At 41.2% G+C, this 120,206-nt stretch overlaps 1 protein-coding gene and 1 long non-coding RNA gene across 4 annotated transcripts; one reads left to right on the top strand and one right to left on the bottom strand.

The window, feature by feature from the left end:
- The first annotated feature begins 6,327 nt into the window (after positions 1-6,327).
- Positions 6,328-104,429, top strand: grik5 (glutamate receptor, ionotropic, kainate 5). Of its 3 annotated transcripts, none has more exons than XM_077209894.1 (22): positions 6,328-6,673; positions 6,894-6,984; positions 11,022-12,255; positions 61,599-61,763; positions 69,095-69,259; positions 69,903-70,000; positions 70,097-70,262; positions 73,599-73,777; positions 74,032-74,085; positions 82,158-82,319; positions 82,444-82,596; positions 82,767-82,871; positions 83,436-83,543; positions 84,423-84,626; positions 84,797-84,910; positions 85,862-85,971; positions 86,240-86,413; positions 86,561-86,726; positions 88,173-88,398; positions 100,450-100,578; positions 101,323-101,489; positions 103,108-104,429. In XM_077209894.1, the coding sequence occupies exons 4-22, from the start codon at positions 61,646-61,648 to the stop codon at positions 103,711-103,713; spliced, it is 3,204 nt and encodes a 1,067-aa protein (XP_077066009.1). In that variant the 5' UTR covers positions 6,328-6,673; positions 6,894-6,984; positions 11,022-12,255; positions 61,599-61,645; the 3' UTR covers positions 103,714-104,429. The 3 variants fall into 3 exon arrangements, with proteins under 3 accessions (XP_077066009.1, XP_077066015.1, XP_077066020.1); XM_077209900.1 differs by having other exon boundaries at positions 6,338-6,673; positions 101,323-101,444; XM_077209905.1 differs by lacking the exons at positions 6,328-6,673; positions 6,894-6,984; positions 11,022-12,255 and adding an exon at positions 57,002-57,162 and having other exon boundaries at positions 101,323-101,444.
- Positions 104,430-113,246: 8,817 nt separating this feature from the next.
- On the bottom strand, positions 113,247-119,729 carry LOC143713887 (uncharacterized). Its single transcript, XR_013195323.1, has 2 exons — positions 119,590-119,729; positions 113,247-114,212 (listed from the first exon to the last, which is right to left on the bottom strand). It is a non-coding gene; the product is annotated as an uncharacterized LOC143713887 (long non-coding RNA).
- Between the last annotated feature and the right edge of the window lie 477 nt (positions 119,730-120,206).

Below are 120,206 nucleotides of genomic sequence, written 5' to 3'. Positions count from 1 at the left end.
AGTGTAGCTGCTCAAGGGAATCTTTTCACCACAATTAAACACAGGTAAAAATACCATGGATGGTGGAAGTTCTAGAAAGGCTGGTATCACCTTTAAACACCTATCTTAACTGTAGGCTATTTACGGTTGCTAAGCAACGATATGACGCACTGATATAGTGTGGGGTCCCAGGTGCGGCGACTCGGAAAAATGGCCAGATACCTGCGGGAAAGAGGCACCATTTGTCCAGCCAATCTGCCTCAGAATTGTGTGCTGAGAACCAGGCCTGTTTTTGTGCAGGCACAAATGAAACAACGTGGGGAAAAGCGTTTTAAAGGGATAGTTCATCCAAAAACTTAAATGTTTGTCTTTAATTACTCCTCAAAATCTTCATTGCGTTCCAAACACTTAAGACTTTAGTTAATCTTGAAAATATTGAATTTCGTTAATATCGTGCTTCAAAAAGTTAATACAGAGACTGTAAAACTAATCCATAAGAATTGACCGTAGTCCAAACATTTCTTAAGAGACACAATCGCTTTATATGATGAACAGATTGAATTTAGGGTTTTACTCACTTAAATGTTCATCAACTCACACATAATTTATGATAAACAGAAGCTCAAGCATGTTCGCTTGACGTTCGTGAACCAATGAGGTTCATTCTCGTTTTTTACGTAACATGTTTGAGCTTTTGCAAGAACAACCAATGAGGTTCATTCTTGTGTTACGCAGCACGTTTGAGCTTCTCCAAGAACCAATGAAGTTCATTCTCGTGTGTTACGGAGGACATATGAGCTTCCGTGAGAACCAATGAGGTTTGATCTCACGCCTCAATCAGGTTCGGTTGAGCTCATGTTTATGATTGCCAATCAATGTTTACATGTAAACAAAAGCCTGAATTAAATCATATAAAGCGATCGTGTCTCTTCTCTTCAGAAAATTTGGACTAAACCGCTCCATTATTATGGATTAGTTTTACGATATCTATGAACTTTTGGAGGCGTCAAAGTGGTAGTTGCGTAGACGGTCAATGGAGGGACAGAAAGCTCTCAGGTTTCATCAAAAAGATCTTCATTTGTGTTCCGAAAATGAACAAAAGACTTACAGTTTGGAACATGAGGTTGAGTAATTTATGACAGAATTTTCATATTTGGGGGAACTATCCCTCTGAATTTCACCTTTTCTTATGACATTCACTAAACCAGCTCCCCTGAGAACAAACATAATAAATGATCCTGCAGTTTGCAATGTAAGTGATGACTGCAGTGAAACCAGCACTTTGGGCTCTTTAACTGCAAATCTCGTCATGAATTTTCACTAGTTGAATGAGGTTTGAGTTGAGCTCCATTACCCCAGCTTATTGAGAGAGTGAGGCTAAGTAGAGCCATTACTGGAGCTCACAGTGTTTGCCTGCACTCGGTTCTTTGCTCCCTCAATTTACTCCTGGCCGCTGAACTCCTCCCCCATAAAGCTGCTGCATCATTACGATTAGTCCCATAAGTGATAGACAGTGATATCAAAACAGCATTCCCCTTCCCTGCACTGAATTCCCAAACAACTATTTGATAGATATCTTCCCCAGCTCATTAATTTACAGACTTTGTCTAGCAATTACTGCGTGACCTTCATGTAAATGTGCAATTTGCCAATTTAAGATGCACTAGGAGTTTTTCTTTTTTTGGCATTGAACCGCTTTGGGGGACAAATAAATGAGATCATCGATTTAGGCAAAATGCTTTTGATCGAATCTACCTTCTGTTAACAACATAGTTGATAATAACACAGTTGTTTTTGAACCATGCAGAAAGGGCTATAATGGATGTTATTATATTTTGGGTTCAGTGCAAGTTAAGCTCAGTCAACAGGATTTGTGGCATGATGTTGATTACCACAACAATTCATTTTGACACGTTCTCCCTTTTTTCTAAAAAAATAAAATCAAAATCAAAATCTGGCCACTTAAAGTGTAAGTGAATAGGGCCAATCCGTAAACATTAACATTCTCACTGTTTCGGTAATATAGCTTCAAGACCATGGGTTTGAAATTAACACCCAGCAACCCACCAAATGTGGGTGAAAATCAACAGGTGGGTTACACATATCCCTCACTAGCCAGTTTGGCAGATTATGATTAATTGATTGTCCTCCTATGATTCATAAATTGACAAAAAAAAAAGTCCTTCGACCAGGAGCCTCCAACATTAGAAAAAAAAGAGTAAAGAGGATCGCACACTGAACGAGAAGCACCACGTCTTTAAAATTCTAATAAATTGTTTTTAAAATTACAAGAAAAAAATAAAATGAAATAAATGCTGTTATAAGAGTAATTGAGAATTTAGTTTTTATATTTTATTTTTATTTCTATGGTATTCATAATCAGATTTAATAATAAACATTTAAATCTAAGTGATTTCTGGATTTCAATCTGGTTTATTCCTAATGTTTTTGTTTTGGACAGTTTTGAATGGCCAGTAAATAAATCATTTTGTTGCTAAGTTGTCTAGAAAGTCCAAAAGTACATTTCAAATCTTGCTCAAAACCTTAATATGTTAACATGATATAGTGTGATTTTTTTTATTTGTGGGAAGAATAATTTGTATAATGTCCGATTTGACAACTTTTTGCCATATATAAGTCAAATCCCTGTAAAAATGCCAAAAACAACTTTACAACTCAAATAGTATAACAGCCGTATTAATCCTTCAAAAAATGGCTAGGCCTATATACTCCCTTTGTAAGTGCCTCACCATAACCTTGAGTTTAGCTTTTTCTTTTAAAGAAAATGAGTTGTTATTAAAACAGTTGTTATTATTTTTTGTGGTAATCCGCATTATGGACAAAATGCTGATGAGCTTAACCTGTACTGAACCTAGACTATTCCTTTAATGTTTACTTGCTACTACCTAAATCAGATTTCTTAGAAACTCTATGTGTTTTATATAAAAGAAAATTTTAGCAATCATGCAGTGAAGTTGAATTGATTAAATATTATCAACAACAATACTGGACAAAACAGTAAAAACAAGCTGTGTAAAACAAGCTGTGTAATTTGCTCTGTCAAAATCAAGCCATCAAAAATAAAACCGTTTTGGTTGCCTTTATCCTTGTTTTTGTAAATTCTATAAATATCAGCCAATGAGTATAAGCCATGAAGCTGCATATTCAGTGTTGAGCTGAACCTGCTGATCTTACAGTACACCAGTGAGTAAAGACTAAACGCCTGACCCTGATTCCGCTACGCCAGTTTTACTCATTCAGTGAGCGACTTAGCTGCGATGAGGCTTGTTTTGGGTTTAAATGATAGAGATATTTGGAGGATGATGCATATTTTTTTCTGGTGTGTCCTCTGTCTCTGCATCTGTCTCTTTGCTGAGGTAGCTGTACCTCCTGTGACTTTGACAGAGTGTTCCCCCTTGTGTATGTGTGTGTGCTATATCCATACTGCAGTTTGTGTATGTGCTGCCTGAGCTGCAGTGTATATATATATATATAAATATATATTTATTAACAATAGAGGCACATGAGCTTGTTTGTATGTGGAAATTATGCTTTGGCCCTCGTGGATTATTCTGACCTTTGTCTTTGTGTGTTTGAGAGCGAGAGAGGGGCTAAATGTGATGAATAAGGTGGGGGGTATGCTAAGAGAGCTATCATATGCCAGTGTCTGGAAATGCCATATTATGCTCATGTGTGTTTCTGAAATGGCTACATGTGTGCACAGCCTCCTGTTGAAAGGTTTGTCATGCTTATCTGGTCTAGTCGGGTCTATTTCTCTCTCACACCCGAGAGATCTCTCTCTGTCTGCCGGTCCTTCTCGTTACACCGTCATACCATCTCTCTCTCTCTCTCTCTCTCTCTCTCACACACACACACACACACACACACACACACACACACACACACACACACCCCTTTCCCCCATTTATTGTAGAGGCTGTGTGACTGGAATACTGAGTAGCTAATCATTATTCCACCAGTGAGGCACAGTGCACAGGATGAATGTCGATTCTCTCTCTCTTTTCTTTTCCCGTTCCCTCCTTTTCCCTATTCCTCCTCCATTCCCTCACCCCTCTTCCAATTCACTCCATCATTCCTCTTCCTTTTCCCTTTCCACCTCTGTCTCTCCTTCCCCTCCCCTTCAGTCCATCCTCTCTCTCTCTCTATCTCTCTCTCTCTCTCTCTCAGCCTTGTACCCTTGGGTTTCTGCATGTCTCTGTAAGACTAACAAGGAAATCTTATGGAAATGAGGGCTGTATTCAAGGATTTACCACCGGTTACAGGTATAGAACACAGAGCTTTCAAACGCGTCATTCCCTGCGCAGATTTGTGTCTTATTGGAGAGTGTGTTGGGTTGCATCAAAAGGGGATTCTGTGCTGATGAGGCTGCGGAGCAGAGCAGAGGTGGAGAGACAGCTGTTGAATGCATATTTAGCCGTTTCAGGGAAAAGGGGTGAGAGAGAGGGAAAGGGCGGGATGAATCTCCTGTGTAGACAAACAGGGCTGCAGTGAGGGGGACTCCTGCTTAACAACAGGTGCATATGACGACCCTTAAAGAGACACAACACGCAAAAGATGTTTATCAGATCATTAAAAGTGAATAGTTTCGGTCAGTATTGTCAATAATGTGCTTGTAAACGAATTAAAAAATTTTTTCGTATGTGTCAAATGAAACTTTTTGGTTTGTATAAGAATAAAGGTAAAACAAAATTAGAATTATAAAATATATTATAGGTTATTATAAAAATATATTATAAATATAACATACATAAAATAAATACATAATGCATCATTTTCATTAATATAATTTATAGAAATAATTTATACTACAATATACAAATGTATGTGTATATAGGCTACAGCATATACATATGTACTGAATGAAATTAAATAAAACTAAATTTAAAACATCTAAAATGAAAAATATTACAAACAAATGATCTTTTAATAATAATAATTCAATTGTGTTTTATTAGAGAAATCACTAGTTTTCAATTAATTGTAGAAAATGTATAACCTGTTGGCAAGGCCGGTCCGAGGCATAAGCGAACTAAGCGGCTGCCCAATCGAGTTTACATTTTTTTTTTTAGATGACTTAAACAAATGACATGAATGAATATGAATGAATAATACAAAACAAGAAAATTCTGATTTCATGATCAATATACCTGCCAACAACTGCTGCTGTGTCTGCCAGCGTTTAAATCATGCGCATAATCTAGACACCTCGCGAGTGCATAGACAGAATTCTTGCTCAACTGCGCATAGTCACGGTATCGTTTTAAGTTGGAGAAAATAGCCGCAGGGGAACTTAACCTTCTAGGTGTAAGGTTAGCAGTTTGAATAAATAATAAACATAGCAGTTTGAACTCTTCTCCACTTTATTATATCACACATCAGATCACTAACTCCAAAAACCCGCGACACTCCAGTACCAAGTGCGCACGACCCATTCCTATCTACGGCAAGCCTCGAGGGGAAAAATACATTGCATACACACATACAACGAGCGCCAGTTACATTACCGGTATTATAGTAACAGACTTTGTTGGATTCTGTCATGTACAATCCAACAAAGTCTGTTACAATAATAATAATAAAAAAGATTTTGAGGACAGTTACACTGTATTGAGACAGTTGAGAAATAATAATAATATTTTTTACAGTTTTCAACAATAATTGTACTTGTTGAACCCTGGTTCTTATTATGTTTCTGATTTCTCAGTTTTGTCATTATTTTTTGCAAAAATTTATTTTATATACGTTTTGAGACAGTTTGTTTTAAGAAGTTTCAAAAAGTTAGTAAAAGAGTAAAGTAAAAGTTTCAACTTTTTTATTTAAGTAGGCATCTATTTTTTATTTAGTATTTATTTAGTATTAATACATAACCTCACTGTATTCATTTATAATGTATCATTATTGCGTGACATTTGTTTCAATAATTGTCAAGCACCGGTGACTTCGCGTAGTGGGAGGGGGGCCCCCAAATCAAATTCTGCTTAGAGCCCCCAAAAGGCTCGGGCCGGCTCTGCCTGTTGGGTATCTGTTAGGCAGCCTGTTCTGTATTTTCTGTATAGTCTGAGTTGGCATTGTGACGTCTGCTACCTGTGCTGCAAGGCACGTCAAGTGTCTTACGCGTGTGACGCTTTTCTTCGCTTATTTAAATACTTGTCTGAAGTAGATTGTGATCTCACTGATGCTGGCTGAGATTTGTGTTTGAAAAAGGAAGAGGAGGAGAGAGAAAAGGAGAAAAGGGCTGTAGGAAGGAGTAAGAGCTGATTGGATTGGAGGGAGAGCAGAGGAGGTACGGGGATACAATGAGCTGAGAGAGAGAGAGAGAGAGAGAGAGAGAGAGAGAGAGAGAGAGAGAGAGAGAGAGAGAGAGCATCTGAGGAAGGGAGGGGGTTTAGAGTGAATGCAGCTTGCACTGCTGTGCTTTGGAATTACAGCTATGAACATTGTCAGGGACTTGTAAAAGAAATGAAAGCAAAGGAGAAAAGGACAGAGGGTGGAAGAGAAACATTGCAGAGTCTCTTGATGCTCGACGCTGAAGAGAGTGTGTGAGAATACAGAAGGAAAAGAGGAGGCGCACCGAAGGAGCTACACACGATCCTCTCTCATCTTCAGTTCCTGAGAAGATCGGCCTGTTGTCCCTCATCACTGTGGTCGTCATTGGAACTGTGTCTCACCGAGGGTATGTGTGTGTGTGTGTGTGTGTGTGTGTGTTTGTGTCAGATCACTGCTTATTCCATTATGACTGTATTATTCACAGCTCATAAAGCACAACTACAGTGTTGTGGTGCCTTGCTTTTAAAACACTGAGTGAAAGAGTATATCATGCCGATTACTGACTGACTGTGTGCGTGTGTGTGTGTGTGTGTGTGTGTTGCCGGCGTGTGATTGGTATTCTGTAGACAGTGTGCAGTGCTCCAAACAGGCTCTGCTCAGAATGGCTCCACAGAGCAGGGATTGTGTTAACCTGAGGAGGACCACTCTCACACAGGGGTGAGTTTTCAACAGCCTCTCATGCTCTCTCTTTAGCTCTCTGGTTTTTCTCTAGATCTCTCTCTGAAGTCCTCTCCTTTTGCATCATCTCCCAGTCAAAGATGTCCTCTGGCATCACTCTTGATGAATTTCTCATTTGCTGTTTCGTTAAATCTCAGTGCACCGTTCAGATCTTCCCCTCTTCCCTGATCTCCCTGTTTTTTATTCTCCTTCCATCCTCTCGTCTGAGTCAGAGAGAGCTGGCTGTCTTCTTCTGTTGGTACATTGCGAGGAAATTTGGCAGTATTTGGTTGCCTCTCTCCTCTTCTCTCTACCATACGGATTCTTTCCTCAGTCGTACACTGGAAATAATCAATTTCTTAATCAGTATTTTGCATAGGATTCGAGGAAAATCATTCAAACAACCTTAAAAAAAGATGAAAAATATATATGTTGAAGTAGGCTTCTTTACCACATTGACATTTTAATCTTCTTGTTTTAAACAAAAACTTCAATTTATTTGGAAGATTTATGCTTAAAGCAACAACAAATAAATGTCAAAAAGAAAATATTTTAAACATAAACCATAAGTGTAATATGGTCTTAATTTGTATTGTTGTTTTGTATTTCAGTAAATATCTAAACATACTTAAATCAATCAATTTTATTTCAAATAATTCTTTTTTGAGGTAATAGAGAAATGTTGTTTTCGGAGAATATGTCTTGAATTAAGTACATTTCGTTTCTTACCTCATTTTTTTCTTTCTTGTTTTAAGCATAAACCTCATAAAATTGTTACATTTATTCTTAAAATATCTAGAAAAAGTATTTTTGTTTTGAATTTTTTTCTCTAGTTTAATTTATGCTTACAACATGGGACCAATGGGGCAAGAAATATAAATTTAATTCAAGAAAGTTTTTTTTTTCTCAAGTCAACTGATCTTGTTAAGGATCCTTAAAAACAGATTTTTCTTTTTGCTGAGATCTCCATACTTAGTTTATATTCAGGGTGAAGGCAGAAATCTTTCCTGTTGCACACATTGGCACTGCTGCTTGTGTGTCTCTCTGTTATATCTGTGTGGTGGACACTGTTGCGCACTGTTAACCGTCAGATCCAGCTCACTCGCATGCGCTCTGTTTCACATTTTGTGCACTTCTGTGTGTGTCTGTGTGTGTGTGTGTGTGTGTGTGTGTGTGTGTGTGTGTGTGTGTGTGTGTGTGTGTGTGTGTGTGTGTGTGTGTGTGTGTGTGAAGAGAACATGGCAGCTCTTGTCTGGTGCCTCAGATGTGGATTTCTCACATTACATTGATCCAGATTTCTACCCTTTTGTCTCTGTGTCTTCCAACTTGATACACTCACACACACACACACCAGATCTCACCTCCTCACTCTCAATTGACAGTGTGCTAACATGCTAAATGCTCCTATGGGATTGTGTGTGTGTGGATGGTTGTGTATTGATCAGTAGCATTTTAGAGAGCTTTAAAAGGTCACAGTTCAGGCCTGGTCATATTTTAGTGTCCATCTTCCCCTGCATTTCACCCCTTCTAGCCTTATTAACTGTTTTACAGGCTTTGTGAGTCAGCAGGCCTTCAGCCCTTTGCGTATAAGTGTGTGAGTATAAAGAAGAACTTGTCTGTGTTGGTAGAAGGACTGAGAGAGCAGGGGGACTGAGGGGATGGATGGCCCAAGCAATAAGAGGAAGGGATGAAATCGAGAAGAAAAGAAGTATATTTGAGTAAGTCGCTCCTGAGAGTGACGTGTGATAGGCAAGAGTGACACCAATGTCAGGACTGAAACCCTTCACAGAGATGCCCTCTCACGTCCCTTCACTCTTTCTGCCTCTCCACTTCTATTATTCTTTCATGAGTTTTTTGGTTTCAATCTAAATTGTGTAATTCAATTCAGCGGAATTGTATAATTTAAGATAGAGCATCAATAAAATAAGAAGCCGAAAAAATAAGGTGCTAATAAATGGTGATTAAAAACTAGATTTTAAAATAATGTTGTTGCTTTCCCTTTCACCAGTGAGGCACAGTACACAGTCTGAATATCAATTCTCTTTCTCTTTCCTTTTCACTCCTCCATTCCCTCACATCCCTGGCCAAATCAAAAGATCCCAACAATAAAGTTGCGGTCACATTTACTGTTGTTCAGTTGGTTTTCAATAGCAAAATCCAGTTTTCAATAGGAACCCACAAGAACCGGAATTTCATGTGAGGTTAAAAGATTTTTGTAGATTTCGTCAAGTTGGTCACGTGGATTCGTCGCATTGACCAACAGAAGTCTGCTTAGTGTAGTTGATTTCTGTGTGACATGCTTCATACTACATCACTACACTCTTAACAATAGACAATGGGCCTTTTTGACGCCAAAAGTTTTGCTAATGTGACGGCACCTTAAAACTCCATGACCTGATTTCACATACAAGGCTTAGATTAAGCTAGGCCTTCATTAAATTAGGACATTTAAATAGCTTTTATAAACGTGCCTTAGAAAAAAACATTATTTGTCTGCATCTTGAGACAAAACGATGGCACTGACATATTTTAAGCTTTATATATATATATATATAGTTATGTATAGTGAAGAAAAATTTGAAATCACATTATTGGAGTCATAATGTTTAGAAATATATTTTTCTTTGTTCCTGCGCTTTAAGGGTTAAAACTGTAATTGGTTTCTGAGGGTGTACTGCTCAAATATGAATTTTGCTGCAAGAGCTGTATAACTGACCTCACCATTAGTTATTCTCTTATTCTGTCTCTACCCTTGTCTCACTGTCCCTCTGTCTCTGTCTGTCTCTTCCACTTTGTATCTACACCTCTCTCTGACCTCTTCTTTTTTTCTCTCTAACTGAGCACATCTTTTTAATGCAGTCCTTTTTTAACGTCTCATTCTCACTCTGCCACCGTCCATGTCGCTTCCTCTCCCATCTCTCATCGCCCCCCCCCCCCCCCCCCCTTCACCCCTTTCCTCTCCCCCTCCTCCCATTCATATCAGTCCAGCTGATGAGATAGGCACCCTCATAATCAAAGCATGACATGGAGAATTGTATGGAAATAAGAATCTGGATAGCAGCTTCACGCCTGGGATCCACCTTTAATTACCTGCTCTTTTCATATTTATAGAACAGTCCGTCTCACAAGAGAGTTTGCCGCTCTGATGAGGCTGTTATGTGACATGACCACCTGCAATTAGTCAGTCGGAGAACCCATGCCCAAGTCCGCTCAAATCTGATACAAATCCTTAGGTTGTTACATGTTTGTTTATTATTCACACATCTTATTATTAGTCTATAAGTGAAAAACCCATTCTCGACCTTTTTTTAGTTTTTAATATAAATTTTTGAGTAAAACATGATACAAAAAAGATTTTGGAATTCATTTTATCCAACTGCAAATGATTGGATCATGAACGGCGAGCCGGATGCTAGAATGGAGCCAAAACCGTAATTCTAGTTTGTTAAAACAATGCCCAAGTAGTTATTTGGCTATTGACTAAGATATCTGATAGCCAACAGCAAAGAAAATATGTTTGTTTTTATTTAAAGACTTACAAGTCAACTTATTACTTATTAAAGACTATTTCTTTGATTTGGAATAATGCGCACCAATGATTCATTCACAACAAGAGCAGAACATGCATTAAGGATGTAAATGGTGTTTACCCTGACTTTATTAGTAGTAGCTAATGTCAGTTACATGTCATGATACACTACTTCACTGGTTTTATTGTGTGATAATGAGACTGTGTTTTGATTGGATATTGATTGCAATGTAATGGTCTTGTCACATAGGCCTATGAGCACATCCATTCAATAACATTACATGAATTGTATTGACACTGGTGTACTATAAATGTGTGGTGTAACTGAATTACTGTAAGTGTGATGATATAATGTGAGCCAGTAAGTGAAATTGTAGTTTTAATTCAGAAAAATCGGTATGGTATTTCAAACCTCCCTCGTAGTAGTCATATCAGCATTGAAGGTCGCCGTCTGTACTACAGCATAATGAATAATTGATCTTGAACATTTCTCACTGTTTTTCCTCAGGTCTTAAGCAACGCAGGGCCACAATAGCCTACTCTGATGAGCTGAGGAGGAAACTGTCAGCGTGGCGACAGATGTGACGCTCCTCCTCTCCCCGGCGTCAGCTGCGGCTCGTCTGTTTGCTTCCACGGACCTCGGAGCAACCATAACTCGACCCGCCTCCGTCCTAGAGGTGTCATTCGCAGGAGAGAGAGGTAGCGTCTGGTGTGCCAAAACTCATTCCTGAACTCCTGAAGGGAGGAGCCGTGGGAATTGGAGGGATAGCTGGATTGATGAGGGTGTGGGAGAACAGAGCTTGAGCCGCTCTCCAAATCTCCACCCGAGTGCTGGGCTCCTTAATCATTTCATCCTCTCAGAGACTTCAGCTTAACTTATTCTGGAGGATTTTTGCTCTCAGACTTGATATCTTTCACTATATGTTATTAATCTATTCTAGTTTCTTTGCTCAAGTCAATGCTCCCTTCATCAAATGTGGCTGGTGGGCCAGAAGAACGATTCTCTTTAAAACTAAAAGCAATAACGTGTAAGTTAGAGTGAGGCTGCACAGGAAAGCAGGGTAAAAGTGCTGACTGTTCTTGGAGTGTTTGAGTTCAAGTGTTTATGTGCGCGTATGTGAGAGTCAGAAGGCCTGTGCGGCAATGGATGAGGGTTTCTGCGGAGAGCTGACAGGAAGAGGCAGCTAGACGTCGGAGGAGAACTGAAGCCGTTATGTGTGCGCAGGAGAGTGCGTTTGTGTGCGAATATGTGTACGAGAGCGTGTGATTGTCTCTTGGAGTGCAGAATTCTGAGAATTGGCCATTATTGCCGCTTCCTCCAATTTTTGTGTCGGAGTATGCAGGGTCAACATTAACAGCGGGAGAGAGAGGGACGGATACAGCAAAAAATAAATAAATAAGTAACAGTGACACTTCAGTTTTTTTGTCACCATATTTTTGATGCCCATTGGGGATGTTACTTTTCCTCTGAGTGCTTGAGCTTTGAAAAAACAAAACAAAAAAAACCCCTACTTTTGTCCCATCGAAATGGATTATTATAAGAATCACAGCGTGTGAAGGGCTCTCAGATGGATCATTTCTAGCTGGAATACCTTCTCCGTTGAGACTCTCCACACTACTCCATTTCTGTGACTTTCAACCTGTCATCCTAGAAGACGTGTTGCGATTCCCCGGAGGACTGCGTTCACTTGTTACCACGGCAATCCATGGCACCCTGTTCCTGACAAGGTCTGCTTCATTCTGTGAGTATTTTTATTCTTGCTGTGTGAGTGTGTGCATGAGTGAGCATTTGGAATGAATCTGTAACAGTTGTTTAGGCTTAAAAGGCTTTAAGCTTGTTTGTTTTGCCGGTCATGTAATGGTACGCTTGAAGTGATCGTAGGCTACATGTGTTTTTGCTTTGCAGACAATATGAGCCTTTTATTGCTGTGACGCCCACCTTACTCTGTCACTGCCCATTAGATAAACTTCCACTCATTTGTTTTTATTTTCTCTTGTGTAACCTTCATTGTGTGTGGATTCGGACGACCCGACTCCCTCCATCACCTGAAACCGAATAGGGATGTGCCCTTAAACAGTCCAGTGAACTATGAATAACATCACCATACTCCCACCATATACACTTCCTACAGTGCTCTGCGGGCCTGAATACCCTCTTCTGAGTAAATGGAGTGCATTTATGGGTTTTTGTGGGCAGGCATGTAATAGGCCTATTTGAGCTTCTCGTTCACATTTAGGATACAGATTGGAAAGGGTTGCAGAATCTGAATTAAAGTTGAAAATTCCCCAAAATGAAAATTATTCCATCATTTCTCACCCTCAAGTCATCCTAGGTGTACATGCTTTTTTTTTTCTTTCAGACAAACACAATCGGAATTATATTAAAATTATGTTATATCTCTTCTAAGCTATGAATACTAACTTAGGTTTCCACCCATCCATCATAAAAGTAATCCATAGGGCTCCAGGGGGTTGATAAAGGCCTTCTTACGCAAAGTGTTTTTGTAAGAAAAATATCCATATTTATGAATTTATAAACTAGAATCACTGGCTTCCTGCTACAGCCGTATGTGAGTCTAGTTCTGGCATGAGAGTGACCTCTGATCCAACACATAACGAACACAGAAGCGCAGAGGATAGAGCAAAACAAAACACCGGTCACAAATTAGAAGTCTAAAATGAGAATTTTTAAAGAGAAATGTCAGAGGAGCTTGAGTTTGTTGCCCATCCCTGTTTGTTTGAACCTCGAGAGGCGTCTAATGTTAGGCTACCTAAGCTTGCGTTTCTCCTAATCCCCTATACATCATACGCCAGAACTCGACTCTCTCATGAATGCGCAGACGGACGTTACCGGAAGCTAGTGATTGCAGTTTGAGTTATAATTATGGATATTTTTCTTTCAAAAGCGTATCGCTTTAGAAAGCCTTTATTAACCCCCTGGAGCCGTATGGATTACTTTTATGATGGATGGATCTGCTTTTAAGGGGTTCAAAATCTTACTATTCACTATAGTGAACTATTATAAAGTATATATTATAAAGTTACTATTATAAAGCTGAGCCAGCATATTTTTTAATATATAACTCTGATTGTGTCTGGCTGAAAAAAGAAAGTCAAGTACACCTAGGATGGCTTGAGGGTGAGAAAATTGAGGCGGAACTCAACCACTGCACTATATGGCAGAGTGTTGTTCGCACATCTATGGCTCTCGTTTTTGATGCTTTTATTGTGCTTATGCATTATTTTTGATGCCTGAAACTTCACTGTAATTGTGTGGAAAAGAGTGACCAGTACTACACTATTCAAAATATCTTGAGAAGCGTTAACAGGATATTCTTCCACAAAAAAACCCATCATATATGTTTGTGGGTGAGTACATAATGATAGAACTTTTGTTTTTGGTTGAACTATCCCTTCAGGGTTATATTTGAAACTGAAAACTAGAGGTGTTATGTAATCTCCTCAGTGTGTGACTGTTCTCCACAGGTTTAGCAAATTCTTTTTGACATAATGGATGTGTCTCTGCTCTAATAGAATAGCATGTCTTTTGTCCTGCTGCCTTACTCCTGCTTATTGAGAGCCAAAAAAACGCTTTCGGCCAAACTCTCTTCAACTTCCATCTTTGGTTGCTGGTGCACATATATGCATGCTTTATGGCTTTTTGAATATTTTGATGCTTATTTGACATTACTGTCACCTATCTAGAGTCTGAATGCACAAGGCAGCTGCTGCTTTGACATCAACCAGTACTGTTGCCATATCAGTGGACTAATGTTATTTCTGTGTGGGCTACAAGACGGTACAGGTGTCCAAAAGCATTACGAGAGTTTATACTGCACTAAAATGGAACGTTCAGCAATAAACCTTCGCAGATTTGTTAACAGTAAGAAGCAGCTCTGTATCATTCACCTCCAGTAATAACCTGCCAATTCTTATTAGTTAGGTCGCATTACTTCATACGTTCACACCATTATATGATACCACAGAAAGATCATGCAGATCTAATCAGCTTCTGTATAGATTGAAAAGATGAATGAAAATTATACTGTAGCCTACATGGAATAAACAACAAAGCCGGATTTCACAAATATGATGAAGCCCTGTCTGGACAGATACATATGTAATTTTGCCAAAACGAAAGTATCAGATTCTGTGAGAATATCCCTCAATATAATCCCCAGATTTATTTCTACTTGTTTGGAGAACCACCTGCAAAGTAATATTCAGTGAAACGGGAAATGCCAAGCAAGGAAATAAAACTATGATTGTTGCACAGTAAGACATGAGGAGGGTTCGACAGCGAGGATGAAAAAGCAGCTTTATTGTAATGTTAGAGATTTCTAGCAGAGCTGTATTTGGCAGCAGTGAAGAGAGGATCATATGATCTCCACGGAATGGAGTTTAGTGTAGTTTGTTCTTCAAGGTCCTAAAGATTCATTTGAGTTATATATTGTTTAGAATTGCACACACTGGCACAATCCCCCCACTCCCCCACCCCTCCGAATAGGCAATATTGTGCAGCGAATGGCAAGAATGAAATGACCTCCCCTAAAAGTCGGCATCACAAATATGACATCAGTTCCATTTCAGTGGTCCACTGGCAGCAGGATCGATTGTATTGATCTGAATAAGAGCTTGTCAGGTGTATTTGTGCGTGCGTGTTTGAGTCCATGTGTGAAAGAGATTAAAAAAAACTCCTTGCTCAGTGGTTTTTAAGGACACTGGGGAATGCATTTTAATGCCCTTCTTATATCCCAGTGTGTTCCTGAGTTGATAATCTGCCGTGCTGCACGTGAGTATGCAAAATGTGATAAATGGTGTTGCTTACAAATAGCATATTTACTAGTTCCTAGTGTATTGTTGTGCTGTGCTGGGGTGCAATGTGCTGAGTAAAGCATAAAACAAATTCCTGGTTTGATTGATGAGAATACCAAGAATAACACTTGAAATATATAAAGGGAAAAAATGCAGACGGACGGTGCACAAAATAAAAATAGTTGATAAATGACATGGTTTCAAACCAACTATAGACTCAAAATCAAAAACAATGCTTCTATTATATTCCAGAATGTCTGTAAGACTTTTCAAATGACATTTTCGATTTTCTCCGAAAAGGGTAGATCTCTGTTTGTAAGTGAAATGTCCAAGAATCTCTGCGTGTTCGTGTGATTAGCTACCGGCACCCAATGTATTTTTCAATGTACTTTGCTCAATCATTGTTAGACATTGTTAGTCTCAACAACTGATCGGTTTTTGAGAGCAGTGTGATCTGATTCAGAAATTGCAATAAAACCTCAAGCTCTGTTGAGCCATGTGCACGAAAATTTTCATTACAACCCATTTTCTCCAATTCTCGGGATAATTTAGCCAAATAGCTTCTAATATTTAAGTCTGTTGTGTGCCTCAGTCAGAAGTCAAGGGTGCACTTTAAATAAAAGAAAAAGAAACATGTTTGGTTCCATGTGTCGCCAGAGAGAGATTTAAAATAAATTGCTGATTTGAGAGCAAATAAATTGACTAAAACCTTTTCTGAAAAAAAAAATTTGGAAGGGAAAAAGAAAATGACTGCAGATGTTATTTCAGACCTTTTTGAAGCTTTCTTCATGACAGTAATTATATCCTTTTACCCCTTAAGAAAACGTAATGTTGAAGAGAAAAAAAGTCCCTTTCTGAGTCATTGTGATGCTTTTGAAGTGCTTTTGCTTTAGAGAAAATACATTGGTCACCCTCTGCTTTTCATTTCCATTTCTTTTTTTTCTGTTTCATTCGTTTTGAACTGAGCCAATCAGGTGGTGTCACAATTAAAATCAATCTTCCATTAAGGACAAGTGGCTGTGCCTGTCTGCAGCTTTTACCTGTAGGCCCTCATTTCAGCCCTTCTCTGAAAAAGATCCATCTTTATTAGTCCTTCACATTGCCAAATCAATGGCAGCGCTCCTTCATAAGAGTAAAGAGCGCGGGTGAACTTGGGTTCTCTCATCTCTGCAGTTTTAGGCTCACCCATCTCACCCTACTACAAAAGACAAGCCACTCAGAGGGAGACCAGAAGGTGCTGGAAATGGCTTGAGCAAATGAAATGTAGTAATGGATCATACAGTAAAGCTTCTAGGATTTAGAAAGACTGAAGCTATTTTCCCAAATTTTCTGGCATCATAGATTCTCTTAAGCAGAAACTGTTTCAAGAGATTTAATTATACTGCCGTTTAAGATACCTCTGTTTGGTCAAAGGATCAATGGCATTCATTATGTTGACCAGATAGAATTTTTTTTCTTCAAAAATACATTAAAAATGCAATTTATAAACAGTCATTTGATAACAGCTTTCTTATGATGAGCATTTTTTGATTTTCTGAATTAAAATTAATTTTGATATATTTTATGTGGGGAATACATTTAGGGAAACTGCGCTAATATTATAATATTAAAATAATTGATATCTGCCAAATTGAGCTTTGAGTTGATTTCATGTTTCTTTCTTGTGAATAGTGGTGTGTGTCTGTGGATGAATGAGTGAGTGATTATATATGACCACAGGTCTGTCTACGAGGCTGAAGGTGGAGACCAAGGGGAAAGGCCTTAAAGACAGGAAGCCACAGTATCTGGGTGTGGCTGAGAGGACAAACAGACTACTATAGTTATATAAGTTATATAGTTATATAAGAGACTACTATAGTTTAATTGTTTGTTAATTTGTTTTTATTTACATCAAGTTTTGTGTAACATTCTATCTACACCAATAACAATAAATGGTCATTGGACAATCTGGATCAACTTCTACTCCTCATCTATACAACTGCACGTGTCAAGCTACTGTATACCCAGCTTAGCCAACAGTAGTAGCTTTCAGGGAACAAAGGTCAAAAAGGAAAAGGCTATTACAATAATATAGGGGTGGTTTCCCAAACAGAGATTAATATGGCCCTAGTCCTATATGGCCCTTTAAACCAGATAAACAGCAAGCTGCTTTCTCAATCGTGGTTTTAAATAGTCCTAGAGTTGGTCTAGTCCAGACAGAGTTTAAATTAAGACTATAGAGCTACTGCAGGACTAAATTGAGGCTTAAATTAAACCTACCAGGAGGCAGGTTTAACTTCAGATTAATGTTGTGTTTCGAAGAAGACGCATGTACTACTTGGATACATAAAGTGGTCAGAATAATCGGCACCCTTGGCAAATATGAACAAAAAAAAAAACACACAAATAAATCATAAAAACCTAACCTTTCATTGAAGTAAAACAACTGAAAATGGGGGGGGGGGGGGGGGGGGGCACATTATGCAATGTTTTTCTTTAATACACATTGGCCACAATTAATGGCGCACTTTTATTCAATACTTTTGCAACCTCCTTTTGCCAAGATAACAGCTCTTTCAAGAACAGAGTTTTCTCCTTTAGTGCCTGATGAGTTTGGAGAACACCTAACAAGAGATCAGAGAGCTCTTCTCTGTACAGAATCTCTTCAGATCCTTCAGATTCCCAGATCCATGTTCATACACTCTCCTCTCCTCTCAAGTTTTCAATAGGGTTCAAGTCAGGGAACTGGGAAGGCCATGGCAGAACTTTAATTTTGTGCTCATTTACCATTTTTTTGTTGTTTTTGATGTTTGTTTTGGATCATGGTCCTGATAGGAGATCCAAACAAGTCCCTTTATGAAATTTGTAGCAGATGCAGTCAGGTTTGAGATTTTTTTTTATCTGTTGCTATTTGATTTCATGTTTTTTAACAAGATGTCCAGGACCTAAAAATAAAATAGGCCCACAACATTAAAGATCCAGCAGTATATTTAAATGTACACATGGGATACTTTTTTTTATTTTTTAGATTTATATGACCATTGAACTCAAGATGTAATAGTGTCTGGCAACTGAATATGCTGGAGTTTCACTATTTTTTGCAGTTCTCCAGCTGTGATCCTTAGAGAGTCTTTGGCCACTCAAACTCTCCTCCGCGCTTTGCATTAAGACAGTTTAGACACATGTCTCCTTCCAGGCAGATTCAGAACATTTCCTGTTGATTGGAACTTCTTAATTATTGCCCTGATGGTTGAAATGGAAATTTCATGCTATTTTCTTACTTTTTTTTTGGACTTTCTATTTTGTGAAGCTCATCAATCTTTTGCTGCACATCAGAACTATATATTCTTCTGTTTTGCTCATTGTGATGGATGATTAAGGGAATTTTACCTTTTTGTTCCTTAATATTAATAGTCAGGTGAAACAGGAAGTCATGGCTGGACTATTTCACACTGCTGTGCTAAAAATTGTGAATATGAATGGGAATATACTTCAGAGATCTTCAGAGATTTTACTCATAATGATTTGTTGGGGAACCAATAATTGTGGCCAAATGTGTATTAGAGAAAAACATATATTTTACACACATTTTTTTTTTTTTTTTTTGAAAGGTGAGATATTTGATATTGTCCATATTTGTCACATTTGGTTTGAAATGAATCTAGTTTATTTTAGTTCAGGCATCCATAGTTCAAGTGTTAGTAATCTGTACTTAATCTAAGTTTCAGAAAGCCATTTTCTAAAGCCTACTCCTGGCTTAATTTAACCCCTGTCCGGGAACCCGGCCCATAAAGTCTCATTAAAGATAAACGGAGCAATTCCAATAGGGTCCTCTCACCATCGGTGCTCGGGCCCTAAATACAATTCTTGGATAAGAAAACCCTATTAAGTAGTTTGGCATAATTTTTGGCAATAAAATTGGCAAAAAAAACTTTTTAAAATATTTTAATACAACTTTAATACAACAATATAAATATAAATGTGTCAATAAACCTAGAGTCAATAAGAATTAAAATATATCTGATATTTAAATCCTTGTAATGAAGAGGCGAGGTTGTAAAATGTAATGTGGTGTGGCCAAAAAAAATGTAATGACATTTATGAATTTAATATAGAACTTTTAATTATATATAGAACTTTTTTGGAAACGATTAAGAAATGTACACTCACATGTAAGGTTAAATGTTATTTTTTACATGATGGTTACATAACACACCATTTATAGAGACATAAAATTTAAACTTTCTAAAAAACAAAAACATTTGGTATGTGCTTTAAACTTGATATATACAGTATATATAGCTTGCTTTTCTTTGTCATGAACATTCTCATCTCACCCTACATTCTAAGTCCACATCACATGTATTCTTTGTGGAGAAGGCAATCCCATTAAAGGTTTAGATAGAAAGGACCTGCCTATGTGGGGAAACGCACTAGATTTTGGAACAGAGCTTATAAGTTCAACAGTGGAATCTAATGGCTAAATCACAAGCTGACTTTCTTAGTTGGATAGAGAGTCCAATAGTTCCTCACCTAGCTTCCATTTTTGACCCAATGCAATCTGTCTCATTGATTAACCATCAAGAGAAAAGCCTGAGACCTCACAGATGGAACAAACTCAACATCCCAGCACAGCCTCCACTGTACTTTTTCTTGCTGGAAATTAAATACTTTCCCAATTTTGGGTGTTAGACTGAGGGAGCCTATTATTTTAGCCATCCACTTGAGTTGAAGCTTATCTTGATAAGGCCTGTGGATGTGACGGTTTTCACCTTGCACTTGTTTTAAGGCACTACAGTAAACAACGAAAAGCTAATGTAACTGTCTTGGCAGGTGGTTTTGGACCTGGCAGGGGCACGAGTAATTTAAAGGTTCTGGGAACATAGTCTCAGGGAGCTTCTGACTGGACAGTCCTTTGAAGTGCCTTGCATTGGCGTCTAATAAATACACATGAGCCGTGTTCGCTTTCAAGTAAAGCAGCAGGAGAAATGGGCACATGCTCGGATTTGTTTGCTGCTGTCCCCGTGTTTGCTGGAATATGTTACAATAGATATCATGTCCACAGGTCGCAGTTTGCCTTCATTAAAGGAGTAGTTCACCTCAAAATGAAAAATCCTTTTAGTCATTCTAAACCCTAATGACATTGTCATGAGAAAATAGTGATGGATGATTTATGAATGAATCATTCTTTAGAGTCAGCTCTTTTGAATGGATCATTTTGATCCAGTTCAGAAGACCGGACTGAATGATTCGTTTACAAATCAGACTTATCTGGATCTTTAATTCATTGACTTAAAGGGATACTCCAAAATAATCCATCTCTGTGAGTCCATATATTGCCAGGCACCTAAACCCCAATCGCTCCCCGGGCGCCACCTTAAAAATGGCTGCGCACTGCTCCGAGTGTCTGTCCACGGTTTGCAGTGTGTGTGTGTTCACTACTCCTTATGTGTGTGCATTAACTTGGTTAAATGCAGAGGACAAATTCCGAGTATGGGTTACCATACTTGGCCTTCACATGTCACCTTTACTTTTTATTTCCATGAGAGTTGTGAAGTGCTACTTTAGCATTGAATGTAATGTGACGTTGGGTGTGAAGCGATGGTTTAAAGTAACATTTTTACAAATATTATTTTTTCTTATAAACACCGTTCATCGTTTTATATATCGTTTTGATTATTATCTGGTGGCAGGTTAATATAACTAAAATCTATATAAAAGTTGTGTGGACAACTTTTATGATGGTGTTTTTAAAGCATGTTTTTTTTTTATTAATGATTCTTTTTACATTTTTGACAGCACCAGTTCCCATTTATTGTAATTGCATGGAAAAAGTTGATCAGCACATGATTCAGATTTTCTCATACAGTAACTATTGAACAGTGACCAGGATATCTTTCAAATTCACTTTTTTGTTCCATTAAAGAAAGTCAGAGGGTAAGTAAATTATGACAGAATGATCATTTTGAGTGAACTATCCTGGTAATGTCATTCTTCCCCAGAGCGTGTGAAATAATTTTCATATGTGGCACTCAAGTAAATGTCACTGTATTCTGACAGCTTTTATAGAGCCTACAGCCTCATTGCAAGGTCAGGGTATGCCATCTTCTGATGAAGTCTCCTTGAAATCATATGAGCTCAAGTGTTGTTTTTACCGATGTCTGATGCCAGGGAAATTATAATTATAAACCTAGAAATTATACAAATTAAATAAAATAGAAATTTATTAATAGAAATTATAATTTCTGATGCCATATTAATCCATTTCACAGTGTTGTTTCATCATCTTTATCTCACTTTAAAGTACAGTCAACGCTCCACTGACAATCCTTTAACAGTACCCTGATCTTCAAGCACTGTTTATAAGCTTTCAAAAAAAATGTAAAAAAATGAGTGTGCGTGTGTCTAGCTGTCCATCAAATTACTCAAGCAGTTAAATGGTCTGGGCGTCTGTCACAAACCCTCGAGTCGACTCATCCTAAACACCATGTTCTGATGGTTTTCCCCTCAGGTTAATAAAGCAGGTTGTGGTTTTCACGGTATGCTGTTGTTTGATTGCCAACAGCTGGGCACGTCGTGATCGCACCGGGACCTCCGTCATCGATTGACATTTGCCAACCTGTGAGGCCCAGACAGCTGTCACGCCACGTTACGGACACGACCACAGGGTTCGACAATCCGAGTTAAGTGGTGCAAATGTGTGAGTTTTTTTTTTTTATTTATTTTTTTTTATATTTTTTTATTGAAGAAACATGTAAATATACAAATATATTCAGGAGAACATAAAAGAGGTAAAACAAAAGACAAATTATACAGAATAATTCCAAATTAAGTAAAAAAAAATAATAATAATAATGATACAAATAAAATAAACAATATATAATATAAAGCTGTTTAATCCTGAATATCAGAGCCATTACAAAATAATTGTTCATATATGTTCAGGAATCTATCACATTTTTTATTGCTAGTTAAATTAAAAGATTTAAGCAGTGAGTCTACTTCAGCCAAAAAATGTGAGAAAATAGGAAGTAATCCCATAAATTTCTGTTTATGGATGAAGAATTTGCCAAATAAAATAAAAAAATTAAAAATGTATTCTTTGGATGTGTGGGAATCAGTATAATAACAAATAATATCTTTTAAATTAAAGGAGTGTGCATGAATGGGGGTTTTATTTAAATGAGAAAATATGCTAGACCAAAATTTCTGAACCAATTTGCAAGAAAAAAATAAGTGTATTAATGTTTCATCTTCGTCACCGCAAAACGAACAGGTACTAGAAATATCAATATATTTCGACACCGTTGCATTAACAGGATATATCTTATGTAATATTTTAAAGTGGACTTCTTTGGTCTTGTTAGGAATAAAATATTTATGTGGTAATAACCACGCTTTTCTCCATTCAATATTGCCAATAGAGGCAGCCCAATGGGATCTGCCTCTAGGGCAAATTAAATCTCTTTTTTGAAAAATCCGGCGAATATGTTTATTATTGCATTTCTTATCATAAATACTAATGCCATCCAATAACAAAGCTGAATCCATCATATTATTTTGGTTGTATAATAAGTGGCTCTTAACCAGTTGCACTAGACCTGTAGGAATAGCTTTAAGCACAGTACTGTATTCTTTAAAAGGAATAGGAAAGTCATGGATAGTCATGAAGCGTTCATAAGACAAAATATTACCAGAATTGTCAAATAAAGAAATTATATGAATTAGACCTCTATTAAACCAATTAGAAAAAAAGAGAGATTTGTTTCTAACAGTTATATTCATATTATTCCACAAAAGAGTTTTATGTGGGGAGAAATTGTGGATGTAACACAGTTTCCATGCAAGAAGAGCTTGCTGATGAAATTTAGATAGTTTAACCGGGAGTTTATTGTACATATAATTACATTTTAAGATAAAAAGGAGGCCTCCAATTTTATTAAAGATGAAATTGGGAATGAAAAACCAAAAAGAATTTGAATTTAGTAGACATCTTCTAATCCAATTGATTTTAAACGCATTAATAACGTTGTGAAAATGTAGCACTTCTAGTCCCCCATCACTTCTACAATTGGAAATCACTTCTTTTTTAAGTTTATGAGACCTGTTTTTCCATATAAAATCAAGAAAAATTTTATTAACACTTTTAGCAGTGCAGTCATTCACAAATAAAGAAAGTGATGGATACACAAATCGAGAGAGACCTTCCGCTTTAGATAAGAGGACCCTCCCATAGAGAGTTAGGTCTCTTTGTAGCCAAAGATTAAAAATATTTTGGGTTTTCTTAATTCGACTAGAAAAATTAAGTTGTTGTCTGTCTACTAAATTTTTTGTTAAGTGAATACCTAAATACTTAATTGTGTCTTTAACTGGAATACCCTCAAATGACGTGTCATCGCATTTATGCACCGACATTATCTCACATTTTGACATATTTAACTTTAACCCGGAAGCACATGAAAAATTTCTAACTATCTGAATGGCACTGGAGAGTTGAGTTTTATCATGTAAAAAAAGAGTGGTGTCATCAGCCAGCTGCGAGATTTTAATTTCCCTGTCAAAAATGGAGATACCTTTCAAGTTTTGATTGTGCATAATACTCAGTGATAATAGCTCAGTAACCAAAATAAATAAAAAGGGGGAAATTGGGCAACCCTGTCTGACACCACGCTTTATAACAAATCTTTGGGAGGTGTTCAGATTAACTATGACTGAACTACTAATTTCTTTATAAAACATTTTAATTACATTAACAAAGGATTCCCCAAAACCAAACAGTTTGAGAGATTGCAGAAGAAATTCATGCTCAATGGTATCAAAGGCCTTATAAAAGTCTAAGAAAAGAATAATGGCTTTAGAGTGTACAAATTCAGAGTAATCCAACAAATCTAAAACAAATCTTATATTATTGCTGATATGTCTACCTTTGACAAATCCTGACTGTGTCTCTGCAATAATTTGGTCAAGCTTAAATTTCAATCTATTAGCATACACCAGGGCCAATATCTTGTAATCAATAGTTAAGAGTGTTATTGGTCGCCAATTATCAATTAAGAGAGGGTCTTTTTCAGGTTTTTGAATAAGGGAGATTATACCCTGCTTCATTGAAGTAGTCATTTCCTTCTGAGCAATGCATTCTTTATACATGCAAAGTAATGGGGATTTTATTAAGTCCCAGAAATGGATGTAGAATTCAACGGAAAAACCATCAACCCCAGGGGATTTCCCTCTCTTCATAGAGAAAAGAGCTGATTTAACTTCCCCAATTGTCAAAGTTGACTCACAAAGATCTTTAAAATCATTATCAATAGTTGGAATATAGTTTTTAATAGTTTCGACAAAAGTCTCACAATTATCTGAATTAAATTCGGAAGTATAAAGTTTGTCATAAAAGTTTGTGATAAACCTAGAAATTAAGTTTGGATCATTACACCTGACGCCATTAATATTTAGAGCTGTTAATGAATTTCTCCTGCAATTCCTCTTCTCTAATGCAAAAAAGTAACTGGAGTTAGTCTCTCCTTCTTCTAACCATTTGGCTTTTGACCTAATAAAGACCCCTCTAGCTAAATCCAAATAAGCTTGATTGATTTGTAAATTTAAATCTCTTAAAATTAACTCTTCCTCCTGAGTTAATGTTTTTTGCAATAAAGTGTTTATTTTATTTAGGAGTTCAAATATTTTTTTATTTTTAGAGGATTTTAGCTCTTTACTTCTTCTGATGGCAATCTGCCTAGCTTTATATTTAAAAAATTCCCATTTTGTTTTATAACCGTCACTGGAATTTTCAGAGAATATACCAGAAAACAAGTTTTTAATGCCATCATTAAAGGCTGTATCCTTAAGGAGAGAATTATTAAATTTCCAATAACCACGCAAACTTGAAGTTTTTCCAGTGTTACTACACAATTTTAGACTTATTAGCTTATGGTCTGAGAGGGGAGCGAAAGAATGACAAATATCTTTTACAAATTGAAGAGCTGATGAAGAGATCAGGAAGAGGTCGATTCTCGATTGGGAAGACTTATTTCTATTTGACCAAGTAAATTCCTGCAAATCAGGGTGAAAGAAACGCCATGTATCTGTAAGAGCAAATTTCGAGCATAATGATGAAATGTTAATATTTAACTGCTGGCTATCGTTATTTCTAGGAGGAAGTCGGTCCAAGGAGTCATCCACACATTCATTTAAATCCCCGCCTAAAATCACAAAAGAGTCTGGGTACTTGATAATTACTTCATTCATTTCTGAGGTTATCTTGGAGAAGAGAAACCTGTTGGCAGATCGGGAATTGAAACCATAAATATTACAAATAATAAAGATTGAGTTATCCTGTTTAATCGCTAAAATAATCCATCTGCCTTCATCAGAAGATTTAACTTCTAGTATGTGCCCTTTAAATTTGTGCAACAAAATTGAAACTCCAGCCGAATGATTAGAGCCATGACTACAGTAAATTGCATTTCCCCATTGATTTTTCCAAAATTTTACATCCATATCACTTGAATGCGTTTCCTGAAGAAAAATTATATCTGACTCACTGCTTTTACAAAATAAAAAAACAGCTTTCCTCTTTACAGCGTCACGTAAACCCCTCACATTTAAGGATACAACAGAAAAATAATTAAACTTAAAATCCATCGTACAAAGAAAAAGTTTAGTAGGCTACCTCTTGTCTGAAAAAAATCGGCACAAATCTATTTTGAAATAGGAACAATAACCAAAATTAAATCACGAACATTAAATTAGAGTATAATCACTCAACCTCCTTGCTTGTCGGCGCGCATTAGATAACATTAGTAAAAAACAAAACAAAACAAACCTGTCAATATATAATAACTTGAACGATCGAACTGAACATGGTCAATCTTTATCAACTTACACAGCAGAGTTTGCAGTTCAACCGGAGAAATAACAAAACCTGGTTTACCAAAATGCGTTGCCTATGGGTATGAAAGGAATAGTCTTATTTCCTCTTCAACGAGGAAAAAGATCATATCCGCACCGCAGAACCGAACCGGTCTATTTTACATCAGAGAAGTTGAATCTTTTCCCGTCGATTAAAGCAAAAGCACCGCGAAAGGAGGCTTTCTTAACAAGAGGCCAAAGTTTTTCTCTGGCGGCCCTATCCTCTGGTGAAAGGGCTTCCGTGAGTCGCAACTTATTGTCGAAAAGAAATTTGCAGCCTCTAGCAGAATGCCAAACGGTGTCACGAATACGACGCAGAGCAAACAGTATAATGATTGATCTGTGGGAACCATCATTTCTTCTCTGGCCAAGACGATGTGCAATGTCGACGGCCTCCTCAAGGTTGTCGCTGATCCCGGGAACTACATTGCTAAGGACATCGATTGCAACTTTCCGGACATCCTCGCCATCCTTTTCTCTCACGCCATGTAACTTTAAAGTCCATCTCCAGCTGTAACGCTTACATTCACCCACCTCTTCCTTCATGGTTTTATTCATCTTTTGAAGCTCATGAATCTCGGTTGCCACAACTTTCAGAGATTCCTTGTGCGTTGCTACCTCAGCAACAAGTTGAGTCACAACTGACGACATTGCCTCAATCCTCTTAGCCGTCGATTCAGTCCTTGTGTCAATTGCAGAAATTTTCTGTAACATCTCTTCATATTTGCCAGAAAGCTCACGAATGGCCGCCAGAATTTCTGCTGAAGAGCCGTTACTGTCCATGCTTACCCGTTTTGTTTTTTTTGTTGGGGGTTTTAAGGGAGTATCAGGCAAAGGAGTAGCAAGAAGATCACTCAAATCTGGGCGCGAATCGAACCAGTTGTGTTCGTCAGCATTATTCGATGAAATCACATCCACAGAGGAAACGGCGCTATCGCATTCGCTCCCTTCAGCAAATTGAATAGGCTCCGTAGTTGACATGGGCCCATGTGCTGTCACGTTCGAAGTTTGTCTATTTTTCTTTCTTCCCATAGATGAAGTGGCGCAAGGAGGTTAAAATGAAGAAGGCAATCACTTACTCGTTCATAAATAGTAACTGTCAAATTATAATGGTTATAATCGTCCCATTTCAAAATTTCCTGACGAGACGTTCAACAACGTGTTCACCTAACACCGCGCCATCTTGGCCCCTCTCGCAAATGTGTGAGGTGTCGACGTCTTTAATTAGCCTGTGCCATCAGCATGTGCCCATGCTGAATTATTTATCCTTGTGAGGCATTAGCACGCAAGGTGGATTCATTTTAATGAGACAGAGAGGCCTGCGACCACGGCTATCCTACTATAACTTCTGTAATCTCTTATTCCCCTGCTTTTTACACATCAGAGTTTTATTTCAGATGTATAAATGGAATCCATGTGAGGCTGGATGTATCCGTGCAAAATACTACAAAGAGAATGTGAGGTTTTGACAGATTTAGCAGGGCTCGTTTTGATGGTTTAACGTTCGAGTCAAGCTGGTGTAGACGGTAAAGACTTACAGAGACATCTTAGTTTTAGAAATGGAGAAGATACATTGAAGCTGTAGCTTGCTAAGCTACTCAAATTTTAAAGTAGTGAAACTACAGTCGTGCTACTCTTTTGACAGTAGCTATACTATAAGCTACAAAACAGACCAAGCTTTAATGCGAATTCAATCAGCTGGCAATTTTGTCTTATTTCCAAAGTTTTTTTAAGCAAAAAGTGTTAACCTGCTGGGGGAAAAGCAATATTAGCTTATCAATATACGGAATTTGCATAGTTTAACTTCGCCCTACCTTGTGGGTAGAGCTGCACGATTATGACAAAAATCATAATTGCCGATTATTCCCTTAAAATTATAATTGCGATTATTAATTACGATTATCACAATTTACATTGAATATATATAGGCATATTATAATGCATGTTTACACAAAAATTGTCAACACACACACACAAGTACTGTCCCCCTTTACTTAACATTCACATAAATTGTAAGAATGACTCATGGTAAAGACAAACATTAGGACAATGCTAAAGCAATTAAATAGCAGTCCCAAACTAGTTTTTGTTAATACAATGTTGATATGAGCCGACATCATTTAAAAATATAAAAAATAACACAAAGTGAAAATAAAGTGGCATTTTTGGGTTATGGAAACGACGCTTACCATGGTAAATAGACAATACTAGCAAGAACTGTTAATGAAACAGCTCCTGGTGAATAGAATGAAAATCATACCTGCATGCAAATCCTTCTCAGCTAACACGTGATTTATTGGTATTTTACTTTTATTCCGTGACTTAATAATTTACATTTTAACGACGTTGCATGCTCGTAGTTTCTTTTGCACTTTATACAGTGAAGCGATACACAGCGCGCAAGAGTGCGCGCTACGAGCACAGTATAACGGCTGACAGGACAGTAAAATCCGTTTTTCTGAGGTGAAAGTCTTTTTATTTCAGCGTATACTTGCATCAGTGCCTGGTATGTCATATTGTGCTGGGTTTTCTGAAGTAGCCGTGATTCGCCTCTCATAACATAATTATGCTCTAAACACACACACGCAGAGTGGATTTTCTTTTGTGACAGCGGCTTTGAACGATTAGGTAATCGTGGCATCCGTAATCGTAATCTAAATTAGAAATTCAATTAATTGTGCAGCCCTGGGTATATAAGGAAGTAAGCTGGCAACATGCAGATATGTTTTCCTGCTGAGGAGCCGAGACTGAACTCCAGGCCATTCCAGCGGAACAGCGAAAGTGGTAGGGAGACGCAATGTCTTGGTTCCCTCCTCAGGAAACCGAGACGTTCTCATTCGTTCAGTCACTTCGAGTTGCGTCAGTGACTGATGAATGCGGTTCCCAGTCTAATCACCTCGGCTGTCTTCCAGTGCCCTGCGTAAGTCTGAGCTCCCTGTCGTGAGACTGGCACGGACGAAGGACTCCTACTTAACATAGGAATTCCAAGGTACACTGGGAAGCATATCTCAGTGAAAATATGCAAACAATGCCTGGCCGAAGGGAGGACTTACAGAATATACATTTGGCCAGCGAGCGGGATACATATGGAGAACACTGGGGTACTTTCAACCCCAGGAGTGGCAAGGTGGCTTGCCAAGGGAAAGACACACGCTCGGAGAGGCTTACAGTGGAAATACGCACGTGGGGGTAGCCCAAGGGGGGAACCATGCACATAGAGGCACCTAACCAACACAAAAGCTGCTGCAGGCATAACTCTGGTCTTGACGTCAACAGCAGTGGAGGAACTCAGGGCTTCTCGGGGAAACTCACCTGAGGAGAATATTGCTCGTATCCAGTCCGAGGAGTGGAATGGCGAGCAAGCGGTGACACCGAGCGGGTCTCTTTGACCGGCCACTGGGGATGAGTTCATGAGAGGACACTGGCTCCACTCGGAGATTGTAGAATCTCGCGAATGTGTTGGGTGTCGCCCAGCCTGCAGCGCTGCAGATGTCTGTCAGCGAGGCGCCATGCGCTAGAGCCCAAGAGGAGGCCACACTCCGGGTGGAGTGTTCCCTCACAGCAAGGGGACATGGTCGACATTGCTGTTGGTATGCCAAAACAATGGCGTCCACTATCCAGTGAGACAACCTTTGCTTGGAGAGAGCCTTGACCTTCAGCTTCCCACCATAACAGACAAAGAGCTGGTCTGAGGTCCTGAAACACTGCATTCTGTCTACGTAAGTGCGGTGGGTGCGTACTGGACAGAGCAGTGCCAAGGCTGGGTCTGCCTCCTCCGAGGGCAGTGCTTGCAGTTTCACCACCTGATCCCTGAAAGGAGTGCAGGGAACCTTGGGCACGTATCCAGGCCGGGGTTTCAGGATCACGTGAGAGTTAGCTGGCCTGAAATCCAGGCACACTTCGACAACTGAAAATGCCTGCAGGTCCCATACCCTCTTGATGGAGGCCAAAGCGACTAGGAGCACAGTCTTCATAGACAGGATTTTAAGCTCCACTGACCGCAATGGCTCAAAGGGAGCTCTCTGAAGGGCAGATAACACCACTGCGAGGTCCGAAGAGGGTACAAGAGGAGAGCAAGGAGGATTTAGTCTCTTCGCTCCCACAAGGAACCTGATGACCAGCAACTTCCCCAAAGACTTTCCTTCAACTGCATTGTGATGTGTGGCGACAGCAGCAACATACACTTTGGGGGTGGAGGGAGACAGCCTTCGCTCCAACCCTTCTTGCAGGAAGCAAAGCACGACACTGATCGGGGAATTCTGGGGTCTTCTCGGCGAGAAGAGCACCAGGTGACGAAGAGTTTCCACTAGACGGGGCCCTAGTGGAAGTGAGAAAGGAAGAGGAAGACGCTTCTGAGTATTCGTGAGAAGTCAAAGGAGACTTCCACGATCTCATGACCTCCTCATGCACGTCCGGGACGAAAGGTATTGGGGGCGGGTGCTGATGGTTGTCAGCACTCTTCGCCCCAAAAAAACAATCATCCAGCCACGAGCGCTCGGGACAGGGTGGAAGATCAACAGAGTGATGAAGTGCCTAGGGAGAAGCACACACACTGATGGCAGATCACTGCACAGACCAGCAGCAGGCAATGTGATCTCGCTGGAACGCGCCGTTACACCAACACACTGGAGAGCCGCTCGTCTCGTAGTATCGAAGATCTCAGATACAGGCTTGCAGAGGAGTGAAGTGATGCTCTTGGCTCTGAAGCAAAAACATGTCTGCATTTTGACAGCATACTTCCTTATATACCCACGAGGTAGGGCGAAGTTACGTAATGCATATTCTGCAGACCCATGGCATTTCTTTGCCAGTGGCTCGTTTTGTAATACTCGAAGTTAATAGGCTTTCTAAGCGAAACCCCATTCATCAGTTACTGACGTAACTCGAAGTGACTGAACGAAATGGAACTCATCAATGCTACTTTTATAAATTGTGCATATCAACAAAAAAAAATCACCACTGCAAAATTTGTGCTCAAAAGTCAAGCAAAAACATTGAGACTAAATAAAGGTAACTAACTGCATTAAAGCTACTTAAAATGTAGTTAATAAAACTTGTAAATATTGATAGAAAAAATCACATGAAATCATTGAATATATCTTATTTGGCACAATTAGGGTTTATTCAAAAATTTTTTTTATAAAAACAAAATGCTGTGGAGAGACTCAGACCTGTGATAAGTTTTTTAATACGTTTTTTTAACAGACTGTAAGAACAAATAAATTTGACTTGAATTAAAAAGCTGTATGCATTATATAAATTGGTATACACTTTGGTATAACTTTTTAGCATTTATCATTTTGTCATGCTGCATCACTAATTATTGGTAGCTTTGCAATGAAAAAGCTACAGTATTTTAATAACTGTTACACTACTGAAAATTTTAGTTAGTATCTTTCAGGGTTTTCTGTCTCTTTATGAAGATGCAGTTCTGCACTAATACTGCACATCTATCTGTAATATAAGCACTGATTATAAACCTTTCCCTCACTACCTCTCCATGCTCTGATTTAAATCTTTAGCTCTACTGTTTCTTCCCCTCCAGCACTTTCTGTCTTCCCTCTGCTCGCACTCATCTCCCCTCATCACATGCCTCAGCTACCATTGTTATCTTTATCTGTCTCCATTTCCTTCACCTTCCAAACACACACTCACACATTATATGTTTTATTCTGCTGAGAAACCATTTTTGTCTTTCAGCAAATTCAGGAGGGAAAACGTATGTACTTTGTAAAGTAAATAATTCAGTTCAAGCATGAACTCCGATATTTGAAAGAAAATCTAAATGTTTTCTTTTGTATTGTCTGACTGTCATGTCATTTTTATATTCGCACATTTTGTTAACACATTTAACAACTTGTTGTTTTGTGATGTCTGGAGTTTATTCATGTGGGGTTCATCTCAAAATAATTGTCACCACTGACATGTTGACGGGCAAATGATGAGTTCTGTAGTGTGTGTGTGTGTGGCAGAAAAGCTATCGAACATCTCGCATTTAAAAATATTGCTTGTCTACCATTGAAAGTAACAAATATTCAGGTTTCTAATGTTTTTTTTTTAAATAATGTGTGTAAATTATCACACACACACACACACACACACACACACACACACACACACACACACGTAAAACACACACACACACACACACACACACACACACACACACACACACACACACACACACACACACACACACACACACACACACACACACACACACACACACACACACACACACACACACACACACACACGGTTTATGGGGACTCTCCATATATAGCTAAATGTGTGTTTTTTTTTACTGTACGAACATTCTATACACTAAACCTACCCATCACAAAAAAGCTTTCTTTTTAAAAAAAAAAAAGTTTACAATGTTTTTTTTAAAAGCTATTTGGTTACAAGGACACAGGAAGTTTCCTCATAAACCATGTTTACGTTGTAAAACCCATGTCATGATACACATTTTGTCCTCATAAACCATACAAGAACACACACACACACACACACACACACACACACACACACACACACACACACACACACACACACACACACACACACACACACACACACACACATACCGTATGCATTATACTTTTGTTATTTGTAATAATTTTATAGTATTGTTAAAATTGCAAATTTTTTCAATCACACCTCAGCTCATCATAATCTACTGATTTGCTTTCTTCCTCTTAAAGTTTAGTGGATTTTTCTTAGTTTTTCAGTGTGCAGTACAACTTGTTTGCTCAGCTTAACTGTAACTGGCCATAAACAAACTCACACTCATTCATTACTCGTAAAATGTTTTACTTATTTTGTAAAAATAAAGCCACAATTTCTTCATTGTCATTCTATTCTGTTCCCCACCCGCTCTTTCATCCCTTTGCTCTTTTCAACATCCCATTTGCATGTTTGGTGAGAGGGTTTATTGAAGTGTAACCCTGTAAATTACCTCATCACACCTCACCAGCACATATGTAACAGGCAGCCATGGGGCGACACTGTTCTCGCCGTGTGTTTTTACTCATCAAGGCTTCATTCCCGGCTCCACTCCTTTCTCTTTATATCATGCTGTTTTGTCCCCTGACATTTTCTCAGGTTTAATAAATACATTTTTTTTTTTTTTTTGCTGCACAACATTCTCACAAATTTCTGTCTCTCTCACCGGGCCTATCTTTCTCTCTTTCCTGACCCTATTTATTGAGATTGAGGAGGCTGTGGTTGCCCCATGGCTCCAAAGTGTGGTGTAACAGAGAGAGAGGCAGTAAATCAAGATGAAGGGAAAACAGGACCCCTTTATTTAGTTTGCCCTCCTCTCCTGATTTGTCTGTCCTTCACCTCTGTCTAGCAGAGGACGGCGAGAGATGATGGGGGTGAAAGAGCGTTGAGCTGTTGGGGTAAAATATTGAACCCAAGGATTAGAAGGAAATGTGTTAAAGAGACTGTAAAGAGCATTGTGAGAACAGCATGATGATGTTTAAAGGGAAAAAGAAAGGTGGATGGCATTGCGTTATATGTGGTTTAGGTTTACCCTACGTTACGTGGACAAAATGTCCCCACAAAGATGGAAATATCCAAAAACCGTGTCCTTGTGGGGACATTTTGTTGGTCCCCATTAGGAAAACAGCTAATAAATCATACTAAGTGATGTTTTTTGAAAATGTTAAATTGCAGAGAGTTTTCTGTGATGGGTAGGTTTATGGTTAAGAGGTAGAATATACAGTTTGTACAGTATAAAAATCAATATGTCTATGGAATGTCCCCATAAAATGTGAAGTCCACATAAGGATTGTAAAACTTGAAATCATCTGCATTGTGGGAAGCAGTCAACAGTGTCCAGGAGGAAAATAGCTTTATAAACTTAATGAAAAATTTAAAAATATTGAATGAGGGTTTTGTACATGGTTAAAGGACAGAAATAGCATTAGCTCTATACAGAAACAGCAGAAGTCACTAGAAAGTCAATCAGAGGCTCAGATGTTTGAGGGAAGTGGATTTTGAAGGCTGTTATAGGTAAATAAATAAGAAATGTTATATATATATATATGTGGTCCATCCAATAGAATATAATAAAATAATTAGTATATCATATTAGAACTTTTTTTTTTTTTTTTTTTACAATTTTGGGGTCAGTAATAAAAAAAATGCTTTTGCTTGCCAAGGCTATTAATTTTTTTCTAAGATATAGTAAAACATTTAAATAATGTAACAACTGTTTTATTTTTTATTATGTAATAAAATGTTATTCATTCATGTTGGCAAAACTGAATTACATTACTGAATTACATTACTCCAGTCTTCAGTATCACATGATCCTTCAGAAATCATTCTAATATGAGGATTTGATGCTCAAGAAATATTTCTTATTATCATCAATATTAAAAACAGCTGGGTTGCTTAATATTTTTGTGGAAGCCATGATACATATTTTAATCTTTATTTTTTAAGAAAGAAAAACATTATTTATTTGAAACAGAAATATTTTGTTACATTATAAATGTCTTTACTGTCACTTTTTTCTGTTTAATGCCTCTTTGCAGAGTAAAAGTATTAGTTTCTTTAAAATCTTTAAAAAATACTGACCCAAAACTTTTGAACCTCAAATTATAATATCTGTACGTTACTCTAGTGTTTTTTCTAAAATGTCTTCTTTTTTTTTGCTGTGATGTTTTAGCTTGCCTATAAGCCAAGTAAGTCAGGCCCTCTCTAAAATATGACATGGAAACAAACTATGTTAGTGTGTTGCAGCAGCCTTGTTCCTTGTGTCCTTCTCTGACTCTGCCGTTGTGTGTGTGTGTGTATGTGTGTGTATGTGTGTGTGTGTGTGTGTGTGTGTGTGTGTGTGTGTGTGTGTGTGTGTGTGTGTGTGTGTGTGTGTGTGTGTGTGTGTGTGTGTGTGTGTGTGTTTGTGTGTGTGTGTGTGTGTGTGTGCGCACGCGAGAGAGAGAGAGAGAGAGAGAGAGAGAGAGAGAGAGAGAGAGAGAGAGAGAGAGAGAGAGAGAGAGAGAGAGAGAGAGGTGAGTCCGTGGGGAGAATCTGTGTGTGTGTGTGTGTGAGTGAGTGAGTGAGGCTTGTTCTCCGTCCTCTAACGGTGAGCAGAACTAAAGGCCTGCAGCAGCAGCAGTGACATGGGAATTTACATATGTTAACAATGAGGAAAAAGTGATTCAATTCACAAGGGCCAACAAAAAGAACAACCTTACATATCCTGTAAAGACAATCACTTTCTCTCTCAGGCCCTCCGTCTCTCTCCTGCTACACTGTGACTGATCTCTTCTTTTTAATGAGCCTCTACAATCCCCTAACATGAACAAATCATAAACAATGTATCTGTCTACATTGTAGTCGAGGGTCTTTGCACTATGGTCTCTCATTGCTTTGTTTCTCTCTGTCCTGTGGTTGATGGGCTCTCTGGGTGGCACGTTGCATGGCAGGTGCCAGCCTGAATCTCAATTATCACTGTTATTTTGTGCTGATTAAACGTGTTATTGTAGCTAATTAAAGACTGATGGGCATTAAATATTAAGGTTGGTGTATAATTAGCACACTGAAGATAGCTATACCAAAGGCTATGCCCACTCACATTCACAGATAGATCTAACAGAGACATAAAGACACACGCTCTCGCTCATATTTTCGTCTTCACACTAACAATATTTTACAAGACTTTCCCTCTTAAATAAAATGACCAGATCCCGGCGACACTTCTAGGTTCCTGTGTCACCCCAGAAAAGAGCTGATTTGGATTAGCGTTTCATTTAAATTGAACTGGAAATAACGTAAAAGTGCTGCATATGTGGTTGAAATGCCATCTTTGGACACCATTGTTGGAGATTTGGACTCCAAACGAACTCAGATTTTTTATTTTTGCATTATCAGCCCCGCAGCATCACACAAACCCTAAAGTCACAATTTGATTTACCTTTTTTGATTTGTCTTTTTACTTAAATAGAAGTATAAATATATGCATTTGTGGTTAAAATTTGTTTTTATTGTTTCTTAACATATGTTTGATATTTAATTAAGATACATAGTTTGTCTGGCAGGTATTTTTTAGTTTTAAATGCCATTTTCCTCTGACTTAGAACTGTTGCTTTATACACTGCAAAGGTTTGCAGCTAGTAGGACTTTTTATTTAAAGAAATGAATACTTTTATTCAGCAAGAACGCATGAAATGAATTAGAATTGACAATTGAGAGAAAATACTTTTCCTGTTCTTTTGAACATCCTATTCATCATAGAATCCTGAAAAAAAAATGTTTCTTGAGCACAAAATCAATGGTTTCTGAAAGATCATGTGACACTGAAGACTGGAATAATGGCTGCTGAAAATTAAGCTTTGCTTATTACATTTTAAAATATATTATAATAGAAAATAGTTATTTTATATTGTAATAATATTTCACATTATTGGTGTTTTTACTGTATTTTTAAAATAAAAATGCAGCCTTTCAATTACATTTAAAAATGTACAGATCCAAAACTTTCGGCTAGTATATGTGTGAGAATGTGCATTCAACAAACTGTTACACATTTGACAAATACTGTATCGAATTTTGGCAGTTTTTCTTGGGACAAAAATCTCCATATTTTTCTTCATTATGTCCAGTGACAATGGGGTTCATAACACTGGCATTCATTGGATGGACAAAAAAAACAAAAACAGAATAACATGGAAATGTTAATGATAATTATTAGTTAACTGTTCATTTCATCTATAGGCCCTATACGCAAATGTCCTATATCTCACAATCGTTCTTACACACATAGGCTATTCTCACAGTACCTGTCTCTCGCCCACCCATACAACTCTCGGTTGGTTCATTTAATCATGTATTTAAAAACATGACCCTGATTCCTGTATTTCAAAAAGCATCTGTGCTCTCCACTGATCTCAAAGCCCATTTCAAAGTGAAGTATTAGATACATTAAACCCTCGTGTTCATATCGAAGCAGCCGCAGTGAAATGTTTCTGTAGGAGGAGTAACTGTTATGTGATTACATCTTTCATAGCTCGAGAACACGCTAACCTCAGACTCGCACAATGTTAACTTAAATCCTTCCCAGGGTATTTTTCACACTTCTTCTGCTTGCTTCAGCCAAAGCAGAGGACTGAAGTGTAAATATTTGAGCAGTTTATGAATGAGCGTTTTAAAAATCATACACAACTCAAAGCTATCTCTGAGGACCTGAAGATTATGCATATTCAAAAACCTATACTACTGGAACATTTAGTTACACAGTACTTAAGCAAATCCTCTGACACACACACACACACACACACACACACACACACACACACACACACACACACACACACACACACACACACACACACACACACACACACGGTGTACAAGTGTTAATTTTGTAGCTGCCAGATACATGTGTGGTTTTTCATTTAGTTTTCCATCTTCTGAACCATAACCTTGGAGACTGTTTGAGAATTATTGTTCTCATTAAGAAAACGGGAAGTGCTGTATAATTACTTGTGAAAAATAGTCAGGTTGGTAGTAAGATGGAACGCAACAGACAGAAACTAGGTCGTAACTACATACTTAAACACGCGTGCATAAAGGCACATCCACACATGGATTCCTCTGCAATCCGCTGTCACTTCTGTCTGAGAGTTTGATGGAGTGTCAGCATACCTTATTCAAACAGAGCGGTGACTCCAGCCTTTCATGTGGCTCTCTTCTTCTGTCAGCACGCATTTCTCAAACAGACAAGTGTGCCTATACTTTCATGTGCTTCTCTCCACCTCTCCTGCTCTCGTTCCCCCACCTCAGGCTGAATCGCACCCACTAGAGTTTTATTTCTGCTCTTGTGGTTTTGACCCCCCTAAACTCTGATATATCTCTCTATTTCTGTGTTCATCGCTCTCCATCCCTTTCTTTCTTTCCACATGAAGAAGCTGAAGTGTACCCTGTTGCACGTAATTACTTCTAGGGCCATCTAAAATCCAATTTTCTGCTTTCTTTACATTCATTTTTTCTTTCTTTGTCATATTTCACCTTGTTTTTGCTGGAAATTACACATTTCATAGCAAGTGTTAAAAATGGATTGCACATTTTTGCTTTAGACAACTACTGAGGGCATCATAGTACAGATTTTTTATTTTATTTCTCATGATTAATGAAGCATTCTGGAAACAAGAGAAACTCACGCTGGGAGGCAGTAGCGTTTTTGTGTCAGGGATGCGACAATTAATCATAAAGATATGCCAGGATATATACAGATGCAGGAAAAAGTACCCGTTGGATGTACTTGGATGTCTGCATAAATTGGGCTTAAAATTTTATCTGATGTATGACAAATAGTCTGCTGAAAGGTCCAGCAAAAATGCTTCAACAAAAAAGAAACAATTTGGGCATCATTCACACTCAAATCTTTCCAACTTGTATATGCCATACTGATTTTTACGCACATTTTTTTGTCTTCGTTAGTCTTCTGTCTCTTGTCTTCGGACCTATGTATGTGCGTGACGTCACCGTCAGCTGGAGTGTCTGTGGTCACGCCCAATGAGTGGCAAAAAGAATGAGCGACACCATTGGTTTTCAGCGTGAAAACTAATCTAATCTAATCTAAAACGGGAAATAGCTTTGTGATTGTACAACTACATTTGACAAGAAATCTGAGGTATATTTTTACAGACTGCTGAAAGCTATACAGAACAGAGAAGCAAATGGATAGCTGCAATTCATAGAATTAACTGGACTCCTGGCAGCGAAAGGTGGAATTGCAGTTATCTTTGAGCACGTTTACATGCCCGCCAGTAAGCTGATAACTCACAAATATCAACTTATTGAAATAACCAGTTTTCCCTGTTTACATGCAAACCAGTAACCATGACAACAAAAGTAAACCGCGGCGCTTTTACATTACTCAAAGGTGCTGTAATCGATGTCACGCGATTTTTAGGCCAAAACATTTTTTGTCACATACAGCAAACATCTCCTCACTATCCGCGAGCTGCCTTTCCCCTGAACACACTGTAAAAAAACGCTGTCTCTGCAGACACCCCAGGCTCCACACACGGCAACAAAAACAAACTGGGCTAACCCGCATCAGGAAACATAACAAACTGTTCCAGCCAATAACCGACAAGAAGGATTTGGGGGTGGGGTTTGGGGGGTTAGTGCGCGAATGAGGAGGGGGGAAGGGTCTAGCTAGCCTCCGCTTTGTTTGACAATACTTTAAGCGTCAACAAGAAGTGACGTCACCCGACATCGCTTAGAGCACCTTTAATTAATAAATCAGGCAATTCCTCTGTGTGATGACAAAACATTTCATTTGTTGTATCGGTTGTGATGTTAAATAAAGCTTGCAACATGTCAGGGGAAAACTTACAGCTCATATATTAGCCTATCCTCTCATGCAGTTACAGATGCAGCGTAACTGAACCACTTCTACTTCTGCTGCACAAGATGACAGGACATTTTTTATCATTTTAAGGCTTATGAAAGATTCTGCGTTTGTGATATATTTCCTTCTTCCTTTCATGCAAAACGCTCGAGAAAAAAATGCACAAGCCTGGTTTCTCGAGAGAGAAATCGCAGATCATAAGCAAACTTAAGACGCTGTGGAGACATTAGTGTCTTCATGGGATCTTTACTGGATGTGTGTGAACGTGCGCACAGATTCCGGAAAATCACTTTCAGTGTGAATGAACCAAAATCAAACGATCCCGGGACAAATTATCGCTGTATTTCCCGGAATCTCTGGTTAAAGGGGCTTTAGTGACACGGTGGGTCATGCATTGTCAACATTGCAAAACACATCGAAGAGTCTTCACCTGTTCACCATCCAGATGACTTTTCTCATAAACATAATTTATTTCTTAATGTGTAAACCTTTTTAAATTAGCACTATTGAATACATCTTTAATCAAATGACACACAAGTAGTGATATTTTTTATGTCTTTATTGAACTGTCTGTGTAAACATGAAGGTTACAAAAGTTTGTGAATCTATAACGGAAGTGAGGAGTCATCAAACCCGGAGTCCAATCAATGGGAAGAGATTGATCAGAACTGCCCTTTCCTGTACAAACGCACAATTTTTTGCCACTTCACAGTAAGACAAGTTGTCTATAAATAGAGAGTAGTTCAGCACTGTTACTCCTCTCTCTAGGAGTGGGCGCCCTGGGATGATGACTGCAAGAGTACAGTGCAAGATGCTTGATGAGAAGAAGAATCCTGGACTTCTCTGTTGCTGTGTCTACAATGTGTACAGCACTGTTTTTTGGAAGGCTTCATAGGGGTTTACAAAGGAGAATGTGTATGTTCCTCAGCCTTACTGATGTTTCTGTGGACCGATAAAACCAAATTTGCTTAGAGAAAACAGAAATGCTACAGTACGTGTAGTGCAAGAACAGCAACACACAAATCAGGACCTCTCAATTGCAACGTTTAGAATTCTCAAGTTGGAATTCCACCAATGGAAGCTCTGCAGAAGGGGATGTACATTTACATTTAGTTATTTAGCAGACGCTTTTATCCAAAGCGACTTACAATTGAGGACTAAAGTCAAGTAAAGTCATATGTCAAAGATGTAACAGGACAGTCAAGGATGGAACAGGACAACTAAAAGGGGTAAATCAACACCAGCATGGCTTTAAAAGAAGAGAATAGGTAGTCTGAACTGCCTCATCCCATTTGAGATCCATTGGCATGACCTCAACGGAGCAATTCAGACCAGAAATTGCAGAAATATTACTGAAAAGAAAGGTTTAGAATTCCTTGTGATGTTTGTTAGAGGTTATTTCCAAAGAATGATCAACAAGTTACTACATCAAAGAGTTCACATTTCTTTCCACTCTGTACTGTCAATGTTTACACGGTATGTTCAGTGAAGACATGAAAACATTGGTTAGTTTCAGAATTTATGTCAAGTTTATGCACACTCAAAAAAATAAGCTGTTGAACGAACTTAAATTAAGGAAAGCTTTTCCATGAAAATAAATTAGATTTGTTTGAAATTATTTGTTGTATTCTTGTTGTATGAACTTAAATTAATTGAGTCATTCCTGCTAGATAAAGTTTTGTCAGGTTGACTATATTTAATTTTTGCCCTGCCTAGAATCGCCAACATTATAATTTTAGCTAATTTGACTCTACAGTTATTTTAAATGATAGGAGCTACTAGTGTTCAATTTAATTAAAACCACTTTTTTACAGAGTAACATTGAATATTACTTATACAGGTCTGCAAATGAGGTTTAATGCATGTGTAGAGTATATTGCGCACCCACAGCCCTAAACTAAACACAGTCACCACTCTTCTGCATAATGGTAATCACAAATTTCAAAAACATTACAAAAAGTCTTCTAAGTTTCTAACATTACTGAATATTAAACATTAACATTAACTAACAAAATCTTTCCATTTACAGAAAAACACAAAATAACACTTTAATCCCTAAATTTACCCTCCTAATGCAGTTGCAATGCTGGGAACTACAGATCCACTGCCCAGTTAGTTGTCAACAAAAATGATTCATGTAGTTTTCTCACAAATTAATTAAGTAAACTTCAGTTTTAAATATATTAGGTTGATTGAACACAATTAAATTAAGTTGTGACAAAATATTAAACAATTGTGTTACTTTTGCTTATTTTAATTACTTAATTTAACAAGAGGCAAAAGTTATTTTTTTTAGTGCTTATGAAACCAAGTAAATCCTACAAGTTCACCTTTTTCATGTTTGCCTGCAACTGTGAATATACAAACTTAAACACAGACACGATCCAGTAATAACACCTCAGTATCTGTAAGTAGGGTTGATTTGGAGAGCTTTTAGCAGTGTTGTTTTGAGAGAGGCTTTTTTGTAAGAGAAATGTTCTGCTGGACATCAGTACAGCGAGTCCTTTACCATATACTGCATGAGTCAGGGCATCTCCCTCTTTCTTTCTCTTTCATCCATTAGTGAAAAATACGACACTTATTTTTTTATCTGCCATATTTGGATTTGATCAACCATTAGTATCCTTGCAGCCTAAACGACAAAAGTAAGGACTTCACTCTAGATGTCTCTTTGGATCTCATTATCTCAATTTACTCATTGCTGCCTCCATCCATCCCTATTATGATTAAGTGTACTCTGGGTCCATGTCAAATTGAAATGACTCTAATAGGATGGATTGCTAACTTGATCCACATGGCAAGAAAACAGTCTTGTTGACAGCACATCTGAGAGGAAAACAACCCATCCGTATCCAGTCCAGTCACTGGATATGTATGGCCACTGAATTAGCCACCAGCTCTGAAAAAGTCCAGTAAGCTCATAAACAATAGCACTGATTTGAAAGCATGCAGTGTATTAATCATGGTTAGCACAGCAGACATTTGTTTAGAATAACATTTTCATGTTGAACTGAATGTACAATTTCTTTTTTTTTTAGTGCATATCCAGATCTTCTAGCAAATAGTTACATCACTGATCATTTTTATCTATTCATTTTTATAAATAGTTGAAAAATGTAGCAGGCGTTTCAAAAATATATTCAAATGCAGTTCACACAGGAGATAAAACTTGAATACGTCTCTCTTTTTACCTTGAAAATTAAATGCAAAAATGTTTTTGAAAATAGTGGTTAATATACGCTCTCGAAGCATAATTTTTTTTTTGTTATTATTATTGGTTACACCACATGACATCGTAGAGTCATTAAATTAAACATTTCTTTAAAATTTAACAAATGTTTTTCAAAACCATATGATACCAACAAAAAAGTTAATTTCCAAGAGCTTGGCACATTGTGTAACATGTAAAGACTGAATGCATCTGCCAAAGTCATACATAAAGTCTTTAACAGATTGTCTAAAACACCTGGGTCAGTTTGACTCTCTCCTCTTTTTCTGTGGTTTTTGCCCCATCCCTTCATCCTCCATTTCGGAAGCCCATCAACACATCTCCCCTTCATAATGAGTCTAATCTGGCACATCATTGCTTCCCCTCTCTCTCTTCCAAAAGATTAAAATGGCCGCTTCACCTGCAGGCTTCATTACTCTTGTGACGATGTAATATCATGAGTGAACTCATTTGGTCAGAGATAAATGGTGTAATTTAGAGGTGTGGTTTTTCTTTAAATGAAAGTGATGTAGATCAAGAACAGGAAGCCATTGAGTTTGTGGAGAGAGTTTAGCAGTTAATCATAGACTTATTAAGAACACTGTTTCCAACGTATGATGTCATTGCTACACCTAGGTTCATTGGAAAAACATGCCTCCTATACATACAGCTAAAATGACCATCAATGTCAATAAAACACCAAACAATTTTGTTGTTCACACAAATTGATTACAGGGGCAGATTATCGGTTAATAATGACTTTTTATTTTGCACAGTTCAATGCACGATATTATGTTATGACCTCAAAACACTTTTACCATAGTGCATAATGTGTACACATAGTAAGTGTGGTCGGTATCTCACCTGGTGGCATTGGACTTGGGTATGAATCCTGTGAAATGCAAGTCAAGATAGAGAGCATAAAGACTTGGAGAAGCAATCTGAAATGGCAGGGTTGCTTCAGCCAATGTGCTTAATTCTCACATTTAATATTGTTAGGGAAAGGTTTATGTTTAGTAGGTTTACTGTAGGTGGTAGAGCATTAAGCTTTTACAGATTTTTCACCAGACGTTTCATTTCCGACCTGCTGATACGTAACAATAAAACATTGGCCGATTCATGTTAATCTTTTTCAGATAAAACTGAACGCTCCTAAACTTAAAAATGGAACGTAATATAATTTTTGCAAATGTCGCCATCGGCACTTTTTTCCAATGAGCCTGGGTTGGCATTGCCGCTGTTTGATGTAGCAGCTCAAGCTTTACATTTTAAGTCAAACTGCCCAGCACAACAGAGCAGCTACATACTGTAGTTTTGATGACATCTGCTGATTGCCCTCAGCCATTTGACTGGCCTCTGAATGCAGAGTTCAGCAGTAAGTGGCACATGAAAACAGATGAAGTATGTTTACGGCCTTCAAAATATTCATTGGTACTTGAATATTGGTAGTGTGGTATCGTGTATACATTACACTCTCCTTTAATGTTTTTTTTTGAAGCACATCAGATTCTGCAAAGAACCTTCTTATTAAGGACCATTTTAGCTGTATGGGGTCTTCTTGAGTGGACTATTATGGCTCTTTTGAGATTAAAGTTTTTCATGTTATACATGATGTCCTTTGGATCCGCCTATGATTTTCTGCATTAGTATATCTGTATACCATGTCTTCTAAAATCTACAGAACAAAAACTCAACCGGTGGTTTTCAAACTTTTTGACCTTAAATATGATGATGCCCTTAAAGGCTGCTGTTTATTTTCATGCATAGCATATTATTCTATTTATATTGTGTAAGAAAAATGTTTATCATTATATTATGAAGACAAAATTCTGATCACTAAATTAAATAAATGTTTTTATATTGTCATTAAACTAAAGCTGTCACATGTAAGGTCTGTTTTCATACATTTTCCTTTTTGTTTTGTTTCTAGTTAGCTTCTGAGTTGTTTATTAGTCCTGTCATCCTCTGTTCCGTGTCAGTTTGTCACTATGGTTTCTAAATTGATTGTGTTAGTTCAGTTCAGGTGTGTTTCATTAATTATCTCATCAGCTCCTTAGTTTGCCCTTGTATATAAGCCCTCTGTTTCTGTGAGTTTCTTGTTCTGCATGGTTTGTTGTTTGAGGTATGCTGGTGGTGTTCCTTTCTCCCGTGTATCGTTTGAATCTCCAATTAAAGACTATTCGGATTAAATTCTTTGTCATGCGTGTATTCTACACAGCCATAGTGTGACAAAAGCAATTTATTAAATTATAATCTGCAAAATATTAACTTTGTATTTTGTCTTGTTTTCTATCCATTCTTATTGTTAGATGTGTATTAACCTGCAAAAAAACCCATTCAATTCAAATGGATCAGTGTAGCACTTTTTACAAGAAATATTATTCCGATGTATTTTTACAGAACCCAATGAGCAGGTAAATGTGACAGTAATGAGGAGAAGCTCTGCAGAAAGATACACAAGTCTCTCAGCACCCCCTTGCTATAAAGCATTTCTTTTTAAGAGCGTACTTGCTATTGTCATGTTTAGGTTGTAAATTAACGGGAATAAATAAAGGACTGGATTTAAATGCAGCAGTCTTTTCTTTAAACAAACAAAACAAAATACTCTGAGACACAAGAACAGAACAACCAAACTTCAAAAGATGATATCGGACAAAGAACTGAACAAAACACGGCTTAAATAACAGAGTGAACCAATCAAAGAAACAAGCTGACATGACTAATGAAAAAAATGAGTAACTAACTACAGTGGCGTCGCAGGTGGGGTGCTAGGCCCTGTGCGAACTTGAAATGCGAACTTGAAACCCCTAGTGGCGCGAGGCCCTGTGCGGTTGCACAGTTCGCGCGACGGCTATGACTAACTAGAAGCAGGAAAGAGGGACAAAGGAAACAGAGCAAAAACCAACTTATAGTAAAACTCAAATACGGATAAAACAAGGCATAACCCTGACAGTTATGTGGTAAATTATACACAGTGATCTTTATTTACTAAGTTGGGAAATTAATTGTACCTATTTTTCTTGTGCAATCTACTTAATTGCGTTTTCACTTTGTGTGCATAATTTAATGAGAATATTTGTGCAAAAATGATCAAATAGGATAGACATAATAGGAAATAGGATATTGTGTATGGTAAGGGTACTAAATGATACCATACTGTTCACAATTATGACAATAATTGTTTTTTGCCCTTGCACCGAAAAAACAGCGTCTCCTTGTCATAGTGAAATACTTAGCTAACTGTTATTTGACAGTGGGCTATTATGCAAATGTGTAACATGGTGATGTAGCTAATCCTGTCTTAACATGCTATCAGAAATTTCCTACTTCCCACTTCTGAAGTCCTGATTACGAGCTTGTCACGTTCAAGTGCTTTGTTGTCTGAAAGAATAGGAATCATGGACGACACCTGGTTTATTCTTGCCTATTTCTTGGGGAAGTCTTATTAAAGCCAAAATGTATTGAATATATTTAATTTCCGAGTTTCCCAATAGTAAATACGGCTTGAGAGGGTGTTCATGTCCAATTTCCGTATTTTTTGCATTTATGAAAAATTCCAATAGCATGTTAAGGCAACATTAGTCACAGAAACAATGGCATGACTACAAACAAAGTGTTTCAGGCAGGTGTTTTCTGTTGGAAAGATGAACTCCTTTTGGCGTGGACTTTGTGCTTTGTAACTTTGACGATCTTTTTCAAGCAAAGACAGCTATGCTACACATTAAAGGAAAAGGAAAATATAAAAAGCATAATAGGTGTCCTTTAAATATCAAACCACTGCTATTTAGAGGACCCAAGTTCAATGATAGGTAAAACAATTGTGGGTATGAAATTCTTCAGCCGGGTTCAAAACTACTTCACAGGCCTTAGGGACAGTTCACCCAAAAATCAGGTACTCACCCTCATGTCATTCTAAACCTGTATGTATTTCTATGTTTCTTTTATGAAACACTTTCTGTCTGCTGACGAATGCTGGCAACCAAGCAACACTGACTTTGATTTTACAGGGGGAAAAAATAGACATTTCTCAAAATATCTTCTTTTATGCTCCAAAGAACATAGAAAGTCATCATTTTTGGAACGAGATTAGTGCAAGGAAATTATGACAGAATTGATATTTTTGCCTGAACTATCCCTTTAACTTAACATTACTGCTATAGACACACTATTTCTATTTGTTTTAGTGTTATATTGGCATTCTTGAGTCTGTGGGCTTGAGTTCCCATAGGATTGAGGTGTAACACAGAAACAGAGCCAACTCAACATTCCTCAGATTTCATAGCTGCATTCAATATTACAATGTTTCCTGGAAGTATTCACTGCCTGCATTTGGATGTGTTTTATTCTCTGCTTTTTTCGAAGTATTGGCAACCTGGGTCTACAGGCGGCTCAGGATACCGGTCCTCAGCTGGAGCCTGAAGCGTGGAGTTCGCTCAGACACTGGTTGTTTATCGTCTCTCACCAGAGACTAACCAGTAAAGAAGCATCAGATCCTTTCCGTGACCCTTCCCTGCTGTTCCCACAGAGCATCACAACCCTGCTTTTATTCGCTTCCAGCTGATTTACACAGGATGAGTAAACACACAACCACACACCGTAACACACCTCGAGTGCACTACACACACGCACACGCTTCCTGTAAGTTGAATCAGCTGCATATACTTATAGAAATAGTCTCCGGTGAGGGAGAGCGAGAGTTGTATCAGTCAGTCTGCTGGGGATAGAAGGTTCGTTCTAGGCTTTTTGTGATGTATAAAGGCTGATAGATTTTTCTGCACTATGAGGTCTGTGTTATTTTTGTTGCCGATTTGGACGCGTGGCAAACAAAGAGATGTTTGCACGATGCTGTTCTTACTCCTTTTATAGTTATGTTGGCAAAGGCTTCGGAAGAGCCCTCTTGTGTGTTGGTTAGCACGTCGGTGAACATTGCACGTATGTGTGCGCGAGCATTTAAAGTTTTTTTCATGTGCTGTTTAGTTGGTTACCATGGCTGTCTGAGTTAAGTAACCAAATACAACAGTACGATCTCTCACTTTTATTCCATAACCCTACAGTTATATATAGACTCCTCCATCTCCACCCACTCTTCCACCCTCCTGCTCTCTCTATCTCTCCACACTAACTCCCTCTTCACTCTTTCTATCACCCGTTCATCTCTATCCGCTTTCATTCGCATTCTCCCTCTTGGATGTGATTTACGCTCTCTCATTCCCGCCTGTCACTTAATTACTTGGTTAACCAGTGGCATAGCACCCATTTTGTCCTCCTGCTACTCTTTTCTGTCTCTCCTGAAGCTTTGTGAGCTCTCATTTTCCTCCCGCCATACGTAATCCTCTGCATTGTGTGTGCATGCGCTGTCAGGTGATGAGTATTGATTGTGTACTTGGCTGTAACGCCATGTGATTAAACGCAATGAATGGGTGGAAAGGGGCGCACGATAAATCGCCTGTATGCCACCGTGTGTTTGATTAAAAGGGTCTGGAATCTGGCCCTGTCTACAGAGCTTTGTATCCAAGGGTCTTTTAAATGGGTCATCAGATATTAAAGGGATAGTTCGGCCAAAAATGATATTCAACCCATGCATTACTCACCCTCAAGCCGTTCGAGATGCATATGTCAATCTTGTTGCAGACGAACACATTTTCAGTTATTTTAGAAAATGTCTTAGACCCTTCAGTGGATATAATGTGAAGCAATGGGGTCCACCTCCTTCAAGTCCCAAAATGTGCATACATCCTTCACAAAAGTAATCCATCCGGCTCCAGGGGGGTAAACGAAGGCCTTCTGAGGGTAATCCGTGCGGTTTTGTCGTAAAAATATACATATTTAAAACTTTATAAATGAAAATATCTGACTTCCGGCAACGATCGACGCGCGTTCACGGGTGATGGAAGTTGGCGTACGAGGTATGACGTAGCAAAGGAACCGTCGTGACGTAGAACGAACGCGCCAGCGCAGCAGGAGAGCAGAGCAAAACAAAACTACGTCATACCTCGTACGCCGACATTTGGGAAAGGTTGCTTTTTTTCTTCCAAAATTGTATTTAATAAACTTTTATTAAAAAAAACATTTATTTATTATATTATTGTTTTAACTAGCCTACATTTAAAACATGAAATTAAATCATAGTTTTGAATATTTCCATTAATTTATCCATTTAGGAGTGGTCTATTTATTTAAATGTTTATGTTTGAATGATTAAATTGATCATTTATTCCATCATTTTATTTTGCCATATGCCAGTCATGGTGATAACAAAGAGAAATAAAAATATTAACAATGTAAGAGTAAAACGAGAAAGTTTGCCAAATCATGCCCTGTTCCTGGCTCTGTGTACCACAAGTGTGCCGCACAAGTCCTGAGAAATAAGGCCAAAACGTTTTGATCGCCCCCAGCTGACTGGTTGTAATATAGCTCATAAACTCCACCCTCTCCATGTAATCGAATGGGATGTGAGTGAAAGCCCCGCCTACTGGTCCAATGGCAGTTTCCAATAGGGCGAGTGAAGGTTTCTCTGTGTTGCTGTCTTTCCTTTCACGCAACACAACAAGATTAAATTAAATGAATTTTCTCATATGTATTACCTCGTTATTTCATCTAACTCCAATAATGAAAAAGTTTTTAATGATATCTGAGTATCATTAAATGTAGGTGAATGTTTGATTATTCTACTCATCTCTTTATATTTTACCCGTTTATTAGGAATCTATGTCACTTTGAGATCCTCACGCCAGCCGTTTTAAAGCGGGTCTCACAATCACAAACTCGTCAATTTTTGGTAACTAAACAGAGGTAATTTGACTAATACCTTAGATGGTCGCATTCACGCCTACTCTATCTAAGGTACTTTGTTTAGTCCCCATAGATCTGTATACACTTGAATTAAAATAACATTATCTCTTGTCAGAGGTCATGACCACTACTACAGATAAAAGCCGACCAATATTACTTCTTGGGTAGTTGCTTTGGTTTGGTCATGCCATGGTTTCCCACGTATAGCTAGAGTAACATTACATCAAAACAGAGGTAAAACTCACCCTATTTATGTTGGTCGAGCAACATTTTGGTGTAAATTCCCCTTTTAGTCTTTACAGTCTAAGTACACTTAAACTAGTGTCAAATATTAGCCGGAAGTTGGTGTGCCCTATGCTCCACTCAAAACTGGACTTTAGTCCGTTACAACCTTGCGCAGATTTGCGGTAACATACGCATTCGCTTAATATACTTGGGAAAATAATTACAGACTAGGTCAGAATAAATTCAAACGTAACAATTTATTAACAAGGTAATAAAACAATCATTTAAAATCAAATTTAAAGAATGAAATCATTAGTCAATCAAATACAATAACAACAATTCAGAAATCAAGGCATTTTTGAAATATTTACCTGGCAATGAAAACTACACTCAGCGATTGTGTGGGAGATTTGTCTACAGATTCCCTGAACATTTTTCCATCTCTCATTAAATACCCAGATAATTCAATAGGCTTACCAAATGGTGGTGTCTGTTATTATAATTAGGTTTTGGTCCCCTATTCAGGGGGTCACAAATGGGCAATCAGAATTTGTGATTGAATGGGTTCTCGATCCCTGTAGAAAAGAACACTTATTTACATACAGGATGTGGTTTGGATGGAGGATCTGGGGGAGGGCACACCTTTAAGCGGCACATAATATTTCTCACCTTCTAAAACTTCTTGGAGGTTTGTACTATGGCTGGGAGAATGCGACCATTTTACCAGGTGCACTGAGATGCATTGCAAATTATATCAAACATGTATAGTTACTTATTGTACACACTTAACATTGTATAGATTTTGAGTAAGTTTTAGGTGAGGGGGAGAAGAGCGGGAACAGGGTGATGAGGAGACATCTCGATGAGGTGAGGTGCATCTCGGATGGAGCTCCCAGCATGAGAGAGTTCAAATGTTAATTCTCAGGAGAGTCTTTTGTTTTCTCGAGGGGTAGTTGTTTCGTAGTCATGACTTTCTGGCATCCGCCTTACAGGAGACAAATTAAACAATCAATTTACACTTCAAATAATTTTTTTTACAAAGATGGTTTCTGTCATTTTTGGTGGTTTTTAATCACACTGAAGTAAATTCAAGTGTTAATTTTTTTAATAAGTTTAGTTATTTAGTTATTTGATGCTATAAAAACGGGGGGTTGACATCATGATTGACAGCTGAGATTGACAGCTTCTCTGAGCGAAGATATTGGAGCTTTAACTTTAATTTCTACATTTCCATTACTGTTTATTTCACACCGACATAATGAGTTGTTCTGCAGTAATCTGTAGGCTATACGGATTCTGCGGGAGTGTGGGCCGGGCCTTGATAACAGCTCCACTTCACGCTCACTACTGCGCAGACTCGGACTTCAAGATGTCAGCGCCATATTTGGACATTGGCGGCTTCACTTTTCTTCAATGGTAGAGAGTAAAGGTGTGTCGTCCATCTTTCTTTTTTACAGTCTATTGTGTAGCACCTAGAGCTCTGCAGATTCTTCTATAACTGTTTTGCCATGGGACCCACATTTTTCCCATGGTCATTAAGCCACGGCCCAGATTTTTTTTAGGGATTTTAACTAATTCCAAATTAATAAACAAATATACATAAAAATATATATAAATACTGCTCCTGCAGAATAGAATGAACATCATAACTGCATGCAAATCCTTCCTATATAACACACAAAGTTACTTAAGTTACTTAAACAGTTACTTAATTTATTGGTACTTTTTGGAAATTTCATGACTTACTAATTGACAACATAACTCATAGCATGCATTTAATTTCCTTTGCGCTATTTATAATGAAGTGATATACAGCACGTGCTGAATGCGCACTACAAGCATAACTTGAACATAACTGCTGACAAGCAACATCTAGTTACGAAAATAACGTTAGACTAATGACACTGACATACAGCCTGACAGCATCTCACCTGACCACACTGAATAAGGACATCATGTTTTTTTCAGGCATTCTTTACTTAAACTGTGTCTGACAGAAGTGTCAACAGCTTTCATTCGCATCTTTCAAAATAAAAGTCTTGCATCAGGAAAAAATAGAATTGTTATGTCTGTTGTCGTTTCTGTGACTGCACAGTCCGCAACCCACTCAAAAATGTCTTGCGACCCACCAGTTGAGAAACACTGTTCTAAAGGAACCCAATATTAGAAAACTTATTTTGAACAAGATCCTTTATCATTTCATTTTGACATTTTGAGTGGCGCATTTCTCCCAGTTTTCAGATTGTGAAAGGTTTACTTAACAATGTAATACAGGCTTTACAGAGCGTCTGTTATTGATGGATGGGGCAGTCAGAAACTATATTTGACAACAGGAAACCTGCAAGCCAGTGTGTGAGGACGGGAGCACAGCAGCACTCAGTGCAGTTGCTCATTTCTCAAGTGAAGGGGCGTTTCTTTAAGGTTTTTCATTCTAGGCGCCAGAGAGAGGGTGGAAAATTGTTGCAAAAAAACTAAAATATCACTGCTTTTGACACGAAGACCTCAAATAAAAAAATGTTAAAAAAGCAATCAGATTTTGGGAAACCTAAAAAAAATCCATGGGTCTCTCTGTGTACTTGAACACTATAAAACCTAAAATTATGGAATTTGTATGTTAATCGTTTCTGCGATCATCCTCTGATCTGTTATGAATGGTGGAAAGTTTTTTTGGAAGGAAACACAGACACCCACACATACACACATGCATTATGCATGTGTTCAAACCCTTAGTCCCGACTCACTGAGCTATGAAACGAGGCCATGCTAATCTCGCATTTAATGTTTGTGCTTCCATAAATACTAAGTCTTTTCGCTTATTTGGTTTTTCCTCTTAGCATATGGCCCATTACCATAATGACACATCGCTGGTGGCCTGATAAACATTTTAGCTGTAAAATCTTGAGAGCTAGATCTGCGGAACTTTATTCAGGCTTTAATAAGTCCTCTCAAATTCTACCTGGGATTCTACTGGTTTAGTTAAGCTTAATTAGACCTCAGTGAGCTTGATAACTGGATTTCAACAGGCTTTCGCTTATTTAATGAGATTCCGTTGAGCTTCCTAACAGGTGTCCCACGCGTTTGCCCCCTGAACCTCCAGGAATACTCAGTGTATACTCAGAAATTAGCAAGAACCCTGCAGGCTCGATCCCGTCTGAGTTGCTTTAAAAGGTGATGAGCTTGGTGTTGACTAATTCAGATTAGACCACCGGGGGCTAACACATCTCTGTTTGTGAACAAAGTATAGAGAGATTCATGTTCTCAGAGGTCAAAAGTTATTTAGAGGGAATTAATGCACTGTTGGTATTCACATTGTTTACTTTATTCAATAAAGCTGAACTTATGAGGGTATATAATAGATAATAAAAAGAGAGTAGGAGAGGGGGTTATTCACTAAAAATTAATTGTGGCCATCTGCATTGCATGCTCAATAGCAACCTGTGTGTGTTTGATTATGAGTTTTATAATCATTAAGGATGACGTTACCTCGAAAAATTTATTTTGTGGCCATGACTTATTATCAAGTTCCCACAAGTTAATATGACGTTCCCACGAATTACAATCTCATGGCCACGACATATTATCACGTTCCCACGCTTGTATATGTTGTGGCCACGAAAAAGCTAAGATCTCTAAAAATTCATGTGCATCCATGCTCTCGTTTTATTCATAGTAAGATGGCGTGACGCATAAAGGAAATATGGTTATAGTATATAAAACTAGAAACTGTAATGGGTAAGCATGCACAAAATTCCAGTGCGCATGTGAATAGTTTCTTGAGGGCACTAAAAAGTTTCTTGTGTGCATGCAAAAGTCTATACATAAAAAATGGCTCTATATATTCGAGAAAATCAATGAAAACCCTAAGAAAATAAAACTTATTTACAGATTACTATATACCAAATATAAAGCTGAAAATAATGCTGTATGAACCATTTATGTTAAATATGATCTGAAAATCTACTGAGAGGAAAAGTATGACATTTTGAAATGGAAAATGTGTAGGAACCCTGTTATTATCATGACTTTGTCTCTTGCTCCTGCTCTTCCCTGGCTTTCTAGTCAAACTTTCAGGCTTATAGAAGACTTATATATTCTGGTAGTGATTTGGCGTCCGGGGTCGGATCTAATATATCTGACGTTTTCTGATTTGGAAATCCATCCAAACTATAACATTTTGCCGTTGTCTGCAGGAAATCGGCACAATCTAACAACTAAAATAATTATGCAAATCGGGCAACCAAACAAACATACCAACAAAAATGGTGCTGAAGACAATTTGCAAGGTGCAAATCTGCAGGCTGTATTTGGATGTAGGCTATATGCAAGGTTATAATGTTCTTCTCCATCATTTGATAATCATTTCATGAATTTTCATGAATCATTTCATGAACTGCTGCTATATGATCAATAGAAAATGTACAAACATCACTCAGGCGATAATAGCGTGACGTTAATTGCAGCAGGCAATTTTGTGGGCGCGATCTATAGGCTAATAATTATAATTTACAAAGACAAAAGCCGTGTTATAGACAAGCCACAGCGCAATTTCATCAAATTCTGTGTCTGGTTAACTGGATTACTGGTGATTAGTAAATAATAGTAAAATGTATTAGTGATAGCCTATAGGCTACCACATAAAAAAGTGACGCAACTGTTTACACTCAATGTAAATAGCATCAGCCTTCTTTTACACTTGGAAATAGACGCTGCCTTAGTGAATTTGTAGTCTGTTAAGGGACTTTCGGTATAGTAATGTGGAATAAGACTGCAACATCATATATCTTTATGAGGCAGGAGCCAAAACAATAATCTCAATGCTAAATAACCCTGTAATAATATTCAGTTTATGCCAAGTGAAAAGATCAAAATTCACTGTGTTCCATTTCCATTCTGATGAACTTCAAAGGTAAGAGACAAGATGAAAAACCTACATTAACTTCCTGAAATATCAGATGAATCTCTCTCTCTCTCTCTCTCTCTCTCTCTCTCTCTCTCTCTCTCTCTCTCTCTCTCTCTCTCTCTCTCTTCTCATCTCACCCTGTTGCCACGGCAGCATAATCTGGCTACGAGAGAAAGGGACGGATAGTGCAAATGTCATCTGACTCATTTAATGTTGGTGTCAATATGTGTGTGAGCGTGTGCATGATTGAGAGAGCAAGAGAGACTGAATGAATGTCGAAATGTATCATAGAAACCATCGGTTGAGCTTCGACTTAAATTCATCTTCAACAAGCAATAAGTGGCCTTTTCTGTAAAGCCTTAAGTTTAATAAAAAGTTCATAAAAATTAATTATTACTGCTGTTTGTAAAGGTTGAGTGTAATCCATTGAAACACTGACAGTTACTGCTCTAACATACTGACAGGGATGTCATGCATCTATTTTTTGATATTTGTGATATATATTTGAGATGGCACCAGTGGCAGTAGTGGCTCACTTGGTGCCCCAGGCAAGATAAGACAGAACCAATGAAAGTAGTTAACCTAATATAGTTTTTTTATTTATGTTTTTTAACCAAGCAAAAATTCAACTGCACTTGACACCCAGTGGTTGGGCAAAATTCAATATTTATAATATTTATGAATTGGTCTCAACCCACAAGAAGTTACTTTAGACTTCAAGATTTTTAAACTTTTTTAAACTTTAAGACAAAACCATCATTCAAAGTTTTCTTTAGTGCAAGTAAAAGTAAAAATTTCAAACTTGTCAAAATATGTAGGCTATTGCAATTATGTGAATATCAATTCATTTTAATCATACTTCCTTAAATTCCCATTTTAATTCTGCATATGTTTGGTGCCTCAATTCAAATGAAATTCAATTTCAGAAATGAAAATTTAAAAACATTCTCAATTTAATGCAGAAGAGTGCACAGCTATTAGCCTAGGTTTTATGGAAAAAAATATATATAATTGTAAATTAAAAGTATCAAGCGACATGATGGTGTGTAGATGATGACGATGACAGCACTTTCAGTTTGAAGCTAATGAAGTGTGACTGATTTGACCCGAACAAATTAAGAAATGTGAATGGAAGATATATGCCACAGTAGTTAGACAAACATTTAATAATTGTTTTTCGAAGTTGCATTTGAAATCCACTTGGCTCTGCCAGGGCAAGTGTTCACTTGATTTAAATGGATATGTGCTCAGATCCCACAGTATGCGTTTGTTTTGTAATGAGCTGTACATATTCATCACCAGATTCCCTAACAGTGTTGTGCAATCTGCAAATCAGCTGTCTCGGAAGTGCTTTAGTGTTTGTGTCTGTGTCCTTTATCATTATCCTATGCTTTACTCTTGTTTACCGCGGTCTGCACCTTGCATGCCTATAAACTCAGGAGTCAGAAAGTGCCGTGGCTCCCGAGAGCGTCTGCAGACGTCATGCATGAGGAATCATCATGTTTGTTTACTCTGCCAAAGGGAATGCTGAAAGAGCCTGACAGCTGAAATGCTCTCATTTAAATCTGTTGGCACAGCAGGGTCGGTTAAATCATTCATCTGACACAAAGAACAAGATTTCACATTGGTATAAGCCTTTCATCTTCATATCTTATCACGTATTTACAATGCACCAGCCAGAAAGTGTTAAAACGCCATCAAATATTCAGCAGCAACCAACCACACCTGCATCCAATAGCTTATCTTTCAAATCCTGCCAAAACACTGGTCTGTGACTGGTGCGATCACGACTGTTGGATTCTTAATTGCATGGTGTTTATCTGTGAGTGGGCAGAGAGCGAATTGCTCTCACTGTGAGGTAATTCAGCATCCTATGTACAAAGTCCAAGGCCTACGCCGATCACTCGTCCATCCGTTCATCCGTGTGCTCGTGTGTGTCTGTGATGAATCTGGATTTGACACAGATGTTTGTGCTGCACCTCAGGGCAGGCCTTTTCAATGTCGCAGAGCATATCTGTCAAAACATATATGGACTGGTGTTTGTGTGTTATGTGTGAATAGCATCAGTGACCCATGTTGTCAAAAAGGACAGCTAGTGGAAACAGCCCCCCCCCCCCCCCCCTTTTTCAAAATTATGAAAATGTTTGCATGAAAGTGTGAGAGAGCTTGGTGGAAATGCAAAGAGACATGTAGGATCACATGGAGGCAAGAAAAAGGAAGGATCAACTGTCAAGCTGGTGGATTTTCTCTTTGCAAAAGTGAGAGGGAGCATGTGTGTGTATGTTCCAGGATGGGTTAAGGACAAAGTAAGAGGCTCAAAGCGCAGCACTGCTGAAAGACTGTCAGAGGAGACCGAAAGTACACTGAATCAGCTGACAGAAGAAGAGATGGAGAGAATTAGGGAGAGACAAGCCTTTTCTGACGGATTTGCCCAATTGAGAGAAAACTCAGTAAGACCCACTTTTGAAAGTGTACATTCAGCGCAAAAACCCACATCTTATTTCCTAACCGTCTGCCAGTTTAGTTCAACCAAGCTCTAAATGTGCTTAAATTGCACTGCACGATATTTATATTAAAGTGTCAAGAAATGGAAAATCTTAATGTCTTATATTTATACATATAAGACAGGCTGGGCAGCTCTGGCCCTCGAGATGCACTTTCCTGAAGAGTTTAGGTCCAACCCTGGTCAAACTCAACTGCCAGCTTTCTAGTAATCCCGAAGACCTTGTTTAGGTGTGTTGATTTAGGTTTAAAGCTAAAATCCACTGAAAAGTGGATCTCAAGGGCCAGAGTTGCACACCCCATAAGAGGTTACTTTGCAATAAAAACATACTGCAAGTTTTATACCTCAAAGCTAACTCCTCAATTAATTTTTTTTCACCCTTCTGAAATGCCAGGCTTTGAAATTGCCCAAGTTGTGATGTTATGAATTAATGTCCTCTACACATATCATTTTATGATGCCTTAATGACCTTTTTGGACCTTCTAAGTTTTAATTTCAAGGGGGTGTGCTCTTAACAACTCAATCACAAGAGCGATACTGCTGTAAGCATAAGATGTCAAGTAAGAATGTCTGATGTTGTTCTGTCCCTTGATGTAGACAAAAAACACCTCCAAAAACTGTCCATACCCTTTCAAAAAGACTAATTTGTTTATCAGAAACAATAAGAAATGCATGGATGAAGTAAAAAAAAAAACATGCCTGTAATTTACAAGATTTCTTTAATGAGATTCTTTTCTTTATTATTCTCAACATGCTGCCATTTTTTTTCTATTATCAATTAATTATAGCAGTCTGACAAGTTATAATAATGGTTTTTAAAATGATACATGGCATAGACAATAAATTGTAGCAATTGAGGAATTGTCATGCTGAAACAGACTTTCAAATTAAGGGGTTCAATTGGTTTATTTTCTTCTGACTTGGGCTTAATGTCGCTTTTACAGCACTAGCCATCTCAAACATCGAAACACATGTCACACATGCTGTGGAAGAGGGCGTGGATAAATTGCAATGAAATTCGCCAATTACAGCAAGGGGCATTTTCTTGAGTTTCTGAAAGAGGTAATGTCTCTTGAAACTGAGTGTTTTTGACGGAGAGTGAAAATGAAATTTTTTTTTTTTAGAAATTGCAAAAAAAGAGTGATAACTTCTTAAGCTAACCACCAGGAGTATGATATACAGATCTGAAAACACATCTTATGACCTCTGTAATTGTAAATTACAGAAAGCCAAAATCCACGTCTCCTCCAAAACGCACACAGCCAAAGCAGAGTGTGCAAAGCGTCATAAGAGACAGCATTAAATTACCTCATGTCTCAAAGCACACAACATTATAATACTAATGAATGTAAACAACTTAAAGAACTCTGACTTGTACCACCTGACCGCTGCAGATTCATTTCAGCGTTGATAGTGTTTCCATAAAGGCATAAATCGGAGTTTAAGGACAGTTAATAGACCCCATTGACTTCCATAGTAGGAAAAAAAATACTGTCTGGTTACCGACATTCTTCAAAATATCTTCTATTGTGTTCAGCAGAAGAAAGATGTTCATACTGGTTTGAAACAACTTGAGGGTGAGTAAATGATGACAGAATTTTCATTTTTAAGTGAACTATTCCTTTATTTACGGTAGTTACGACATGGCATGAACGCAGCATAAGCTTGTTGTTTTGGTTCAAGAAGAACTGTAAAAGGTGGCTGTTGTTTATTTGCATTGGTTTGTGAATGTCTGTCTAAAACTCTGCATGGCCTCATGAAACGTGCTGATGATGTGTGACGTCTGAGGTATGGAAATACATAGGTTGACAGCCAGATAGGACATCCTAATGCATTTGGACCGAATGCAATGATTGGACAAACATTCTTGGGTCTGTGACAGCCTCAGAAGATAGATGCAATTTAAAAAAAAATATGTAGGCCACTTCTAACAACCAGTATAACAAAAAGTGTTTGTGAAATATGAGGGTGACGCGATATACCGGCATTGACGACAACCTCGATATATTTTAAAAAAAAAAATATTGCTATTGTGTTAATTAGGGGTGTCACAATATAGGCTACCATTAATTTACCATGGACCGTATATTATATCGTAATATTTCAAATGAATGGTACATGTATGATAATATAGCAGGTAAATTATCCAGCACCAGTATCTGATTGACGTCCCTGTGTGGCTGTATAGAGAGCAATATTTTTTTTCTTCTATTTTTACCCAAAATAGGACGATGTGAGGATTATGAAGCGCTAAACTTTTTTCAGGCATCCTCAAATCCGGAGGGCTTTCAAAAAAGTATTCCCTTTCAAAAGTACACCCCTATACCTTATTTACACCTAAAGGGTGCCTATTTGTACCATAAAGGTACATATCCTAAAATGTTATAGTACCTTTAACATACATTTAGTGTGACGGATTGTAGTAATTGCTGCATCCTCCACAACCAAGCACTCAGAACAGACCCACAAGAGGGCTGTGGGTCTGTTTATGGTGTTCCCTGATTTGTATATTTACTTTAGTAAATGGAGCTCAGATAGCATGTGCAAATAAGAGGCATCTTCATTGAGTGCAATTCATTCTTAGTGAATTGCCCCTCAACACGCCAGTGTGTGTTTGTGTTCGCTCATGATTTCAGAACCCTGATGAAGAGGGCTTTTGATGGTTTTATTAAGCTCTTGTGCTTTCGTCCCATGGAGTGCCAGGAGGGACACATTGCGGGTGTCTTTTCCTGCCTCCACTCTGGAATCTTTCCACAAGTGGAAAAGGCGGAGATAAGAAGGGAAAAGGCTTCCTCAATGCTTCCTCTTCGTCTCACAGAAGCCTGGTGAAATCTTAATGTGTCTGTATCAACCGGCACTGGCAACGCTTGCATCCAGCACTCTCATTTCACAATCCAAATCAATTAAGGAGAATGAATCACTGTGCTATTATTATAACTGTCAGATTCACTTCTTACTTACAAAGATGAAGAAGAAACAAATGAAGCGCCTGCTATCTACTCCTCCCTTTCCCCGAGGGCTCCCTCTTCAAGCATATTCTCTCCCAATGTCTCCTTTTTCTCTTTGTCTTTCATTCTCTTTTTTCTTTCTCTCGGTCTTTGTTCTCCTTTCGTTACCCTGCTTTTTATTTCAGTCCCCCTCTCCGCATTTCTGGTCGCTTCTTTCTTTTGCGCTCCCACCCTCTCCCCTAAATAATTTAGATTTTACAGTTTACTTGCCGACTGGCAGGTTTCGTTTTATTCAGCTATGCACATATGCAAAACAGCGGGTGTGAACTTTAGAATTATATTTGCGACACTGGTCATTAGTATTTGCCTGCAATAATTATAGTACGGCAATAATGGGTTCCTCAATTGTGTATACACACACTGTTTCATTTCATTTCCTCTCTTTCTCACTTTCGTGCCCTGCTGACACATCCAAAGTGACTGAGAGAAAGAAAGAAAGAGCAGGGAGGAGAGATGAACAAAGAAAGGGGGAGGAGAAGTACATCCATCATTTCTTCCCTGTGGTCAAATAAATCTTGTTAGGTCTGTAAAGGTCAGAGTTCACGGAGATTGCTTTGAGTTGCTTTGTGTGTGTGTGTGTGTGTGTGTGTGAGAGAGAGAGAGAGTGTGTGTGAGAGAGTGTATGAATCGGATACATCAGGTGTTAGTGTATCCCTGTGATTTCCCCGTGCTGCAGTTTGGGACGTGCGTGACACGGTCATGACCTGCGTCAGCAAACTGTCATAAGATTTTCTGATTCATGATGAATCTGTTTTAATGCAATTAATGCAGTCATTGTGAGAATAAGGGACTTCTTTCAAAAACATATAAAAATATTACCGGCTTTAAAACAGTAGCGCAGTAGCGTATACTGTATCTCCTAAAAGTGATGGTACAGGGCAGACCGGGGCAAGTTGTCTCAAGAGGTTTTGAGTTAAAAGTCCTAAATTAAAGAGATGCTTGTTTACCAAACAGTAGCTTTGAATGTTTTTTAATGTTTAACAATTTTGTGAATTCTATTCTTCAAACTAAAATGTCAGTTTCATTATATCTTTACAGTTTTGTAATATCTGTTGAATAAACAAGTGAACATAAAACCACTCTAGCATTATTCAGGCAAAGGTTGAAAGGTGTTCTCAGGGCAAGGAAATATTTCATAAATGTCAGGTCGAAAAAAAAACATGCCCAAAACAATGGTTTGATATTTTATGTTAATTTTTACATTTTTGTTGCGTGAGGAATTGTTTTGTGTCTACCAACTACCGTGGCAAGTTGTCACAAAAGGTCAATGAGTGTGTTGTGAACTGTATCTTAAGTGGAATTGATCAGTAGGGTTTTTTATTTTGTCTGTAAGTGGTAGCATATAACAAAATTAATCTCATTTGTGTTGATCTAGGGGGTGCTATAGGCAGCAGAAGGCATCTCCATGAGGAGCGGTAGAAGATGCCGGAACTGCCAGCGCTCCTGCTGTCGATTTACTTCCGCTTCCTGTTAGTCACCGTGGTTACCATGCCTCCTTCTTCCCGGAGCCAGACCCCTGTTCTATCATCTGTGCGGATGGGTAAGTTGCACAAATTTAGACTTGTAATATGTGGTCGACAAGCCCAATATCTGACTGTGATTGTGAAGATCTCTAAACCAGTGGTTCTTAAATGGTTTTGTTGATTTATCATTTGATTTAATTAATTTAATTTAAAATGATTTAATATTGGAAATCAATAGGCATCAAAGTAACAATATTTTATTGCATTTAACCTAACTAAAATCTTTCAAATGTATTATTATGAACTGCATAAGCGAGACAAAATTATAAACACCACTCGAATAGGAAAATTGACAATTTTGCTCTCGAAATATCCCTTAAATTTTAAGTTTTATTAATGGTTTTCAAGGATGAGGGCCAAGTTGATTGGAAACATTTTCTCCCACCTTTTAAACGTTTGCTGTTCTAACTATGCACTATTATTCAAAAGTTTAGGGTCAGTATGATTTTTTCATGTTTTTGAAATGAGTCTCTCATACTCAGCAAGGCTGCATTTATTTGATCAAAAATACAGTATAAAAAGTAATATTGTAAAATATTATTCCAATTTGAAATAATTGTTCCCTTTCGTTGTCACTCCGAGTTACGTCGGATGACGACGAATGGGGTTTCGCTTAGAAAGCCTATCAACTTCGAGTATTACAAAACGAGCCAATGGCAAAGAAATGCCATGGGTCTGCGGAATTTGCATGACGTAACTCCGCCCCACCTCGTGGGTATAAAAGGAGGACGCCAGCAACAGGCAGATATGTTTTCGCTTCGGAGCCAAGTGTAATTCTTCACTCCTTAAGCTATCTCTGATTGTCAGCTTCTTACGAGACGAGCAACTCTCCAGTGTTGGTGTGACGGCGATCTCCCGGCGAGTGCACACTTCCTGCTTATCTGAGCGTGGTTTGCCAGCGAGTGTGTTCTCCGCGGGCGCTTCAGCACTGAGTTTCTCTCACAAAAAGAGCTTGCACGTGGCACGTCTTTTTAAAGATGCCTCGCCCGTGCACTTCTGGTTGCGGTCGACTGGTGTCTGACTCTGATGGGCACGAGCGCTGCTTGGTGTGTTTGGGCTTTGATCACGCTAAAGCAGCGCTTGTGGATGAGTCATGTTCTTTCTGTGGGAACATGACCATCGCAACACTTAGATCGAGACTCAAGGATCTCGCAAGAGTGAGAGTCCCCTCATCCACACCCCGATCTAGCGCCTCCTCGAGAGGCTCTACTTCGGCTGGTGGCCAGGGTGATCTGAGGGTGACTGTGTGGAACAAAGCGCCGACTATGTGTCCGTGCCCCGCAGCACCTTCTCCAGTGTTGCAACCCGCGAGCGTTCAGGGGATCATCGCGGGACCGTCCTTTGAGGTCCCGCGGGTGTCCTTTGGCGCTCCAGAGGAAGATGCGATGTCGATCGCAGCATCACTAGGCGGGTCTGATTCGTCTGGAAGTGACGACTCGTCACAGCTGCCACCCTCGGGTGTGAATACGGCTGTGGCTCAGTCTGATCCAGAGATGACGGCCATGCTTTCCCGGGCGGCCGCGAGCATTGGTTTGGAGTGGAACCCTCCACCCTGTCCTGAGCGCTCGCGGCTGGACGATTGGTTTTTGGGTGCAGCTGCGGCTTCCCGTCCTCAGCCTGCCCCAATACCTTTCTTCCCGGATGTGCATGATGAAATCTCGAAGTCCTGGAAGACTCCCATGTCTTCCCGCGACCGCTCGTTGATTTCATCCGCCTTTCCTCCCCTCGATGGGGCAGCTGCCCGTGGGTACACTGGGCTCCCCCCGGTTGAGCGCTCTGTTGCGATGCAGTTGTGTCCTCAGAGTGCCTCTTCTCGCGGCGAGCCTAAGCACCCATCCAAGGCCTGTAGGTTCTCGTCTACCCTAGTTGCGAAGTCCTACAGAGCGGCGGGACAGGCGGCTGCCTCTTTGCATGCCATGGCCACTCTGCAGGTCTATCAGGCGCAGATGCAAAGGGACATGCACGAGGGTAGGACGGACCCAGGGCTCTTCGATGAGCTGCGCGCCGCCACCGACCTCGCCCTCCGGGCGACGAAGGTGACCGCACGCTCCCTGGGTCTGGTGATGTCCACAGCTGTGGTCCAGGAGAGACACTTGTGGCTGAACCTGGCTGACATGCGGGACGCTGAGCGCTCTCGCTTGCTCGACTCCCCTATGTCCCAGGCCGGCCTATTCGGCGGTGCGGTGGAGGATTTCGCCCAACAGTTCTCCACCGCCCAGAAACAGACTGAGGCCATTAGGCACATTCTGCCCCGACGGCCCGCTGCTGCCTCCACCCAGCCGACCGGGCAGATCCCTCAGTCTGTTCGCCGCCGAGGGCGCCCTCCTGCGGCTCCCGCCCCTCCCGCCCGGCCCAAGCAGCAGCCTCCACCCAGGCCCGGTCGCGGAGGAAGCCGTAAGAAGGCGCCCCAGCCCTCTCCAGCCCCGCCCCCCGCTAAACGCCGGGCCAAGCGGCGCTCCTGAGACGGGCTGCTCAGGGATGCTGAAAATTACTTCTCAGGAGATGGTAGCAGGACCACTCCTTCCCCCGGTGGAGGGCCGGGGGAGAATCTTTTGTTCTCCACTCCCCGCTGCTCACCCACGGGTGGGCAGCACCCTAATGTGGTTAAAGAAAGAAGTAACATTCCCATCCCTGAGCACACAGAGTTCTCGGACGACACGGTGTGCCGCCTCCGAGCCGTGCACCCCTCATCCCCCTCTGTCCCAGAGCCGGCTGGCAGTGCGCGCCGTCCCCGGACCGTGCCGCTCCCTTCCGCCTCTGTCGCCAGCCCCCTGGCAGAGCAGACCCCCGTGGAACGTTCTTCCTTCCCTGGTCTCCTCTGTCAGGGCGCGGTTAATGACTGTGCCCCCACACCGGGCCGCTATGCCGTCCACGTCCGGGCCAGTCATTCCGCCCTGCTGCACCATCGGTGGGAAGTCTGTGGTCCGTATGACCCCGCTGGTACAGTTTTTGGGAGCCTGGCTAGAGCTCCCCCTCCTGTCCCGCTGGGTCGCACGGACGATCAGGCTCGGCTACGCGATTCAGTTCGCGCGGTCTCCTCCCCGCTTCAGGGGAGTCCGCTCCACTTTGGTCGGTGGCAACGCCCCTATCATGAGAGCAGAGATCGCCACCCTGCTGGCGAAGGGTGCGATCGAGACCGTCCCTCCGGCCGAGATGAGGACCGGCTTCTACAGCCCGTACTTCATTGTCCCCAAGAAAACCGGTGGGTTACGACCAATCCTGGACCTGCGTGTGCTGAACCGTTCCCTTCACAGGCTGCCGTTCAAGATGCTCACTGCCAAACACATTCTCGGATGTGTGCGGCCCCAGGATTGGTTTGCAGCAATCGACCTGAAGGACGCCTACTTTCATGTCTCCATTCTCCCTCGACACAGACCGTTCCTTCGGTTTGCCTTCAAGGGGCAGGCATACCAGTACGCGGTTCTCCCTTTCGGGCCAGCCCTGTCTCCTCGCGTCTTCACGAAGGTCGTCGAGGCAGCCCTTGTTCCCCTTCGGGAACACGGGGTTCGTATCGTGAACTACATCGACGACTGGCTGATCCTAGCTCACTCTCGAGACCAGGTATGCGAACACAGGGACCTAGTGCTCCGGCACCTAGCTCGTCTGGGCCTTCGGGTCAACTGGGAAAAGAGCAAACTTTGCCCCGTGCAGAGGATCTCTTTTCTCGGTATGGACATCGACTCGGTCGCCATGTCCGCGCAGCTTACGAGCGAGCGCGCGCAGTCACTGCTGACTTGCCTGAGACGGTTCAAGGGCAAGAGTGCGGTTCCACTGAAACTCTTTCAGAGGCTCCTGGGGCATATGGCATCTGCAGCCGTGGCAACACCGCTCGGATTGCTTCATATGAGACCGCTTCAGCTTTGGCTTCGCGACCGAGTCCCGAGGTGGGCATGGCAACACGGCACCTTCCGAGTAACTGTTACTCCGTCCTGCCGTCAGACCTTCACCCCGTGGTCGGACCTCAGTTTTCTACGGGCCGGAGTGCCCCTGGAACGAGCTTTGCGGCATGTTGTTGTAACGACAGATGCCTCCTCCACGGGCTGGGGTGCCATGTGCAATGGACGTGCTGCCGCGGGCTCCTGGACAGGACCCCGCCGCCTCTGGCACATCAATTGCCTCGAGTTGCTGGCCGTACGTCTTGCTCTGCGCCGCTTCCGGGCCGTGCTCAAGAACCAACACGTACTAGTCCGTTCAGACAATACCGCCACTGTAGCGTACATCAACCATCAAGGTGGTCTACGCTCCCGCCGTATGTCGCAACTCGCCCGCCACCTCCTCATATGGAGTCAGAAGCATCTGAGGTCGCTTCATGCCATTTACATCCCCGGAGCCCTGAACTGTGCAGCCGACGAGCTCTCACGGCTTCAGCCCCTCCCGGGAGATTGGCGACTCCATCCCCAGTCGGTTCAGCTGATTTGGGACCAGTTCGGGGACGCACAGATAGATCTGTTTGCCTCTCACGACTCGACCCATTGCGCCCTGTACTATTCCCTGACCGAGGGCACGCTCGGCACGGATGCACTGGCGCACAGCTGGCCGCGGGGCCGCAAATATGCGTTTCCCCCAGTGAGCCTTCTTGCGCAGACCCTGCGCAAGGTCAGGGAGGACGAGGAGCAGGTCATTCTGGTCGCGCCATACTGGCCCGCCCGGACCTGGTTCTCCGAACTAGTACTCCTCGCGACAGCACCTCCCTGGCCGATTCCCCTGAGGAAGGACCTCCTTTCTCAGGGACGGGGCACCCTATGGCACCCTCGTCCCGATCTTTGGAACCTCCACGTGTGGCTCCTGGACGGGACGAAGCAGGTTTGAGTACCCTTCCACCTACGGTGGCGGCTACCATCACTTCCGCTAGAGCGTCGTCCACGAGACACGTCTACGCGTTGAAGTGGAACCTCTTCGTCAACTGGTGCTCTTCTCTTCAAGAAGACCCCCGGAGATGTTCGATTAGTGTCGTGCTTTCCTTCCTTCAAGATAGGCTGGAGCGAAGGCTGTCTCCCTCCACCCTGAAAGTCTATGTTGCCGCTATTGCCGCACACCATGAACCAGTCGAAGGTAAGTCTGTTGGAAGGCACGACCTGATCATCAGGTTCCTGAGAGGAGCGAGGAGACTGAATCCTCCTCGTCCTCCTCTCGTTCCCTCTTGGGACCTCTCAGTGGTTCTAACTGCCCTGCAGAGTGCTCCCTTTGAGCCTTTGCAATCAGTGGAGCTTAAGTTCCTGTCTATGAAGACAGCGCTCCTGGTTGCATTGGCCTCCATCAAGAGGGTGGGGGACTTGCATGCATTCTCCGTTGACGAAGCGTGCCTGGAATTTGGGCCGGCTTACTCTCACGTGATCCTGAGACCCCGGCCTGGATATGTGCCCAAGGTTCCTACCACTCCCTTCCGGGACCAGGTGGTGAACCTGCAAGCGCTGCCCCCGGAGGAGGCAGACCCAGCCTTGGCACTGCTCTGTCCAGTACGCGCCCTCCGCGCCTATGTAGACAGGACGCAGTGTTTCAGGACCTCAGACCAGCTCTTTGTCTGTTATGGTGGGAAGCTGAAGGGAAAGGCTCTCTCCAAGCAAAGGTTGTCTCACTGGATAGTGGACGCCATTGCCTTGGCATACCAGCAGCAAGGTCGACCGTGCCCCCTTGGTGTGACCGCCCACTCCACCCGGAGTGTGGCATCCTCTTGGGCTCTAGCGCATGGCGCCTCGCTAACAGACATCTGCAGAGCTGCAGGCTGGGCGACACCTAACACATTCGCCAGATTCTACAATCTCCGAGTGGAGCCAGTGTCCTTTAATGTACTCGCTTCAACCAGCTAGTACTGGACCCGCTCAGGTGTCTTCGCTTGCTCGCCATTCCACTCCACGGACTGGATACGTGCGATATTCTCCTCAGGTGAGCTTCCCCGAAAAGCCCTGAGTTCCTCCAGCACTCCTGACGTTGGCGCCAGTGTCTATTGCCTGTGCGTCGGCTAGGTGCCTCCCGTGTGCATGGTCCCTCCTCTGAGCGACCCCCACATGTGTATTTCCACTGTAAGCCTCTCTGAGCGTGTGTCTTTCCCTTGGCAAGCCACCTTGCCACCCCTGGGGTTGAAATATTCCACCTGCGGCTGGACACCCCAGTGTTCTCCATATGTCTCCTTCGGGTCATATGTGTATTCTCTAAGTCCCCCCCCTCTGGGTTGGCAGTAATTGCATATTTCCCCTAAACTTTGGGATATGCTCCCCAGTGTACCTTGGTATTCCTGTGCTAAATAGGAGTCCTTCGTCCGTGCCAGTCTCACGACAGGGATCTCAGATTTACGCAGGGCACTGGAAGACAGCTGAGAAGGTGGCGTGATTAGACTGGTAACCCCATTCGTCGTCATCCGACGTAACTCGGAGTGACAACGAAAGGGAACGTCTCGGTTACGTATGTAACCCTCGTTCCCTGAGTAGGGAACGGAGACGTTACGTCTGCCTGCCACTTTCCGCTGTACCGCGGGGATCGCCTGAGCTCAGTCTTGGCTCCTCAGCGAAGAAACATATCTGCCTGTTGCTGGCGTCCTCCTTTTATACCCACGAGGTGGGGCGGAGTTACGTCATGCAAATTCCGCAGACCCATGGCAATTCTTTGCCATTGGCTCGTTTTGTAATACTCGAAGTTGATAGGCTTTCTAAGCGAAACCCCATTCGTCGTCATCCGACGTAACGTCTCCGTTCCCTACTCAGGGAACGAGGGTTACATACGTAACCCAGACGTTTTCTGTTTTAATATAGGCTAGTTCAAAGTATAATTTATTATTTTTATGGCAAAGCTGAATTTTCAGCATCAATGATCCAGACTTCGCATGATCCTTCAGAAATCATTCTAATATGCTGATTTGGTGCTCAGGAAACATTTATTTATTTATTATTAGTGTTGAAAACAACTGTGCAGCTTAAGATTTTTGTGGAAATAAATTTTAATAAAATAAAAGGTTTTTTTTTCAACAAATTGACCCCAAGCCTTTGAACAGTAGTGTATATGTTTAGTTTAATTTGATTATTTACAATGAATATTTTTCCAACTGACGTGTGACCTAATCAGAACAGTCCTGCAACACATTTTGGAGTCGTGGCCCACCAGCTCAGAACCACTGATAATAACCAAAGTTATTACATTAGATATACTATGGAATTCAGAATCATTATGAATAAACTTTATTATTAATATTGGACATGGTAGATGGTTCGTTTAAAGGAGTGATTTTAAATTATAAAGCTTGTTATATATATATATATATATATTTCATATATATAACTTTTACCCATTCTTGTCTTGATTTCTCCTTAGTTTGTATCTCATCTCTCTTTCTTGTTCTCCTTCCCTCCTCCATTAGCGGCAATTTTGGATGACAGCTCTGTCTGTGGGCGTGGGGAGCGGTTAGCTTTAGCATTAGCACGCGAGAACATCAACAGTGTGATGGAGGCCCCGGTTCGTGCTCGCGTGGAGGTCGACATATTTGAACTCCAGAAAGACTCTCAGTATGAGACTACAGATACTAGTGAGTCATACATAAAAAATGCACACACACACACACACACACACACACACACACACACACACACACACACACACACACACACACCCCTGCACACGTAACAAAAAAAGAAACTTCACTTTAAAGTGAAGCAGTACAGCATACAGTGATTGAGAAAAGCAAACAGAGTGGATTTGAGGAATTAAAGGCCCACTGAAGTGCTTTGGAACACGCAGCTTTGTATAATGCGTTGACATAATTTCCATTGAAACAGGAAGCTAAGGCGGGACATATTGAATGACTACTCCGCCTTTTCAAATAGCCAATAGCGTTTAGTTTACCTCACAGACTGCAAGTTGTGCTTTGGCCTGGTGGTATTTACAGCATAGGGGCGGGACACTTTAGATTCTAGTGAGCATTTGATTGGACAGAAAATGTGACGAGAAGCTGAAGTCCCCGGTGATGTCATAAATATCTGTGATCCATTTTAGCGGAAGTGAGAGACTGTAAGTTTTGAATGCTTATATCTCCTAAATTTTAATTTTGTCATTGTTTTGAAACACACCAGCTTATTCATAACCTTAAGGCTAACATATTCATACTAAAAGCTAAAAAACTTAAATTTTGATTTCAGGGGGCCTTTAAATGCTCTACATTTTTGTCGTAGTGTGCCAGATTCTACCAAAGGGCGTGGTCTCTGTGATTGGCCCCGCCTCCAGTCCTGCCTCGGGCTCCATCGTCAGTCACATCTGTGGGGAAAAGGAGGTGAGCTTAATTTAAATCATCCATGTTTTTTTAATTTCATGTTAATTCACTAACCATGATATCTTTCCTTTTGTTCTTCAAACTGCTCTCTCTCAGATTCCGCATATCAAAATCGGTCCGGAAGAGACTCCGCGGCTTCCTTACCTACGCTTTGCGTCTGTGACTCTGTATCCTAGCAACGAGGATCTGAGCCTTGCCATCGGAGCCATCCTACGCTCCTTCAGCTACCCATCGGCTAGTCTGGTCTGCGCTAAGGCCGAATGTAAGTCCAAAACCTCTGCTCTGCTCATCAGCTGGTCTGGTTTCCTTCAAGCTTGAATATGTAAAATTATTCCACATGGAGAGCAACACACACTTTATATGATACTTATAATTAAGATTTAGAAGTCTTCAGAGAAAGGTGCGTTTTTTCCCATTCATCCGAAAACAACAAATTCCAGTGGCTTTAAAAAACCTGAACATTTAAATTGATTCTCTTCTGCACAATCAATCATCTTCTCTAAGCAAACACTCAAGTTACAATATGTTCCAGGATGAGCAAGATAAAATTACAAAAGTTCTCAAGAACAGACTCTGATAATGACACTGCAGTGCTTCCTTACTGCAAGCAGTAACATTTAGTTTGCTGTAATAGGTAGCTGTGCCAATAAAACATACTGCTGGGCAATTACGCAGCATGTCACTGGACAACATAACGTTAACGTTATCTGAGAATAAATCCCCACCCTGCTGCGTGTGTTAATGTGTGAGACACCGCCACGTACGCAGAGTGTGTGCATGTGTGTTTGTGCATTTAGACGTTCATGTGTTCAGAGAGGGCATCGCTACATAACGCTCAGCTCTGACCCAGTTGGCTGCACTATGGTTGCTATGGCAGCAGAGTAGGTGCAACTTGCCACTCATCAAGCTCATTTAAAATGGTGGCAAGAGATGGAGAGAGGCTCGCTGCTGCGCAACAGATTCTCGTTAAACAGATAGAAAGCCATTTCGCAAGTTGGTTTGACACAAATGTTTTCATGTGTGTTGTGCACAGGGATTTTGTAGTCAACCTCATTGCCTTAAATTTAAGAAAATGTCGCCTGATGCCACTGTTTTTCTCTGGTGACCTCTTGTCAGGCTCAAAAAGCATGAAAAGAATTAATGAACAACTGCGTAAACACATTCTAAGTCTTTATCAAAGCAGAATTTGACCATGACTTTCACACTCCTGCACTCCAAAACATAGCCAGCTGCCTTACTGTCTACGTTCTACATAAGTAACATGCTTTTGCATTAAAAAAACCTGAGACACAGGGCAGTGGAATAAAAAATGCAAGGTATAGAGGCTTTTTTTTAAAGTTTAACTACTTTTAACTCTGTGTCATGCGAGAGATGCTGCAAAAGACGCAAGGCACAAGCGTAACAGTCAAACGTCAATTCACAAGTTAATATTGTAAAACAATTGAGTGAAGTGTAATGCAAAAACAAAGACTGTGTGAAAGGTCTCTAAGTGTGATGGAACAGGTCTGCTAACACTTTATTTTTATGGTCCCCCAACAGATATTCTGCTGATTTTAAGTAACTTTTGCAACTACATGTCAACTTATTCTAACCCTAACCAAATAGTCTACTAATACTCTAATGAGAGTCAGTTGATATATAGTGGCAAAGTTACTTAAAGTCAGTAGAATGTCTGTTGGGGAGCATCAAACTAAGTGTTAGCAGATATTGAGCAGACAGTCTACTAATACTCTAATGAGAGTTAGTTGACAAGTAGTTTGCAAGTTAATTATAGTTAGTAGAATATCTAAAGTGGACTATCAAAATAAAGTGTAACCCAATCTTTCACCCTCACTTGGTTTAAAAATGTCTTCTGTGACCCGGGCAATGCTTTATGCATCACTACACTTGACAATGGCTCTTTTTACCTGTGAAATTTCACAGAAATGTTGCCACTAGCCATGTTTCCATCCAAAGTTGCGAATATAACTTGCGCTCAAAATTGGAATATCGCATAAAACATTTGCGAATAATGCACCGTTACCACCCAGTGAGCTGAAGAGAATAAAACTTCCTGATAAACTTCCTGTTAAACTGGTGCTAAATATCACTAAGAAAAATGGAAGCTGCTGCTGTAGGAGAAGCCACTATATGATAGTTTTGTATATAAAAATTACTTGCGCCGCAGAGCGTGTAGACACAACGCAATAAAGTTATCTTGCTTTCTGAATCGGATGCCTGCTGTTTTTGGGAACGCAGTCGTGTAAGACAGTGCAGGTAACTACGTATACTGAACCACTTTGAAGACAGACTTTGCTCAGGCTTTTCAGAATGATAAAAACAGCATTTCAGACTCTGTGCAACGAGACCGGACCGCTGGTTAGTGCAGTTATGCGCCGTCCCATCGCAAAGTCACATGTGTTTTTTGATGCGCAGCGAGGAATTTATTCGGTAATGTGTTTCTATCGTAGTTTATGCACACATTTTCTTAGCAGATACAAAATTTATCCAACTCAATTTAGCGCATAATTTTTTTATGCACATTTTTAGAATTTATGCGCATTTTGGCATTTCCATCCAACATTTTTTTAAGCGATATTTCAAAATGCGCATAAAAATAGGTGGATGGAAACGCCAAAATACGCATTAATTTGTACAATAAAACAAATAAAAAAAAATACATAAAAAACGTATGCGCTCAATTGAGTTGGATAAAGCTATTGTGACCACATCTTAGTAAGCATAAAGATAAATAGTACACATAAATATTACATTAAATAATCAAATGTTTAATAAAACATTTTCATCAACACTTCAGTAAGTTTATGTATAATCAACTATCTTGCATTGTTCAACATTGTGGATTTATTTATTCACTAAAACACATTAATGAAACCTTAGAGACAATAATGAAAAATCTTTTTTGTTTCCTTAGAATTTAGGCATCTCATAATTAAATGGCTACCGTTTAGAACAGGTTTTGCATTGGGAAAATGCCTATGATGTCCTACAATTGTGGCAGCTCGCTGGGTTTTGGAACTGAGCTCTAGTCACTGTCACATATGAGTCATTAAGCACAAGGCTGGTCTGGGTCTGATAATGTTTGTTTCAGAGTGTCACAGCACTGGTCTCTGGTGGAAAACAAGATCTGAGTTCACTTTATAATGCAGCTGTGGGAATAAGACAGTAAAATATCAAGAAAGAGACATTTAGTGGAAGGAAGTGAACAGAAAGGGCGAAAATCAGAATGAACGAGAGAAATCAGTGAAGGAAAGACAGAAAAAGGGTAGGTATTGAGAGCGAGAGAATGAGAGTGTGGAGAGCATTGATTTCTCTCCTCCCTCAAGCTAATTAAAGTTTGGCACTGGCTTTACTGGCTCTTTCTGTGCATGCAGGCTCCCTTGAGAGCCCAGCTAGTTATTTACATTTTCACTGGGCTTTGTGTTGCCACCGACTTCACAGCAGCATTGCAAACGGACAGATGCATGCTGTTAACAAACAACCTCAGACACAAACCATATCAGGTACACTACATGAAGCCGGATTTGGCCCTTAATTCCAGTGGGCTGTTTGAGCATCAATATGCTTCCGGGCCAACAGCTCGCTTTCTTCCCCGCAGGTCTGTTGAGACTGGAGGAGCTGATAAGGCGTTTTCTGATCTCTCGAGAGACGCTGTCAATCAGGATGCTGGATGACAACCTTGACCCCACTCCTTTACTGAAGGAGATTCGTGATGACAAAATAGCCACAATAATTATTGATGCTAACGCATCTATTTCTTACCTTATACTGAAAAAGGTAAGCATACAGTTACATTATCTAAATGATGTTGCTTTGGCTCATTTCACATTCATTCATTCTCTTGTCTTCGCCCACCTCAATCGCTCACCTTGCAATTCAGCTTTGTTCAATATATCTGCATTTTAATGTATAGATAGACACTATAAATATCATAATTCTGCTCGAGGACTGCACTTAATGAGCACAACATTTTCTGCTTTTTACGTAATGACATTTTTTAATTGTCTCTTTCCTCTTGCCTGTCTTTTTAGGCTTCAGAGTTGGGAATGACATCAGCGTTTTACAAGTACATCCTCACGACTATGGTAAGATAGAGGAGGAGTTCTTGGCCTATTTTCCTGTAGATATATTCATGCCTGGAGCCCCATCTTTTGAATTAACAATTCATCTTTATTACGCAAACCCGCTCACACTTCTCAAGCCAGCCCCCTCACAGCTTGAACTGCATTACATACATTTCTACTGTATAACCTACAAACACAACACACACCTAATCTACACTACTAAAACATATAGTACTAGTCTAACCTACCGTGTTATATTCAGCTTAAGGCTGGAATCCACTACACAAATCAGAACACATTTTAAAACACTAGGATCATACACTTTCTTATTTTATTAATGTTTACAGGAAAAAAAACTGGACATTATACATTTAACGACTGAGGATCACCAACTACAAGACTTTTAAGTTGTTCTGAACACACGCAGATGCATGTGCCTTGATGCTTGGTGACAAATGAAAATGTTTTAAATTTGGCTCAAAATATGTCTGATTTTCTCTGAGTGGATAAAATCATAGTCTGAAGCTAAAAAAATTGAGTCTGTTTTCATCATACACTGTGGTTTTCTTTAAAATCCATCAATTCAGTAAACCATGTCATCTTCACCTTATACACTCTACTGAAAACTCTAGTTACTAGTCTAATCTAGGGTTGCCAACTGTCCCGTATTAGCCGGGACGTCCCGTATATTGGGCCTAATTTATTTGTCCTGTACGTGACCTCCCTTATCCTGTTTATTGGCTGCTACGTTGATCTAACCACTGACTGATACAACAGCAACACTTGAGAATGATCACGACACCCATCATCATCCAATCACAGCCCACCCTCATGCACATCAGACCATACGAATAACAAACTGTAAATTGAGAATGAATCATTCTTTTGAGACAAATCATTGTTTGATTTGCGAACAGAATCCTCTGCTGTCTGGTCCCTCCCGGTTCGATCCGGATTCGGTTAAGGAATAGAACAAAATAAACATCAACATCAAAGCACAATACACAAATCAAGGGAAGAGTAATATTCAGAGAAAAAAAATTTATTTTGAATGAGAGAAGGGTGGATGCTAGAGGGATGTCTTGAGGAAGAGTATTCGCTAAAAGACCTGGCTCCAAGGGTTACAGACTGTTGAAACTGACTGAATATGACACAGCCCCAGCTAATATATTTTTCACCAGCCAACAACGTGATTATTGTTTATGAGTCCAACATCCAGCCATGCAAGAAAACATGAAATCTACCTGAGGGAATAATATGCTGTGTGATTTGCTGCTCAAGAAAAATTTCTGATTATTATTAATGTTTAAAAAAAAAAAAGTCAAATGAGATTTATCTTAAATAGAAAGCTTTTTTAACATCAAAAATGTCTTTACTGTCACTTTTGATTAATGCATCTTTACATCTATTACTTTATTTAATTTCTTTGAATTTTTTATTTTTTTTGGAACTTTTACTGACCCCAAACTTTTGAACTTTTAGTGTATAATGTTACAAAAGCTTTCTATTTCTGATAAAGGCTATTAATTTGAACGATGGTTTGTGTGTAGTGTGACACTTTTTTTGTATGACATTAAAATTAGTTTTAGAATTAAATTGTACATAAATAGGTTAAGCAAAACAAATGTGTTTATGTCTGAGAACTTTTTATACACATACTTAACTGCAGACTCTGAAATGACAAACACTGTGTGATACAATACAAATATTTTGGGTGTCCCTTATTTATATAAAGAATCACGATTGTCCTTTATTTTCCTTTTCTGAAGTTGGAAACTCTAATCTAATCGAACATTTTAATGAACCATACGCTACTAAAACCTCTAGTCAGTAGTCTAACGTATCACTCAAATCTAAAGGCCTCACTAAACTAACATCAAAGAACTAGCATTATGGCGCTTACTCCGTGCCAAAATCAAACATCCGAACGACCGACCGAACGTCTATCCGAACGTCTTGTACTTTTGAGCGTCTTACCGAGCGGGTGACCCATGTGACGACCTGACGTGACGTCAACGTCTTGAAATTAGCAGTTTTTTAACCATGCAAGTATCCAAGCTGATGTGTAAAGACTATAAATGGACATGAAAGGCAATACATATAAATATTGTACCCCTAAAACAACACTAAAACATTTCTTGTGAATCCTGTGCATGTAAGGCTATGTGTTTTACTTTCAAAGAGCAGAAATACTGTAGGCTAGCCTTTATACAGACATTCAAACGTCTTAATATGACCAATATAATCATTTTAACTAGTTTTTATTGTTAATTTTATTGCTCAATCAATGTACAATGTACAAAAAACAGACCCAGAAGGTTTTCATAAATATAAATATTAGATTTATATCTTTGGAAATGTATATAATAATATATATATATATATATATATATATATATATATATATATATATATTTTATACATGTATACATTTATATTTGAAACTGTTGTGACCTGTGAATCTACAGTTTAAAATATTTAATAATAGATAATAAATGTTATGAACTTAAGACCTATTTATGCATCTTTATTGTTTGTGTTTGTTTGTTTGTTTGTAAACAATGTTGTGTTGAGAATAAGAGTTTCTGTGTTGGAGTTTTGGGGGTCACCTGTGGATTGTAGTAGCACCTCCTAGTGCTCCAATAATAGGATATTCCAGAAATGTAAAAGCTACTACGCTTTACTGTAATATGAAATATTGTTACTAGAAGTTTTATATAGCATAATTAAAATAATGAATTTACTTTTCCAACAAATATTTAAAAAATTCACAATTATACGCTAATGAACTGGTAGGGCTATTACCACACAGCATCATTGAGTCAGGAGACTGAAATAAGAGGTTAAAATGAGATCAGATCCAGATGGATTAAGCTGTGATAAAATATTTGCTGTTTATTTATTGAATTTGAATGTTACGTGTAACAAAATGCTTTCTCTGTATTCAGGTTTCACTGTAATAATAATGCAAAAACGTGTACACTTCAAATCAAAATTTATTTATTTTTTATAAACTTCGACAAAAAGTAGGCCTATTATTTGAGAATAAAAAAAAAATACATTCAAATCCAGAGCTTAAAAGTAAGTAATTTTGTCCAAAAACTAATTAACAAGCCTTTCCAGAGAGCTATACTGGCATCTAGTGGTAACACCATGAAATTACAGGTTTTATTTTATTTTCTCTCAACAGATGGCGCCTATCTGATTTATGGCGCCTATCTGATTTAAACAACTTAATTTAAAAGGCCTAGTTTCTATATTAATCTGAAATACTGCATTAATTAAAATTTTTGGTATTATTTTTAATGGGAAAAATGTACCATAATTATTGCATAAATATTAATACATTTTTTTAAGTTGGCTGCCAAAAATATCAATATTGGGAGTTGTCACTACAGAAAATATGTATTTATTAGTTTGTTCAATATTAAAATAGTATAACATAAACCTATTTTAGTTAATACTTTGATGTATACGTTACAATTCAACCTTTACAGTGGACCTGCCTATGTTCTCAACCGCTAGAATCTGATTTTTCATAGTCAGCTCTGGATGTTTTAATTGAGGTTATACAATATAAACACATGTTCAGTTTCCATAGAAGACAAGTTGATTTTGGTGTAAGGTCGAGAATGAAATAAAGAACATAATTTTTATTTGCATTTACAGAGATACTGTATCTACTTGATCAAAGATATCTTCCTGAGATTCAGACATATCTTAACCTCTATAGAGTAGGAATCAACGTTTATATTTATCTGAGACCACAATTGTTACATTTGTAAAATCAATTTGTCTGATATAAATGGTCAGTAGCCTATGGCTATGGACTTTTTAATTCATAGTCTATTTGATTTGTAGCCTATATGCATACAAAAGCAGATAGGGCTGCAGTTTTCGCTGCATTTGAATGTGTTAAAGCGTATTTCCATGAAATATGAGACATGGTCTGTTCCTAAAACTTCCGTTTTAATGGGAGATAGAGAAAAATTATGTGGAATATCTCGTGCTTTTCCGAATTAGCCGTCAATGCCCGGTTTGTTAGCCTAACAGCCTCTGCTCTATTTAACTTTTAATAATACACAGCACATCTAAATCAGCCAATAATCAAATGTGGACTAGTTAGAGGATACAATAGAAGCATAAGAAGTTAAACTAAGGTAAGAAAAACACAAACGTGTTACAACGTGTTTTCACACGTAAACAACATGTTGGGAAGACCATCGGTTACTCGCACTTCAGTTCCGACCGGTCGCCATGGGAACGCGTTAACAACACGTAAGCACATGTAGGAACGTGTTAAAGATGATTTTATGAAATTATCAATAATTTCGTTTTGCCTCATTGTTTATATGTGGTAGACATGAAAATCAACGAACCTTAATTACAAAGTAAAGTATATTCAGCTGATTAGCACTGCTATATTATATCTAAATGTAATATTAGAACTCTTATACAAATGTTTTTAATAAACCTTTCACTTTAACATTTATGATGTCTATTTTTGAAAGATCATGATAATTTAGTAGGCTAATTTTATTAAGACTGAGATTATGCTTGATTAGATTAACTTTTTATTAAAACTTGTATGCATGTTTTTAATCTATATTACAGTTTTCCTGAATTGCTGAAACACTTCTTGGAACCATCATTCAGTTTTTCAAAACCTTAAACACAAAAACAAATTTTCAAACTACATTCAGAGAACATCTGACTCTTCTTTCAAAATAATAAAAAAAATTACTCAAAACCATTGTATCTGTGCTCAAAATCAAACAGTGCTTTCAGATCATGCACACAAGAGTCAATAAAATATATATATATATATATTTGCATTATTATTACAGTCAAACCTGAATACAGAGAAAGCATTTTTTTACACGTAACATTCAAATTCAATAAATAAATAAATAAATAAATAAACAGCAAATATTTTATCACAGCTTAATCCATCTGGATCTGATCTCATTTTAACCTCTTATTTCAGTCTCCTGACTCAATGATGCTGTGTGGTAATAGCCCTACCAGTTCATTAGCGTATAATTGTGAATTTTTTAAATATTTGTTGGAAAAGTAAATTCATTATTTTAATTATGCTATATAAAACTTCTAGTAACAATATTTCATATTACAGTAAAGTGTAGTAGCTTTTACATTTCTGGAATATCCTATTATTGGAGCACTAGGAGGTGCTACTACAATCCACAGGTGACCCCCAAAACTCCAACACAGAAACTCTTATTCTCAACACAACATTGTTTACAAACAAACAAACAAACAAACACAAACAATAAAGATGCATAAATAGGTCTTAAGTTCATAACATTTATTATCTATTATTAAATATTTTAAACTGTAGATTCACAGGTCACAACAGTTTCAAATATAAATGTATAAAAATATATATATATATTATTATATACATTTCCAAAGATATAAATCTAATATTTATATTTATGAAAACCTTCTGGATCTGTTTTTTTAAATGAAAGGCTACATTTATTAATTTGGAGTGTTTTTTATGGACTATGAGAACATTGTACATTAGGCAATAAAATTAACAATAAAAACTTGTTAAAATGATTATATTGGTCAAATTAAGACGTTTGAATGTCTGTATATAGGCTAGCCTACAGTATTTCTGCTCTTTGAAAGTAAAACACATAGCCTTACATGCAAAGTATTCAGAAGAAATGTTTTAGTGTTGTTTTAGGGGTACAATATTTATATGTATTGCCTTTCATGTCCATTTATAGTCTTTACACATCAGCTTGGATACTTGCATGGTTAAAAAACTGCTAATTTCAAGACGTTGACGTCACGTCAGGTCGTCACGTGGGTCACCCGCTCGGTAAGACGCTCAAAAGTACAAGACGTTCGGATAGACGTTCGGTCGGTCGTTCGGATGTTTGATTTTGGCACGGAGTAAGCGCCATAAGCATAAATGGAAGCCGACTGTGGTGTCGCCTCATGTCAGAGTCAAAAACTTGCACTTGAACACATTGCAAAGACTACAGCCAACAGCCAATGAGCACAAACTTTCTGTCTTCATTAGAGGAATAACTCTTCATACCAGAAGGTGGAAGTATGCTGTATTCATCATTCAAAAGGGGAAGGAGCTAGGACTGCAGATATACAAACCGTAAACAGCTTTGTCGTTTGCTTGATTTCATTATTTCTGTTTTTCTCCTCGAGCACGGGTTCACAAAGCTGAAATGCCAACCAGAGTGGTTTCTCTCATCGAAGGGCTCCGCTGCAAATTCAACACGCTCAATCATCCAAAGAGATGCCAACAGGGGTCCAACCAGTGCCACCGGTGCAGAACACACTGCAAACTTTTTCCACTATTGAACCATATTATTGTAGCAGGGCTCTCAAGTCTCACACACGAATTTCAACCCGTTCACACGCCACACCTTGTATTTCTCACGCTGAGGAGTAAGGGAACTTGACCCGCTATACAATTAATGGACGAGGCATAGGCAAACGAAGGGAAGTTCTCTGCCGAGTTCACAGCATCTGTCTCGAGTTATACAGAGTTAAATGCTAGCTACCAGCCAATCAGAAATTAGAATTAGTTGTTTCCGGGTAAATTATGTGTTCCCGCTGCAAGCTCGTTCGTTACTAGACAACACGCGCGCACACGGAGTGGAAGCAGTGGAAGTTGAAAGAGCACGATCTGATGAATGCGGTTTGCGGACATCTTCATTTATTTAATTTTTTTTTAGCATTTTGATTTTACGATTCCTGGACGATATCTCTTGCCTGTGATCAAAGACAGTGAGAGCTGATGTTGAGGAGTATAGCCAAATTCGTGCTAAATTATTTTTGATGCATTCAAAAACTCTCCAACTGCTTTTAAAGGGGTCATCGGATGCAAAATACACTTTTATATGGTATTTGCAAATAAATGTGTCTTTGCAGTGTGTGGACACAATCACCATGCAATGAAAAAAATCCATTCACTTTTTTTTAATCCTTTTTTAAACGGGTCACTGTGAACAGAGCTGTTTTTGAAGAGGTAAAAAGGGTGTTGTTTTACACAACCATTGAGAAATTTTAACCAAAGTATCTTACAAACTTTACATGAAGACCCAAAAGAATCATACCAACTTGTGGAAAATGGGCATCCGATGACCCCTGTAAAGGTGACCGGTTTGGGTCTTGTCGACATACATGCTCGATCAGGGCAAGTTGTTATGACACAATGTTATGTACATTGAGCACTGATGTTCAGTTGACTTGTTTGGGGTCAAATTTATTTGTATTTTTCAATATGTATTTTTTAAATATAACTATTTATTTTATTTGGATGAATTTGTCTTTTTATCAGATTTAACAATTGTTATAATTTCCATTTGTGCTGGTCAATTATGAACAATAGGCAAAATTGAACTGCTAGCAAAAATTGAAGCGAATTTGGTCGGGTCGAGGGACCGCTGCTGCAAATATTTGGGTGGCTCCTCCCCTAAATCTCACTCTAAACTTTTGATAAAACTTGAGAGCCCTGTTGTAGTCTACTAGTCTACTCAAACAAACGTTACTCAAACCTTGCAGGCATTTCTGAAACCTTTAGGCTACGTTCAGACTGTCAGTCTAAATACGACTTTTGTGCATATCAGATTTAGCTAGTGTAAACGGCCAGAAATCACATGAAATACGTTTTTTTTTTAAATCCATTTCGAGCTACATTCATATGTTTTTTGAAATCCTATTCAAATCGCATTTCTGGAAATCCAGCCTGACTGCTTAGATCAGATTTCACGTGGTTTATATGGCTTTCTCATGGCATGTAAAACGTAAACATCAGACGTTTATAAATTAATAAACACTGTTACTGGATTCCTGACATGGATCAGTCATTAGATTTAAGAAACTTTGGTTCCCTGTTCGTTATATTTTAAAATAGGAGGCGATTGTAAATCCACCTCATCACCTACTGATCCACTCAAATACCAATTATCCAGTACTATTCACTATTATGATCTGAGCTCTATGTCTATATATAAAATAAACCTAATTGTTCTTTAAAATTTCCAATACACACACACTGATGTTCCCTCTTGTGTGATGTCATTCCTGTGTGTGTGCAGGACTTCCCGCTGCTGTGGTTGGATGATATAGTGGATGAGCAGTCAAACATCTTGGGCTTCTCAATGTTTAACACCACCCACCCGTTTTACCTGGAGTTTATCAGGAGCCTAAATCTGTCCTGGAGAGAGGGCTGTGACATTAACCCGTACCCCGGACCAGCGGTAAGACACACACACAAACACAAAAACTATCAATGTATAACACACAGAATGCTTACTCTAAACTCTCTCTGTGTGTGTGTGTGTGTGTGTGTGTGTGTGTGTGTGTGTGTGTGTGTGTGTTCAGCTGTCGTCGGCCCTGCTGTTTGATGCGGTCCATGTGGTGGTGAGTGCAGTGCAGGAACTCAACCGGAGTCAGGAGATTGGCATCAAACCTCTTAGCTGCACCTCCCCTCAGATCTGGCAACACGGGACCAGCCTCATGAACTACCTGCGTATGGTCAGTGTGTGTGTGTGTGTGTGTGTGTGTGTGTGTGTAGGGGTAAATTAAATTCCACTTGAAAGTCCTCCATGAATGTTTTTTCTGCTTAGAGAGCACCCATTGTGTTATTAAAAGTAACATAGCTGTTTCTATTCTCTTTCTCTTTCTCTCTTTAATGTTTTGATCAGGTGGAGTATGATGGCTTGACAGGTCGTGTTGAGTTCAACAGTAAAGGCCAGAGGACCAATTACACCCTCCATATCCTGGAGAAGCACAGGGGAGGCCACAAAGAGGTTAAAGGCACATACATACACATTTACTTAGATATCTAATTGGGGACATTCCATAGACTTCTACTGTTTTTATACAACCCTAAAGGCCTGGGTCTACTTAATTTCCATGTTCCACTCCGTCTTCCATTCAGTCAAGCCTTTCAAAGTGTTCTCCTTTGGCCACGAGTGTGGAAATACGCATTCTGCACGTGCAAATCACTCAAGTCACACCAGCGCTGCACCAGCGCACATGCGCTGGTGCAACGTCCGTGTGGTTACAAAAATTGGGCTGCACACAGACGGGGTGTGTGGATGTCCGCGGACCCTCCTGATTACGAAAATTACGTCACGCAGATGGTACGCGGATGTCCGAAGTATACTTTGGCCTTAATCCTAACAGAAAAATTTCTGCACTTTCACAATTTGTAAGAAAAAACAGAACAAATAAGGACATCACCCAAAAGGATTTTAGCTCCATTCTGGGTACAGATTTGTCCCCAAATTATGGTTAAGACACACACATATTTTGGATAGTGGTACCATTGTTGTTTTGATTGCTTAGTTTCTGAACCATCTCTGTGTTAGATTGGAATCTGGTACTCTAATAACACTCTGCTGATGAACTCCACCAGTCTGGACATCAACGTCTCTGAGACTCTGGCTAACAAGAGCCTCATCATCACCACCATACTGGTGAGAGCCAACTGCACCACAGCAGGCCCAAATAGCCCACTTATGTTCACAGGAAGTTTACCACATCTACATCAGTAATTCCTGTCTTAAAACTGAAACTCTTAATTAATTATTTACACAATGAAAAGATAATTTACAGCATGTCTATCATGATAGAAAGAACAGTCATTACTAAGTGAGTAATTCACAGATCACTAAAGCTTAAATGATCATTTCATTTTAACAAAATTAATCAAAAGATATTTCAAAATATAGACATCAATTCCTGTAATTTTATCTAATATGATGGTGTGTTTTAAAGTGTGAGACAAACAAACTAACACGACAAAACATCACAGAATTAATCAGATCCCTCACTAAAATTTGCTTATATTTGTGTTGTGTTCCCATTAGAAATAATCTCACTTCTTGTCACTTCCAGTCATTAAAGGACTGTCTTTTGTTAGTTAGTTCGTTAGTTATTTTTGTTAAAGGGGTATTAAAAATTATATAACAAAATAAAAAAGTGAAAAAACTATATACAGAGGAAAATCCTGATTGATTATCAATTAAAACAATATTCCCAAGAAAAAAAAATGTTTGGGCTGAAACATATTGATTAGAGAAGGGACAAAAATGAGAACTGTAATATTTCTTAATAATGTTTTTCATGTTAGAATTTAGTGTGCGTCACCTGAAGACATGGTAAAGCAACATATGCTTCATCTGAAATTATTAAAATTAAAATTCACTGCTGTTTTCTTAATTGTGATATTGTGATAAAAGAAAAAAAAACATGTAAAATTTTTAATGTAATATTTTAATCCAATACAGTAAGATGAAAGTGATGAGGCCATTAACTTGTACTGCATACAGAAATGTGTGTGTTTGTGTGTGCAGGAGAACCCATACATGATGAGAAAGGTGAATTACCAAGAGTTTGAGGGGAACGAGCAGTATGAGGGTTTTTGTGTGGACATGTTGAGAGAGCTGGCTGGTATCCTCAAGTTCAACTTCCGCATCAAACTGGTGGATGATGGCCTGTATGGGGCACCTGAACCCAACGGCTCGTGGACGGGCATGGTGGGAGAGCTGATCAACAGGGTATGTAGTCGTACTCATCAACTTGTTCTCTACTGAAATAACAGGTATTTTCACACGTTTGCATTAAATTCAATTCTGTCATTATCCTTACTGTGTCTAGATGACTTTCTAAGAATTTTTGTTGTGCTTCTACAATGTTTTATTGCTCTCTCCTTCTTTCTTTGGAACAGAAAGCTGATATGGCTGTAGCTTCTTTTACCATCACATCTGAGAGAGAGAAGGTCATTGACTTCTCAAAACCCTTTATGACCTTGGGCATCAGTATTCTCTACAGGGTCCATATAGTAAGACACACACACACACACACACACACACACACACACACACACGCACACGCACACGCACACACACACACACACATCATACAAAAACATATTCTTTGTGAATGACCTCAGACGGACTGACAAACTTTATAACAAGATGTATTGCTGTGGACTGTCAGAATGTGATAGGCTTGTGTTCAATGATATGGGGGGGGGGGGGGAACAGTTGCAACAATGTATTTAAAAATATCTTAATTTCTGTGCTTTTCTAATCAAATGTTGTGATTAATTGAGATTAATTTGAATAAGGAATTGGCACATAAAGTAATTAATTTGTAATTAATTTACATTAGGAATTGAACTCATAATTGTTGTTGACTGATTTCAGGTTTTAATACCCTTAGAGAGACCAATTGTGTTATAAGCAAAACCTGACTCGCACTCACTTAAACGGAAAACTGGTTAGTAAAGAATTGGCTATATATCTTTACTTGGTAAACACTAAACCGCAAATTCTGCTTTCGATGGAAGAGATTTATTAAAAATCCATTTCTGGCGACTCTGTTGTGCCGTGTTGATCAATAGCGCCATCTTGCGTCCGGAGTAAAACATGCAAGATTAAACCATTTGAATGAACTGAGAGGATGAGATGATACACATTAGTGCAAATAGCTTGATATTTGAAATTCGATGTGAAATTCTCTGCTTGTCCTGTCCTGAATGATAACAGCTAATACAGAGTGTATAATCTGGATAACTTAGATAGATAGATAGATAGATAGATAGATAGATAGATAGATAGATAAATAGATAATGTGTCTAAATGCCTAAATATGTAATACTGCATTTACTTAATTTATGTAATTAATAGATTGAATATTTATAGTGTACCTAATCCCTTTTGGCTTTTATTGCTGCCACTTTCCTTCAGTTGCATTAATTTACCTCTCTTTCTCTTCCACCGTCTCTCAGGGCAGGAAGCCCGGTTATTTCTCCTTCCTGGACCCCTTCTCACCGGCTGTTTGGCTCTTTATGCTGCTGGCTTACCTCGCTGTCAGCTGTGTGCTTTTTCTTTCTGCTAGGTACACACACAAACGTACATCAACACTCTCTAAAACTGCTAAAAATCATGGTCTTAATCAGTGTGTTTGTCTTGTTTTCCAGTAAAAATATATTACCCTTTATAGTATAGTGAATAAATAAATATTTAATGCTTAATGCAAGATTCTCCCCACGGACTCACCTCTCTCTCTCTCTCTCTCTCTCTCTCTCTCTCTCTCTCTCTCTCTCTCTCTCTCTCTCTCTCTCTCTCTCTCTCTCTCTCTCTGTGTGTGTGTGTACTTGTGTCAGGTTGAGTCCGTATGAATGGTATAACCCTCACCCGTGTCTGCGTGAGTGTAAAGATCTGCTGGAAAATCAGTACACGCTCGGAAACAGCCTGTGGTTTCCTGTCGGGGGCTTCATGCAGCAGGGGTCAGAGATCATGCCCCGAGCCCTATCCACACGCTGTGTTAGTGGGGTCTGGTGAGTTTGAGCGTGTGCTGGGGCTCCATATGTGTTGATGTTCATTTTAACAGAGTCAATGGACACATTACACAGCACAGCTATGGGCTTTTTGCACTCAGCCTCCATCATTTATGTCCTCTCTCTCTCTTTTTCTCTCTTTTTTAGGTGGGCATTCACTCTTATAATAATCTCCTCATACACAGCGAATCTGGCTGCTTTTCTGACTGTGCAGAGAATGGAAGTGCCAATTGAATCACCTGATGATCTGGCTGATCAAACCAATATACAATATGGCACCATTCATGGAGGAAGCACCATGACCTTTTTTATGGTACAAATCACATGATACTAAAATTTAAGTGTATACACATCTATAGGGACAGAAATATGAAAACATGCTGGCTTGCACATGTGAAGTTTCATTCACATGTGGATCATACACAAGTATACATCTCATTAACCTAGGTGTTTTTATGCATTTTTACATTTATTCCAAAATAATAACTAAAGGCAGAAACAATTTAAACAATATATTTTATTTGTTCTTTTTAATCAACTTATTTTCATCAATCATCAAGCTTGATAAACGCTGGTCACAGACACGAAAATGTACTTTTAATTTCTCCAAGCTGATTGCTCACTACAAAAAAAAACGTTTTCAGACCATTACAAGTTTGATTTTGACGTGACATGAAGTGATGATATCTAAGTGGCTGAGTTGTTGCTTAATTTTTAATTAGTCCTCCCATTAACGCCATCATTTTGACATTCAGACTGATTCGTGAATGTAACAAAAACAAGAGGCGGGATTTATCGCACAAACCAATGATATCCAATCATAGTGCGATGAAGGCATTGCCTCCTCTCACGTGACTTTGTCACTTCTTAATTACCCCCAACAAACGCACTGAATGCTGGGGGGTCTATTAAAACTCAATTGGCTCAGGGGAGGCAAGAGAGACGGGGTGTCCCACTGTACCTTTACCTGCTGGAGTCGCTGTTTGACAGTGTTACTTTAAAATAATGAGTAATTTATACACTTTTTAATGTCGCATTTTGGAATATTTGCGTTTTTATTTTTTTAAATATGGATTATTTTCCAATTTTTTAAGGAGGCACTGCCTCCCTTGCCTAAACTCCCCTTAAATATATGCATGGATGAATCGTTCAATAGCAAGCATTTAGAAAATAGGGTGGATTTTAATTTCATGTTGACTTAAAAAACCTCTTTATTGATGTAATTTAAAAAATAAAATTGATAATATTATATAATATTATAAAATTTAAAAAAAAAGTAAAAATTTACTAATTCGTAAGGTTGCAAAATTTGCCTGAATTAAGCCATCTCCAGTTTTCTGCAAAATATTTTGTGTGGTATACAAGTTTATCTAACTTATCTAATAGGTGTCAGCAAAAAAACTTGAGATGTGTGCCTCTAATGCTTTATGCATCTCCTTTCACTGAACATCTGTTAAATATTTTTAGGCTCAATTTTGTAGCATATTCATGATAATTGCCAGCAGGCAAATATTTGCATATGTGTATAGATGGGTTTTGTGTCTCTTGTTTATTTTCTTGTTGGTTTTTCATGTAGATTACCCTTGGCTTGATGACTGTGTATTTTCTTATCAGGTTTTTGTTTGCTCAAGTGTTTTTAACATCTCTCTGTGTGTGTGTCACTGTTTTCTTTCTGTTTGTTATTGTGCATGTCAAATAGAGTTTAAATTTTATTTATGATGTATACACTGATGAAAATTCCTCTCCTCCCCTCACTCAGAACTCCCGTTATCAAACGTATCAGCGGATGTGGAACTACATGTATTCTAAGCAGCCCAGTGTCTTTGTGAAGAGCACAGAGGAGGGCATTGCACGAGTCTTGAACTCGAAATATGCCTTCCTCCTTGAGAGCACCATGAACGAGTACCACCGCAGCCTAAACTGCAACCTCACCCAGATCGGAGGCCTACTGGACACCAAGGGTTATGGCATCGGCATGCCTCTAGGTAACAGAGAGGGGAATAACTACCACAGAAAATTGTCAACTCATCCCTCAATTAGTAAAAATGAAAGATAAAAGTACAAATTTACAATGGAAGCCTCATAGGCAATGTAGCAGCACTGTGAATCATGTGGTTTTGAAATCAAAACACCATAATAACACTTAAAAATGATGTTACCAATATTGTCAACTTATATTTGACAAAATATAAATCTGCTCACTTTCACTTTTCATAACACACAGTTGCAATCAAAATTATTCAACAGCCATCGCAAATCCGGTTTACTGGCAAAATGTACAGACTTTCAGCTGCTTGCAATGAACAAATCAAACAAAAGTGATTGAAATAGCTCAACACAACAAATATTTCAAGTGGTTCATGCAAGTCCTAATGACTTCTGCAGTCGCAAAACTATTCAACCCCTTTATGGCAATCATCTTTAGTAACACCCTTTTGCTGTTATGACCTGCTGAAAATGAGATGTATAACCAGACACCAGCTTCTGGCAGCGTTTATGAGGAATCTTAGCCAGTTCCACATGAGCAATGGCTTCCAGTTCAGTAATATTCTTGAGTTTGCGTGCTGCAACCAGTAGAATCTTCCAGGACTTCTTCTGCAACCAAGCCTTGGTGTAATTTGACGTATGCTTGGGATCATTGTCCTGTTGGAAGGTCCAATGACGCCCAAGTTTCAGCTTCCTCACTGATGGCAAGATGTTTTCTCCTAAGATTTACTGATACTACAATGAATCCATCTTGCCTTCAACACGCTGCAGGTTTCCAGTGCCAGAGGATCAGTGTTGGGAGTAACGCGTTACAAAAGTAATGCATTACAGTAACATATTACGTTTTGCTGTAACGCAGTAATGTAAGGCATTACTAATCAATTTTCAGTAATATTTTACTCGGTACATGTTCGGTAAGGCTTGCGTTACAACAGACTTTTAGTTTTAATTGTAAAACAAACAAAAAAACAAACAAAAAAAACAGCAAGACCGCCAGACATTAACGAATGAAAGATGCAAGTAGGCTAAATTACCTGTTCGTGGTCAGTCAATAGCCGCGTGTGGTGTCCAAGTCTGTAATTAAAGACTAAATGGCAGCGGCTGATATATTTGTATAGCGATTTATTTTTTACAGGAGTGAGGTATGATTTCGGCCTCTGTGCTCACGCTGACCAGAGGAAAAGCGGCTAATGGTGAAGGTGGCATGAAGAAGACTATACATTCGCGAGATGGACGTATGAGCATTAGGCTATTCGTTCTGTGTTTTCTTTATAAACAGTTAGGCTATGTTTATGTGGTATTTTTCATGTTTTCATCACGCAATCATGTTTTTGATGCCGTGGTGACGCGTTCATGTAAGGGCGGCGGCGCTGCCGATGAAGCACCTAAAAGCTGTCACAAAGAACCGGCAAAAGCAATGATTATGAATATGTCAAATATAGCAAGCAGACATGTTGATTGTTTATTAATAAAGTCAAGATGAAGTTGACGATGCTGACTCGCGATCTTCGCAGTAGTGAATGCACCAGAGAGAAAGGCACATTTCATTTCATAAGCAGAGAGCAGTCTGTTTTCTTTCGTTTTGAATTGTTCTGTTTACAAGTAGACATTTCAATATAGATATATTTTTCAGGTCCGTACAATTAATACAAAACGAAATTCACTTTAAAGAAAGGCTTCGTGTCTTCTGTGTAAGGTGTCTGTGAAAGTTTTAAAGCAGTCTTTTAGTGCCGCTTCAGAGCGGTCGCGTCCGTAACGGAGAACTGTCACGTCTGTAACATTGTTTTTTCCTCATAAATGCGAACACGAAAAATAAAATAAAATGAATATTTTATGTTCTGTGGAGAGCCCTTCTTCATTAGATTTGCGCAGTGTAATTCACAGAATTACAACCAAAAAATCGTTGCCTCCTAAAAGTTAAAGATTTTTTTTTGTCACACATGACTGTCGATTTCCCTATATTAAAAAACGCATGTGTAGACCATAGCTGTCAACCCTCCCGTTTTTTCCGGGTTTCTCACGTATTTTAGCTCTTTTCCCGCTGTCTTCCCGTTTTAGTATTTTCCCGTAAAATATCACGTATTTTTACGCTCTGATTGTGTGAGACGTACAAGCTCGGGCAGTTTCGGCTTGAAGTCTCACGGTTATGGTCACAGCCCTAACACACACACAGACACACTCTGTCTCTCTCTACCTCACACACACACACACACACACACACACACACACACACACACACACACACACACACACACACACACACACACACACACACACACACACACACACACACACTGTCTCTTTCTCTCTCTCTCTCATATATACACACAAACACTATATGTAGGCCTATGTAGTTATAAACTCTTTAGACTGTTAATGATTAGTGCTTTTTTAAAAGTTTGTGGGTAAGAATCGTGTAAAAAAATCCCTTATTTTGGGGATGGATTCCGGGAAATCTCCCTTATTTTCAATGTTCAATGTTGACAGCTATGGTGTAGACTGATATTTTTCTAATGTCTGGACTCCTTTCTGGGAGGAGCCTATGGATAAACAGACGTTTCAATATTTTGGTATTAATGCATTTTCTGAGAATTTATATAATTATATAAGTTTTGACTGCAAGTCTGCAAATGTCATGTCCATAAGGATGGAATTCCCAAATTTTAAATAATTTATCCTCAACTAGTTTTGTGGTGTAGGTCTACATATTTTATAATTAACTTCAAATAATACTAATAGTAATTTAAAGATGTGGTACGTAGCATTGGATCTGGACGGTATGGATAACGCTGGGAGTTGGAAGGGGTGTGTCGCGATTCTGCAGGTTCGTTAATCTGAGTGTCGCGATTTCGGTTTCATATCGCATATCGTTACAGCCCTGGTCATTTTAGAACGTTAAGTTCTACTTCTGTATAGTTATTTTGGTGAAAGTAACTCAAAAGTAATACAGGAGTAATGTAACGCATTACAATTCTGAGACAGTAATATTGTAAGGTAATGAATTACTTTTAAATAACAGTAACAAGTAATATATAATGTATTACAGTTTGGAAGTAACTTGCACAACACTGCAGAGGATGCAAAACAGCCCGAGAGCATCAATGAGCCACCACCATACTTAACTGTAGACAGTGTTCTTTTCAGCATATGCTTTATTCTTCTTCCTCCATACACTTTTTCTGCCCCTTCCAGGTAGTGTAACCACTGTTTCTTTAACTTTGAACTTGTGATAAATGCTTCCAACGGTGTCTCTAGGAACAATTAGTGGCTTCACTATCTGTTTGTATCATGTTCCTTGTTTGTGAAGGGCGATGACATCTTCTCTTAACTTTTTGGACCATTCTTTTGACTCTAACATGCAGTCAAACGTGACAAACCTAGTCAGTTTAGATATTTCATGTGATCTAGCTCAAGCACACCTGGTGCAACTAATGATGCCCTTGATTAGTTGGATCAGGTGTGCATGAGACAAAACCTGTTTTGCAGATTTGTGCTGTTGTGAGGGATTCTATTCAGGGGGTTTAATAATTTTGAGGCTGCTGAAGTCATTAAAAGTTGCATTGCAAACAGCTGAAAGTCTGTAAATTTTGCCATTAAACCTGATTTGCAATGGTGGTTGAATAATTTCGATACTGAACTGTATTTATCCATATACATATTTCTGTCATGACAACTCTCGGAGAGATAGGCATGGTAATGGATATGGCAATGATAATGTATTTGGTCTTGGAGGAATAGATCTGCTACGCTGCTGCTGCAGAGCAAATACCGAGACTTGATACTGCCAAAACATTCACAGAGATTGCTGTGAGCATGTAAGACATTCTGCTGTGCTGCTGCACATGTAGCATACATGACATTTTCCCCCATGAACGATGAACGATTGCGTAAATGCTGCAGCTTGTATGCTTAGTAATTCACGCTACAAGTCTGTTAAACATAACGTTTAGATTTGACTGTTATGATTGCTCATTTAATAAGCAAACCACGCAATATACACAGAGAAATGGAGTAAAAGAGTGTTCACTTATCTTACAGTAGATGTTGATTTCAGAGGCTTTCCGAAAGTGCACTGCAGACTGCTCACAGCAAACTACCAGTAATTACAGGTCCTTCTCAAAAAATTAGCATATTGTGATAAAGTTCATTATTTTCCATAATGTATTGATAAAAATTAAACTTTCATATATTTTAGATTCATTGCATACCAACTGAAATATTTCAGGTCTTGTATTGTTTTAATACTGATGATTTTGGCATACAGCTCATGAAAACCCAAAATTCCTATCTCAAAAAATTAGCATATTTCATCCGACCAATAAAATAAGTGTTTTTAATTAAAAAAAAGTCAACCTTCAAATAATTATGTTCAGTTATGCACTCAATACTTGGTCGGGAATCCTTTTGCAGAAATGACTGCTTCAATGCGGCGTGGCATGGAGGCAATCAGCCTGTGGCACTGCTGAGGTGTTATGGAGGCCCAGGATGCTTCGATAGCGGCCTTAAGCTCATCCAGAGTGTTGGGTCTTGCGTCTCTCAACTTTCTCTTCACAATATCCCACAGATTCTCTATGGGGTTCAGGTCAGGAGAGTTGGCAGGCCAATTGAGCACAGTAATACAATGGTCAGTAAACCATTTACCAGTGGTTTTGGCACTCTGAGCAGGTGCCAGGTCGTGCTGAAAAATGAAATCTTCATCTCCATAAAGCTTTTCAGCAGATGGAAGCATGAAGTGCTCCAAAATCTCCTGATAGCTAGCTGCATTGACCCTGCCCTTGATAAAACACAGTGGACCAACACCAGCAGCTGACATGGCACCCCAGACCATCACTGACTGTGGGTACTTGACACTGGACTTCAGGCATTTTGGCATTTCCTTCTCCCCAGTCTTCCTCCAGACTCTGGCACCTTGATTTCCGAATGACATGCAAAATTTGCTTTCATCCGAAAAAAGTACTTTGGACCACTGAGCAACAATCCAGTGCTGCTTCTCTGTAGCTCAGGTCAGGCGCTTCTGCCGCTGTTTCTGGTTCAAAAGTGGCTTAACCTGGGGAATGCGGCACCTGTAGCCCATTTCCTGCACACGCCTGTGCACGGTGGCTCTGGATGTTTCTACTCCAGACTCAGTCCACTGCTTCCGCAGGTCCCCCAAGGTCTGGAATCGGTCCTTCTCCACAATCTTCCTCAGGGTCCGGTCACCTCTTCTCGTTGTGCAGCGTTTTTTGCCACACTTTTTCCTTCCCACAGACTTCCCACTGAGGTGCCTTGATACAGCACTCTGGGAACAGCCTATTTGTTCAGAAATTACATTCTGTGTCTTACCCTCTTGCTTGAGGGTGTCAATGATGGCCTTCTGGACAGCAGTCAGGTCGGCAGTCTTACCCATGATTGCGGTTTTGAATAATGAAACAGGCTGGGAGTTTTTAAAAGCCTCAGGAATCTTTTACAGGTGTTTAGAGTTAATTAGTTGATTCAGATGATTAGGTTAATAGCTCGTTTAGAGACCCTTTTCATGATATGCAAATTTTTTGAGATAGGAATTTTGGGTTCCCTTTCAGTCGATAACGTCGGACGTAGTCGACGTCGACTGAATTGGGATCTCGCTAGAGAGCCTGTCTTCTTCGAGTACTATTGAACGAGCCAATGTAATTGGCGTGCGTGATTCGCATCACACACTCCGCCCCCGCGGCGCGGGTATAAATACGGAAGTGGATGCACGCACTAGTTGCCTTTCGCTTCGGAGCCGATCGTTTGATGTCTCTGAGAGTGCTGTTGTCTACAACGAGCGAGTGTGTCGGTGTTCTACAGGAAGACTCTCCCAGTGCTGGTGTTCTACAGCGCGAGTGCAGCGGTGATCGCGAGCTTTGAGCTCTCAACTGCTGTTTTAACAGCAACAAATTTCTAAATGTTTGTGTGTGTTGATGGCTGGTTAGAGGGCGGAAAAGTGAGTGCTTCACTGTTTCAGTTCTCTGTTCAGTGTTGCCGCGGTCATTCCCCTGTGTGCTCCGGCACTGGTGACGGTCCTATTTTCTGAAAGAGCAACACGGGTGCGTCGGCGTCTTTTTCAAGATGTCATTCCGCACGTGCGTTTCTGGGTGCGGTCGTTCCCTGTCTCTCTCTGATGGTCACAACTGTTGTGTCACGTGTTTGGGCTTACAGCACGCTGAGACAGCTTTTGTGGACAGCTTGTGTTTTCACTGTGGGAACATGACTGTCGCAGTGTTGAGGGCGAGACTCGCCTTCGTTCGCGGAGAGCGAGTCCCCATTACCATGCCCCACCCTCGGGTGCTGTGTGGGATGGGTGACCGGAGGATAGTGTTGGATGTCCCGCCCGGTAACCATTCCCTGTGGGCTCCTCACTCCTCCCTTCCACTGCAACCACTGGAGCCTCCTGTGTTGTCTGCTGGTCCATCTGTAATGGGTGGGCCAGCGGTTTCACTCGGGGCTCCCCTGGAGGACAGGACGCCGATTGCAGCATCGGAGGGTGAGCTGACTTCTAGAGATGATGACTCGGCTGCATTGTCTCCCTCCGGGAGTTCAATGTTGCCCGAGCCGGATCCAGAATTATCAGCTATGCTGAAACGGGCCGCCGAGGCTGCCGGGCTCGAGTGGAACCTCCACCGTGTCCCGTTCAGTCTCGGTTGGAATCTGGAGTTTGGTATCTTGGGGCGGGCCGCGCTGGTTCTCAGCTCGCCGCCCCAGTGCCTTTCTTTCCCGAAATGCATGGAGAGCTTATCAGGTGGTGAACACCATCTTTCTCTGCCAGAAACTGCCTGAATAGCTTTTTCCCCCTCATTACCCTTGATGGAGGAACGGTGAAGGGTTGCGAGGTGTCCCTCCATTGGAGCGGTCTGTCGACACAGGTGCACCTGTGTCCGGCGGCCGCTGCCTTTTGGGGGGATCCTCGTCTCCCCCCTAAGGCCTGTGAGGTTTTGTCCGTTCCGACGGGCAGAGCTTACAAAGCCTGTGGGCAAGCCGCTTCCTCTTGCGTGCCATGGCGTTGCTGCAGGCTAGGGCACCTATGGCATGCACAAGGGTAATCCAGACCGTGCGCTCATAGGTGAGCACCGCACTGCATCCGACCTCACCCTCCGGGGTACGGGTGTCGTAGCGTGCGTTATCGGTCTGGCGATGTCCACCTTGGTGGTCCAGTAGCGCCTTCGTTGGCTCAGCCTGGTTGGTATGGCGGATGCGGACAAGGTTCGGTTCCTGGTCTCCCCAATTTTCCAGGTTGGGCTGGTCGGCGACGCGGTGGAGAACTGCATCCAACAGTTCTCTGCCGCTCAAGCGCAGACGGAGGTCATCCGGCACATCCTGCCCCGGTGGCCAGCTGCTGCCTCCACCCGCCGCCGGTGGCAGCTCCTCCGCCTGCTCGTCGCCGTGGGCGTTCCCCGGCCGCCGCTCCTGCTGGCCCTCCGCAGCAGCCTCCACCCAGGCCTCAGCATGGAGCCGGCCGCAGTAGGGACGCCCAGCCCGCTCCAGGCGCTGCCAAGCCAGGTGGCAAGCGACAGCGAAAGCATTCCGGAGCGGGCCGCCCAGGAATGGATGAGATGCTCTTGGAGTGGCACGATCACTCCCTCCCCCCGGCAGAGGGCCGGGTGGAGCCTTTGTTTGTGTGTGTGTCTGTTCCGCCGCTGGCTCCCAAAAAAAAAACAAAAAAAAACGGAGCAAGCGGTACCCACACTTCAAAGAGAGAGCAATTTCATCTGTTCCTGGGTCTCAAGAGGGCCAGTCTGGCGGGTGTGACCCTGTATAGCCTTACACCCCTCAGCTCCCCCTTGGTCGCCAGCAGGCAGCTTGGTGCGTTCGAGGACCCGGTCATCCGCCTTCTCACGCGCCCCCTGCCGCTTGTGGGGACAGGTAAGTGTTGCACAGCACACTAACACCACTCTCTCTACTTTGCTGCCCCACCTCAGGCTCGGCTACCCGCTCAAGTCAGTGATAGTCATCACATTAGGTGTTGAGCAGACGTGCTCCTGAAAATTCAGTGATATTCATCACACCGAGCGTTGAGCAGTGCTCCTGACTTGTGCGTGCTTATCTTATCCTGCTGGCGAAGGATTTGATATAGCCGCTCCTCCAGCCGGTACGAAGGCCAGTTGTAAACTCGTTCTTCGTGCTACTAGGTGGTGGGTCGTGACCATCTTGGCCCAAGATTGGTCTGCAGCTCCGACCTGTAAGACAGGTGCTTAAAAACAGATCTCTACCTTCCGCACCGCAGGCCATCCTGTGGGTTGCGTGTAAGGGTGGAGTATCAGTACAGTGTCCTTCCCTTCGAGTGCTCCAGAGCCCGTTGGGTCTTCAGGTCAACTGGAAGAGAGTAATCTCGCCCACGGGCTTAGTATCTCTTTTTCAGTTTTGGAGATGGACTCGGTCTAACACGTTTCTCCAATGAGAATGTGTTCAGCTGGTGTTTGAAGTGAGAAAGGGTCCCACTGGAAGAACTTTCAGAGGCTCCTGGGGTATATGGTAGTTGCAGCCATTGGCTTCCTCCATATGTGACAGCTTCAGCGCTAGCTTCATGATCGAGTCCCGAGGTGACGGTGGCAGAGCAGCTCACCCTGTGTGACTATAGTTCATCCCGGTCTGCTGCCAAACCCTCTTCAACAGAGGGGCCATGTACAAAGGGCGTGTTTTAACGGGGGCCTGGGCGACCCCCGACTACACGGGCATTCGTGCCTCGAGTTGTTAGACATTGCGACCGTTGCGCAAGCTTCCCCTGCATGTCACAACTCACCCGTCACCTCCTCCTTGGAGTCAGACGCTTCTGAGGGCGCCTTGTTCCACTCCTCCCGCTTACTCAATCGTGCCGCCATCGAGCCTCACGACAGTTATAGCCAGGGCAAGTGGAGACTCCATCCCCTGGGTCCGGCTGGGTCATGACCATTCCAGGGCTGCTCAGTTGCCCCCCCCCCGGTTTCATTTTTCCGCCAGTGTTTGTGTAAACCGAGCGGACTACCCTTGGACAAACACTGGGTCTCAGCTGCCCCAGGGGCCCGCAGAAATGCGTTTAACCCCAGTGAGTTTTCTAAAAGTGACTGCGACTCATGGTCGCCTTGCGCCTGCTCAAGTCAGTAAAATCATCACTCTTCATGTTGAGCAGAATTGCTCCTGAAACTCAGTGAAGTTCATCGCACTCAGGTGTTGAGCAGCAATGATCCTGTAGCTCAGTGAGTTCATCACATGTAGCTCAGTCAATTCGTCACACGCAGTGCTGAGCAGAAATGCTCCTGGTGCTCAGTGAAGTTCTTCGCACTCAAGTGTTGAGCAGAAATGCTCCTGAAGCTCAGTGAGTTTATCACACTCAGGTGTTGAGCAGGAATGCTCCTGAAGCTCAGTGAACTTGTCACACTCAAGTGCTGAGCAGAAATGCTCCTGTCGCTCAGTGAAGTTCTTCGCACTCAAGTGTTGAGCAGAAATGCTCCTGAAGCTCGGTGAGTTTATCACACTCAGGTGTTGAGCAGGAATGCTCCTGAAGCTCAGTGAACTTGTCACACCCAAGTGCTGAGCAGAAAATGCTCCTGAAGCCCAGTGATCTTAACATGTTGTGTTGAGCAATGCTCCTGTCTTTTGCGCCCGTCGCTTGCACCTACGTGCCAAGTCAGGAGAGGAACAGGTCTTCATAGTTGCCCCTTATTGGCCCAACTAGACCTGGTTCCCATCAACAGCCTTCCTGACTTCCCCTGAAAACTCTTTCGGGGACGGGGCACGATGGCACACGCGTTCTGCCCCCGGAGATTCCGGGCGGTCTTACATCTGAACGCGGAGGTTCAGGTGGCTATCACAAGAACATGTGATAGTTACCATCACTTCTGCGAGCACCCCCTAGAATTGGGTATCGTGCTTACGCCTTTAGAAGTGGAACCTAGTCGTTGAGTGCGTCTTCTCTCCAGAGGAGATCCTGAAAGCTTTCGATCACTTCAGTGCTCTCTTTCCTGCAAAATGGGTTGCAGTAGGCTGTTTTCCTTCACCCTCAAAATGATGTTGCCTCGGTGTTTAAACGACACTCATCGTGTTGCAGAAGTATGCAGAAGCACGTTCTGATCGTCAGGTTCCTGAGGAGCAAGGTCTTGTAAACCCTTGTGTCCCTCTTTATCCTCTTGGGCCTCGTCCCTGGTGCGACTGCACTGCAGAGACCGCCCCTGAGCCACTGCAGGCAGTGAGTTAAAAAATCTGTTATATCAGTTCTCCTGCTCGCGTGGTCTCTGCTAGAGGGTAGGGAGTTGCTCGCTTTCGGTCAACGTATTGTGCCTGGAGTCTGGGCCGGCTAACTCTCACAAGCTGAGACCCCGGCTCGGATTGTGCCCAAGGTTCCTACCTCTCCCGTAATAGGAGCAGGTGGTGAGCCTGCAAGCGCTGCCCTGGAGGAGGCAGATCCAGCCCTGGCTTCTCTGTCCGTTCGCTTGGACGTGTACAGAATGCAAGTCATAGACCTCAGACCAGCTCTACAAATATCTGTAGGAATTCAGCAGAGAGGGAAGGCTGTTTCCATGCAAAGTTGCACTTAGTGCTTGCCTTCATTTCGGTAAAGATCCGAGATGCAACATGTCCACTTAGGTGTTGAGCTCCTCTAGGATGTGTGTAAAGTGCTCCGCCTGGGCGTTGACGATATGCTTTGCTAAAACAGATTCTAGAGTTGGGGGCTGGACGACACCTAGTTGAACCGCTGCTTCCCGTGGGCTCCCTTCTCATGAAGCCAGTTTCACCGTGAGCCCGGTTCAAGTGTCGGCTTGCTGCGCCATTCCCCTCCTATGGACTGGATACGTGCGCCTTTCTACTCCAGTTGAGTTCCCTTAAAATTGAACCCTGTTGAGTTTCTCCACACCCCTCCGACGTCGGACGTGCGGAATGTCTGGTGTTAGGCCTACCACTTGTAAGCAGTGTGGAACCTGTGTTAGGCTGGGTCCATATGTTGCGGTCCCTTCGGCGACCCCATATGTCTATTCTTCCACGATACGGCTCCCTGCGGCGAGCCCGTGTCTTTCCTCGGCAGAGTCTCTCTGCCGTCACTGTCCGGTGTGTCTCCCCCCATCTTAGGCTGGAGCCACCCCAGTGTCATTCCATATGTTAGACTACCCGGTTTCCGCCCAGTTCATATGTGTATTTTCCACGTTACCTCCCTCTGGGTTGGACGTGGCTTCCGCAGCATCCCTTCCTTCCAATGTGCGGGGAACGCTTTCCCAGTGGTCCGGTAGGAACAGCAGTGACTTCCCTGGCCTAAGCCCTGTCCTTCCCCGCCTTAAATTTGTGGGGGCATCAGGAGGCTTTGGTTTAGGCACTGGAAGGTGGCAGCGTTAGTGGCGTGTTCAAAGGGTGATCCCAATTCAGTCGACGTCGACTACGTCCGACGTTATCGACTGAAAGGGAACGTCCTGGTTGCGTATGCAGCCTATGGACTGAAGGAGGGAACGGAGGACGTAGTCCCCTTGCCACTACCGCTGGACCACCGCTGACCCCGGGTTACTCTCGGCTCCTCAGCGAAAAAGCAACTAGTGCGTGCATCCACTTCCGTATTTATACCCGCGCCACGGGGGCGGAGTGTGTGATGTGAATAACGCACGCCAATTACATTGGCTCGTTCAATAGTACTCGAAGAAGACAGGCTCTCTAGCGAGATCCCAATTCAGTCGACGTCGACTACGTCCTCCGTTCCCTCCTTCAGGGAACGGTGGGTTGCATACGCATCCAGGACGTTTTCATGAGCTGTATGCCAAAATCATCAGTATTAAAACAATAAAAGACCTGAAATATTTCAGTTGGTGTGCAATGAATCTAAAATATATGAAAGTTTAATTTTTATCATTACATTATGGGAAAATAATGAACTTTATCACAATATGCTAATTTTTTGAGAAGGACCTGTATGTAAGCAATGATGAAGAAATATTTAAGATTCTGCACTATTTCTAGGTCACTAATAAATTAAGCGAACATTAATCATGTAAACTCATTTGACTGTCATCAGACAGACTTGTTTTTAGATGTGTCATGATGTGAATAACTTATTGGCACTTCCTCATTCTAGACATCTGCATTATTCTGTCTCCCAGGTTCTCCTTTCAGAGATGAGATCAGTCTGGCAGTGCTGCAGTTGCAGGAGAATAACAGGCTGGAGATCCTGAAGAGAAGATGGTGGGAGGGAGGGCAGTGTCCCAAAGAGGAAGACCACCGTGCCAAAGGCATGAACCTCTTCTGCGCCTCAAAGAAATAATTTCCCCCCTGTCTCTTCCCTGCTGAAATATCCATTAGGAACCAGTAGCTGTGTTCAGAACATGATAATTGGTCAAAAAGCTACATTGTTGCAAAAAACAGCTGGTAGTTCCAAAAACCAGCAGGGAGCTAGTTTGTTTCTGGTCCAATATGAACTTGAAGCAACTCATAACCAGCTACCATGTTCGAAAATACAGGGGGCAGGGTTTCACACACCCACTGTAGCTGTCATGTAAGCAGTTTTGTGTGTTTAAAGTCACGATGAAATGGAACTATAGACAGTTATTTTCTTCCATATTTTGACGTACATCCAAGTGAAATGGGTTGAAAAAATTTAGGACAGGCACTTGATTGGCTGTTGATTAGATTGTGGCAGATCTGAATGTGAGCTTAAAGTCGACTGTGTGATGTAGGCAGGGTTTAAACAGACTAAATGTTTGCAGAAGTCTGGCATACGTCACCAGAGAGAGGTCTGTCATTTTCATAATATCAAGTCACATTTTAATAAAAAATTATGAGGCAGAAACTAAATTAAAAAAAAAAAAAATGCATAGGTGAATTGTTCACAATAAGATCAATAAAATGCATCTCGAAAATAGGGTGAATTTCCACACCGTGCCGACTTTAAGAATGTAAATGTAATATTTCAGAGTCTGTGATGAAAGATTGTCATAGATGCAGATTGTTTAAAAGTGTTTAATTCACTGTTGCAGGTCTTGGGATGGAGAACATTGGCGGTATATTTGTGGTGTTAATCTGTGGCCTGATTATTGCTGTGTTTGTGGCTGTGATGGAGTTTGTGTGGTCCACACGCCGATCAGCTGAAACAGACGAGGTACGGCCTCTCTCCTGCGACCGCCAATATCACAGTCACACTACAGTAGGTTACCAAAGCAACCCGCCGACTCCTCGCATTAGTGTGTGTTGTAGTGAAGTCGAAGTCAGTGGTTGTCACGGTGTGCATGTCTACTTGTGTAATATATAGTTCTGTGATATTCATGTATATAATCTGTCAGCCAAAAATGTTGAAATAGTTAAGAATTTTTTGTTTTTGAAAGTAGTCTCTTATGCTTAACAAGGCTTGTTTTTTTATAAAGCAATAGTCAGTAATACTGACTATATATACTAAATAATCAGTAATACTGTTAAATATTATTACAATTTTAAATAATTGTTTTCTATTTTAAATTCTTAATATATTTTAAAATGTATTTTTTTCATGTGATGACAATGCTGGATTTTCAAAAACATTTCTTATGATTATCAGTATTTGCTGCTTAATATTTTGTGGAAACAATGATAAATTTCCTCAGGATTCTTTGATGAATAGAAAGTTCAAAAAATAAATTTATTTGAAATGGAAATAAATAAATGTCTTCACTGTCACTTTTAATCAATTTAATGCATCCTTGCTGAATAAAAACAATTTCTTAAAAAAAAAAAATTCTTACTCACCACAAATTTTTAAATGGTAGTCTATCATGGTTTCCACAAAAACATTAAGCAGCACAAATGTTTTCAGCATTGATAATACTAACTAATAAGAATTGTTTCTTGTGGATCATGTGACAATGAATGATCATGTGATACTGAAGACAAATGATGAAGTAATGATAGTGAAAATTCAGCCTTGACCATCACTGGAATAAATTACATTTGAAAATATATTTTAAGTAGAAAACAGCTATTTTAAATTGTAATAATATTTCACAATTTTACAGTTTTTACTGTATTTATCAAATAAATTCCACCATGGTGAGTATAAGAGTGCTATTTCAAAAACATTAAAAATCTTTATTATTCCAAACTTTCAACTAGAAGTGTACAGTATGTGTTTATATATCTGTAGCCCCTTTCACACAGAGATTCCGGAAAATACACGGATAATGTGTCCCCGGATTTGCCCCGGGATCGTTTGATTTTGTTCATTCACACTGCCAGTGATTTTGCAGAATGTGCGTTCACACACATCCTGTAAAGATCCCGTAAAGAAATGTGACGTCAGGATGTGACGTGTAAAGTTCGCATCGAAAACATGTACACTAACGCATCGAGTACCGTTGCACAAAGCTGGCGAACAATCTCAGCTTCAGTGCGGATAGTAAGGAGCTCCCTGGTCTCTGCTGCATTCCAGTTTGCAGAAGTTTTTTTGTTCTTTCTTTTTTGATGTCGAATACAAACTTTCTTTTCAGAGCAACAGTCGCGCGATGGCACGTGCATCATCACTACGACACACCCCTTACTGCATTGGTCCTGGCTTTTGTTCACACAGGGCGCGTTCCGGGACTGATCCTGGCAATGTTACTAGTAGGTCCCCATCCCGGCATCAATCCCGGGATGTGTTTGCGTTCACACAGAAGGCACATTTTACATTTTAGCAATTTTACGGCAATTTCCCGGGATCAATGCGCTGTGTGAAATGAGCTTGTGATGACTTCTGTGATATATATTAATCTTCTTTTGTTCAAGCCTTTAATATATATATTTTCAACATCCAGGTGTCCGTATGTCAGGAGATGTTGACAGAATTCCGTAACGCTGTTTCCTGCAAGAAAAGTTCTCGCCTGCGCCGCCGCCGCCCCCTGTCCAGCTCTCTGGCCCTTCGGCACCCCACACGCATCACTTTAGGGGCCCCGCGGCCCCTGCGCCTTGTCAGAGAGATGCGCCTTAGCAACGGAAAGCTCTATAGCGGTACGGGACCCCTGACGGGAAGCTCAGGGCCAGGAGGAGGCCCTTCAGACATGGGCCCCGGGCCCCAGCGACTCCTCGAGGACCCGTTAGGTGCCAACAGCACCCCCTCAGTGGCCCTGGGACCGCCCGCAGTGACAGTGCCTCTGCCGCGGGGCTGCACTCATGTGCGCATTTGCCAGGAGTGCAGGCGTATCCAGAGCCTCCGCACAACCTCTTGTACACGAATCCCTCCCTCCACGGCCCCTCTGCCTCGCCTGGCTCCGCCCCCTCCTCACTCATCCTCCAATACAGACAGTGAAGGGGGAGGCGGGCCGAGCCCATGCCGGATAGGACACTCCCCACCGGCAAAAGGCTGCACTTTACCGCCACCTCAGTCTAGCAACAACACAGACCTAATGGGAGAGCAAAAATGAGGAAAAAAGAGACTGTCAAAAGGGGAGACAAAAGTATGACTTATGACCTTGTTCAAAATCATAGACATTTGCGCTCTCCATCTTTTCCTTGGTACGACAGAATTATCCTTTTCTTTTGGATAGCCATGTGTCATATCAAGTATTCTTTTGTACTATTGAACGATGTACTATAACAGTGACCATGTCTGAAGTAACCTTGAAAATGAGTGAAGATTGTCCGCCTCAGTCTGAGGATTTAGAAGCGCTACACGGCAGCACAGAGTTATTTAACTTCCCCTATGATTCTGATCTTCAGGCAGCACACAGACGTCTGCTTGAAATCAGGAGCAGACTGTGGCACAGACTCTCCTTCCCTTTCCTGACTGAAGTCTACCATAGAGGTCACACACTGGAAGTAGCACAGAGACGGTACAGATCACAGCCAGATCATGACAGAATGAGAGCACACACGTTAATGGAGGACAATGACGCTTGTTAATTAAAAAAAAGTTGTTAATTAAAAATATTCTAAACAGATATTCATACTTTTCTGTACTATACTTATTTTTAAATTCACTGTCTGTGTAATTTAATTCTGGGGTTGTGTTGTCTGAATTGGAAATTAAAAATAGAGATACTTTATTGATACAGAGGAGATCAACTCTGACTGAATATGTATGTTATTGGAAATGAGGAGCTTTTTGTTCATTAAAACATGGACTTTGATCTGTCTGCAAGAACTTGTGAGTCCGTGACCAGTGCTGGAAATCACACCACATACAGTACCTCAACACACACATTTGCACACGCTGCATTTACCACAGATCAGTGTTTTTCATCTGTTGCGGTTCAACTTACATTTGTCTATTTTCCCACACACATCACATGCACTGAAAAATTACTGATGAAAAGAAGGAAGGAAATAGCAGAATCACAAATGTTCTAAAAGGTCACCAAAACTCTTATTTATTTTTTATTTAAAAATAAATATTTCTATACAAATGTGAATTGCATTATAAAATTATCATTATTTACATTAATATTAGATCAGAGGATGTTTTAAGGAAATGCAAAGGTGAAGGGGTCAATTTTAGGAGTTGAGGGGGTTTCCACATGTTATGTTAAAACTATAGATCAACAAACAAACTCATTTGAAATAAAAAAATAAATGAATTTGTCTTTATTTTTTCAACAACAAAAAAATACTCTCAACCCATTTATCAGCTGTGTACAGACTGAATTTTGTTTTTCTGCTTTCTGCAGACAATTTTGTTCTAAATCGAAATCAAAGCGATAAAAATACACGTGTCTTGTAATCAGAACATTTCTTTCGTTTTAAGAAGATTTTTGACTTTTGCATAGACCACACTGAATCAAGTCTTCCTCTAAAAAGAGAACAGGCACTCTTTTTACCAAAACACTGTCACTGTCAGTTTTTGGGCCATTTTGGCAGAATAACAATCAAGGCCTGTTTACACTAAGAAAAATATTAGTGCCACACCAATGGACGATAGAGTTCTGTTTATTTCAGTTGCATGCTGCAGTTATGCCGTCTGACACTTTAAATGCTCAAGGGTGGATTCTAATCAACTGTTAATGTTTTTTTTTTTATCATTTATCGACTGAATTTTCTTTTTCTTAAAGTGATTCCAGTGATATTGTTCCTCTGTGATTATCGTTATAGCTCATGGTGTGATTGTGTGGACTTGCTTATTGTTAGAATTATAATGATCATTAACTTTATAGTTACAGTTATCATCATTTGTGTGATTAGCCTTTTTTGTCTCTACAAAAACCTAATTCTTCAATAGAAACTTGCAGTGGATGTGACGTTTGAACTCTTTTTTTCACCTGTGCATACACAGTTTCCTGCTCTTCTGTGTGGACAACTAAAGCCATCTGATTGGCTGAGGCTCGCAGTGATGTTAAGCGACCACTTAAGCAAACCGCAGCGTATTCAATGTCCCCTGATGGTGAGGTGCTTCTGTTGACTTTGCCTGTTTTCAGTATCCTGACATCAGCATATGCGACATCCTAATACATGGATGAAGAGAAGTTTAGTCATTTACAGAAGCTCATGGCTTATTTTGCTCTTGTGAAATACCATATGACTTGAGATTAAGGATTAATTACATCCCTCACTAGATTATTTTTTCCTCCCAAAGTCATCTTAACAGCAGGTATTCTCAACTGTTGTAGGTCATCAGGGCTCCGAGTTGTATCTAGTAAAGAGGTAAAACACTTTTCAAATAGCAGAATGATTTCAAAGTAGAGGAATGGAGTGAGAAGTCTACAGGTGTGACTTGAAGTGCAAAAGCAATTGGGAAAGTACCCCCTATATGGGCCCCAGGACTTTTTAAACCATGCTGTCAACTTTGCAAGTTGTACATAAACTGCACCCACAGATTTGTAATTTACCAATTTAAAATTGGTTCCTATTTAGTGCTGTCGGCTCTTCTGTCGTGTAGCAAAATATAAAAAGAGAAATGTTAAATGTCTTTTTGCATCTAAGCTCATTCACTTATTCCCTATTTAATATCAGTATGTCCTTTTTTTAGTTCCAGGTTTGGTAGTAAAGATAAACATGATGCTGGCACAATTTATTGGTTTTACATGGAGTATGCATACAGATGCACAGATCAAAATTTAAATAAATATTTTATAAATGTAAAATTCTTTTATAAAAAATTGAGGAACTTTTGAAAACAGATTTGTTTATTTCAACACTTTGTGATGTAAAAGCTCTGTGTTTTTTGCTCTGCTTTTGGCTGCCGGCATGAATCTGTCATAATTCAACGCAGATCCATGACATTACGAATTAAGAAATTGCTAAATGCTAGATGTTTTCTTGTCACATACCGTCTGTTGATCAGGAACAAATACCCCACAGCAGCTGTGATCACAGTGATGAACGACTCGGTTACTAACGTAACCTCGGTTCCCTGAGAGGAGGGAACGAGTATTGCGTAAGTAGCTTACGCTATGGGAAAACTCCTTTTCTCGAGAATATTGAAGTCTTTATGTAAAACGCATTGCAGCTGCACAGCTGACAGCAATGAACGAAGGCAGCTCGGTCATTGGCTGTGCTGCGGCAACTTGCTCGAACCAATGACGGGGCGACTCTGAATGCGCGACCAATGAGCGCGCTTCGCGCCCGCGCCCGTCAGAGCCCGCCAAGATGGGCGTGGCCAAGAGCTATATATTGGGCGCCCCGTCATGAGAGTTCTTTAGGTTAAAACGACTGAAGCGAACTAACCAAGCACAAGCACGGCAGCTTACGCAATACTCGTTCCCTCCTCTCAGGGAACCGAGGTTACGTTAGTAACCGAGTCGTTCCCTTTCGAGAGGTCTCTCCTATTGCGTAAGTAGCTTACGCTATGGGAACACCATGCAAAACGCCGTGCGTGCTGAACTTCGCCTTATGATAGCCAGAGGCAGGTGCCTGAGCTAAAAAAGCAAAGTTATCATCCAACTAGCCGGCAGAGGCGAGCTTTATATGTGGGAAACAATACAGAGCGGCTAGAAGGCGCTCAGTGTGACACAAGCACATACATAATCTAGATACGAACTCGTAGTTCAACTAGCATCATGCTGATAGTACATTGGAATGCAGTGTCGGGACCTGTAGGTTGTAGAACCTGATAAATGTGGACGGTGAGGCCCAGCCTGCCACCGCACAAATATCCTCGATCGGTATCCCGCTCGACCATGCCCAGGAAGAAGCCACACTCCTGGTGGAGTGTGCTTTGACTCCCCAGGGGCATTGAAGTCCCTTAGCTTCATAAGCCGGCGCTATAGCTTCAACTATCCAGTGAGAGATTCTCTGCTTTGAAACGGCGGAACCTTTCGTACGGCCGCCAAAGCATACAAACAGTTGTTCTGTCTGTCTGAATAGGGCAGAACGCTCCAAATACACTCTGAGAGCCCTAACGGGGCAGAGTAGATTAGCGTCGTGTTCGTCTGCTGGGGACGATAGCGCAGTTAGGGAGATAACCTGTGCTCTGAAGGGAGTGGTGAGCACTTTAGGAATATACCCATGTTTCGGTCTAAGGACGACCCTGCAGTCGTTAGGTCCGAATTCTAGGCAGGCAGCGCTTGTCGAAAGCGCGTGCAGGTCGCCCACTCTCTTGACCGAGGCGAGTGCCAGCAAGAGCGCAGTCTTGAGCGAGAGCTGTTTAAGGTGCACGGTTCGGAGTGGTTCGAACGGAGGCCCTTTAAGAGCGTCTAGGACAGTAGCTAGGTCCCAGATCGGCACTGAGGGGGGGCGTGAAGGGTTCATCCTCCTAGCGCCCCTTAGGAAACGAATAATTAGGTCGTTTCTTCCCAATGGACGTTCCATTACAGGGTCGTGTGATGCTGTGATGGCCGCCACATATACTTTGAGCGTGGAGGGGGCGCGGCCCGCCTCCAGAAGCCCTTGTAGAAAAGCGAGTACGTTCGTAATCTCGCATGTTTCAGGGTTCAGGCCCTTGGCATTACACCAGACACTGAACACTTTCCATTTCTGGGCATATAAGCGTCTCGTGGAGGGCGCCCGCGCCTCAGCGATGGTTTTTAGTGCTCCGCACGTGAGGTTCCTGGGAACCCGTTGAGGGGCCATGCATGAAGGGCCCACAGATCGGGGCGGGGATGAAATATCATCCCGTTGGCCTGACTGAGGAGGTCTGGCCTCAGTGGAATCGGCCGTGGTGCAGATTGCATTTGCATCAGATCTGGAAACCATGTTTGGTTCTTCCAGAGTGGGGCTATCAGCAGCACTGCGTTTTTCTCCTCTCTGACCCGACTGATGACCTGCGGTAGCATCGCGATCGGGGGAAAGGCATATAAGGGACGGCTCGGCCAGCTCTGGGCGAGCGCATCCATGCTTTTCGTGAAGAAAAGAGGGCAGTGCGCGTTCTCCTTGGAGGCGAAGAGGTCGATCTCCGCTTTGCCAAAGGTTTTCCATAACCAGTGAATCGTCAGCGGGTTGAGAGCCCCTTCTCCTGGGAGAATTTTGTCTCTGGATAGCATGTCCGCCCCCTGGTTCAGGGCACCTGGCACATGCGCTGCTCTCAGCGAGCGCAAGTTGTGCTGGGACCATAAAATGAGTCTCCTGGCCATTGAATGCATGGAGCTCGACCTGAGTCCACCCTGGCGATTTATGTACGATACTACCGTCATGTTGTCCGTTCGGACCAAGACGTGTTCGTTTCTCAGCTGTGGGAGCAGGGCTCTGAGAGCCAAAGCGACCGCTTTCATTTCCAGACAGTTTATGTGTAGGCGCTTCTCCGGGTTTGACCAAAAGCCGGAGACAGGCCTGCCCTCGTAAAGGGCCCCCCAACCTATTTTGGAGGCATCTGTCGTTATCATCTTTCTCCTTGTGTTCACACCCAGACTCACGCCTGACTGGTACCAGTCGGCGGCTTTCCAGTGCGTCAGGGCTTTTATACAGCCGTGGTTCGCTCTGATTAAAGTGGAAAGTGCTGCATCCATACATTTCGTGAATGTACGGGGAGCCAGGGACAGGCCGAACGGAAGTACTGTGTACTGGTACGACTGTCCCTCGAAAGCGAATCTCAGAAACGGCCTGTGATGAGGCGCTATTGGAATGTGAAAGTAAGCATCTTTCAGATCCACTGAGAGAAACCAATCTCCTGGGCGTACTTGCGCGAGGATATGCTTGGTTGTTAACATTCTGAACGAGCGAATCATTAGTGCTTTGTTCAGGTGTCTGAGATCTAGGATGGGGCGGAGACCGCCATCCTTTTTCGGGACGAGAAAATAGCGGCTGTAAAAACCTGCCTCGCTCAGAGAGGGGGGAACAGTTTCCACAGCGCCCTTTTCTATTAGTTTGCGCACCTCGGTGCGTAGAACATGTGAGCACTCTTTTCTCACTTTCGTCTCGACCACAGTCGTAAAACGTGGTGGTCTGCGAGCGAACTGGAGCGAGTATCCGTGCTTTACTATATTCAATACCCATTTCGGCATATCTGGAATATTTTCCCATGCCGCTGCGTGTACAGATATGGGCTGAATACAGGCTAGGGGCGGGCCGCTGTGACGCAGGGACCCGGCCAGCGAATCGCCTGAGCTCATAGCTCTCAGAGGCGCGGGCGCGCGCTGAGCAGCTGAGTGAATGGGCGCGTGTGTGATTACAGCAGCGCGCGCTGTGTCTGTAAAACTCGCAGCCTGGGCTGGGGTTGTGTTTGACACTGTAAGGACAGTGTTTATAAGTGGGGGTGCATAAACAGTGGTAGGCACACGCGTCACTTTTATAATGTTTCCCGCTTTTACTGGGGATGAATTTATAACTGTGTGAACAGTGCTTGTGTGTAGTGGTGCGTACATGACCGTAGGCACGTGATCTACATTCATGGGGTGCGCAGCTTGAGCTGGGAATGAATTTGGCACTGTTTTGACAGTATCTGGGAATGCACACTTTGTGGACATGTGAACCCTTAGTGACACAGACAGAAAAAGACTCTTTTTGTGTTTTCTGTGCGTCGCCGTAAAAAACGGCGTTTGTTTGCAGGTGAGCGAGCTCTGTGACTGGCCCATTGACTGCTGTATGAACATATCCAGCTGCCTGTAAGGGGACTGGGTAATGCTTGAGCTTTTGCAGAGAGAGTGGTCCGGCTTTTGCGAGACACGCACTCTCTCTTTTCATTCTTGTGGCTAGGACGGCTTTCGAGGCTCGGGGTTCAGCACAATCTTGGGCCGAGGACCCCGTCGCTCAGAAGGCGGCTTGCGGTTGTGAGAGCGCGAGCGGCGTCGAGCGTCAGCCTGAGGCGCGGGCTGAGAGGCGGTGGGGGCTGTTCTAGCCCGTTGCGGCTGCGGCGGCCTCTGTCTGCTCTGCGATGAGCTGGAGCGCTTGGGCAGGAAATGCCGCATAGCTTGTGAAGCATTCTGGGCCTCAGTGAAGCGTTCGGCGAAACCCTTAACCGCCGGTCCAAACAGCCCGCTGGTGGAGATAGGCGCGTCGAGAAATGGCGCCTTATCCGCGTCCTTCATCTCAGTCAGAGTCAACCACAGATGGCGCTCGAGAACAGTCAAATTAGCCATGGCACGGCCGATAGACTGGGCGGTGGCCTTCGTGGCTCGCAGGGCTATGTCAGTCGCGCTGCGTAGGTCCTTAAAGGCTTCGGGTTCGGGGCCAGACTCGTCCATAGAGCGGAGAAGCTTGGCTTGGAACACTTGAAGTACCGCTTTGGCCTTCCATCCGGTAGTGGAGGGCGGGCAGAGATGATTGGCCATGGCCTCCTCGAGGGGCGGTGTTCCCTCGTAGCCTCTTTCCTTCGCGCCGTCCACAGAGGAGAGCGAGGAAGAAAAAGAAGGCTTTAGGCGCGCAGAGTGGGGGGCTTTCCACGACTTGGTGAGTTCGTCGTGAACTTCCGGGAAGAAGGGAGAAGGCCTTTGCCGAGGGGCCTGCTGGCGCCCCTGCAGAAACCACTCATCCAGTCGGCTCCGGGTTGGTTCTTCGGGAGAAGACCAGTCGAGCCCGAGGTCTTCCACGGCCTTAGAGAGAACACGGATAATCTCGCTATCCATGGTGGAGCCCCCGCTCGCGCTAGCTAGCGTCGACGGGGCGGGGTCGAGAGTGGAGCCCGGCCAGTCGTCCGATGCAGCGTCGATTGACAAGCTGTCATCCATTCCCCCGTCGTCCTCGGACGCGCCGAAAGTCACAAGGCCCACCGCTCTGCTAGAGGGGTGTGGGTCCGGCTGGGTGAACTGAACCGGCGGTGGGGAAGGCAAGAGCGGCGGTGAAGCACGCGGAGACTGGCTCGGCGTGACGTCACTGAGCTCAGGTTCAGGAAGCCTCTGTGAGCGGCGCTTTTTCTTAGTGCGCGGCTCGAACAGAGGGATGGCGGCGATGGGCTCGCTCACGGCGAAAGCGGCGAGGCGAGCCCGCAGTGCGGAGAGACCCAGGTCGTCACATTCGGGGCATCCGCCCTTGGTCAAAGCAGCTTCTGCGTGGTCCCGGCCCAGGCAGCGAGCGCAGATGATGTGACGATCCCCGTCCGGGAGAAGGTCTCTGCACGACGCGCAGGAAGGCATTTGAAACAACGCCTTGGAAAAATTGCTCTTTTACAAGTGTCGCAGAGCGAACAGATGTAAATACTTGCGTGAGCAGTACGCCGGATGGCTCAGTAGGATCGCGTTAGAAGGCGGCTGAAGGTGCCGACGTCCTCGTAGCAAATCCCGCTGGTATGCTTTTCGACGGCGAAGCTTCAATAATCCGGAGGATCCAGCGAAGAAGGTGTTCGCTGAAGGAGATTAAATCTAAAGAACTCTCATGACGGGGCGCCCAATATATAGCTCTTGGCCACGCCCATCTTGGCGGGCTCTGACGCGCGCGGGCGCGAAGCGCGCTCATTGGTCGCGCATTCAGAGTCGCCCCGTCATTGGTTCGAGCAAGTTGCCGCAGCACAGCCAATGACCGAGCTGCCTTCGTTCATTGCTGTCAGCTGTGCAGCTGCAATGCGTTTTACATAAAGACTTCAATATTCTCGAGAAAAGGAGTTTTCCCATAGCGTAAGCTACTTACGCAATAGGAGAGACCTCTCGAAAGGGAACACTACAGCAGTCACAATCCCTACAGCCTCAGCGATGGACAGAACAGGAGGACTGCCTGTGGACAGACAATCAGGAGGGAGCTCGTAATAAAACAGCAATTATGCAAATCAGTGGGTTTTGAAAGAGCATTCATGAATGTAATGCACGCTTTCTAGTTTTCATGCTTTTTATGTTATTTCATTAATTTTATTGAGTGGTATAAGCAGACGTATCACTGATTATACTTATGGTTAGGGGTTTGTTCTTAAGCACTCACTTAAAGTATTAAACTTAAGCCGAGTCATAGCATACCATTTGTAATAGCAAGAATGATATAATTGTGCCACTTTTTAAAGGGAGGTGCACTATTACTTGTCACAGAAACCAGACTTATCTTCAAAATGAAATAGATGATCAAATTCCATAGATTTGACTGCATAAACCCGAGCTCTGTCTATATCTCAGAGGCTCTGATTGGCTACACACTAGCAACAGGATAGCAATGCGGACAGTACTGAGGCATTAAGGCAAACTCTAATTTTTCAGAAAACATAAAAAAGTTAAAATGGTCAGTGTTTTGTCATTGTTTACACATTTAGCCAAAGACCTAAATTTTATGTTTCAATTAAGATGTAATCAAGGCACCATCCATAATACACATTTAGGGTTTTATTTAATACATACTTTATGTGATTGTTTCTGTAGATTTCAATTACAATACATCTTTAAAAGCATTTTTTCTGGCTGTTGACAGAATTGTCTGATTTATGTAGTGATGAAAAGACATATTCATATCCCCACTGTAAAAACCCTTAAATCTAATATGTTAACAAAATAACACAATAATTTTGAACCTGGTGTAATCCAATGTTCAAACTGGTGTTATAAAAATTTATGCAAATTAGTATACATTTACTTTTAAACATTTCAGAAAACTTGTAATGTAAACGGTTTCGCCATTTTTAATGTAAGTAATCAAGGGTGATATGATATCTATTATTTTTTTTATGTTTTTATTCAGGTGTTATGTATTAAGTTACATCACACAAACAAGAGTGCTGCTGTTTGCAGTTTGCTTATTGTCAGACCATCAGGTCTGGTCCATCAGGATTACATTTCAAAAACAAAATTGCCAGTAACTTTGTCTATTTTTACTCTACCAAAAAATGATGAAAGGGCACATTTGAGCAACACGTAGTGGTGCTACTACTGAATGAATTGGTGTTTAATTAATTAGTTAATGCTTCAATGACTCACTCATAAAGACAGCTTACACCTACTAGCATAACTATGTAACCTACAGAGAGAATCACTAAAAATCACCACCACTCTGTCTGGAATACACAAACATAGACAACCGGAGTGATTCAAACAGTGAAATGTCCCAGAGTAGCTGAGCCAATCAAGTTTGAGTACCATTTGGGTGCTGAAATTTGATCCCCACCAGATTACAATATCTCAGTCCTCAGTCCCTAGAATGATTATTTTAGTTGTAGAGGTGTAGACAAAACAGCGTTTTGACAGAAGTTAAAAATGACTATACTTAATACTTAACAGGCTAATGTAAAAGTCCTTAAAAATAAATGGTTTAGATTCAGTGGTAATTTAAATGAACCGTTATATACCTTCTATGACTGTAAGAGTGGTGTGTCCTTTATAACTGCAGCTAGGGAAGGTTGTGTAGTCACAGCTGTAAATTCCCTCACGTCTCTGATGATGATGGAGATATCATCAGAGATGACCATAGATCAGAGGTAAGTTTGTACTGAAGCTGACTCGGCCTTTCAGAAATGTGTCATGCAGAAAAAGGCCATGGTTCATATTAAGGATCATGATTTCATATGTACTAGACTGATTGTGCCATGTCCACAGCATTTGTGATATTTTGTCCTTTGTGTTTCCATGGATGTATTGGCACAGCAGTGTGGCATCATGACCCTGGTACCCAGTAACCTCAAGATGGGTCAAAACTTTCTGTCCATGCAGTACTGGTGAAGAGAGACAGAGAGAGAGAGAGAGAGGGGGGAGAGGGCTTTTGAATCATTATGAAATATTGTATAATTTTAGAAGATTCTATTTATTAGAATGTATGTTTGCTAATTTTAAGCATGTTTGATTTATCAGCTTAGTCTACACAAGAAATTCCCCAAGACAGCATGACAGGGAATGCTTATCAAAAAAGAAAAAAGGAAGAATGAGTTTTCCTTATTTACTGTACATAATGTCTAATATGCTTTTAACAACAACAATTTATTTTATTAAGTATCTATATAACATTCTTAGTGAGTTATTGTGAAATGTAAAAAAGTCATAAAACTTCCAAAACCAAATTATCCAGTTTATTGATTCTTAAATATAAAAAGATGTTAAGAGATCTTGACAAATTCAGTTAAAATGGGAGGAGAAATATTCAGAGTAAATAAAGAGGGGAAAAGATAAAAATAATGATTATTGATTGTAAAGACAGTATCTGTAAATATTACGAGAGTTTATATAAATTCTGTATGAAAAAACTGTTAGCGCGAACAAGATTTAGCACAAAGATCATTCCACAAAGGATTTTCACCATATAGTTATTCATCTAAGTTACTATTATTAACATTGCATTTGTATCCGAGAAAACAAATATTAAACTCACTGCATCATTTCTCTCTTGCATGTTTAAGAGCAAAATGTAATGATATCCAACAAAAAAATATCCAACAAAAAAAACGTCTTGGTTACGTATGTAACCCTCGTTCCCTGAGTAGGGAACGGAGACGTTACGTCGGATTGACGACGAATGGGGTTTCGCTTAGAAAGCCTATCATCTTCTACTCAACTTCGGGTATTACAAAACGAGCCAATGGAAAAGAAATGCCATGGGTCTGCGGAATTTGCATAGCGTATCTCCGCCCTACCTCGTGGTAGGGGATAAAAGGGGGTATAAAAGGAAGACGCTGGCAACATGCAGATATGTTTCTTCGCTGAGGAGCCAAGACTGAACTCAGGCGATCCCCGCGGTACAGTGGAAGTAGCAGGCAGATGTAACGTCTCTGTTCCCTACTCAGGGAACGAGGGTTACATACGTAACCGAGACATTCCGTTTCGTTGTCACTCCGAGTTACGTCGGATGACGACGAATGGGGTTACCAGTCTAATCACGCCACCTTCTCGGCTGTCTTCTAGTGCCCTGCGTAAATCTGAGATCCCTGTCGTGAGACTGGCCCGGACGAAGGACTCGTATTTAGCACAGGAATACCAAGGTACACTGGGGAGCATATCCCATAGCTTCGAGGAAATATGCAATTATTGCCAACCCAGAGGGGGGGATTTAGAGAACACACATATGTTCCGGAGGGATGCATATGGAGAACACTGGGGGTGTCCAGCCACAGGTGGAATATTTCAACCCCAGTGGTGGCAAGGTGGCTTGCCAAGGGAAAGACACATGCTCAGAGAGGCTTACAGTGGAATGCACATGTGGGGGTCGCTCAGGGGAGGGACCATGCACACGGGAGGCACCTAGCCGACGTGCAGGCAATAAACACTGGCGCCGACGTCAGGAGTGCTGGAGGAACTCAGGGCTTTCGGGAAGCTCACCTGAGGAATATACCGCACGTATCCAGTCCATGGAGTGGAATGGCGAGCAAGCGAAGACACCTGAGCGGGTCCAGTACTAGATGGTTGAAGCGAGTACATGAGAGGACACAGGCTCCACTCGGAGATTATAGAATCTGGCGAATGTGTTCGGTGTCGCCCAGCCAGCAGCTCTGCAGATGTCTGTTAGCGAGGCGCCATGCACTAGAACCCAAGAGGACGCCACACTCTGGGTGGAGTGGGCAGTCACACCAAGGGGGCACAGTCGACCTTGCTGCTGGTATGCCAAAGCAATGTCGTCCACTATCCAGTGAGACAACCTTTGCTTGGAGAGAGCCTTTCCGTTCAGCTTCCCACAATAACAGACAAAGAGCTGGTCTGAGGTCCTGAAACACTGCTCTGTCCTGTCTACATAGGCGCGGAGAGTGCGTACTGGACAGAGCAGTGCCAAGGCTGGGTCTGCCTCCTCCAGGGGAAGTGCTTGCAGGTTCACCAACTGGTCCCGGAAGGGAGTGGTAGGAACCTTGGGCACATATCCGAGCTGGGGTCTCAGGATCACGTGAGAGTAGGCCGGCCCGAATTCCAGGCACGCATCGTCAACGGAGAATGCGTGCAGGTCCCCTACCCTCTTGATGGAGGCCAATACAACCAGGAGCGCTGTCTTCATCGACAGGAACTTAAGCTCCACTGATTGCAAAGGCTCAAAGGGAGCACTCTGCAGGGCAGTTAAAACCACTGAGAGGTCCCAAGAGGGAACGAGAGGAGGGCGAGGAGGATTCAGTCTCCTCTCAGGAACCTGGCGATCAGGTCGTGCTTCCCAACAGACTTACCTTCGACCAGGTTTTAGGGTGGAGGGAGACAGCCTTCGCTCCAACCATTCTTGAAGGAAGGATAGCACGACACTGATCGAGCATCTCCGGGGGTCTTCTCCGTGAGAAGAGCACCAGCTGATGAAGAGGTTCCACTTCAACGCATAGACCTGTCTCGTGGACGACGCTGTAGCGGAAGTGATGGCAGCCACCACCTCTGGTGGTAGGGTACTCAAACCTGCCTCGTCCCGTCCCGATCGGGAAGAGGGTGCCATAGGGTGCCTTGTCCCTGAGAAAGAAGGTCCTTCCTCAGGGGAATCGGCCAAGGAGATGCTGTTGCGAGGAGTCCAAGTCCGGAGAACCAGGTCCGAGGGGGCCAGTACGACGCGACCAGAATGACCTGCTCCTCATCCTCCCTGACCTTGCGCAGTGTCTGCGCAAGAAGGCTCACTGGGGGAAACGCATATTTGCAGCCCAGCGGCCAGCTGTGCGCCAGTGCATCCGTGCCGAGCGTGCTCTCGGTCAGGGAAAATACAGGGTCCAATGGGTCGAGTCGTGAGAGGCAAACAGATCTATCTGTGCGTCCCCGAACTGGTCCCAAATCAGCTGAACCGACTGGGGATGGAGTCGCCAATCTCCCGGGAGGGGCTGAAGCTGTGAGAGCTCGTCGGCTGCACAGTTCAGGGCTCCGGGGATATAAATGGCATGAAGCGACCTCAGATGCTTCTGACTCCATATGAGGAGGTGGCGGGCGAGTTGTGATATACGGCTGGAGCGTAGACCACCTTGACGATTGATGTGCGCTACGTTGGCGGCATTGTCTGATTGGACTAGTACGTGTTGATTCTTGAGCACGGCCCGGAAGCGGCGCAGAGCAAGACGTACAGCCAGCAACTCGAGGCAATTGACGTGCCATAGGCGTCGGGGTCCTGTCCAGGAGCCCGCGGCAGCACGTCCATTGCACATGGTGCCCCAGCCCATGGTAGAGGCATCTCTCGTTACAACAACATGCCGGGAAGCTTGTTTCAGGGGCACTCCGGCCTGTAGAAAACTGAGGTTCTACCACGGGGTGAAGGTCTGACGGCAGGTCGGAGTAACTGGTACTCAGAGGGTGCCGTGTTGCCATGCCCACCTCGGGACTCGGTCGCGAAGCCAAAGCTGAAGCGGTCTCATATGAAGCAATCCGAGCGGCGTTGCCGCAGCTGCAGATGCCATATGCCCCAGGAGCCTCTGAAAAAGTTTCAGTGGAACCGCACTCTTGCCCTTGAACTGTTTTAGGCGAGTCAGCAGTGACTGCGCGCGCTCGCTCGTAAGCTGCGCTGACATGGCGACCGAGTCGATTTCCATACCGAGAAAAGAGATCCTCTGCACGGGGCAAAGTTTGCTCTTCTCCCAGTTGACCCGAAGGCCCAGACGGGCTAGGTGCCGGAGCACTGGGTCCCTGTGTTCGCAAACCTGATCTTGAGAGTGAGCTAAGATCAGCCAGTCGTAGGGGAACAAGGGCTGCCTCGACGACCTTCGTGAAGACGCGAGGAGACAGGGCTAACCTGAATGGGAGAACCGCGTATTGATATGCCTCCCCCTCGAAAGCAAACCGTAGGAACGGTCTGTGTCGAGGGAGAATGGAGACATGAAAGTAGGCGTCCTTCAGGTCGATCGCTGTAAACCAATCCTGGGGACGCACACATTCGAAAATGCGTTTGGCCGTGAGCATCTTGAACGGCAGCCTGTGAAGGGAGCGGTTCAGCACGCGCAGGTCCAGCCGCCTGTCCCGCCGCTCCGTAGGACTTCGCCACTAACGTAGACGAAAACCTACAGGCTTTGGATGGGTGCTTACGCTCGGTGTGAGAAGAAGGACTTCGAGATTTCATCATGCACGTCCGGAAAGAAAGGTATTGGGCCAGGCTGCGGACGGGAAGCCGCAGCTGCACCCAAAAAACAATCGTCCTGCCGCGAGCGCTCGGAACAGGGTGGAGGGGTCCACTCTAAACCAATGCTCTCAGCCGCCCGGGAAAGAATGGCCGTCATCTCTGGATCAGACTGAGCCACAGCCGTATTCACACCCGAAGGTGGCAGCATCTCGTCACTTCCAGACGAATCAGACCCGCCTTGTGATGCTGCGATTGACATCATGTCTTCCTCTGGAGAGCCAAAGGTAACCCGCGGGACATCAAAAGACGGTCCCGCGGGAATCCCCTGAACACTCGCGGGTTGCAACACAGAAGAAGGTGCTGTGGGGCACGGACGGATAGTCGGCACTTTGTTCGAAACAGTCACCCTCAGATCACCCTGGCCACCAGCCAAAGTATTGATTGACTCATTGAGTCTCCATCTTAGTGTTGCAATGGTCATATTCCCACAGAGAGAACATGACGCTGCTCTAGCGTGATTAATGCCCAAACACACCAGACAGCGCTCGTGCCCATCAGAGTCAGAAACGAGTCGACCGCGACCAGAAGTGCACGGGCGAGGCATCTTTAAAAAGACGTGCCGCGTGCAAGCTCTGTTGTGAGAGAAACTCAAGTGCTGAAGCGCCCGCGCTGAAACACACTTACTGGCAAACCACGCACAGATAAGCAGGAAGTGTGCACTCGCTGGGAGATCGCCGTCACACCAACACCAGAGAGTTTGCTCGTCTCGAAGAAGCTGACAAAATCAGAGATGGCTTAGGGAGTGAAGAATTAAACTTGGCTCCGAAGCGAAAACATATCTGCATGTTGCCAGCATCTTCCTTTTATACCCACGAGGTAGGGCGGAGATACGCTATGCAAATTCAGCAGACCCATGGCATTTCTTTGAAATTGGCTCGTTTTGTAATACTCGAAGTTGATAGGCTTTCTAAGCGAAACCCCATTCGTCGTCATCCGATGTAACTCGGAGTGACAACGAAAGGGAACAAACATTTTCAGCATATTTCATAATTCTATGTCTATAAAACAAAACAAAAAACAAAGCAGTAAATACAGAATTGAATTACCTGTAAACGCAGTGGTACAAGACAGCAGTAAAGGAATAAATACATTATGTAAGTCCATCATAAGCTTTCCTTTCTTAAGTGATGGCACACCTCGTGTTAACAGTCCATCTTATAAAAGAACTTCAAACTGTTCAAAAACATAAAGGGAAGTTAAAACAGCTGTCTAATGCACTTCCCATTTGCAGATAAAGACCTTTAAAAACAGCTGCTGATAAAAGCAGAAATGTTATGCACAGTCATATTTCCTAGTAGCTGCATTTGTACACTCGTGGAGGAAAAAAAATTCTGTGGCTTTTGCTTGTGACTCACTCTGTGCTGTGCACTTTTCAATTTCTACTTATTTAATGACCCAATCCAGAAAGAGAAAAAATGCAAATAATTGATTTCATAAGTTTAATTATAAAAAATAAATAAAAAAACATTAGGTTACATCTAAATTATCTTTTTCTTTACCTTGGATGTAAATTTGATTGATTTGACATTTTGAACTGCTAATTTATCGGCTTTAATCACTACACATTATTTTATTACACTGTGACCAATCATATTCAAACCTGAACTTCTATCAAATTTGTATCTTTTTGGCAGACAAATCAAATAAGATTTAACTGGAGTGA

The sequence above is a fragment of the Siphateles boraxobius genome, unplaced genomic scaffold (assembly GCF_051911475.1).
Source record: "Siphateles boraxobius isolate OS27281-9 unplaced genomic scaffold, OSU_SipBor_1 12, whole genome shotgun sequence".
NCBI lineage: Eukaryota > Metazoa > Chordata > Actinopteri > Cypriniformes > Leuciscidae > Siphateles > Siphateles boraxobius.
The sequence above is the reverse complement of the archived record's forward strand: the minus strand, read 5'-3'. Positions and strand labels throughout refer to the sequence as shown.

Excerpts from the sequence above, each read along its gene's own strand:
- grik5 (XM_077209894.1), top strand. The coding sequence starts at position 61,646 with ATGCCGGAACTGCCAGCGCTCCTGCTGTCGATTTACTTCCGCTTCCTG. Across the intron at positions 70,263-73,598 it reads GGTCTGCGCTAAGGCCGAAT|GTCTGTTGAGACTGGAGGAG; the intron begins GTAAGTCCAAAA and ends TCTTCCCCGCAG. Across the intron at positions 73,778-74,031 it reads CTTACCTTATACTGAAAAAG|GCTTCAGAGTTGGGAATGAC; the intron begins GTAAGCATACAG and ends CTGTCTTTTTAG.